Genomic DNA, 144,179 nt, shown 5'->3' with positions numbered 1-144,179 from the left:
TACAGATATTGTCTCACCAAAACCCTGTACAATTGTAGCAATACTTCCTTACTCCTGTACTCCAATCCCCTTGTAATAAAGGCCAACATGCTACTTGCCTTCCTACTTGCTTTCTGTACCTGCATGCTAACTTTCTGCGTTCTTTGTACAAGCACACCCAGGTCTCTTTGAACATCGACACTTACAAGTTTCACACCTTTTGGGGGAAAAAATATTCTTTTCTATTATGACCAAAGTAAATAACGTCACACTCCCCTGCATCTGCCATCTTGTTGCCCACTCACTTAACCTATCTATATCTCTTTACAGCCTCTGTGTCCTCTCCACAGCTTACCTTTCCACCTACCTTTGTACCAGATAGTAAATCGCTGAGACCCCAGCACTGATCCTTGTGACACTCCACTATTTACTGCCTGCCAACTTGAAAATGCCCCATTTATGTCCACTTGTTGCTTCCTGTCTGTTAACCAATCATCTTTTAATGCTAATATATTATCCCCAACTTTGTGAGCCCTCATCTTGTCTGTTAACCTTTTGTGTGGCACCTTATCGAATGCCTTTTGGAAATCCAGGTATACTACATGTACTGTTTCCCCTTTATCTACCGTACTAGTTACATTCTCAAAAAAAAACTAAAATTTGTCAAATAAGATCTCCCTTTCATAAAACCATGTAGGCTTGTTCTAATACTGTGCTTTTCTAACTGCATTAAGACTTCCTTAATAGATTCCAGCAATTTCCCAACGAGTGATAGTCTAACTGGCCTGTCGTTCCCTGTTTTCTCTCCCTCCTTTCTTGAAAAGCAGTGTAATATTTACCAACTTGCAATCTGATGTGACTGTTCCCAAATCTAAGGAATTTTGGAAAATCATAGTTATTGCACTATCTCTGCAGCTATCTCTTTTGGACCCTTAGGATGTAGGCCATGAGGTCCTGGAGATTTGTCAGATTTTTGTCCCTTAAATTTCTCAAACTTTTTTCCTCTGATATGAATTTAATTTTCTCACTCTTTCTAGTCCCTAGGCTACTGTCTGTTTCTGGTATGGAACTTGTGTCTTAGACTGTGAAGACAGACACGCAATATTTGTTCAATGCCTCTGCCATTTCCTCATTCCCAGTGATTTCTCCTGCCTCTGCTTCTAAGGGACCAACGTTTTACTTTAGCTACTCTCTTCCTTTTTTTTTAAGAAACTGATAAAAGCTTACAATCTGTTTTTATATTACTGGCTAGTTTAATCTCATTATTTCCTTTTTTTTAATCAACTTTTTGGTGGCCCTTTGCTGGTTTCTACAACGCTCCCAATCCTCAAACTTTCTATTTTTTTTTTTTGAAACATTGTATGCCTCTTTTAGTCTAATACTTTGAATGAGGAATGGGTCTGTTTTGCTGAGATTTTGTTTTTCAATGGAATGTATTTTTGTTGAATATTTTTGAACTCTTTCCTTTAAAGGTTTCCCACTGTTCATTTACTGCCATACCTTTTAGTCTATTTACCCAATTTGCCTTTGCCAGTTCTCCCCTCATGCCTACATAATTGGCTTTAAATTCAAGATTCTTGTTTGTGATTGGAGCATATCACTTTCAAACTTAACATGGAATTCATTGATATTATGATCACTGTTTCCCAGTGAATCTTTCACTGACATTGCTAATTAACCCTGCTTCATTACACAATACTAGATTTAAGATGGCTTTATGCCTAGTTGGCTCCACAACGTATTGCTCCAAGAAACAGTCCTGAAAACATTCTACAAACTCGTCTTCTAGACCACTCCTGCCAATTTCACTGTCCAAGTCTATATGAAGATTCAAGTCCCCCACGCTTCTTACATTGCATTGCCTTTGTTACAAACTCCTATAATTTCTTCTTTAATGCTCTGTCCAACGGTATAATGACTGATGGGGGGCCTATATACTACTCCGACCAGTGTTTTCTGATTCTTGCCATTACTTATTTCCACCCATACTGATTCAACTTCATGATCCGAGGCCAGATCCTTTCTCGTTAATGCCCTTATGTCATCCTTTACCATAAGTGCTATTCTGTCTCCAAAATATTGTGTAACCTGGAATATTTATTTCCCAACTTTGATCACCATGTAATCATGTTTCTGGAATGGCAATTAGATCTAAGTCATGTACTTCTATTTGTGCCATCTGTCATCTTGCAGATGCTTTGCGCATTCAGATAAAGAACCTTTTAATTTCATTTTCTTTGCTTCTGTTCTCTTCAATTACCGTATTTTCTGATGTACAATTTTTGTTAAATACTCTGTCTCTGCTTGTCTTTACCCACAATGCTATATTGTTCTGATGCCTAGGCCTTTCTCTTTGGATTTCTAAATCTCCCCCCACTTAGTTCGCAAATTCTGGTTTTATCTGCTAGCTCACTCTTGAGTTTGTATGCACTGTCCCTTCCGGCCACATCCTGATTATCATTATTGCCATCTTGCTCTCTTACCATCTCTTTTAAATGATTGCATCTTCCCTCACTTGATGTCTCGGCCCCACTATTTTTAATTTAAAGTGGGGAAGCAAAAAGGGAAGTAGTGGCAGTAGGGGGACAGTATAGTGAGGGGGATTGACACTGTTCTCTGCAGCAAAGAGCGAGAGACCAGAAGGCTGTGTTGCCTGCTCGATGCCAGGGTTCAGGACATCTGCTCAGGGCTGGAGAGGAACTTACAGTGGGAGGGGGAGGATCCAGTTGTCCATGTAGGTACCAATGACATAAGCAGGACAAGGAAAGAGGTTCTGCATAGCCAGTATGAGGAGCTAGGCACCAAATTAATAAGCAGAACCTCAGGTAGTAATGTCTGGATTATTACCTGAGCCACTTGAAAATTGGAGTAGGGCAAATAAGATTAGAGAATTGAATGTGTGGCTCAAAGACTGGTGTGGTAGAAGTGGGGCACTGGCACCAGTACGGGGAAAAGTGGGGGCTGTACTGATGGGACGGTCTACACCTAAACCATGCTGGGACCGGTGTTCTAGTGAGTCACATAACTAGGGTAGTAGAGAGGGTTTTAAGCTAAATAGTGGGGGCAAGGGATCAAATTTGGGAAGATGTGGTAAAATCAAAGTCAAGGCAAGAGAGAAAGGTATTAATATGGGAAAAGTTAAATAGACGGTGACGGGAAGAGACAGTGATTATAAATCTAAGAGTAAATCAGACAAGGCTACAGGTTCCAAAAATAAAGGACAAAACCTAAAGGCTCTGTATGTGAATATACATAGCATTCGAAACAAAACAGATGAACTGATGATGCAAATAGAAATAAATAAGTACGATCTGATAGCCATTACAGAGACGTGACTGCAGGATGACCTAGACTGTGACCTGAATATTGAAGGGTACATGGCGTTTAGGAAGGATAGGAAGCTAGGAAAAGGTAGAGGGGTGGCTCTGTTACTGGTATTAGCACAATAGAGAGGGATGACCCAACTTCAGGAAACCAGGATGTAGAAGTGGTTTGGGTGAAGATGAGAAATGGTAAAGGCAAGAAAGCACTTGTGGGACTGGTGTACAGACCCCCTAACGATAACCACATGGTAGGACAAGGTATAAGGGAAGAAATAATGGGTGTTTATCAGAAAGGTACGGGTGATAATCATGGGAGATTTTAATCTAAATGTAGATTGGAGAAATCAGATGGGCAAAGATAGCCTAGATGAGGAGTTCACAATGTTTTGGGGATAGTTTCTTAGAACAGCACATTCTGGAGCCAACCAGAGAGCAGGCTATACTGGACCTGGTTTTGTGCAACAAGGTAGGATTAATTAATGACCTCATAATGAAGGCGCCCCTAGGCAGAAGTGATCATATGATTTGAATTTTACATTCCGTTTGAGTGAGAGAAGAGTGGGTCTTCAGACTAGCATTTTAAACTTGAATAAGAGCAATTATTAGGGCATGAAAGCAGAGCCAGCAAAAGTGAACTTGGCAAAGTAGGTTAAGGGATAGGTCAGTAGGGCGGCGCAGTGGTTAGCACCACAGCCTCACGTCTCCAGCGACCTGGGTTCGGTTCTGGGTGCTGCCTGTGCGGAGTTTGCAAGTTCTCCGTGACCGCGTGGGTTTCCGCCGGGTGCTCTGGTTTCCTCCCACAGCCGAAGACTTGCAGATTAATAAGTAAATTGGCCATTGTAAATTGCTCTTAGTGTAGGTAAGTGGTAGGTGAATTGAGGGAAGATGGGGATGTGGTAGGGAATATGGGATTAATGTAGGATTAGTATAAATGGGTGGTTGATGGTCGGCACAGACTCGGTGGCCCGACGGGCCTGTTTCAGTGCTGTATCTCTCTATGACTGAGATGCAGTGGAGAGACATTTAAGGGGCTATTTCAGAATGCATAAGAGTAGAGGACCCACCATCTGTGGTTAACTTTTTTTTAAAAAAAAAATTAGGTAGCATCAAACTTGAAGAAAAGGCGTATAATTGCTCAAAAATGGGTGGTAGGTCAGCAGATTGATACTGAGCAAATTGTTGGAGCTGTGGGCTGACAGGTCCCCGGGTCCTGATAGACTTCATCCTAGGGTCATAAAAGAAGTGGCTAGTGAGATAGGTGATCCATTGGTTTTGGTTTTCAAAAACAGTGATTCTTGACAACGCAGCCGGCTGCTGACGTCATTCGACTGCGCACACGGGCTCCTGCTCTCTGCACCTGCGCTGTGTTCTGCATTACAAGGACCGGTTGGCGTGTGTGCAGATGATGTCATCGCATGACACGGGAGAGAGAGCAAGCAGGGAGAGAGCGGGGTGGTGGTGGGGGGGAAGCAGGGAGAGTGGCAGAAGTCCTTGGTAGCGGGTGTGCTCTGCTTCTCCCCACCCCCCCCCCCCCACCGGCCATTGTGTGCTGCCATGTGTTTACGTTGCCTTTGTGTGATTATTTGGGCAGCGCCATCTTTAATCTGGCAGCTGTCTGAATGTGGCCAACTGACATTTTAGTAGCATTTGCACATGTGCTAGTGCAGTGCCACCTAGTGGTTGCATTGTCAGCAAACTCAGCCTTTCAAAAATTCCCCAGATTTGGGGAACGTCCATTAGATTGGAAAATAGCCAATATCACTCCTTTTATTCAAAAGGGAGGGAGACAGAAAGCAGAAAACTACAAGCCAGTTCGCTTAACATCTGTCATAGCGAAAATCCTAGAAGCTATTATTGAAGATGTTATTGTTGGGCACTTAGAAAAATTCAAGGTGTTCAGGCAGAGTCAACATGGTTTAGTGAAAGGGAAATCATGTTTTACCAATTAATTAGACTTCTTTGAAGAAGTAGCATGTGCTGTAGATAAAGGGGAACCGGTGGATGTATTGTACTTCGATTTCCAGAAGGCATTTGATAAGGTGCCACATCAAAGGTTATTGCAGAAAATAAAAGCTCATGGTGTAGGGGGTACTGGCATGGATAGAAGATTGGCTAGCTAACAGGAAACAATAGGCATAAATGGGTCATTTTCTGGTTGGCAAGATGTAACGAGTGGTGTGCCGTAGAGATCTGTGCTGGGGCCTCAACTTTTTACAATTTATGTAAATGACGGATGAAGCGACCGAAAGTATGGTTTGCTAAATTTGCTGATGACAAAGATAGGTAGGAAAGTTAAGATGCGAAGAGGACCTAAGGGGGCTACAAAGAGATATAGATAGGTTAAGTGAGTGGGCAAAGACCTGGAAAATGGAGTATAATGTGTGAAATTGTCCATTTTGGCAGGAAGAATAAAAAGGCATATTATCTAAATGGTGAGAGATTGCAGAGCTCTGAGATGCAGAGGGATCTGGGTGTCCTAGTGCATGAATCGCAAAAGGTTAGTATGTGGGTATAGCAAGTAATTAGGAAAGCTAATAGAATGTTACGGTGAATCGAATGCTAAAGTAGGGAGGTTATGCTTCAGCCTCCAGAGCATTGGTGAGACCACATCTAGAGTACTGTGTACAGTATTGGTCTCCTTATTTAAGGAAATATGTAAATGCTTTGGAAGCTGTTCAGAGAAGGTCTACTAGACTAATACCTGAAAATGGGCAGCTTGTCTTAAAAGAAAAGGTTGAACACGCTAGGCTTGTATCCGCTGGAGTTTAGAAGAGTAAGAGGTAACTTGATTGAAACATATAAGATCCTGAGGGGTCTTGACAGGGTGGATGTGGAAAGGATGTTTCCCCTTGTAAGAGAATCTAGAACTAGGGGTCACTGTTTGAAAATAAGGGGTCGCCCATTTAAGACAGATGAGAAATTTTTTCGCTGAGGATAGTGAGTCTTTGGAACATGTAAATTAGGGGGAGTAGGCCACTCAGTGGAAGCAGAGTCTTTGTTTCTAAGGCAGAGGTAGATAGATTTTTGATAAGCAAGGGGGTGAAAGGTTATTGGGGGTAGGTGGGAATGTGGAGTTGAAGTTACGATCAGATCAGTCATGAACTTATTGAATGGCGGAGCAGGCTCAAGGGGCTGAGTGGCCTACTCCTAATTTGTATGCTTGCATGTAAAGCCCTGTCTACTGCCCTAGTTAGAGGACTCTCCAGAACGCTGATCCCAACACAGTTCAGGTGTAGATTGTCTCAGTGGTACAGCTCCCCCTTTCCCCCAGTACTGGTGCCAGTGCCCCATGAATCGAAACCCATTTCTCCCACACCAATCTTTGAGCCACACATTTAACTGTCTAATGAAAACAAAATACTGCGGATGCTGGAAATCTGAATTAAAAACAAGAAATGCTGGAACCACTCAGCAAGTCTGGCAGCATCTGTGGAAAGAGAAGCAGAGTTAACGTTTCGGGTCAGTGACCCTTCATCGGAACTCGAACTGTCTAATCTTATTTACCCAACTATACGGACCCTCGTTCTTTTGAGTTAGGCAATTTTGTCTATTGGTCTCTGTTCCTCTTTCTGCATTGGCCAAAACATTGGGAATGGGAACCAGAGTCTGCACTTCACTTCCTATTCTCTATGCATAGTCACACCAATAAGTGTTTAAATGTTTTTCAATGTTAAGGTGTTTGAAGTATATGACTTTTACTACCAAGTCTTCAGCTTTGTAGGTTGTAATATTCACTCTGGTTTCAGAAGTTGCTGACCCCGTTTTATCTGTTGCTCTTCTGTGCTCTAGTTGAAATCAATGTGTATCCTTCCTAGTGGATAATACCTATGATATATATTCTGTTGTCTCTTCTCATCCACTTGGCCAGGATACCTCAACTCCAATCTTCCAGCAAAAATCTAGTTCTGGCCCTTCTAGCAAATAAGCTTTTAAGGCAGAAAATCTGTTTTATTAGTGTGAGCACGGATATCCCTAAGCTTCATCAACTGTACAGTTGGAGAAGGAATGTTGGTCTGCTGTTCATACAACCTCCGAGCACTAGTTACAAATTTGCTGCACTTCAAACACTGCTGGACAGTTTTGGAGCAGTTACAGAACCCTAAAGTTTTCAACTGAAATATAGTAATTTGCACCAGCTGATGTAGCATTCTCCAGTTTTGCACAGATTTGAGATTCGGGTATCAATATTGGTAAACAGCAAGAGGAACAGTTTTCATCTGCCAGATTTTCTCTTAGTAAATTATTTGAGAAATATGCTGTAGCAAACACCTGTCTTGGTTTTTTGATTATACACCGTACTTACTTATTCATTTGAGTTTAGTATTGGCACTTGCCTTTGTCCACATTGGATAACTTATTTACCCACTAAACAAAGAAATATTGCAAGTTATTTTGAAAGTACAAATTAAAAATACTGTAATAAAGCAAGTTAGGACCACCACCAAAACTGATGCAGGTAATAGCTGAACATCCAGTTTTTTTCTTTTGTGAAAATGGGGGAAAAATCTTGAGAATTTCAGGGATCTTTAAACCTTAAAACAAGATCCTGGTACTGCTTTATTCCCCTACTCAAGGGAAGGTAGTTTCAGCTAGTCTGGACTGATCAAAAACATTGTCTGAAAGATGTGGCTCCTGAAACTGTGCACTAAAGTTGCTCCCTCCAAAGATTGATGGGCTTTACTTCAGGTTACAGTATTCATGGCATAAATGGTTGAATAGGGATACTGACTTTTGATGTCTGTTCCATGCACAGTAGGAAAGTCCTTTTCCTTTCAATGTACTGCATTTAAGAGCCCATGATGACCATACAAAATAAATGTAACTGTTTTTAATCCCTTTCTTAATAAGCAATTGGATGTCTTCCTGCACCTTTTTTCCCTATTGCATCTAACAAACAGTCCAGCATGCTGCAAGCCATATTAGCTGCATCGAGCGTCTAATTTTAAAAGTCTACTTTTGAACTTTAAGCTTCTGTTGCTGTGAAGCTTAACCCTTTTTGCTTATCAAACTCCCCAGATTTTCTAAAGCCCCATTCATTCTGTAGTGCTTTGGGTGCTCCCTTGATCCCTGCATGCTTGCTCCCTTGTTTCAGGTGCTTCCTTGAACCCTGCATGCTTGTTTTGTTCCATTTTGCAATATTTTAAAGACTGTTTGTTCATTCCAGTGCAGCTCCTTTTTGTTTTCTTTCTGTCTAATTGAAATCTCAACAGCAGGAATTGTACATGCCACTTTTTCATGTTTACAGCACAGAAGGTGGCCATTCAGCTAGTCTCTGCAAGAATAGTTTAGTGAACTCCTGCCCTTTTTCCTGTAGCCCTGCAACATTTTTCTCCAAGTGCTTATCCAATTCCCTTTTGAAAGCCACACTTGAAACTGGCAGCCCACACCCTATCAAACGGTACATTCCAGATTGTAGCCACATGCTGTGCTTTTTTAAAAAAACTTTTCATGTTTCGTTTGTTTTGCCAATCACTTTAAATTTGTGTTTTTTGGTACTCTACCTTTCTGCCAGTGGGAGCAGTTTCTCCCTATCTACTCTGTCTAGACTCTTCATGATTTTGAACACCTCTATCAAATCCCCTCTCAACCTTTTCTCTGGAGAAGCTGGGGCTATTCTCTAATCAATCCACATAACTGAAGTCCCTCATGCCTGGAGCCATTCTCGCAAATCGTTTCTGCACCCTCTGAAGCCGTCATATCTTAAAGTGTGGTGCCCAGAATTAGGTACAATAGTCCAGTTGACGCTGAACCAGTGTTTTGTAAAGGTCTATCATAACTTCCTTTTGTATTTTCGGTCTCTATTTATAAAGCCCATGATCCTGTATACTTAACGACTTTTGCCACCTTCGATGATTTGTGCACATATATCGTGAGGTCTCTTCCTGCATCCCCTTTAGAATTGTATCTTTTAATTTATGTTGCCTTTCATCATGTATATATTGCTTTTCTTTGTATATCACTTCATACTTCTACATTTAAATTTCATTTGCCACTTGTCTGCCCATTCCACCAGCCTGTCTATATCTTCCTGAAGTCTATCACTATCCTCCTTACAATTCACTATACTTAAAATTTGCAGATGAGACAAAACTTGACGTTTGTACCCTGTACACCCACGTCTAAGTTATTAACATATTAAGAAAAGCAGCAGTCCCAGTATCGACTCCATGAGAACACCACTGCATCCCTTCCTCCAGTCCGAAAACAACCATTCACCACTAGTTCTGTCACTCCGTCAACTTCACATTCATTTTTTTTTAAATTCATTCTTGGGATATGAGCATCGCAGGCAAGGCTAGCATTTATTGTCTATCTCTAATTGCTCTTGAAGGTGGTGTTGAGCCGCCACCTTGAACCGCTGCAGTTCATCTGCTGTAGGTACACCCACAGTGCTTTACAACTGAATGTCTTGTTACGCCTTTACAGAGGACAGTTGAGTCCACGTTGCTGTGGATCCGGAGTCATGTGTAGGCCAGACCAGGGAGGATGGCAGATTTCACCCTCTGAAGGACATTAGTGAACCAGATTGGTTGTTAAAACAATACAGTAGTTCCATTGTTGTCATGAATGAGACGAGCATTTTATTCCAGATTTATTCATTAATTGAATTCACATTCCCCCAGCTGCCATGGTGGAATTTGAACTCGTGTCTCCAGAACATTAACCCAGACCTCTGGATTATTAGTCCAGTAATATTACCAATATCCCTTTTTATTCAATGGGCTTCAACTTTGCTGCCAGCCTATTGTGCAGTACTTTATCAAATGCCTTTTGGAAGTCTATATCCACCACATTAACCTCATCAACTCTCTTACCTCTTCAAAAAAAACTCAAAACAAGTTTAAACATTTTGCTTTTAAAAATCCATGCTGGTTTTCTTCAATCCACACTTGTCCAGTTGTTACTAAAAGCTTTCCCACCATTGAGGTTAAACTGACCACTGGCACCAACCCTGTATCTAAGGATATTGGAAGATTAGGGCAGCGCAGTGGTTAGCACCGCAGCCTCACAGCTCCAGCGACCCGGGTTCAATTCTGGGTACTGCCTGTGTGGAGTTTGCAAGTTCTCCCTGTGTCTGCGTGGGTTTTCTCCAGGTGCTCCAAAAGACTTGCAGGTTGGTAGGTAAATTGGCCATTATAAATTGCCCCTAGTATAGGTAGGTGGTAGGGAAATATAGGGACAGGTGGGGATGTGGTAGGAATATGGGATTAGTGTAGGATTAGTATAAATGGGTGGTTGATGGTCGGCACAGACTCGTTGGGCCGAAGGGCCTGTTTCAGTGCTGTATCACTAAACTAAACATTATGGCCAGTGCCTCCACAATTTCCACCCTTCTTTCCTTCAGTATATTGGGATGCATCTGAACTGGTCCTAGTGCCATTTCATCTAAGTACAGCCAGCCTTTTGAGTACCTCCTATTTATCAATCTTTAGCCCATCCAGAATCTCAGCTACCTCCACTTTTACTGACTTTGGCAGCAGCATCCTCCTTATTAAGGACAAATACACAGTATATTCATTTAATACCTCAGCCTGCCCCAGTCTCCTTTTGGTCCCTAATCTGCCCCAGCCTTCCTCTTACTACCCTACCTATGGAAGACTATTGGATTTCCTTTGTTATCTACCAGTCTCTTGCGATATACTCTCATTTCTTTTTCCATTTCTTTGAACTTTCTATATTCAGCCTGGTTCTCATTTGTGTTATCAACTAACATCTGTCACATGCCCCCTTTTTCTGCTTCATTTTACACTCTTTGGCTCATCATCCAGGGAGCTCTGACTTTGTCCTACCTTCCCCTTCTTGCAAATGTACCTTTACTAACAGCCCATTGATGGATTATAGTCTTGCCTGTCAGTTTACGCACGGCAGATCTTTTCTCAACTCACTGAAATTGGCCGCCCAGTTTTTACTCCATTTTGCTTCATGTCCTTTTCCAATCCAAGTCTTGTACTTTGATCACTTCTCCCTAAATACTCCCCTGCTGACACCTGATCCACCTGATTTCCCCAGAACCAGATTCAGCAATTCCCTTTTCTTGGGATGGAAATGTACTGATCAGAAAACTTCTCTTGAACTCTCTTCGCCTTCCACCCCCCCCCCCCCCCCCCATTTTCACTATTCTATAGTTCTTGCATCCTTCTAATTTCCTTATAAATTTGCTCCTCTGTCTTTCCTTCAAGTTTATGGCTTTATAGATTACACCCAGTAGTGTAATGACTCCTGTATTGTTTAACTCTAACCAAATAGATTCTGTCCATGACTCCTCCAGGCCATCCTCTTTCCAACACAATATTTTCCTTAATAACGCTGCTCCAATGTATCCAGGGATATGTAGTACCCAGTCCAGTCCTTTTTTGGGGCCAGGTCTCTTCAGCGCGGCAACATTTTCCCATGTGGCTATTTGCACCTGCAACTCACCAACCTTCCTTACCATGCTTTGTGCATTTATGCACCGTAAACCTAACTTAAATCTTAATATTCTTGGTCTAACACAACCTAATTCTTTACTATTCAATGCTCTAGTGCTCTATCTCTTCCAATCCTTTGTGCACCTTGTTTCTCCTTTCACAGAATAGTACAGTGCAGAAGAGAACCTTCGGCCCTTCGAGTCTGCACCGATGCATTAAAGACACCTGACCTGTCTACCTAATCCCATTTGCCAGCACTTGGCCCATAGCCTTGAATGTTTTGACGTGCCAAGTGCTCATCCAGGTACTTTTTAAAGGATGTGAGGCAACCCACCTCTGCCACCCTCCCAGGCAGTGCATTCCAGACTGTCACCACCCTCTGGGTAAAAAAAGTTCTACCTCAAATCCCCCTTAAACCTCCTGCCCCTCACCTTAAACTTGTGTCCCCTTGTAACTGACCCTTCAACTAAGGGGAACAGCTGCTCCCCATCCATCCTGTCCATGCCCTTCATAATCTTATACACCTCGATCAGGTCACCCCTCAGTCTTCTCTGCTCCAGCGAAAACAACCCAAGCCTATCCAACCTCTCTTCATAACTTAAATGTTCCATCCCAGGCAACATCCTAGTGAATCGCCTCTGCACCCCCTCCAGTGCAATCAAATCCTTCCTATAATGTGGCTACCAGAATTTCACACAGTACTCCAGCTGTGGCCTCACCAAAGTTCTATACAACTCCAACATGACCTTTTCTAATGCTACTTTCTTGTTCCCATCCCCCTGCCAAGTTAATTTAAGCTCTCTCCAACAGGACTAGCAAGCCACCCCACGAGGTTATTGGTCCTGGCTCTGAGGTACAACCTGTCCAGCCCATACAAGTCCTACCTCCCCCCACAACTGGTCCCATTGTCCCCAGGAATCTTAAGCCCGCCTTCCTGCACCATCTCTCCAGCCATCTGCTCTTTTCCTCCTATTTCTATACGTGCTAGCACATTGCACCAGGAGCAATCTGGAGATTACTACCTTTTTGAGGTCCTACTTATTCTCTTGCTCCCTAGAATCTGCCTGCAGGAGCTCGTCCCTTTTTCTATCTTTGTCGTTGGTACCAACATGCACCATGACCTCTGACTGTTCACCCTGCCCCATCGGAATGTTTTACAGCCGCTCCATTACATCATGGACCTTGGCACCAGGAAGACGACATATGTTCCCCCTAATTATTGAGTCCCCTTACACTATTGTTTTCCTGATTATAAAATTGAGCCACCCGTGGTGCCGTGGGCCTGATTCTGCCTGCGCTGCTCAGAGGAACCATGGATACCAGTTAGCGATCTGATGAAAGGACACTGACCTGAAATGGTAACTCTTTCTCTCTCCAAAGATGTGGCTAGACCTGCTGAGTATTTCCAGCACTTTCTGTTTTTATTTGACTTTGGTTACACGCCAATGAGCTTCTTTCCTTGTGCTGATGTGCTTGCTCCCGAGTGCGTGCATTCCCTTACCTCCAGGCTCTCATTCAATTTAGCTTATTTTTTTAGTTTTTCAACTAATTTCTTGATCTAAATTGTTGTAGATTAACTTGTTTTACTTGACTCTTTCTATGTATCTCCGATTTTAATTTAATGAACATTCAAAACCCTTTAATATTACTGTCCCTCTTTATTCCCCTAGATCTGATTAAACACGATAATTTCTCATACTTTATACATTGTAATTTTGAAAGTTGATGTTTAATCAAATTGAAATAATCATTCTTATTAACTACTTAATTGATCTAATTATTTACCTGCAGACCTAACCCATGCATTTCTGTCACCAAATGTCAGACTACTGCTTCATTCTGCGCTTTTCTTTTGAATTATTTAAATCCTGAGTTACAATTGGAGTTATTGGGGTATACATTTTCCAGTACAGCTGCTCCAGTCATCTTGGCAGCAGATAGTGGAGTGTGTTGCAGAACTAAGCACAGTTTCCATTCTCTGCCTATTCAAAATGGTACTGATTTTCTTTTACCCATTGGTATGGAGAGAAGGTTGTAGGGAATAGAATGGTGTTTGAAAGGTGTGCTGATTTCTCATTCAAATACATCTTCGCTAACATACAAATAACTGAACCTGCATCACCGGTTCAATGTAACCTTTACACAGTAACATTTAAATTGCCATACCTTTTTCAAAACAAATGTGTGGATTGGTGAAAACATTACAGAAAGCTGCAAATTGATAGTGCCTTAATTCAAGTACAAGTCACTTGATGTGTACTCCAAGAACTCTTCAGGTGGAGTAGCTGAAGAAAATTCAGCATATGATTGCCTGTTATATTTTATTTGTAGCCTCAGTCTATAATTTAATTTCAAATGCCAGTATCGTTTGTATGAATGCAAAAAAAGCTTAAATTACCTCTTTTGTAATTAAACATGGTGGCCTGACAAAGTTTAGAGCTTTGCGTGTACTGAACCATGGCTGGTCTAATTTGTATGTACATAATGAAATTTAATGTCATAATTTTGTGATGGCAACAGATGCCCTTTAAACCAGTTACAGAACATGGTACTATAATTTTGGCTGTAAATATTGCTTACTGGCTATTATGTTATGCACATTCTTTACGCATGCCCTTAATTTCAGGACCCATGGGCCGTGGTGGAGGAGGATTTGGTGGCCGAGGTGGTCCACGTGGTCGTGGTGGACCTTCTGGTGGAAATACACAGCAGAGAGCTGGTGACTGGCGATGTCCTAACCCGTATGTCTGGCTTGATTATTGAGTATTCACATTTTGAAGATTTTGGTGCCAAAATTTACTAGATGTATTACATTTTTTTTTAATTACATTTTTTATTTTATAGAACTTGTGGGAATTCTAACTTTGCCTGGCGAACTGAATGTAACCAGTGTAAGGCTCCAAAACCAGATGGTCCTCTCCCACCACCATTCCCTCCAGGTGGGTTAATTTAATCATACCTGGTGAAATGTATTTTGCACATCTTGGATCCATGTTGTGAGCATTAGTTGGCATCAGTAGTCTGTCAACAGGAGGTTTCTGATCCAATATTTACTATAACAATTGAGTTGGTGCTTGTCTTTTGTTCCATTTTTAAAAAGATAACTTTCCAAAAATCATAGGACTTCTGTGCGAGCAGTTTTATTCAGTTTATGAAGATTGAATGAAATATTTTTCTTTTTTTGCCCCCACCTTCACAGTTGTGTGCAGAGTGAACATGTTTGTTTGGTCTCATTTGATTTCATAGGTGATCGTGGGAGGGGTGGCCCCATGATGAGAGGTGGCCGTGTTATGGATCGTGGTGGTTTCCGAGGTGGACGTGGTGGTGACCGAGGTGGTTTCCGAGGTGGACGTGGTGGTGACCGAGGTGGATTTAGAGGTGGAAGAGGCATGCTTGGTGGCCCCCCCATGGGAGAGCTAATGGGTTTCAGGGGTGGCAGAGGTGGACCAGGAAAAATGGATAGGAAGTAAGTTAATCAAAATAATATATCTTTTTAAAGGCTGGAATTTGCTTATGTAAATATGTTGTATTTGAACGTGCTACCTTAAGCTGTGCAGTCCATTGAGTTAGAACTGGCATTTCCTTTTACTGAGAACTGCTCACTTATTCAGCTGTGAAGGACTGCTGTAAACACCAATAGCTCATTCTTTGAGTGAATTGTTAATGGCTTGTCTTCTTTTTAGGGGTGACCGTCGCCAGGACCGTCGGGAGAGACCATATTGAAGTAGATGACCCATCTGGTTTTCTGTTTACTACAACAAATATTTTTTAAAAATGTTTTAAATTTGTAATTCCGTATTTATAATGTTGTTTGCAACAACATTACGGCAATATTTCGGTATTGTATTAGTTTTTCAGTGGATATAGCCGAGTCAGGAAGTAAATTTCATGTTAGGGTGACTTTTCGCTTAATTTTTACTTTTGTCAAGGTGAATGTAATGATGTGAACGAGATCCTGAGGAGCATGCAAAACAAAAATGTACAGTGCATAGCTTTTGTTCTGTTTATACTATGGTGATACTGCAATAAAAAGCTGAGTCGCTCTGTTTAGTGTGGCTTCCTGAAGTTCTGCTGAAAGTAACTTGAAATAACGTTCCACAGTGGTGGAATTAAGTGCACAAGTTGCAAAGTTTTGAATAACACTGAACTGAGCTTCTGCGGCTTAATTAAAAAGTTCAACAGCTATAATAAAAAATTGTTGCACAAGTCTCTTTATAAATTCCATGTGCAGTTATTACTATAGAAATCCCAAAAGTGCACTGGATAATTCTTGATATCCCTGACCCCCTCAAAATGAGCAACTTCGTACCTTTGAAAGAACTTTGCCAGCTAAACGAAAAGCTTGCATTTGATTAATGCATGATGTGAAAACATTTACTATTTGAGTTGTGGAGTACCCAGATCTATAGGTCACTTAAGCATATTTAATCACTAGTTTTCAGTGATTAACACACTATAGCCATGTAAATTCTTCATACAATGCTGCTTTTCAGTGGTCATTCTTGCTGACGCAGGTATTCTGTACATTTGACCTGTGAAAACTAGTAATGGTGTTGAGCATTTAGATTTACTTTGACTCGAGTATTGATGTGGGCATATGCTGACACTTGACAAATTGTGCTCTATCTTTTAAATCTGCTATACCAATTTTTAGTTTCTTTATCTGAAATATTAACTTGTCAGTAGTGAGATATGGACTGGTAACCTGTCATTTCAATAAATATTTGACATTCCAGTGCTTGATAACTCTGTTGCAAAATTTAACTATGGATTCACTCGTCAGAAATGGTGCACATCAACCATTGGTATAAATCACTATTTGAAACTCTGCCTGCCGTAACGGATACTCTTTAAAATAACATCAGAAAAAATAATTTGTTATGGTAAACGGCTTATTGGAACATTGAGATTTTTAGGATTGAGCTTCATAGGCATACTGTTTGATTCTCCTTTCACAACAATTTGTTGAATATTGCTTAAAAGCCTATGAAGTTTACAGTTTCATTTGCAGAATGTTGTATAATAAAGGTGATGTGCATTATGGTTGTGAATAATGCTTGCCACACGTAGTCTAGGCACACAGTATATAAAGTTGACTGTCTGGATCCATTTCCAAACCCCCTACACACACGTGCGCGCACACACACACCCACACCCCATTAGAGTTCTGTATTGCTGTTATTTTTCTAAGTGATTAAACTTGATTAATAAAGTTTTTCTTTATTGGCTGAGGTGTGATTAGTTCAGTAATGTGTACTGTTGTTTCTGAATTCAGCCTTGGCCTGTAATGTTTTGGCTAACTTTGCAGAAGTAATAAAAATAATTCAACTTCAATTCCTTAGTGAGTTGAGCTACAGCATTGCACAACTAGTCTGCCTGTAAATTTTAAGGAGTGTGCATTACACAATAGTCCTTTTTTAAATTTTAGTGGTATGTTCTTAATAGCACTTGGTTCACAAAATGATGCACTGACTTAATTTACCACAACTTCTAATTCAGGCCAACATTCTTTTTTTTTTCCCCATCTGCAATAGTTTATTGCACACCAACACCATCTTCTCAGCCAGTAAGTGCTTTATTTTTCATATCTTTATTATTGGCTTACTTAGGGAAGTTGGCTCCTTTCAATTCATTCCCTGCGTTTCGGTCAATGGCAACCTTTTCAAGATCACATTTGTTTGACATCAGTTTTTCAGTTTGTAAATCCTGTTTGAAACTTTACAGTATTTCTCGTGCCAGTGATTTCCTTTTAAGCATAAGATGCTTGCAGGGGGGGGGAAAAAACTCTTACAACTGGCAGCAGAAGTGCTCCTTCCAAGTTATACTTTTAAATAGTGAATGTGTCCACTGGATTTTAGTACTGTTTTCAGAGATTAGATTTATCAAGAAATATCAAAGCTAGCTTCACAAAATTTTCATGGGGATCATATTCTAAACTGTGGAGGTTAGTTTCTATAAACAACAAATTAAAGAAATTGAGTAGAGGTCAATGTAACCTTCAGATGGCATTTAGGTGATGTTTGGGAAGTAAGATTGTAGTGCAATCCCATGCAGCATTCTTTGAGGTGAATAGTTTTATGCGCTAGTCACTGACGCATTGACGCTGCTTTCAAAGTGCAGATTAATCGGCAATATTAATGATGGTCTTAAATTTAAGCTTCAGGTAATCCTTGTCTACAGCCCCATCTCACCCTGGTGACTTCCCCCTCCCTTTAGTTTGGAAGATGTGTGGACTCAGCTATATCACTTGACACCAAGTGGCTTTGAACAATTGGATTGGTACTGCTGTCGAGTAAATTGTTCAAAGCAAATCTTTGTGGTATTGTGTGAATCTTTACAGTTTTTTCTCGTGCCTTCTATCCTCACTTCAACATCTCGCACTATTGCATCAGAGATGTTATCCCTCAACTTTTTTAGGCTGTGGAACATCATGCAAAAGCATCTCTAATCCGACCAAGCTTGCTTCTGACAAATGATAGAAATGCCATGGTAATCTTCCAGAACAAACAATTGCATTTGTATTGCAGGAGCCAAGCCAAATAGTCCATAAAACTTGACCTGTTAATCTGGAACAGGTATTTGACTTTCCTCAATTTCTTACAGCTATGGTTATTAATGAGATTTGATGAAGGAGCTGCAGTCCAATTCAATGACCCTTTAATATCCAAGAAACATCAAAGATTTGTATGTATATTGTATTCAATTATATCTTGGGGTTAAAGATGAATAACCAAGAATGGATTTGTGTGAAAAATGCCCATTTCAGATGGTACATTTTAATAGCCACCTGAATCCTGGTGAAATGATATCCAAAGTTGACAGCATTCCCTCAATTTTGCACTGGAGGAGCTAGCTTGGATTATTTACCCGAGTTGGTGTTTTGTTACTGGCTATGAGCATCCATCCAGATGTAAGCAGGAATGGCTGAAAGATGGATATGCAATAGAGAATTGCAAAATCTCAACAGCATATTTTTGGACAGGAGTAGCCAGGCCCACAGTTGACCAAATGTACTATGTTTACTGCCTCTGCAACATCTGAAGCATTGGTGGCTGTGCTCCGTTTATGCTTGTACTTATTCACTGGTTTGCCCTGTTATTTGACGTCGCTATGGAAAGAGTTATTCTTGCTATAGCCTAAGTTAATAGTATATGGATTTGTTGTTTATCTTTGGCCCATAGAATCGAGGCTTGGACACTCAAAGCCTTCCAATAAAATACCCTCCTGCGTAGTTGAAACACTAGAAGATTCAGGACTTATGCCAATGGATGAAGTTTATCTGCTGAAGGCAGGACTGAACAATAATCAGATGAGTTAATATTCCACCCTCACTATCTATTTGGTGCCCCATCCAGCAGCAAATAGCTTGAAATGTGGGGAAGAGGAAGATGATAGGAATGTCAAGCCATTTATCTTCCCTAGGATAAAAATTTGACTTTGAAGAAACTGGTCAGAACCATTTGAACCAATTGTTTATTTACATTTCTTTGGCCCACCACAGTTGTTTAACATATGGATAGTGAAATTACAGTACATCTGATTTTACTAAACTCACATTAGAATTTTACTTACCCCCATGGTTTTATCTACAATCTTGAGGTAGCTTTTCTACTATTGAAAGGATTTGTCATGTGCTGCTGTTTTGACTACTACTCACTGCTCTAGCAACTGTGTTTTCCTTTTAGTGAGCATAAATTGATTATGGAAATTCTGCAAAATTTAGGCTTTGTTTCCTGAGGAGGTTGGTGCTATTATCTTTTTGTTCTACATCGTATGGCTCCAAATGAATACAGGTTCTTAAGGTCTTGTTAGCATTAGTAGTAGATACTGCCCCAGCTGTTTGTCCTATGGGACCAGTACTTTGACATGCTCGTGTTCAAATAATTTTGATTACGAACTATATTCCACTGACCTTTCTGATATTACAAATTTATCATTGAAAAAAATTTATTTCCACAGCAACTTGTATCCTAGTTAACCATGGGTTTGTAATCTAATTTTAAGCAATTCTCATACCACATTCTATCACTGCCAGACATTTAACTACTAAGGTGCACAATGTCACCCTCTAAGGCATTAATAATGTTGCACACTAATTTAGATATACTCAACATACAATTTTAATTTAGTTTATAATTGTACCATTTTGTTTGCATATTAAAGGGCGTGCAGACCTGGGGGCCTATGCACAGAAATCTTTGGAAGTTGCAGGACAAGTTGATGCCCCTGTTTAAAATTCACAGTACAAAAGCAAGAGAGTTGCACGCATTAACTAACTCATGATTTAGGCATCTGTTAGAGTATTGTGTCCAATTCTGGGCACTACACTTTAGGAAGGGTGTCAAGGCCATGGTGAGAGTGCAGAAGAGATTGTTTTCAGAATAGAGAAGGTTAAAGGGATATTTACTCAAGGTGTTCAAAATTACTGTTAGAATAATTAGAGAAATTGGTTACTGACAACCTTCCTGCCTCTAGAAACAGGCAAAGATTTAAGATAATTGACTAGGACTAGAGGGCAGATGAGAGCAATTTAAGCAGTGCTTAAAGGCCTGGAATACATTCCCTGAAAGAGTAGTGGAAGCAAATTTAATTGTCACTTTTTAAAGGGAATTGTATAAATATTTGATGGTGTGGGGAGGAAAGAGTTGTGCTATGGGGAAAGAGCAGGGGAGTGGGACTAATTAGATGGCTCTACTGAATTACTGTCATAGGCAGAACTGGCCAAATTTTGAATTCTAAGGTCCTATAATTCCTGCCATTTTTGTTTTGTGAGTAACTTTTGGATTTGTTGGTAGTACTGGTGTGTTTTTAAATATCCCCTACATTTTTTGGAAAGTGGGAAAGATGTTGCATGTCCTACTGGAGATTGTGTTTTTTTTTAACACAAGTATTACAATTTTTTTTTAAAGCCTGAATCTCTTCCTTAGTTGAATGGCCTATCTAAACTCATGGGAAAATGTTCACTACACTTAGAGGTGAGCAATATTTAACTACAAAAATACCTGCCATTGGGTGATTTAACATGTCTTCTAGATGCTTTTGTAAGTATTTTGTCGTGTGTTGGTTACGTGTTCTGTAAAAGGAGAGGAATATGGTCTTCTGATAGTTAATGTTTTGTATTTGCATTTATACAGTAGTTTCACAATCTCAGGATAACCCAAGATGTTTTACAGCCAATTAAGTACTCTTTTTGGGCTTGCCACCAATGGACAATAAATGCTGGCCTTGCCAGCAATGCCCACATCCCAAGAACAAATAAAAGTTATTTGCAATGTAGGAAATGCAGCAGTCCACTTGCTCTGAGCAAGGTCCTACAACAGCAATGAGACAATTTGTTGTGATGTTGACTGGTTTCTCTCTAGATACAGCCTGACCCGCTGAGAATTTCCAGAATTTTCTATTTATTAACATTCTATGGCCATGTACTTGAGCAGAAGAGAAAAATTTGCTGTGTAAGATCAGTATCTGATTGACTTCGGATATGATGTGATAACGTTTATTTAAACTTTACAGTCCATAACTGGACTAAACTATATATTCGATTTGCAAAATCAGTGAAATAGATTTTTGATATGTTTTGTAATTTTTTTTTTGTATAAACAGTTTGTTGAAGACTGCCTTGACCACGCTTGAGCAGAGGCAAAAACTAACTCTATCCAATAATATAGATAGGGGAAAGTAATTGTGCTTTTCTACATATATAACCACTGCCAAAACAGCCAGGCCTTGAATATGTTGACCTTTGGTATCGGAGTTCTCTGTGCATGAAGAGTGGAATAATTGGGAACTTAGTTACTCATCACCTTGTGACTTGCAAAAGCATCTTTGCATTCCTGGGATAGCAATGAGGCCAATGTAGCTTAAAATTGTCAAACAAGCATTCTACTCGGACCCCCTCAGCTCCAGACATCATGTCCTTAGTCTAAGCAGGGACAAAAGAGCTGATTTCCAGAAGTAAGATGAAAGTGACTGTCCTTAACATCAAGACAGCATTTGCATGAATGTGACAGCAAGGAGCGTCAGTACAATTGAGGGCAAACTCCATTGGCTGGAGTCGCACTGGTACAAAGGAAGACGGGGTTGGAGGCCAATTATCACAGTCCCAGCTCTTCGCTGTGGTAATTCCTTCGGGTAGTGCCCTCAGTAAAACTATCTTCAGCTGCTTCATTAGTGACCATCCCTCTATCATAAAGCCAGAAATGGGGACGTTTGCTGATGACTGCACAATGTTCTATTTCCGATTCCTCAGATAATGAAACAGTTTGTACCCATATGCAGATTTGGGCTGCAAGTGCAAGTAACATTTATGCTACACAAGTGCCAGGCAATAACCATTTCCAGCAAGGGAAAGTCTGAGCATTGCTGAATTTCCCTGCCATCAACATCATGGGGACTATCATTGACCAGAAATTTAACTAGACCAGCCATGTGAATACTGAGGCTACCAGAGCAAGCCAGAGGCTGGGTATTTAGTGAGTGACTCACCTCGTAACTCCCCAGAGCCTTTACGTCAATGCAAATCATGAGTATGATGGAATTGCTTTGTCTGGATGAATGCAGCTCCAACAACCATCAAAGTTTGATAACAGCTAGGACAAAGCAGTTTGCTTGATCAGCATCCCCTCCACCATCTTAACTATTCACATCCTCCGCCATCACTGCAATGTGGCTGCAGTGTGTACCTCTGCAAGATGCACTGCAGCAACTTGCAAAGCTGTGACCTCTACACCTAGAAGAACAAGGACAACAGGTGCATGGGAATGTCACCATCTTCTAAGTCACACACCATCTTGACTTGGAAGTATATTGCCATTTCTTCACTGGGTTACAATCCTGGAACTCCCTACCGAACAATACTATGGTAGTACTTTTACCACACGGACTGCAGCTTTTCAACATAGGTGGCTCAGGACTACCTTCTCAAGGGCAATTGGGGATGGGCAATAAATGCTGGCCTTGCCAGCAACCCCTACATCTCATGATGAATACGTGATAAAAAAATTGAGGATTTGGCAATCTCATCATTATCAGCATTAATGCTCAAGTTAACATGCTGCTTCATGAACAGTCACGTATAGGCAGCCACTAAGTATAGTGAATGGAACAATTTGTTTGGAATGGCTAAATGTAGGCCACTTTGTTTAAGATAAAAGTGGGAGCAGATGAAGTAGTAAAGTGCCATGGGTTCAATACTTAGCCCTAAGGGAAACTTTAGGTTGATATGCAAAGTCAAGGTCAGCCAAACTTGCAGCCCTGGCTAATGTAGAAAAGTTGCTTCAAAACAAGCTGATTAACCTCTCTGTGGACTGCTGGGAGTCACAAAATTTACCCAAGGGATAAAAAAAAAGTGTGCCAGGTCTCGTCAGTGAATCTAACAACATAATTTTTTATAATAAATGCTGGAAATACTATTAACATTTCAGGTTGATGACCTTTCATCAGAACTTCCTTTAGTTAAACTTACCCTTGCATATTTAGGTTTTAAAAAGTTTTTGCATGGTAACTTGCTGAAAGTGCAAACTGATGACATCACAGGAGGGGAAATGGCATCTGGGATCAGCTGAATGAACTTGGCAAGCAGTTGTATATCTTAACCAATCAGATAGAAGGATTGCTAAAAGACTTTTTATAAACAAAAACAAAATTGTCTCTTCCTGCAAATGCCTAATGTGATACTTTTAATTTTTTGCGTTCTTCATTTTTCTAAATGTGTTCCACTCTTTTTCTTTTGTTCTATGACTCGTGCCCACTTTTCCCAAAATAGTGTCTACAGCTCTTTTTCTTATTATTTGTGAAAGTGGGTCCTTTGCTGTGTCTCCTTTTCTGTACATCTCCCATGCAATATATGGCTTTTGCCACCTCCCCCCAGTCTCCTTTGTCCAAATCCTCAATCTTTACCTTTACTTTTTAAAGCCCAGGTTACAGCAAAATGTTGGTTAATGTAAAATGGCGTGGAGGTAGGTGTGGGGATCACATTTATAGGGGTGAATTTTCAACATGGAGGTGGGAAACATGAGCCAAGCTTGTTTTCTGGTCAGAAAACTGAAAGTGGGAAAATAAGTTAAGAGTTTTGTGTGGGGAAGCCCTTAGTTGATAGGGGGGTAGGTTTCCTGTCCCCCTAGAGCCAGTGGGAACAGAGGCGGGTCAGATTGTGTGGCACTGATTTACACACCCCACGGTGTCACATCACTGAGGCTATTGGTTGTCCTGAGGGAGAGATCTGCAGTTTGACACCACATCGCTGAGACTATTGGTTGTCCTGAGGGAGAGGTCTGCAGTTTGTGCCAAAGCCTTCCATTGCACCAGAGTTGTGCAGCAGGGGCACCTCTCTCTTCTGCATCATCGCCTCCTCTTCTCTCTCACCACCTGCTCCAGCCCCTCCCCCGAAGAGCTGTCTCCTTCCAGGGACACATTATCCTTAGGTCCACACTCTGGATTCCCATGTAATGGTGACCACAGCAGACCACTATAATGACCAAGATCCTTGCAGGTGGGTATTGGAGGGCACCACCCGACTGGTCCAGGCACCAGAATGGCATCTTCAGAAGCCTAATGGTTCGCTCAATGATTGTCCTAGTGAGCAGATGACATTGGTTGTATTGCCTCTGCCTCTGTCTGGGGATCCCACAGAGGGGTCAGCAGCCATCTCTTCAAAGAATATCCCTTGTCCCCTAGGAACTATCCATGTACATCAGGGTTTGGAGTGAAGATCTGAGGCAGCGTGGACTGGCAGAAGATGAAGGAGTCATAGCAGCTGCCAGGAAAGCGGGAACACGCAGGGAGGAATCTCTTGTGGTCACAGACCAGCTGGACGTTGAGAGGGTGGAAGTCCTTTCTGTAGATGGATATGAATGGCTGGGTGCCTTGATACCCACATTGGTCAATTGATGATACTCTGCATCTGGGGAATACAACGATGGAGGTGGAACCCAATGCCCTTTGTCCCTGCAAAGCCGTATCTATCGTTAAATGAAGGCACTGTCTAGCTCTGGTAAAGAAGGCATCAGTGACCAGCGAGATGCAGTGGTGTCCAGCCATTTTTGAGATAACGCTTAAGATCTACAGCTGAATGCTTGCAAGGAGCCAGAAGTGAAGAAGTTCAAGGCCACTGTGACTTTGATGGCCATTGGCAGGGCATAACGACCAGTGCTGTAAGGCGTGAGGTCTTCAGTGACATGCTGCCCCTCGGCGACATCATCAGAAAGTACAGCATTAGTTTTCACATGTTCCTTCAATGTTGCTAAATTATCAGACTGCTTATCTGACATCCAGTACTGGATGAGCAAATCGTTCCTCCAATTAAATATTGGGAAGAGTGAAGCCATTGTTTTCAGTCCCTGCTCCAAACTCCATTCCTTAGCTACCGATTCCATCCCTCTCCTTGGCAACTGTCTGAAATTAAGCCAGTCTATTCATCACATTTGATCCAGTGGTGAGCTTCCAATCTCATATTCGCGCCATCACTAAGACCACCCATTTCCATTTCCATAACATCGCCTGACTTCAGCTCATCTGCTGCTGAAACCCTCATTCATGCCTTCGTTAGCTCTAGAATTGATTATTCCACAGCATTCCTGGCTGGTCTCCCACGTTCTACCCTCTGTAAACTTGAGGACATTCAAAGCTCTGCCATCCATGTCTTAACTTGCACCAGGTCCCATTAACTTATCACCCCTGTGGTCGCTGACCTATGTTGGCTGCCAGTTATGCAACATCTTAATTTTAAAATTTTCATCCTTATTTTCAAATCCCTCCATGGCCTCGCCCCTCCCTATCTCTGTAATCTCCAGCCCTACAACTCTCTGAGATATCTGCACTTCTCTAATTCTGGCCGCTTGAGCATCCCCCTTACAATCATTCCCCCCTTGGTGGCCATGCTTTCAGTTGCCTTGGGCCTAAGCTCTGGACTACCCTCCCTACACCTCTCCACATCTCCACCCCACTTTCCTCCTTCAAGAGACTGCTTAAAACTTACCTCTTTGATCAAGCCTTTGGTCATCTGACCTAATGTCTCCTTGTGTGGATCGGCGTCCTATTTTGTTTTATAGTAATCCAGTGAAGCACCTTGGGACATTGTATTACGGTAAAGGTGCTATATAGATATAACTTGTTAAGAGCACAGACGTCTGTGATTACCTGCCTGGAGAGGCACAGTCTCCCCTGCCCTGGGTCTTGGTCTTCTCCAGGTAGCTCTGTCTTTGACGGTGGACCGTGTGTTAAGGGTTTGGCCTCCATTGCTTTCCTGCCCTTCTTTCCTCGCCCGTAACCGCCTGCTGCTCGGGGTTCTGCCCTTTCTGCAGAGAGTATTGCCCCTCATTGCTACTGGGACCAAAATCTGGCAGTCCTGCCCCCATTGGAGCCTTCCTTCTGGGCAGGTGGCCACGCAATTATCCTTGGCAGCCTTGCCCTCTGCTTTTCTACCCCAATGATGCCAAGGGATACCAAGTTCAAAGCTGAGTGCTGTCTCTCCCTGCCGCCTGTGCAGCACCAAGGGCACATTACCAGGTGCCCCATTGACCCTCTTATTGGGCCGGGGTAATGCCTTGAGGCAGCCATGACTGGCTCCTCACTCTGTGCCCACCTCCTCTAAGCTGTTCAGAAACTGACAGCTTCTGAAACCCGTTCACCCCCTTAAATATTACCCCCTGCTCCTTCAACAAACTCTAAACTAGTTTTTCAAAAATTTTAACAGGGCTCAATGGGGAGGAAAGTGGGATTCTTGTCCTGCCCTTCCCCCACCCTGATGACTATTGCTGGCACTGGGATTGGTGCATTGAAATTGACACACCACCTGGTGATGATATTTTCGGGGCTCCTTGCCTCTGTTTCCACCTTCATGGGGCCCCAAAAAGTTGCTTGGCTGGCTGGTATCAGCCATAACAGCAGCTGCCTCAGAGGCCCAAGGTTCTGACATCGGGACCGGAAGCAGGTGCTGTTGCCACGTAGGTGGGCTAAAATTTCCTATTCCATTGGAGCCGACCAATTAACTGCCGGCTAGCAGGGGAGCCGCCCACTGAGACTGTGTGGGCGGCGGAAAGTCACACCGTGAGCAGCGTTGGCGCCATATTTAAAGGGCAGCCAGCAGGAAGTTCAATGGCAGCAGTCCTGGGGGGAGCCCTCGAAACCGAGGCATATACCAAGATGTCGGAAGGATGATCCAGGGTGGCCCCATGGTTTACTGATGCGTCCTTTCAGATGCTCCTCTGGGGTGCTCAGTCAAGGAAAGGAGGTATTCTTCCCCCAGTGCAGGGGGAGGAAACGACCTTGCAGGCAAAGCAAGCCTGGATGGAGATCGCAGAGGAGTTCAGCAGTTGTTAGGTAGTCCCTCGCACATGGCTACAGTGTCCTAAGGGGGTCAATGACCTCGGGCATTCTGGCAAGGTGAGTATAGCACACAAAGTTAACCTTACAGCCTTATATATGACTAAGGATGAATGTGAAATTGATAGGCCAATGCCCACTCAGTCACTGGCAATGCCCAGGCAGCAACATTGGCTGTCAGAGGCATGTCAGCCTCTATGGAGGGCACCGGTCAGTCAGAGTTAACTCCTGCACTTCTACTAATGAGTGGTCACATACAGGAGGCATTCCTGTGGAGCCATGATGGACAGACCAGTTGCCACCAGCATATGCATTGTGTGTGTCTTTGACGGATGATTGATGATGCACAATTATGTGCTTGCCTGAGAAGAGAGTGCATATCGCCAGGGGAAAGGCAAGGCGGGTGTCGATGGAGGAAGCAGCCTGAAGGCGGGCGATCCATAGCTCATGTTGAGAGTGGAATGGTGCCCCAAGAGAGTGAATGGCCTAATGGATGGACACAAGATACTCTCTGGCAAACAAGAAGGCTAGTGTCGCGTCCACTACTGGTCTCATGAAGCTCCAGAGTAGGAGTGGTCTGAAGGATGTGATAGAGTGTGCACTACCCTCTGATCACTCCTGTATCTCTCTCCCTCTGTCTCTGTCTCTGTCTGAGTGGCTGTCTGGAGCATCTGGGGGCTCCTGTCAGGGTGCTTCTCGCATGGGCAGTGGGTCCTCGTGCCCTCTGCTGATGACGCCAGTGCCTCATGAAACCACGATGACAGAGGCAACTCCTCTACCTGTGCAGGAGGCCCTCAATATGCCAGGGTCCTCCAGGCCTCAGACAAGCAGAGGAATGCCAAGGTCATCGAAAGCCACAGAGCAAAAAGTCAGCAGCCTTCTTCCACCTCAGTTGACAGCGCGGGAGAAGCACAATGTAGGAGTACCCATAAGTGCTTTAAATAGACCACCCAGTTGCACTTGGGGTTCACGGGGTTATTCTTCGTCGGTGCATGTGAACTTTCTATGTTTGTGTTTCAAATTAAATCTGGAATGGTGCAACACAAGATGAATCCTTTAACTTTTGATGGACAGCTGGACCTTTAAGAGTGCTTTTGATCCTGCAAAGGGTGTGAGGGGATGGACCACACTGAGTGAGGTCAATGCATTCCCCATGCTGCTGTCTACTATATTTACAGGTGCAGGTAAATGATAGGGCAGTCAAGGAAATGGCAACGGGGTTGCAGATGACTAGCTTTATTGGATTGAATGGATCTGTTAATATGAATCATGAGAAACGTGCCTGTATTAACATGTCACAAGCCTCCCTTGTGCAAATCTCTTGGTGCCTTGCCTGCGGTCCCTAGGGTTCTTCATCTTCTTGTGCCTGGTCATCACCCCCCTCCATATCCTCATCCTCAGAGGAGACATTGCACTCCAGGATGTTCTCATTGTTTAAAGCTGCTCCCCTCTCTAGCGCCAGCAGAGCACTGCACACTGCTACAATACTCAAGATCCTTGCTGGGACATACTGAAGAAGTCCACCAGATTTATCCAGGCATCTAAACTGCATCTTCAGAGGTCCTATGGCCTGCTCAATAGTCACTTGAGTTGGGTGTGCCAGCTGTTGTACCTCTCCTCTGTATCTGTACTTGGGTTCCACACAGGAGTCAGTAGCCACATCTTCAATGGGTAGCCCTTGTCAGCCAGTATCCATCCTTGAAAGTGTGTGGGGTGTCTGAAAAAGTTGGACACCAGGGCTTGCCTTAGTATATAGGCATAGTTGCAGCTTCCTGGGAATCTTGCACAGACCTGAAGGATCCGTTTGCAGTGATCAGTTGTAGATTGTGCGAGTGGAAGCCCTTCCTGTTGATGAAGGCTGCTGACTGATCTATGGGAACCTTGATGGTGCAGTTGATCACACCCTGCACCTGGAGGAATCCAGCAATGGCCCTGAATTCTATAGCCCTCTCAGCCTGACTGTCCTGATCGGTGCGAAAACACATATTGGCTGGCCCTCTTGAAGATGGACAGGAGAATTTATAATGGAGAATCGGGAAATGGTGGAGAAACGAAACAATTACTTTGTGTCTGACTTCACGGAGGAAGATACAGAAAATCTCCCAGAAATACTAGGGAATCAAGGAACATGTGAAAATGAGGAACTGAAAAAAAGATAGTATTAATAAGGAGGTTGCACTCAAAAAATTAACTGGATTGAAGGTTGATAAAACCCTTGGACCAGATGAGCTACATCCCAGAGTGTTGAAGGAGGTGGCTATAGAGATAGTAGATGGTTAATCTTTCAAAATTCTGTAGATTCTGGAAAGGTTCCTGCAGACTGGAAATTAGCAAATGTAATCCTACTATTTGAGAAAGGAGGGAGAGAGAAAACAGGGAACTACAGACCTGTTAGTTTGACGTCAGTAGTAGGGAAAATGTTAAAATGTATTATAAAGGATGTGATAACTGGACACTTAGAAAATAATGATATGATTGGGCAGAGTCAACATGGATTTATGAAAGGGAAATCATGTTTGACAAACCTGTTGGAATTTTTTGAGGATGTTACTTGTAGCATAGATAAAGGAGAACGAGTGGATTTGGTATATTTGGATTTGCAGAAGGCTTTTGATACTCCGTCTGCACTGAGTGTGAAGAAGGGAGTTTGGTAAGTGACAGCATTTTAAGCGTTAATCTCTCTAGTCTAGTTTTTTGTTTAAATTTAGCAATTATCTAAAATTACTGTTTAAGTTAAGAGGCAAGTTTAAGTTTTAAATGGGGATATACAAGCTCTCAGAATACCTGTAGCTAGTTAATTAGGTAGCTAGCTTAAATTGCTTCATTATTGTTTTCAGAAAGTATAAATTCAGGAGACTCAGTGCTGCTTGAGTGCACAGAGTGTGAAGAAGGAGTTTGGTAAGTGAAGGAGTTCGGTGAGGAGGGAAACTAAAATTAATTTTTAAAAATCAATTTAATTTAATTGAGGGAGTGAGCAGGAGAGTTCACCGGGAAACAGCGAGATCAGAGCGGGGTTAGTTGCTGCTGCTGTTGCTGCTGCCACCAGCTTTCAGAAAGAAAAATCGAGCTGTGACATTACAGGGAAGCAGGTAGGTAATTGGCTGGGTGAGACTTCGAAGCTACAAAGGAGAGGGGGGAGAGAGCGCAGCGAGGCACAGGGAGCTAATTGGTGACTATCTGGTTAGTATTTTCTTACTTTCTTATTTTCTTTTTTCTGCTGGTTTTTATTTTTTCTCTAACATTTAAGTCTATCTACGAAGTAGAAGCGAAAATACCAGTAGTCGGTCGGTGGTTACTCATTTGTTCATTCGATTTATAACATTTTATTGTGTTTATTTAACTTCCAATTTTAGTGCAGTAAATAAGCAATTCGTGCCATGGCAGGGCTGCTCACGCCCGTCAAATGCATATTCTGTGCCAGGTGGGGACTCCAGGACCCTACCCATGTCCTGGACAATAACGTGCAGAAAGTGCCACCAAATGCAAAAACTGGAGCGCCGAATCTTGGAACTCGAAGAGCAGCTGGTGTCACTGAGGTGCATTCACAAGGATACATGGATAGCACGTTTCAGGAGGTGGTCACCCCGCAGCTTAAGAGAGCGCAGGCAGAGAGGGCCTGGGTGGCTAGAGATAGACCAGAAGGACAAGGCAGGTAGTGCAGGGGTCCCTAGAGGACATCCCACTTTCTAACCAGTATTCTGTTCCCGATGAGAGAGAGGGTTCCTCTAGAGAGTGCAGTGAGCACCATGGGTGGCTCATCTGTACAGGGAGGGAGGAGAAAAGACAGGAGAGCAATAGTGATCGGGAATTCTATAGTTAGGGGAACAGACAGGTATTTCTGTGGTCACAGACGGGATTCCAGGATGTTATGTTGCCTCCCTGGTGCAAGGGTCATGGATATCACCGAGCAGCTACAGAGCATTCTGGAGGGCGAGGGTGCAGAGCCAGAGGTCGTGGTTCACATTAGTAGCAATGATATAGAAAAAGGGATGAGGTCCTGTAGGCTGAGTTTAGGGAGTTAGGAAAGAGATTAGCAAGGAGGACCTCCAAGGTAGTAAGCTCCGGATTACTCCCAAGGCCATGTGCTAGTGAGTATAGAAATAGGAGAATACACCAGATGAGCTGGAGAGATGGTGCAGGAGGGAGGGCTTCAGACTTCTGGGGCATTGGGACCGGTTCTGGGGAAGGTGGGACCTGTACAAGCCCACCAATCCACACCTGAACAGGACTAGGACAAATGTCCTAGCAGGAAGGTTTACTAGTGCTGTTGGGGATGGTTTAAACTAGATTGGCAGGGGGGTGGGAACCTGAGGGCAGTCTCAGATAGGACAAATTCAGAGCAGGGACCGGGTAGCAGAAAATTAGTGAGAGACTCTGAAAGACAGAAGAAGCAAAGATTAAAAAGTATACGGCACAGGAATTTGGCAGTGTTGAAAGGTATTTATTTAAATGCAAGGAGTATAGCAAATAAAGCCAATGAGCTGAGGGCACAGATAGACACTTGGCAGCATAATATTATTGCTATAACAAAAACTTGGCTTAAAGAGGAGCAAAAATGGCAGCTCAACATCCCTGGATATAGTGTTTTCAGGCAGGATAGAGAGGGGGATAAAAAAAGGACCGGGTGTAGCATTATTGGTTAATGAATCAAGTGCAGCTGTGAGGAGGGATGATATGCTAAATGAATCATCAAATGAGACAATATGGGTTGAGCTCAGAAATACAAAAGGGGCAGAGCCACTACTAGGAGCGTACTATAAACTCTCAAATAGTGAGAGGGAGATAGAAGAACAAATACGTAGGCAAATTTCTGAATGCAAAAACAATATGGCAATCATAGTTGCGGATTTCAACTCCCTAATATCAACTGGGATACAAACAGTGTGAAGGGCACAGAGGGCACAAAATTCTTGAACTGCATTCAAGAGAACTTTTTTAGCCAGCATGTAAAAAGCCCAACAAGAGGGGGTGCAATTCTAGATTTAGTCTGAGAAAATGAAGCTGGGCAAGTGGATGACGTAGCAGTGGGTGACCATTTTGGAGATAGTGACCAGGAACACAGCAGGAGCTGAGGTTTAAAAAGCATGCCAAAAGCCCAGAGTCGGAGGCAGAGCAAGGTAGGAGCAGAGGAGGGAAAAATCGAAAAGTGACATCAGAGAGTCATCACAATCAAGAGAGAGAGCAGGGAAACAGAGCTGCCGGGGTGAGTATACAGGTAAGCTTTTAGTTTAATTTAATTTAAATCAAACATAGCATCAAACATCACAGGCAAGCAGGTAGGTGATTGGTTTGGGAAGAAGCTACCTGTTTGGTGAGGATCTGGTAAGTGATTAAAGTCCATTCTAATCCTTACCTTTAAAATAGTAAAGGAACTAATGGTAAGCTTAATAAAATATATTTTAAAAAGGAAAATAAAATAAATAATTGAATAAAATAATTAAGTAGTTAATTGAAACACATTAAAGATGGCAGGACAGGTGATGTGTCATGGCTGCAGCATGTGGGAGCTCTTGGATGCCAGTGTGATCCAGGGCAAACATGTCTGCAGTAGGTGTTTGCAGCTCGAAGAGCTTCAGCTCAGAGTCATTGAACTGGAGGCCGAGCTGCAGACACTGCGACACATCAGGGAGGGGGAAAGTTACCTGGACATTTTGTGCCAGGAGGCAGTCACACCCCTTAGGATAGGGTCTTCTGATTTGGTCAGTGGTCAGGGACAGGAGAGTGTGGCTACAGCTGAGGCAGGTAAGGGGACCCAGAGGGCAAGACTGCAGGAGCCTCAGCCTTTGCGATTGTCAAACAGGTTTGAGGTTATTTCAGCTTGTTTGGATGAGTGGGGGCTGCAGGGTGGATGAGCAACCTGACCATGGCACCATGATACAGGAAGCCATTCAAGTGGAGGGAGAAAAAAGGAATGTAATGGTAGTAGGGTCAGTCTTTGGGATGTACAGTGTATATACCTAGCATCACACTGGCATTGAAATTCATTTATCACATTACTCATTTGTGTGATAGTCAGGACATCTTTTTGGCTTGACGGGAGCATTCTGTTAGTGGCGAACACCGCACATGTTGCTACTGCATAGTAGCAGTGTGAAACAGTTAGCTTTACCTGTTGCTCAAATTTTTGGGATACATTACTATTCCAGGGTAATTTGAGGTAGACTGCGCACTTTTCAGGGCCGACAATGATGGCCTTAGACCCGTTCATAAGTTTGCGCGATATACAGTGAGAAATGATCTGATCTGGGTAGCCATTGTCACGCAGGATGTCTTTGAATCGCCCTACATCAGCATCAAGCTTGCATGGTGAGCAAATGGCTCAGGCCCTATTTACAAGCTTGCCGATAAGGCCAATCTTACAGCGTGCTAAACTGTAAGAATCCCGACGCATGTCTTGACCAGTGAAGGTAGGTTTGTGGTAGACCGTGGTAGAGAACGCCTTAGCAGATTTCTCAACTAGTACGTCAAGGAAAGGGAGCTCATTTGACTGCTCCATTTCAAAGGTGAATTTGAGCGCAGGATGGAACCCATTAAGACGTGCAAGGAAATTACTGCATGCAGCTGCGGATTCAAATATAGTAAACGTATCATCTACATATCGGAAATATGCAAGAGGTAGGAGGTTAGGTGTCATTCCCTCAGACACATTTCTCATGGAACCCAACAAAGATGCTTGCGAGAGCTGGGCCTAGAGGGGATCCCATGACAACACCATCTATTTGGGCATACATGGTGTTTTTAAAACTGAACTCAACTGCATGAGTTGCCGAGTTCATATGTTCAATGAATACTGATTCATACAATGATATTGGGTCGAGATCACCATAATGTAGTGCTGCAGTGCAGATATCTATGGCTTCCTTAAGTGGTACATTGGTAAATAGGCTAGCAATGTCAAATGAGCACACAGACATGGCATTGCTATCAATATGCAAGTCCTGTATGGTCTTCGCAAATGTGAAGGAATCCTTCACCATGTATGTGGGGAACTTGCTCAAAACTGGTTGTAACAATTCGCCCAACCATTTGGCCAATTCATGTTGTGCAGAACCAATCATAGATAAGATAGGGCATAGAGGGACACCACTTTTGTGTGTCTTGGGCAGCCGATAAATTTGCAGCGAGCTGTGAGGACGAACCCTGTCAAATATATCACCCGGTAGCTCATTGTTCTTACACAAGTCCAGCAAGCAGGTTTTCAAACAAAGCTTGGCAGTTAACTGTCAGTCACCGTAAACTGGTGCATTCTCCATGGCAATGCCTTTACCAATCAGAGCTCACTTGCCAACCAATCAGCACTTTCTTCTCATAAGTTGTTATTTTCCCTTACATTGGTTATTCTTGCGTATTGTCCTGATGACTGCAAGAGGATAAGCTTCAACAACATGTCTCTGTTTTCAGCAATTCTCAAGTTCTGTACTGCCAAATAATTATATTTTGTTATGTTAAAGATGCTATGTAATTGCAAGTGGTGGGATCATTATGCCAATCAGACACCATTTTTCTTCAATTCACTTAAAGCATTTTTTTAAAATGCTATAACTCTAAAGGTGGAAAGCATTAACACTGCCAAGTCTAAACTGTCAATTCAAATGTTTGCTGTGTGTTTTCTAAAAGTTACAGCAATGTCTCAATTACCCACGAAACCAACTTTACTTCAAGGTTAATTTGGCATACTTGCTGTAAATACACAATGTAACATTGCAATTAAGATGTTGACTTTATTGATGCTGGTAGTTTGTATTTCTGTTGTATTAGCCACAGATATATATTTTAAATAATTATGATATTTCAGTAAAATTTGTTTTATTACTTCATTTTCTATTGGAACAGAGATATGAAATTTTAGATGATTGAGATAAAGCACATTTAATGAACTGGCAGTTTTAAAAATGAATGTATGTGTTAGGAGACTGTTAAGGACAATGCTTCAGATTCTGAAACTAATGTTTCACCAAATTCCATTTGACCTTTTAGCAAAGTTTTTATCTTTGACGATTCCAGGAACTTGAACTTCCCCAATCCCATGACAATGCCTCTTTCATTGTACTGAAATACATTCATAGAATGTGAGCTATTAGTTTCAATCACAATCAATAGAAACACACCAATCAGCCATTTGTTAGTGAAGTCTGCAGTCTCAATGCTTTGTGTACCTTCCATAGTTTCCATACCTTTATAAAGCCAAGAATGAGAAAAGATGATTTTGTCTGTCGAATCTCATCCTTGTGCAAGATAAATAGCCTTAAACCATGTTGAACCCTAGGAAAACTCCAAGAATGAATGATAAACCTGCTAGGAAGTTCAGACTGCACCCTTAGAACAAATGATTCTTACAACCAGGAGCTGGATCCAATTAATGACAGGAGCTATGTAGACATAGATTACAAGTCTTGAGATAATGGAAGGCTTACATTGGTAGGGTAAGATGAGAAGTACCTGGAGTAACCCAAAGGAAAGTCTGTTTTCTCTGGTTGTTGCAAATTCTGGTCTGCCTTAGATACCTTCTTAGGTTCAGTGACATCAGTCGCTCCCGTAAACGGAATGAGCATCTTGTTTTTCTGGGAGTTTGTTGATAGTGTCCGATATCTACTTGCATGATCGTATAATCCAGAGATGTAACAACAGCATCCTCTCTTGACCTGAACCACATATTTGACTTTTCTTGCATACTTCTTTAAATCTCTCTGAGCAATGACCAAGCAAACATTTGGTGTTATGAGACTTGACAAAATTGATAAGCTGCTTCATTTCACAGTAAGGTGAACATACGGAGTGCCAGTTATGTCGGACTCACTTAATTCAAACAGTACAACTTATCTTTGCATAATGATACAAAATAAGGAACATGTCATGCTTCCTTCCATCAACAGGCTGTCTTGATTTAAATAAGATCATTTTTGGCTATTCTTGCCTGCATTCCAACCTTCTGGCAGACTTCTGCCGCTTGACTGCATCACAACATTTTATTTCAAAACATTCCCATGGTTGCCATTGTCTGTATGTTTCATCTCTTAGTGCCCAAATCCAGAAAGAGAAGGCCTGCCAGGCTTCCTGCCAACTGTCCAGTGACAGCGACTCCCCAACACATTGGGTATGACATGTTTATAGATTAGTGAGACGAGCTGGCAAAGAATTATTATTTACAGTTAATGCTAAAACAATGTCAAAACTAGCTCATTACCATCTTTAACTTTCATCACAGAGCCCCTTTTAATACTTGTATTAATATATCTATTGGATGCGGAGTTGAAGAAAGAGGTTAAAGACTTATTGGACCCCCCTTTAACCATTATTCCTTACATGGTTTACAGCTGTACTACCACAATATTTTTGCAACCACATCTCTCACTAAAGCATCCAACTGCATTTTGAACATTCCTAATTTTTTTATCTCTGCTACTTATTACAATTCTTTACCTGAGTAAAGAAGCTATTCTTAATTTGTCTGATTTAAGTCTCTCTCTCTCTCTGTTAGTGCCTTCTCTACTTTGGTGAGACTGCATTCCATGGGCTGGATTTTGTGCTGGAAGAGGGGCTCCTGGCGCAAGGTCGAAAAGGCAAGGGGAACCCCACCTCTGCCTTTTCGTGCCCCCCTCCCCCCACTCCTAGAGCGATCCTCCAGTCTTTTTAAATCAAAGTTTTAGGAGGCGGGATCCCTGTCCCTTTAAAGTCTTCTTTAAAGTCACCGGGAACAGTGGCCTCTGCCGGTACTGCAGAGATCTTGGACGCAGGCCCAGCACTGGAACCGCAGACCAGAGGTAGGTGAGGTGGGGCCGCCTGGGCCAGCCTGGAAAGACCCAGCGAGGGGGGTCTGGGGGTCATAGATTCATAAAGTTATACAGCACAGAAACAGGCCCTTCGGCCCATCGTGTCTGTGCCAGCCATCAAGCACCTATCTATTCTAATCCCATTTTCCAGCACTTGGCCCGTAGCCTTGTATGCTATGGCGTTTCAAGTACTTCTCGAAATACTTCTTAAATGTTGTAAGGGTTCTTGCCTCCACCAACTCTTTAGGTAGTGTGTTCCAGATTCCAACCACCCTCTGGGTGTAAAATCTTTCCTCAAATCCCCTCTAAACCTCCTGCCCCTTACCTTAAATCTATGCCCCCTGGTTATTGACCCCGCCGCTTAGGGGTCAACGCCCCTCATAATTTTGTATACCTCAATCATATCTCCCCTCAGCCTTCTCTTCTCTAAGGAAAACAACCCTAGCCTTTTCAGTCTCTCGTCATAGCTGAAATACTCCAGCCCAGGCAACATCCTCTGCACCCTCTCCAGTGCAATCACATCCTTCCTATAGTGTGATTCCCAGAACTGTACACAGGACTCCAGCTGTGGCCTAACTAGCGTTTTATACAGCTCCATCATAACCTCCCTGCTCTTATATTCTATGCCTCAGCTAATAAAGGCAAGTATCCCAAATGCCTTGCTAACGACCTTATCTACCTGTGCTGCTGCCTTCAGTGATCTATGGACAAGTACACCAAGGTCCCTCTAACCCTCTACTTCCTAGGGTCCTACCATCCATTGTATATTCCCTTGCCTTGTTAGTTCTCCCAAAATGCATCACCTCAACTTCTCAGGATTAAATTCCATTTGCCACTGTTCTGCCCATCTTACCAGCCCATCTATATTGTCCTGTGATCTAAGGCTTTCCTCCTCACTATTTACGACACCACCAATGTTCGTGTCATCTGCGAACTTACTGATCATACCTCCTATATTCACGTCTAAATCATTAATGTACACTACAAACAGCAAGGGTCCCAGCACCGATCCCTGCAGTACATCACTGGTCACAGGCTTCCACTCGCAAAAACAACCCTCGACCATTACCCTCTGCCTCCTGCCGCTAAGCCAATTTTGTATTCAAATTACCAAATTGCCCTGGATCCCATGGGCTCTTACCTTCTTAACCAATCTCCCATGCGGGACCTTATCAAAAGCCTTACTGAAGTCCATGTAGACTACATCAACTACATCCCAACTACATCAAATCCCTGCCTCTCCAAGTGGAGATTAATCCTGTCCTTCAGAATTTTTTCCAATAGTTTCCCAACCACTGAGGTTAGACTCACCAGCCTGTAATTACCTGGTTTATCCCTGATTCCCTTCTTGAATAATGGTACCACATCCGCTGTCCTCCAATCCTCTGATACCTCTCCTGTGGCCAGAGAGGATTTGAAAATTTGTGTCAGTGCCTCTGCAATCTCCTCCCTTGCCTCACATAACAGCCTGGGATACATCTCATCTGGGCCTGGGGATTTATCCATTTTTGTTCACTTGTATCACAATCCGCCTCCCTGATCCCTACACCTACATTGTCCTTCTCCATAGTGAACACCGATGAAAAGTAATCATTTAAAGCGTCACCTATGTCTTCCGGCTCCACACACGGATTGCCACTTTGGTCCATGATGGGCCCTACTATTTCCCTGGTTATCCTCTTGCCCTAAATATACTTATAAAACGCCTTAGGATTTTCCTTTATCTTTCCCGCCAGTGTTTTTCATGTCCCCTCTTCGTTCTCCTAATTACTTTTTTAAGTACCCACCTACACTTTCTATACTCCTCTAGCGCTTCTGCTGTTTTCAGCGCTCTGAATCTGCCATAAGCCTCCTTTTTTTCCTAATCCAATCCTCTATATCCCTTGACATCCAGGGTTCCCTGGACCTATTGGTCCTACCCTTCACCTTAATGGGTACGTGTTGGCTCTGAACTCTCACTATTTCCTCTTTGAATGACTCCCACTGGTCTGATGTAGACTTTCCTACAAGTAGCTGCTCCCAGTCCACTTTAGCCAGATCCTGTTTTATCATCTTAAAATTGGCCTTCCTCCAATTCAGTACCTTTATTTCCAGTCCATCTTTGTCCTTTTCCATAGCTACCTTAAATCTTATAGAGTTATGGTCACTATCCCCGAAATGCTTCCCCCACTGACACTTCTACCACTTGTCTGGCTTCATTCCCTAGGTTTAGGTCCAGTACTGCCCCTTCTCTTGTAGGACTTTCTATGTACTGGCTCAAAAAGTTCTCCTGTATGCATTTTAAAAATTCCGCCCCTTTAAGCCTTTTGCACTAAGACTATCCCAGTTGATATTGGGGAAGTTGAAATCCCCTACTATTATTACCCTATTATTTTTACACCTCTCTGAGATTTGTCTACATATCTGCTCCTCTATCTCTCCCTTTGGAGGTCTGTAGTACACTCCCAACCAAGTGATTGCCCCCTTTTTGTTTTTAAGTTCTACCCATATGGCCTCATTTGAGGAACCTTCTAAGATATCATCCCTCCTTACTGCAGTAATTGACTCCTTGATCAACAGTGCAATGCCACCTCCTCTTTTACCCCCTCCCCTGTCACGCCTGAAGATTCTATACCCTGGAATATTGAGCTGCCGGTCCTGCCCCTCCCTCAACCATGTCTTTGTGATAGCAATAATATCATAATCCCATGTGCTAATCAATGCCCTCAATTCATCTGCCTTACTAGTAAGACTCCTTGCATTAAAATAGATACAATTCAGCATTGCATTTTTCACTTGTGCCTTAACAGGTCTATATTTGCTCTGCCTTCCAGACTGACTCAGTTTCTCTTCTATATTTGACTGTGCATCACCCCCTACTGTACCTCCACTCTGTATCCCATCCCCTTGCCAAATTAGTTTAACCCCCCCCCCCCCGGACAACAGAACAAGCAAACCTCCCAGCAAGATGTTGCTCCCATTCCAGTTCAGGTGCAACCCATCCAACTTATACAGGTCCCACCTTTGCCAGAAACAGACCCAGTGATCCAGGAAACTAAAGCCCTCCCTCCTGCAACACCACCTCAGTCATGCATTCATCTGCTTTTTCCTCCTATTCCTATACTCACTAGCACGTGGCACCGGGAGTAATCCAGAGATTACAACCTTTGAGGTCCTGCTTTTTAATCTGCTACCTAGCTCCCTAAATTCTTGTTGCAGTACCTTATCCCTTTTTCTACCTATGTCGTTGGTACCAATGTGTACTACGACCTCTGACTGTTCACCCTCTCCCTTCAGAATGTCCTGCAGCCGCTCCAAGACATCCTTGACCCTAGCATCAGGGAGGCAACATACCATCCTGGAGTCTCGTTTGTGGCCACAGAAACGCCTGTCTGTTCCCCTTACAATTGAATCTCCTATGGCTCTCCCACTCTTTTTCACTCCCTCCTGCGCAGCAGAGCCATCCGTGGTGCCACGAACTTGGCTGTTGCTGCTTTCCCCTGGGAGGCCGACCCCCCAACAGTATTCAAAGTGATATATCTGTTTGAGAGGGGGATGGCCACAGGGGACTCCTGCACTACCTGTCTGCACCTACTACTACTCCTGGTGGTCACCCACCCATTTTCTGCCTCTGCCGACATTACCTGCAGTGTGACCACCTCGCTAAACATGCTACCCACGACTTCCTCAGCATTGAGGATGCTCCACAGTGAGTCCATCCGCAGCTCCAGCTGCGCAATGCAGTCAGGTAGTAGTTGCAGCTGGACACACTTCCTGCACACATGGTCGTCTAGCAGTGTCCCTGATTTCCCACATAGCGCAGGAGGAGCATGCCATGGGGCTGAACTCTCCTGCCATGAATTAGCCTTAGATTAAGATCCTTAGTTGCTCCCTTTAATTTAGAGTACTAATTACGATAGTGACCTTATTCCACTCTAAACACTACCTACTACAATCTAAAATCCCTACCTTTACTTTACTGGCCTCTCACAGCCTCTTTTAAGCTGCTGGAATTCCCACTCGCCGTTGCCTGTCTCCTTGCAGCTCCCCCTTGGTCTCGCGGTGTGGTTGTGCAGTCCAGGTGCAGGGGGGTCCCGGGGGGTAACGTTGTTCCCATTTAGTGTCCTCCATGTGCCACAAATTGCCCATGAAGAAGGGCCCCCCCCACCTCATTTTACAAGGCGTCCTCCCTGCGTGGCAGAGGCCCCTTCCTTGCCGATGATAATATCACAGAGGCAGCGGAAAGAGGCCCTTAATTGCCCATTAATAGCCCACTTAAAGGCCTCAATTGGCCTCTGGGCAGGAAGGCTGTCATCGGGCGATCGCGTGGAGACAGGCCCTCCGCCCCACCGCCTGTTGCAATACTGCAAGCCCCCCACCCTTGCCTCCAACCCCGCCTCAGGTGGCCTCACAAATTCCAGCCTATGAGTGCTTTGGTTGACAACTCCAACAGTTCCAAGGAGCCACAATGTGACCAATATTTTGGGCCATCTGAAACTGTCAAGGATGTGACCGGTACTGGATCAGAGATACTACTCTTGAGAAAAAAAGTTTTACATTTTCTTTCATGAAAATGTATGTCCTTTGGCCTCATTTTTCAAAATTTACCATGTCTTCACCATTTACCCCACCTCTTAATCATGTAAGCTTAATCTGAATGTTATTTTTATTGTTCAGCAGTGGCTTGCTGTGTGCTGGTGGTATCATCGTGATGTATTAAATTGACAAAGGGCCTTGTCTAATACATGTACAATATGTTTGATAAAATAAGCCTTTTGTCTTTAGGTGAAATGTTTGAATCCCAATCTAGTGGGTTGCAAATGGAATATCTGTTCTTCCAGTTTCAATAGTTTGTGTCTGATCCAAGGACACATGTTAGACCAGGGGTGTCAAACTGAGTTTACATGGCGAGGTCGATCCGACATCCTGGTACTTAGTGTGGACCACATTCAGAAAAGTTATTTTGAACCACTGGGTTAGAAATTGGTATGCATTTTGCCATTTTTTGGTGTAAAATGGGTTCAAAGTAAATACATTTCTGGATGCAAAACCTTGCACCTAATTTGCATGACTGTTGCCATACTGGTCCTTACTGTTTCTAGGCATCGCTGATGGAATCAGCACTGGGTCAATTTAAATATGCAAATAAGGTCCAGCATCTGTTTTCGGACCATTCTGCAAAATGTGTAGAAAAATGGGTGGAGTGTGTTCTGTGAAAGCTCTAACTAGATTTTTTCAGTTCTACAGTGGCCAAAACAGAGGTCTTTAAAGGGGCCGTTAGAGGCCACTGAGGAAATGGTAGGGAAGGTTTATTTTACTTCCCCTTCTGTGGAGCATGGAGGAGCAAGAGTGCTCCTCCCAGCTCCATAGCACTTCTATGGGCCATTGCGGACCATACTTGGCCCTCCAGTTTCTTTTTTTACAGTTGGGATGCTCTAAGTGCAATAAAAATCCTCAGTCTTCGTCCCCTTTTTCCTCATTTTCCCACCAGTGGAAATAATCTTTCACTGTTTACCAACAACAATGTTCCCAGGTTTCACTCACCCCTTTATTAGCTGCTCCTCTCTCAGAGCTGCACCGACTCACCACTTTACTCCTGCTTCTGCTACTCCTGGCTCTTACACTGGGCCCCACCCTGCCCTGCCCCTCTCTCCTATCCTATTTCTCTCCTACCCCCACCACCCAAACCGCAATCCCCATGACCCTTGTCCCTAATTTCCATCTCCGCCCTCACCCAAGCCCTAATCTCCTGACCCGCATTTCACATTCTGCCTATTTCCCCTGAGCCCACATCTCTGAACTGCATTTCCCTAGACTCCCTCTCACCCCGAGCCCTCATTTCTCAGTCACTGACCACTCTCAACCCTGATTATTATACAAAAACAAGAAATGCTGGATTCACTCAGCAGGTCTGGCAGCATCTGTGGAAAGAGAAGCAGAGTTAACGTTTCGGGTCAGTGACCCTTCTTCGGAACTGACAAATTATACACCAGTCTCCCTTTCACTTCCGAGCACCCTATTTTCCAACCCCAGTCTCCATCATCACTTCCCTTACTGTCAATCCTACCACCCTCTCCCTTTCTCACCCTGTCACCCAGTCCCAATCTCCCAACCACCCTGGGCCCAATTTCTCGACTGCCCCCAGTTCCAATCTCCTGACTGTCCCCCTCCCCTATCCCGATCTCCTTTTCCTGATCTCTCCCCCAAATCTCAGTCTTGCAACCCACTAACAAGTCCCGATCTCACTCTCCCTAGCCCTGTACTTCTCCAGCTCATTCTCTTTATCCCCTTCCCCTTCCATGCACTCATAAGTGAGATCCAGCTCTCTGTGCCTGCAGTGGGTAGGTTGACATTACAGGGGCTCTGGGGAGTTGGAGGGTGTGTTGGTGGGGGGTGCGGGGATGCCATAATGACACCAAGTTTAAAAAGCCACAGCTCTCACAGGCTGTGAGAAACAATGTCCAGGAGATTCACGTCACATTTTGTGACACATTGCAATAATAAGCCCAGTACACCACAGGCTGGGTTAATCTGCATTGCTGGCTATATGCTTGAAACCATGTTCTAAACTCAAGGGAATAAAAGCCAAGTTTACGCAACATAGCGTCATTAAATCATTACGACACAGAAGGTGGTTATTCAGCCCATCAAGTCCATGCGGTTCTCTGTACAGCAATTTAGTCAGTCCCATTCCCCCCTTTCTATATACATAGCTCTACAAGTTTATTTCCCACAAGTGCCTATTCAATTTCCTTTTGAAATCATTGATTATATCCACTTCCACCAGCCTCCTGGGCAACAAGTTCCAGGTTATTATCACACACCAGGTTAAAAAAAAGTTCTTCCTCACACCGTGTATCTCTTGCCCAAAACTATAAATGTGTCCCCGAGTCCTTGTACCATCTGCTGATAGGAACAGCTGTTCTTTGTCTATCTTTTCTAAATCTGTCATAATCTTGTACACCTCCTCCTAATTTAACCCTTTTAAGCCCTGACATCATTCTCGTGTATTTGTGCAAGGCTAACATATTTTCCCTGAAATTCGGTGCCCAAAACTGAATGCAGTGCTCCAAATGGGTCTGACTCAGGTTCGGAACAATTGAAACAGCACTTCCTCACTTTTGAATTCCAATCCCCTTGCGGTAAAGGCCAACATTCCATGAGTCTGTTGCCTAAATAAATGTGGTGTAGGAGCAGTTTGTAGCTTCTGGTCCTCGGGGTCTGAGAATAGTGACCACCATAGGTTGACCCTGAAAGCACGAATTGTCTCTTTAAAACATTAAAGTATTTAATTTATAATGTTTGCATCTGTGTCATTTTGCAGGATTATGTTGCTGGAAGAGATACTTTTTATGTAACGATTGGTTGCGGTAGCAGAAATCGAAGAACTGAATAAAAACGTCCTGATCGATTTTTTTTTTGCTGATTCTTTCCTGCCTAAATATAGAAGCAAAGCCCAGCAGCGGGAGTACTTGAAAGCGGAATTGCAAAACACGAAAAGGACACAAGATGGCACAATCGTTTGCCGATAATGCGCGTTGCTGCGAAACTGTGCACTTATACAAAAGGACAATTGGGTTTTTGTCTACTGCTGAATCTCCCGCTTTGTTACCCATTTGCCGAAACAGCATTTTGCACTGACCTAGCCTTGTTAGGTTTATGCTCGGTATTGTGGTTGCTACTTTTAGTAGGGAAAGTCCTCATCAGGGAACTCCTCTTTGCTGATGATGCTGCTTTAACATCTCACACTGAAGAGTGCCTGCAGAGTCTCATCGACAGGTTTGCGGCTGCCTGCAATGAATTTGGCCGAACCATCAGCCTCAAGAAAACGAACATCATGGGGCAGGATGTCAGAAATGCTCCATCCATCAATAGTGGCGACCACGCTCTGGAAGTGGTTCAAGAGTTCACCTACCTAGGCTCAACTACCACCAGTAACCTGTCTCTAGATGCAGAAATCAACAAGCGCATGGGAAAGGCTTCCACTGCTATATCCAGACTGGCCAAGAGAGTGTGGGAAAATGGCGCACTGACACGGAACACAAAAGTCCGAGTGTATCAGGCCTGTGTCCTCAGTATCTTGCTCTATGGCAGCGAGGCCTGGACAACGTATGCCAGCCAAGAGCGACGTCTCGATTCATTCCATCTTCGCTGCCTCCGGAGAATATTTGGCATCAGGTGGCAGGACCGTATCTCCAACACAGAAGTCCTCGAGGCGGCCAACATCCCCAGCTTATACACACTACTGAGTCAGCGGCGCTTGAGATGGCTTGGCCATGTGAGCCGCATGGAAGATGGCAGATCCCCAAAGGCACATTGTACAGCGAGCTCGCCACTGGTATCAGACCCACCGGCCGTCCACGTCTCCGCTTTAAAGACGTCTGCAAATGCGACATGAAATCCTGTGACATTGATCACAAGTCGTGGGAGTCAGTTGCCAGCGTTTGCCAGAGCTGGCGGGCAGCCATAAAGACAGGGCTAAAATGTGGCGAGTCGAAGAGACTTAGTAGTTGGCAGGAAAAAAGAGAGGCCCAAGGGGAGAGCCAACTGTGCAACAGCCCCGACAAACAAATTTCTCTGCAGCACCTGTGGAAGAGCCTGTCACTCTAGAATTGGCCTTTATAGCCACTCCAGGTGCTGCTTCACAAACCACTGACCACCTCCAGGCGCGTATCCATTGTCTCTCGAGATAAGGAGGCCCAAAAGAAAAGAAAAAGAACTTTTAGAGACCCATGAGCAGCCATCACCAACATACGTACATTGCTCTCAAACTGGTGACAAGTGGGGCACTGGGCATACAAAGCCCTGATAAACTAGCTTCCCAGTTCTGTTAAACTGTTTCAATGCGAGAAGTATAACAGGTAAAGCAGATGAACTTAGAGCTTGGATTAGTACTTGGAACTATGATGTTGGTGCTATTACAGAGACTTGGTTGAGGGAAGGACAGGATTGGCAGCTAATTGTTCCAGGATTCAGAAGCTTCAGGCGGGATAGAGGGGGATGTAAAAGGGGTGGGGGAGTTGCATTACTTGTTAAGGAAAATATCACAGCTGTACTGGGGGGGGTGGGGTGGTCGAAGTTTCAGTAGGGGAGCATTTCGGGAACAGTGACTGTAATTCCATAAGTTTTAAGGTACTTGTGGATAAGGATAAGAGTAGTCCTCGGGTGAAGATGCTAAATTGGGGGAAGGCTAATTATAATAATATTAGGCAGGAACTGAAGAATTTAGATTGGGGGCGGCTGTTTGAGGGTAAATGAACATCTGACATGTGGGAGTCTTTCAAACGTCAGTTGATTAGAATCCAGGACCAGCGAGGAAGAAGGATAAGTTTGGCAAGTTTCGGGAACCTTGGATTATGCGGGATATTGTGAGCCTAGTCAAAAAGAAAAAGGAAGCATTCGTAAGGGTTGGAAGGCTAGGAACAGACGAATCCCTTGAGGAATATAAAGACAGTAGGAAGGAATTTAAGCAAGGAGTCAGGAGGGCTAAAAGGGGTCATGAAAAATCATTGGCAAACAGGATTAAGGAAAATCCCAAGGCTTTTTATATGTATATAAAGAGCAAGAGGGTAACTAGGGAAAGGGTTGGCCCACTCAAGGACATAGAAGGGAATCTATGTGTGGAGCCAGAGGAAATGGGCGAGGTACTAAATGAGTACTTGCATCAGTATTCACCAAAGAGAAGGACTTGGTGGATGATGAGCCTAGGGAAGGGAGTGTAGATAGTTTCAGTCATCTCATTATCAAAAAGGAGGAGGTGTTGGGTGTCTTGCAAAGCATTAAAGTAGATAAGTCCCCAGGGCCTGATGGGATCTACCCCAGAATACTGAAGGAGGCAAGGAAAGAAATTGCTGGGGCCTTGACAGAAATCTTTGCATTCTCATTGGCTACAGGTGAGGTCCAAGAGGACAGGAGAATAGCCAATGTTGTTCCTTTGTTTAAGAAGGGTAGCAAGGATAATCCAGGAAATTATAGGCCCGTGAGCCTTACGTCAGTGGTAGGGAAATTATTAGAGAGGATTCTTCGGGACAGGATTTACTCCCATTTGGAAACAAACAAACTTATTAGCAAGAGGCAGCATGGTTTTGTGAAGGGGAGGTCGTGTCTCACTAATTTGATTGAGTTTTTTGAGGAAGTGACGAAGATGATTGATGAAGGAAGGGCAGTGGATGTTATCTATATGGACTTCAGTAAAGCCTTTGACAAGGTCCCTCATGGCAGACTGGTACAAAAGGTGAAGTCACACAAGATCAGAGGGGAGCTGGCAAGATGGATACAGAACTGGCTCTGTCATAGAAGACAGAGGGTAGCAGTGGAAGGGTGCTTTTCTGAATGGAGGGATGTGACTGTTCCGCAGGGATCAGTGCTGGGACCTTTGCTCTTTGCAGTATATATAAATGATTTGGAGGAAAATGTAGCTGGTCTGATTAGTAAGTTTGCGGACGACACAAAGGTTGGTGGAGTTGCGGATAGTGATGAGGATTGTCAGAGGATACAGCAGGATATAGATCAGTTGGAGACTTGGGCGGAGAAATGGCAGATGGAGTTTAATCCGGACAAATGTGAGGTAATGCATTTTGGAAGGTCTAATGCAGGTGGGAAGTATACAGTAAATGGCAGAACCCTTAGGAGTATTGACAGGCAGAGAGATCTGGGCGTACAGGTCCACAGGTCACTGAAAGTGGCAACGCAGGTGGATAAGGTAGTCAAGAAGGCATATGGCATGCTTGCCTTCATCGGTCGGGGCATAGGGTCTAAAAATTGGCAAGTCATGCTGCAGCTGTGCAGAACTTTAGTTAGGCCACACTTAGAATATTGTGTGCAATTCTGGTCGCCACACTACCAGAAGGACGTGGAGGCTTTGGAGAGGGTACAGAAGAGGTTTACCAGGATGTTGCCTGTCTGGAGGGCATTAGCTATGAGGAGAGGTTGGATAAACTCGGATTGTTTTCACTGGAACGACGGAGGTGGAGGGGCGACATGATAGAGGTTTACAAAGTTATGAGCGGCATGGACAGAGTGGATAGTCAGAAGCTTTTTCCCAGGGTGGAAGAGTCAGTTACTAGGGGACATAGGTTTAAGGTGCAAGGGGCAAAGTTTAGAGGGGATGTGCGAGGCAAGTTCTTTACACAGAGGGTGGTGAGTGCCTGGAATTTGCTGCCGGGGGAGGTGATGGAAGCAGGTACGATAGCAACGTTTAAGAGGCGTCTTGACAATTACATGAATAGGATGGGAATAGAGGGATACGGACCCCGGAAATGCAGAAGGTTTTAGTTTAGGCAGGCATCAAGATCGGCGCAGACTTGGAGGGCCGAATGGCCTGTTCCTGTGCTGTACTGTTCTTTGTTATTAAAGGACGGGTTGGGTCAGCAACTCGCAGCAGCAGGTTCAACAGGCTCCCTACGGGATCTGCCTAAGTAGCCATTATTTATGTGTGTCTCACCTCCATCCTAACTGACATCTGCTACTTCAGCACAGGTTACCTATCTGCTCCCTCCCAGAACCGCGACAAGGTTCCCCTTGTCCTCACTTTCCACCCCACCAGCCTCCACATCCAAAGGATCATCCTCCGCCATTTCTGTCACATCCGGTGTGATGCCACTCCCAAATGCATCTTCCCCTCCCCTCCCCTGTCAGCATTCCAAAGGGATTGTTCCCTTCGCAACACCCTGGTCCACTCCTCCATTATCCCCACTACCTCGTCCCCTTCCCACGGCACCTTCCCCTGCCCTTTTACCTCCTCCTCACTATGCAAGGCCTCAAACGTTCATTTCAGGTGAAGCAGTGATTTACTTGTACTTCTTTCAATGTAGTATCCTGTATTCGCTGCTCACAATGTGGTCTCCTCTACATTGGGGAGACCAAACGCAGACTGGGTGGCTGCTTTGCAGAACACCTCCGCTCAGTCTGAAAGCATGACCCCGAGCTTCCGGTTGCTGGCTATTTCAACACCCCTGCCCCCCCTGCTCTCATGCTTACAGCTCTGTCCTGGGATTGCTACAGTGTTCCAGTGAACATCAATGCAAGCTCGAGGAACAGCATCTCACTTACCGATTAGGCACGCTACAGCCTGCCAGACTGAACATTGAGTTCAATATTTTCAGAGCATAACGGGCCCCCCCCACACTTTTTATTTTTAGTTATTTTTTCCTTTATCTTTTTTATTTATTTATTTTGTTTTAGTTTGTGAGGTTTGTTTCTACTGTGCCTACCCAGTTTTTTTCATGTTTATGCTTGGGGCCAGGGCTGTTCATTTTCAGTCAATTAACACCCTCTCTGCACTAACACTTTGTCTTTCAGCACGCCATTAACATACTGCTTGCCTTTGCTCCATGACCTTCTGGTCAGTTATTCTCTGTGACCTTGGCCTATCAACACCTCTTTTGTTATCCATTGCCCCACCCCCGCTTTACTGGCTTAAAAGCTATTACATTTCGAATAGTTACCAGTTCTGACGAAGGGTCACTGACCTGAAACGTTAAGTCTGCTTCTCTCTCCACAGATGCTGCGAGACCTGCTGAGTATTTCCAGCATTTCATGTTTTTATTTCAGATTTCCAGCATCTACAGTATTTTGCTTTTATTATCTATCTGCTCTCTGTGCTCCAGCAGTTGGCTGCCTTGATCAATTTCTAATCAGGGACTGCAGTCACATTGGAAACTCTGGTACAGCCACAACGTTGTTTCAGAATTGTGAATTTGTACCCGTCTTGCCAATCAATTGATTAAAAAATGTCACCAATGTTTCCCATGTACTCACCTCCACTAAACAGGAGCCATGCATTAAATTATTTCAAGAAAAAAAATACGAAAGCAAAATAATTCATTATTGAAATTGGCATGTTACTAACTGATGACTGGATATCCCTGGTAAAACATATTGAATCAATTTGCAACCGCATTTTTCTATTGCACTCGAAGTCCAATAAAACTTCAAATTGTGTGAATATCTAGTGGTGATTATACATTTACTTGAAAATATCTTGTGATTTTTGTATTTATATAGCTTTCTTGAGATTTCAGTAACTTTCCTTGTAAATCTGCTTTCCACGCAGTTCAATTTCTTGGACCTATACATGGTCCCAGGCACTCCAGCCTGGGTTTTTTTTTGCCTTCATTTAGGATATGGTCTGTCCACCATAATCCACTCTGCTTGGTGACATAAGACCTCTTACCCTAGGCACACGGGCAATGTAAAGAAAGGCTTTCATTTAGACAGCGCTTTTCGCGAACACTTGGCTGTCCCAAAGCCTTTGCACAGCCAATGAAGTACTTTCTGAAGTGTAGTCACTGTTGTAATGTAGGAAACACAGCTGACAATTTGCTTACAGCAAACTCCCACAAACAGCGATGTGATCATCATCAGATCATCTGTTTTTGTGATGTTGATTGCGAGGTAAATATTGGCCAGGACACCAAGATAAATGATTTGCAAACCGATGTGTCACTGACACGGGATCTGTGAATTATATCCCTTCTTGCACTAGGTAACTTTATGAACAGGTTTTATAAAGTTATTTAATGTAAGATAATGGAATAACCCAGCTGGCCAGTATGTATCTGAAATGGAAGCTTCCACCATTCCAATACTAACTGACTGACTTGCTGTATATTTCCACAATTCGCAATTTCCCTCACCTTTGCCTATTTTCCTTCTAAAGTATCTGCAGTTTAAATCACACTTTATAATTGACACATATAAAAGAAAGTGTCGTCCTCGCGGTGCCAAGTTCTACTCCTATAAGCTGTTATAAAAACGTCGGCAGCCGTCTTACTGTTCCCGGCAAGCGAGTGAGGTAATGGGACTTTTGCAAATGATTTGCGAACTAATCTGTCACTGACACAGGATCAGTGAATTACATCATTGCAGAGCCAATATGTATACGTGTAACTAACTTAACTCCTTTGTTTTTTTTTAAAGGATAATTATCTCCAATGGGGATTTAGATTGATTTAATTTACCGCGTGCCGTGACATATCATGGCTGGTATTTGCTGTGAACTTTTGCAGCTATCCCAGTTCGACACTGTGCGTATTGGGCGGGGGAGAGACTTGTTTCCATGGAGTTTACTCGCTGCAGAAGTGGGCAAGATATAAACAGAAAGGGGAAGGCTTTGTGGGAAAAAAAACCTGGCAGCCGGAAGCTTGCAATTTCCACGAGATAGGCACAAACAGGAGTAATATGGGCGGGTGTGAGAAATGCAACTAACCCAGCCGGGCGGGGGGAATCCGATTTGCAGGCTGGCCTGACTGTTTGTGTCTCGGGTGCATATTTGATGAGACAGGCTTGACGGGACGAGTTTGCTCTGTTCGAGTGCACTTCAGCACCAGGTGGGTTGGCTGTCAGGTTACTGGGAGCCCAAGGGAGCCGTGGCAGAGGCGGAGAGAAGGGAAGGGAGTGAGTTAACGCGTGTGAGATGGAATTGGGCTGAGCAGCAATTAATCAGAGCGCTACCTGAAAGTGACCGGGACAGGCCATTCAATAATGGCGGATCAAAGCAACATCCAGTGGGCTGCCAGTAAGAGCATTCGTCCCTTCAGGTCGAGTGAGGAGTATCTGTACGCCATGAAGGAGGACTTGGCCGAGTGGCTCAACACTCTGTATGATTTGGATGTCCACGTCGACATGTTTATGGAAACGCTGGAGACGGGATGTGCCCTGTGCCAACACGCCAACAATGTTAACCAGACTGCCCTGGAGTTCGAGCACCAGGACCCCGAGGCGGCCGGGAGCATGAAGATCCCCCGCAACGAGGTGACTTTCGCCTCCAGGAATGTGTCCCCGGGCTCCTTCATCGCCCGGGACAATGTCTCCAATTTCATCCACTGGTGCCGCCACGACCTGGGCATTCAGGACGCCCTGATGTTCGAGACCAACGACCTGGTCCTCCGCAAGAACGAGAAGAACTTCGTGCTGTGTCTGCTGGAGGTGGCCAGGCGAGGGTCCAAGTTTGGCATGTTGGCCCCCACGCTGATTCAAATGGAGGAGGAGATCGACGAAGAAATCCGCGACGCAATGCAGGAACCGCCCGACCAGGAGGCTTTCCGCCCCAGAGCCCAGAGGAGGCTGTGTGACTTCAAAAATCTGGACGCCATGGTAAGTCATTGTCAGTCCGGACAAGAGCATTCCGCTCAAGAGGGGAATGTTAGTATTTATCCTGTGCAGTGTTCACTCAGTGGGACCACATTGACATTTTGATTGTGTATATACCTATATAATAGTATCCATATTTCATTGTAAAACAAAAGTCTCTTTAAGTGTACAAAGTGCTATCAGTTTCAATATGTCCATCTAACACAACACTGACACTACTGTGAATGACATCCTGACATTGCTCTCTGTATTGTGCAGTTGAGGTGCTGGGTATTTTGGACTGTGTATAACACATCTGGCGTATTACTGGAATTGTGCTATTCCTATCCATTTATAGTGTGGACATATTTAATGTGCCATTTTTAGCTGGAGTCAGACATGCCCATTTGCTTGCCAAAAGGTATATATTTAAGCCCTGCATTTGTGTATAATTTTAGTTTGGGTAATGCAACATGTGTATTTGATTTCATGAGTGTTAGTGTAGTAACCTTAGTCACTCACTAAGGCCAGTATCCAGCAAGATCTGAGTTGTATTGTGGTACATCTACCTACTTTTAGTGCGTGTGTGGGCATAGAACTTTGCTCTCCCTGCAGCTATTTGTTTAATGTTGGGGCATAGGTACTGTAAAAATATAACAGCAGAAGAGAGTGCCTAAGCAATTTTTAACTGCTGTTTTCACAATGGACTGCAGTTATACACTACACATTGTCGAGCTCGAGCAACGTGAGAGCCTCTCCCAGGAGGCCATCTCCCACTTCTTTCCTTTAATGGATTGCAGAGTCTGATCAGGACCTGACTTTGGAACAATGCTGCTGCTTTCTTATTGATCAACTGAAACAGCCACTGCATCAACATGAAAGTGGCCTTGTAATTGAAGCCCAAGCTATAAGAATAAGTTGCTGCTTTCTTTCTTCTGTTAACTATTTCATTCCAATTGTTTTCCTTGAACCTGAAGAGTTGCTCGGTTTGGGTGTGTTGAAAAATAACAGCAACGCACAGGAGTGTTTTAAGGTAATGAATCTCAGGCCTCAGGAAAGAAGTGCCTTTCACAACCAAGACCCAAAGTGCCCTACAGCCAATGAAATACTTCACTTTTGTAATGGAGACATTCATAAACCACCCAAATTTCACCTTTTCTGGTTTACATCATCTGAACCCCTTTGTCTTACAGCGTTGTGACTCACTCCAAAGAATTTTAGTTTGTATTTTTAGTCAAATTTTCAAGAAAACTTGTCATAATATTTTAAATGTTCCCTGGTGAAGATGGAGGTGTGAGGAACTCCTAGTACCTGTTAGCTAGCTAGCAAGTGTTCAAATCTGCACTTGTCAGTTGGTTGATCAGTTCATAACCTTTTTTTGGGGGGGGGGGGGGTGCGGGGGAGCAGTAAGGGAAATGGTAAGTGGGCTTTCTTTCAGGTTGAGGTGGCTTCGTGATATGCTTGGAGCAAAGTCTGAGTTAATCATCTGACACCTGAACAAGCAGAATCATTGTTCCAGGGTAGTGATAATGATTAACCAGCCAGCTTGACTGGTTAATGAAACCTAGAGACGTAGAACTGTCTTGGTGTTGGGGTTCCATTTGCTCAGCTCCAGATAACCTGGTAAACCAATGCCCTAACTGATAAGGTGGTCCTAGCTGGTCAAGCAATGGTAAGTTTATCAAGGGCCCATGCTAACTCGCTCCCTGGTTTCTGCTGGTTGAACTGAACCCCAGCAATACATGTATATGTGCTTTTGTGGGGTGGGTGCAGGGATCACAATAACATTGGCTCCTTTTGACTTGAGTAGTGGGGTGTTGTGCCCCTATAGTGAGAGAGAGAGAGTATGTTCCATTGGGTGAAAGATTCTATGTGTTCAGATTTCTCAGTGGCTTGGTGGCCCTTTAAATGTAGTGATGCAGTTCTGCATGTGAAATACATGCAACTGAGAAATATTTTGTGAATATGCAAAAAACCTATGGGTAACAGAAAATTAAACACATTTACAAACAGGTAAAAAATCTCAAAACCAATCCTAAATTTTACAGACTTGATGTAACCATGAGGGCTATCTGTTTTGGTCCATTGAGGAACCAATTGAATTGTGATAGGAATTTGAATAACCAAGAATTTGCAGGTGTTTTGCCTATTGGAGTTGCACATTTATTGATTGGCGTTTTGGAGTTTGGATACAATGGAATATTTATCAAGTTGAGAACTGACATCTCCAAGATAATAGCCTCTCTATGTGCCTGGCTACAGTGCAGTTTTTGTGTCAGTATTGCTAGGGTATGAAGTTAATATGACTGCATTGGATAAAGCAAACAGCATGAAACTATTTTGAAAAAGTGCAGGCTGCAAAATAACTGGCGTGAAAAAATCATGAAAAAGTTCTGAAGCTGGTGTATTTTGGGAACCACTCTTTAGAAAATATCTCGAGTACTTCAAGAGGGTACAGAGGAGATTTACTGGAATGGTACCATGGATGAGAGACTTCAGTTACGTGCAGACACGAGAAAAGCTGAGATTGTTCCCCGAACAGAGAAGGTTAAAGAGAGATTTAATAGAGGCCTTGGGGAAAAAAAAACTTGAATTTATATAGCACCTTTTTCATATAGTAAAACATACCAAGGCACTTTTCAGGAGCATTATCAAACAATTTCACACCAAGCCATATAAGGAGATTTTGGGGCAGATGGCCAGAAGCTTGGTCAAAGTGAGAGACGTTTAAAGGTTGAAAGAGATGTTGGGAACCAGTGAAATTTAAGGAGAGAATTCCAGTACATAGAGCCCAGGTAACTGAAGAACTGAAGGTATGACCACCAACGTTCGAGCGATTTTTAAAATCAAAAGTGCTCAAGAAGCCAGAATTGGGGCATTGCTTAACTGGGAGCCAATGTTGATCAGCTAGCATAGGGGTGATGGGTGAATAGAGTCATAGAGAGACACAGCACCGAAACAGGCCCTTCAGCCCACCGAGTCCACGCTGACCATCAACCACCCATTTATACTAATCCTACATTAATCCCATTTCCCCTCTCACATCCCCACCTTCCCTCAATTCTGCTACCACCTACCTACACTGGTGGCAATTTTTTACAGTGGCCAATTTACCTATCAACCCGCAAGTCTTTGGCATGTGGGAGGAAACCGGAGCACCCGGAGGAAGCCCACGTGGTCACAGGGAAAACTTGCAAACTCCGCACATGCAATACCCAGAACCGAACCTGGGTCACTGGAGCTATACGGCTGCGGTGCTAGCCACTGCACCACTGTGCCGCTCTTTGGAACTTTGTGAGTTAGAACATGGGCTGCAGAGTTTTGGATTACCTCAACTTACAGAGGGTAAAACATGGGAGGCTAGTCAGGAGTAGTCAAGTCCAGAGGTAACACAGGCAAAATCATAACAGTTTTCATGGGGAAACTATTTCCACTGGCAGAATGGTCAGTAACTAGAGGAAGCAACGTAAGGTAATTGGCAAAAGGGACAAAGGTTTTTACAAGTGAGTTATGATGATTGAAAATGCGCTGACTGAAAGGATGGTAGAAGCAGATTTAATAGTAATGTTGAAAAAGGAATTGGATAAATAAAGGATTTTTGATTCTTTAAGAGCTCTGCCAAAAACCAAGCTAGTTGGGGCAATGAGCAGTATGAGTTATATAGTCCAGGAAGATCCCAGCTTTGACTCTTGGTGTGTAGTGTTATTGCATCTGAAATGATGATGGTCTCCCCTACCTAGCCCAGGGAGTGGAAACTCAAGTCCGTTTTCACTCCCAGCAGGAAGCTCTACATACTGATCTGAAGTAAATGGTAGGTAGGACTGACTGTGATCTTCCATGTTGAATAGCCAGTCAAGGCACACTGTTTAATTGTAAAAGAATTGTCACTTGGTTGAGGGACAAGAGGGCAGCTAGTGCCTGTGCATTGTGTCCCAGTAAGGAGTGAACACCTTCAGGAGGGGAGGGAAGAATATGCGCGGTAATGGGAAGGAGGAAAAATTCAACTGGACAACAGAATCATACGAGGGCTACTATTTTAGAATCTTTATCTATTATAAAGCTGATATTCATTGTACCCAGCAGGTGTCTATGCCAGACATTTTCTCTCTATTTGCAGTAGTAACAGTATAGGAACTTTAATATATAATTTTAGGAAGCTAATCTCAGTTAAGGATATAACCTAGTGAATGTAGCAAGAACTAGGCTATCTGATGGTTTGAGTTGAGTTGAAGTGTGTCTCAATGTGGCTTTGATCACATTTTGTTTCTAGAACTATTTTGCTAAAGGGAATTTCCATGCAATTGTTTTTGAAATTATTTTCAGAAGTTAAAATAATCTGAAAATGTGCAGGTTTGAGGTCCCAGTGTTTGAGCAGAGTAGACCAGTTCCTGTACGTGAGAGTTTCAGGTTCCCTTTACTCTGTTACTTAATATTGAAGTTTCAATATCTATATATCCCTCATAAAGTTTCAAAGAATGCAATGGCTCAATTATTAACCCTAAAAACAACCAACACAGAAACGAAGTTTGCAGGTTAAAACACAGCCGTGATCTTTTATGTCTGTCCATATGGCAGCATTCCTGTCTGGATCTAAAGCAAATGAAAATGTTCTTAGTGAGCACCAAGTACTGCATATTAGATCATAACTTCTTGCCAGAAAAGAGAATGAATTGAAAATATCAAGCATTTTGTGCAACTTTAAATGATGGACTTTCCCAGCCTCATTGCGTAGGAATCATTTTGAGCAGTTAATGCAACCGAAGATTTGCCCTGTACATCGAGTAGTATATAAGTCACTTGGTTCTCGATTCCTGGTGATTTATACCATTGCTTTCTATTCCTAATGGAAACCAAGGCTAGGCAAAGTGATGCTTCAGATAGATTACACGGAAAAGGTTGAACAGACTAGGCACGTGTAGAATTAAAAATTTTTGCTTCTCATCTCTGGTACTCTCTACAGGATTTAATTCATATAGTTGGTCACCTATGGAATCATTTAGGGGACAATTGTATGAAATCAAATTTAAAGACTTCAATTATGTTATGTGGTTTGTGCTTTGCAACAACAAACATTGTGGTGCCATTTAAGGCCTTGAAGCGAGCTAAAGGGGAAGAGATGTGAGATCACCTCCAGATATTGGTTCCATTCTAGATGGCGTGCCAATGTAGAGCAAAGTTTTTTTGTTTTTTTTTATTTGTCTATAATCCTGAGCCTCTTGGATCCTAGTATTTTGTGAGGTGGCATCTGGTTGCAAACAATGATGATTTTAGCATATAGTGGAAACCGGACTCCCTTTTCTTCACCTTAACCTTCTCACAAAGTGCTGATTCTTCCGAGGGTGTGGTCTCATGGATTGAACAGCTGTCCAGTAGAAAGCTCATTCTTTGTGAAGCTGAAGAGTGAACATTAGCAGGCTCTTTGATCATTAAGAGGATGACGCTGGCTCTGATCCTGAGTACACGTATGTGCATACACACAATGAGACTCTTCAGTAGGATCACTGGTTAATGATCAGGTGTAGGAACCCTGACTGCATTGATTTTGCTTATGGTCAGCTTTTTTTTATTCGTTTGGGGGATGTGGGCGTCGTTGGCTAGGACAGCATTTATTGCCCATCCGTAATTGCCCTTGAGAAGGTGGTGGCGAACTGCCTCCTTGAACTACTGCAGTCTATGTGTGGTAGGTACACCAACAGTACTGTTGGGAAGGGAGTTCCAGGATTTTGACACTGCAACAGTGAAGGAACGTCAATTATAGTTCCAAGTCAGGATGGTGTGTGGCTTGGAGGGGAACTTGCAGGTGGTGGTGTTCCCATGCATCTGCAGCCCGTGGCCTTCTAGGTGATAGACATCGCGGGTTTGGAAGGTGCTGTCTAAGGAGCCTTGGCGGATTGCTGTAGAGCATCTTGTAGATGGTACAGACTACAGACTGCGCGTCAAAAGTGGTTAGAATTTTCCCCCACTGTGGCTGACAGGGCCCTCAACCGTGTCCGGCCCATTTCCCGCACCTCTACCCTCACTTCTTCCCCTCCCTCCCAGAACCACGACAGGGTTCCCCTTGTCCTCACTTTCCACCCAATCATCCTCCGCCATTTCTGCCACCTCCAGCGTGATGCCACTATCAAACGCATCTCCCCCTCCCCTCCCCTGTCAGCATTCCGAAGGGATCATTCCCTCTGCAACACGCTGGTCCACTCCTCCATTACCCCCAACACCTTTGTACCTTCCCCTGCAATCACAGGAGGTCTAATACCTGCCCTTTTACCTCCTCCATCCTCACTATCCTAGGCCCCAAACACTCCTTTCAGGTGAAGCAGCGATTTACATGTACTTCTTTCAATTTAGTGTACTGTATTCACTGCTCACAATGCGGTCTCCTCTACATTGGGTAGACCAAACACAGATTGGGTGACTGCTTTGTGGAACACCTCTGCTCAGTCCGAAAGCATGATTCTGAGCTTCCGGTTGCTTGCCATTTCAACACGCCCCTCTCCTCTCATGCTCACATATCTGTCCTGGGCTTACTGCAGTGTTCCAGTGAACATCAGCGCAAGCTCGAGGAACAGCATCTCATTTACCGAATAGGCACACTACAGCCAAACGGACTGAAAATTGAGTTCAATAATTTCAGAGCATGATGGGTCCTCTCTTTTTTTTTTTCTTAGTTTTTTTTTAAATTTTAGTTTGTTTCATCATTTTTTTTCCCATGTGCCTGCTCACTGTTTTTTTTCATGTTTGTGTATTTGGCCAGGGCTGTTCATTTTTCTGTCAATTAACACCCTTTCTGAACTAACACTTTGTCTTTCAGCACTCCATTAGCACACCCTTTGCCTTTGCTCCATGACCACCTTGTTAGTTATTCTCTGTGACCCTCTGTGCTATCAGCACCTTCCCTTTTGTTATCTCTTTTCCCACCCCCGCTTTATTTGCCTAAAATTTATTACATTTCTAACCTTTGCCAGTTCTGATCAAAGGTCACTGACCTGAAACATTAACTCTGCTTCTCTCTCCACAGATGCTGCCAGACCTGCTGAGTGTTTCCAGCATTTTTTTGTTTTTATTTATTATTTATATGGCTACTCCAGTTCAGTTCCTGGTCAATGGTAACCCCCAGGATGTTGATGGTGGGGGGTTCAGCGATCGTAATGCCATTGAATGTCAAGGGGAGATGGTTAGATTCTCTCTTGTTGGAGATGGTCATTGCCTGGCGCTTGTGTGGCGCAAATGTTACTTGCCACTTATCAGCCCAAGCCTGGATGTTGTCCAGGTCTTGCTGCATTTCTACACAGATTGCTTCAGTATCTGAGAAGTTCTGAATGGTGCTGAACATTGTGCAATCATCAGTGAACATCCCCACTTCTGACCTTATGATTGAAAGAAGGTCATTGATAAAGCAGCTGTGGATGGTTGGCCGTAGGACACTACCCTGAGGAACTCCTGCAGTGATGTCCTGGGACTGAGATGATTGACCTCCAACAACCATCTTCCTTTGAGCTAGGTATGACTCCAACCAGCGGAGAGTTTTCCCCCTGATTCCAGTTTTGCTAGGGCTCCTTGATGCCATACTCTTGTCAAATGCTGTCTTGATGTCAAGGGCAGTCACTCTCACCTCCTCTCTGGAGTTCAGCTCTTTTGCCCATGTTGGGACCAAGACTGTAATGAGGTCAGGAGCTGCATGGCCCTAGCAGAACCCAAACTGAGCAATGCTGCTTGATAGCACTGTCGATGACCCCTTCCATCGCTTTGCTGATGATCGGGAGTTTACTGAAAGGGCAGTAATTGGCCGGGTCGGATTTGTCCTGCTTTTTGTGCACAGGACATACCTGAGCAATTTTCCACATTTCCGGGTAGATGCCAGTGTTATAGCTGTACTGGGGCAGCTAGTTCTGGAGCACAAGTCTTCAGTACTATTGCCGGAATGTTGTCAGGGCCCAGTGCCTTCAGCCATTTCTTGATATCACCTTGGAGTGAATCGGATTGGCTGAAGACTGACATTTATGATGCTGGGGACCTCGAGTGTCCCATCGCTGGCCATAATAATATTTCTAGGATGACATTTTTGGTTGAAAACACAAAGTAATGCATTTTTCTAATTTTATTTTAGCCCACAAAAATAAGTCTGGCGAGGCCATTTGATCATTATGCCGTGATATCCGAATGAAAGTCTGGTATTTTTCCACCATGCACAAGTGTTACAGAAACAATTGAAGAGGAAGAAGAAGAATTTTTTTTTTTTTTGCTAATGCTTGCAGTTTGTTCTTGCCAGGGCTAAATTTGAGATGCTGCCAAAAAGGCTTTTTATCCAAAGATCAAATAAGTACTGTGATTTGTTACATAGTACAGTTTATTGTGCATCTCCTTTGTCAGCTAAATTAACTTAAAAGAAGAGTAGCACCAATGTGAATACATTAACATTTTGGTAACCTTTTTTTATTAATGACCACAAGAAGAATAGGACAGTAGGTTCAAGGTTCAACCAATTTGTAAGATGCAAGCATTCAGCAATTTGCATGGTTAACAATATAACACCAGTTGTGTTCCAGTTTTTCAGTGATGCATTTTTAGGAACAATGTGTAGTTCTAACTTTTATACTGCCTCCTTACACTAATATTAAGTGAGGGAAAAGCATGCCCAGCATGCACAGTCAAAAGCTTGCACAGAGTTCTTACTGTTCTCTGTTCTTTTCAAATTTCTAATTTTAGAAAATCATGTCTTCTGTTTTTTTAAAACTGTAAAGGTTGCACATTGACCCAACTGTTCGAGGTTTAAGGTCAGCTGTGCAACAATGCAACATAACTGGTCCAATAGGCTGTCGTTATACTATAGCTGTCAGCTGGAGATTCTCAATACCAGTCACAGCCAACAGCACTTGTTATTGGTGCACTTGCATTCACAGCCAACTATTAAGAGCCAGGAAAAGCTCTGCATATTCTGGGTTGTACATTTTAAATATATTGGGAGTGGAGGCAAGAAAACATTTATGTAAACTCTTAAGTTTATAAAGTGCCCAGGAAGTCCAATGGAGCTATCCCCCATTCAGTGTTGAACTGAAACAGTGACAGAGGGACTGGTACAGGACATCTGATTGCTTTCCATCCTACCCCATCCCCCTCACTTCTTTGGTTCAGGATCTTACTTTAGTGTCATTTTGCAGAGACATGGAGTATCAGTATTATTGCACCCATAAGTATTTTCTTTCTCTTTAATTAGTTTCAGATTCTTTTTAAACTTGTGTTCTGTTTCGAACTTTACTATGCAACATATTCATTACAAGATCTCTGCCATAACTTAGTTTAACCTTTTTTTAACATGTTTAACCTTGTTGAAGCCAAGCAGCATTTGTAGCTGTAAGTTTGAATTAGATATGCACCTTGATGTATGTAGAACAATGGGGACTAATCGTGTGATTTGTCCTCATTCTCCTCTGTCTTACTGACAATCAGGAACTCTATAGGGAATAATTGTAATTATTTGAATAGGTCAACCAACATGCTGTTTGTTTTTAATGAAAAGGTAGACATGAGTATAAAGCAAGGAAAACTGCTTCATAAGTCACTTTTCTGCTATAAATAGAAAATGTACTCCTGCCACTATACCCTCTTCAATCAATATTTAATATATCTAATATCAGGCATTCTAGACAATGGACATTACTGTTGTACAACTTATCCAACACACACACTGTTATTTTGGGATACAGTGGGAGTAATTTTGAGACGTATAGTCAAAGTAGTGTACTTGGGAGGAACAGGGGGCTTTGGATCTATGGTTCCCAAAATGTTCCCACCACTGGGATTTACTTCATCTTGTGTTTGAGTCTGTTATGGACTTATTAATTGATTGCTATGATTTAGTCAGCAACTCAATTATCAGCAGCCTCACGGCTCCAGGGACCCGGGTTCAATTCTGAGTACTGCCTGTGCGGAGTTTACAAGTTCTCCCTGTGACTGCGTGGGTTTCCTCCGGGTGCTCCGGTTTCCTCCCACAGCCAAAGACTTGCAGGTTGATAGGTAAATTGGCCATTATAAATTTCCCGTAGTATAGGTAGGTGGTAGGGGAATTGAGGGAAGGTGGGGATGTGAGAGGGTAATGGGATTAATGTAGGATTAGTATAAATGGGTGGTTGATGGTCAGCACAGACTCGGTGGGCCGAAGGGCCTGTTTCAGTGCTGTATCTCTTACAAAAAATAAATAAATATATCATACAGGATGGTGGAAGGTGAACGAGATGGACTTTGATCTCTTTTTGGTCCAGCAATTCCTATGTTTTTGTGCTTTCGATTACCTCTGAAATTTTAACTGTAGTTGAATTGTTTATTGTAAGGCTAAAACTTGTGGTTTTTTGCAACAAGCATTCATTCCAAGAAACAATTCTTTTGAGGATGTTGGATAATGATGCCTGAGTGTAGATATCTAATCTGGTCACTTAAGCTCAGGTTGCCCTCGCTCTGCATTTATTCTGTATCAGCTAATGTCGTCAATATTAAGTGATTGGGCTCCTCAGCACCATTTCAATTTAATATTGGAAGGAGCCCAAAATACATTTTTGGAGGCCTCCCAAACGACTTATTTGTACAGACGGAATCATATAACGTCAAGACAATCCCAGGTTTGGTCTCTGGTCTGTACTGGGTTACCTAAGTGGTATTTAAAGTTCTACACTTAGCCTGAGCTAGGAGAGAGAAAAATCAGCTGTTTCCCATTTCTGTTTGTTATCCAGTGGTTAATATGCATGTATGGAGTTTGAATGAGGACATGATTGGGTGATGCCCTTCACAGGTGAATGGATTGACGTTTAATGTCTAAGTTTACAGAAATGAAAAAAAAACTGGGTGAGATACTGGGCGGTAGGTTCCGGCTACAGAACCATATCCCAATATGAGTCAGTAAAAATCAGTAAGGAGGAGAGAAAATTGAGGCCGATTTTATATATATTTTTTTAATTAAGTGAATTTCTACTTTTCAAATTTGTATTTATTACATTTTAAAGGTAATAAACAGCATATCTTTCAGGAGCATATCCCAGCAAATAGGGATGTAGAGGCAATTACACCAACATTTCATTACTTGAATCTGAGATCTTTGCAAGTTAATTATAATTGTGCAGCACATCAGGAAGTAAAAGACTATTTAAACCAGTCATGAGAATCAGTATTATAGCCTGCAATAAATCCAAGATTTATTTTTACTTTTGGCTACGTAAGTCAGATTGTCTGTGACCAAAAGTAAAATATAAATGCTTTCATTTTCAATCTGCCCAATGTTGTTGCTCCAAATAATTTAGTCAAAGGCCTGATGCAAGTCACTTTGTTATTAACATCCAGTGTGTAAGTAAAAGAAAATTCGTGTGGTGAATTTTAATGATTTACAACTTGGTAGGATGATGCAGCACATCGGTGTCCAGTGAGTCTCCAGTCTCTCCTGAGAGGTGGTGTGAAATGGAGACCAAGTTTTAAGATTAGTAGTACTGATATTAGTATTGGTTTGTTGTACTGCCAGCATTAGGGCTATTCTATACGGTGATAGTCAAATTTAGGAGTTTAGTTTTTTTTAATCTACGTGTGAATACCATATGTTTTCCTAACGACCTGAAAGTCGATTCCTTATTTAAATGGTCAATTTGTTTAGTAGTTACATTTTAAGCATTTTAAGTTCTGAAAGGGAAGGAGATCCTGGTTAAAACTATACCAGACAATTGCTTCATTTATCTCTCAGCCGGGAACTCATTGTGAAGGTATTATTACCTTTCATATATTCAGCCTGTAGCTCCAGTAGAGGATCAACAAGTAAGAGCCAGTGCTGATCAAGCAATAAACTGAAGCAATTTTTTATTTTCATTTTTAAACCAAGTTTTTTTTTTTAGGATTCTGTTTGTTTGGAACTCTTTTTCAAAACTGTCAGAGGCCCAAAAGAGAATATTGGTCATCTGCCATTTTTGGTGAGTGTGATCTATGGCATGGAGAATGTGACACAAATGATAGTCAGTCGTGCCTTAAGGGTTGAAGTTCACACATTGTCACAAGTTGACTTATCATAGGCAGTTACTTCAAGTAGATAAACCACTCAATTTAAATAGAAACATGCGGGGCAATTTACATCTCTCAAATGCCCCATTTGTGCCATAAAGCAACACTGTAGTGGACCAAAGTTGTATGAGACATGGAATCGACCGATTGTCTGCCCATTCCAGTTTTCAGGTAGAGCTCCGTATAGGCAGCCAGGTTCCTCCAGAAATAGGTGACAGCCTGATGAATATATACTAATCAGGATCAAATGACGTAGTCAGGATGTCTGATGCCATCTCTTGTCTGCCTGCGCTGCTATTGCTAATTACAGCTGCTGCTACCATAAGCAGTATAAGCCAGAATGCAACCATTTCTGATATTTAAAGGGATCCTCAGCTGCACTCGAGTAAAATGCTGGAAAGTTCTGCAAGGCAATTTGCTTGTATTACATTGTGATTTTTTTTTTGTTAGATGAATTGCACTCTGGCAAGGGGAGGAGGAGCAGGAGCAGCAGGAGGCAAGAACAAATAGAAGGAGGCATGCTCCCAGGAATCCTCATCCTCCCAAAAGAATATATAGCCCCAGATTTACATAGCTGCAGTTCTGAGTGCATAAGTCTGTGCTCCTCTAAGGAGGCTGACAGAGATGTAACCTCTGCAAACAACTGCAACTGCTAGCACTGCATTGTCTCCTACAGCTCTTTACCACTTTGGGTCCAGCTTTTTCTAGATTGCCACAGGGGAAATCAGTAATATCAGTCAGTCTCATTAAGTAGGAGACTGGTGCTATGTTTGTCAGAGCAAACACTTCCATCAATTTTCTTGGACTAGGGCTAGTTCCTGCACACTTGGCTCAGGCCAATGGAGTCATTGAGCAATAATTTATGATACTTGGACAGGTCTGATAGCTTCATGCAATTTAGCCCACAAAGCGTTTGCTGTATACTGCATAGTTTTACTGTGTAATGGGGACATCATATGGGCCGGAATTTTATGTGCCACCACCGCCCCCCCCCCCCCCCCCTTGCAGGAGCGGGCTGGAGGCAGGGGGTTGTAAAATTGAGAGGGAGGTGGGGGATCGTTGCTTTCGTCTTCCCACCCCCACTGCAATTTTATGAGGGATGACAGCGAGAAACGGCCTGCCCGGCCCGGGCTACTTAACAGCCACTTAAGGGCCTCCTCCCGTCACCGCTGGTATATTATCTGAAGTGGGTGGGTGGCTCAGTAAAGCCTGGCATTCTCCTTGCAGGGTGGGGACTCTCCTGATCAGGCACCTTGTGCCGCATGGAAGGCACCCCAAGGCACAAGCCACCGCCACGGGACTACATTCCCTCTGATCCAATCCCCCCCCCCCCACCGGTCTTGCCCGCTGATGGTGTGAGACCTTGCCAGGAACACTTACCTTCATTCCAGGGCCTCGTCCCTCTTGCTCTTCTGGCTGGGTACAGTCCCAGTAGTGGCCACTGTTCCCTGCCTCAGAGGGGTGTAAGTCACGCCTGAGGCCAATTAAGGGCCTAGGCCACATAAAATCATAGCCTGGCTCCCAGACCCGGCGGAAGCAGGCTCACCCCTGACTTGGTGGCTGGGGCCTCCTGCCCAACATAAAATTCCGGCCCTTGAGTCTCCATTGGATGAGGACTTTCAGTATGTTTAGGAAAATGACATTAGGTTAATGATGAATTGAGTCATTGAGCTGAGGGAGAGCAGTCGTGTGATCTGACTGAAGCCCCATCCACTTGGTCTGTCTGGGGTGTACATTCATCTAATTCTGGACTCCTGAGCATCCCTGATTTTAATCACTCCACCATTGGTGGACATGCCTTCAGCTGCCTAGGCCTTAAGCTCTGGAATTCCCTCCCTAAGCCTCTCTGCCTCTCTGTCTCTTTTTCCTCCTTTTAAGACATTCTTTAAAAACCTATCCCTTTGTCCAAGCTTTTGGTCACCTGACCTAATATTTTATGTGGCTGTGTCATATTTTGTTTTTTAATGCTCCTGTGAAGCACCTTGGCACGTTTTATTATGTTAAAGGCGCGATACAAATATAAGTTGATGTTGATGGCAACCTCTTCCATTGGAGGCAGGACCTACTCCTATTCTCCTATTCTGGCTTCTGTTTGCCAACTTGTCCTACAGGAAGAGTGGAAATGGGTTAATCTGTCCCCTGTTAAAGGGATTTCAAGATGTATGAGGAAGCTTAGCATAGTCTGTCGGCTGTCTGGAATCGGCAGTATGTGTGGCTGAGAGCAGAGCAGTAGGTTTGAGGGAGTGTGATTTGGAGCAGGGGCATAGGAAGTTCTGCCTATTGTGCTTGTGCTGGCACTTTGAAAGGTCTTTTCCATTAGTCCCCCATAGCACAAATTTGCTGCTTTGTTTTACTGTAAACGTATCAAAATGTTATGGCCATTCAAAATTGTCCGACCATGATTTCAGGGCTATCTGTGGGGAAAATAGTGGTGAAGTATGCTTTGTGATTGTTCTGAGAGATTTGCCCCCCCACCGTTCCAAGAATTGTTCATTTAAGGTTGTGGATCTAAACTCTAGTCAGAATGTTTCAATCCTTTGAAGACATTTCTAACATCTTCAATGGAAATTGACTGACTACTTGTTTTGAGGTCTGTGGATGGAATCTCCATTATACCTTCAATGTATTTTTTTTTTAAATCATCTGCTAGAATCAACTGACTAAATGTTTGGCAGATGTCAACTTGGAGAGGTGCAAGTTTTAACTTTGTTGAAAATCAAGGGAAAGGTAAAAACCAGCCTCTTTAAATTATTTTTTTGCACGTTCATTCTAAAGTGAAATTTAAAAATGGAGAACCTAGGAGAGATTTTCATCTGTATGAACTAATTTTCTTCTAATTTCATCCGCCCTGCCCCTTCTCTCCTAAAGATGTCGACTCACACTGGGATCTGGTTTCATGGTTGCTCACCCAAATGCTGGCCTTGCAGTCTTAATTCTCAATGAAAAGCAAGCCTGTGGAGTGTCTTGAAAGCTAGGTTTGTAGCTGGCTGGGTATTGCATTGTGCACAAAGCTCTGAAGCAAAACGTTCCCCTCCAGCTCCAGCTGCATTGAGCATCACATCTTCAGGCAAGAGAACTTGCTTCGGTTCAAGTCAGAACTAAAATAGACATAACAGCTCTGAGGATTAGAGGACCGCTGACCACAGAATAGGATTAAAAAGCTTGTAAAACTCACTATTCAGGGAGGAAAAAATGCAACGATTCATCCCAGGCTGCGGATGTGCTGGAAATTACACAGCAGAGGTTATTGTTCTATTCAAACAGAATAAAATGCCTATGATCTAACAGAATAGTCACCAAACTGTGAAACTGCATTGTATCACATTCGCAGTCTCAAATAGTATGTGAACAAGAAAGAGCCTTCTAATCATATAGTTAGTAATAGACCACCAGGACACTTAGTGTTATCAAACTGTTGTTGGATTTTAAGCCAGTGTTTTAAAGCTGAATGTTTACTCTGCATTACTCCATATTTTTAGAACTACCAAGAATGGGGATTTCTCCTCAATTGCACATTCTTCGCCTTATAAGAAAAGTTAACAGTTAAGTACTGTTGGAGCCACACAGCATTTTACTCACACTCATTCTTCAATACAAATGGGTTTCTAAATCTATACAGTACTGACCATATAATGAATCATAGTGATGGTGAAGGAACCATAAACTGCAATAACACAAGAGTATTGAATTATTGGTACTCTACAGAAACTGCACCATGTCCCTAACCTTGCACTCATGTACAATAATCAATTCAATGACCATAAGAGTGTAATAGCAATATAGTATGATACAGAGGCCATCTTAGAATGTTACAGCACAGAAAGTGGCTGCTCAGTCCATCAAGTATGCACTAGTCATTTTATGTACAAGAGCTACCTAGTCTAATCCCACACTGCAGCTCCGTCCCTATACCTTTTTTAATATTCCTTTTTTGTCAAGAAACTATATAATTACTTCTTAAAAGAACTTATGGACTTTGACTCAGCAAATTCTCACAGAATTGCACACCTTAATCATCCTCTTTGTAAAGATTTTTTTTTAATCTTCTGTTTTAACTTTTTTTGTGATTGCCATAAATTTGTGATCTCTTGTTGTCGCAGGAACAACTTATTACTATTTATCTTTAAACTCTTCATGCAGGGTCACAACCGTCTGGTGATGGCAAAGTGCCAACTTTTTCAGTCTCCCTTCATGGCTGTAACCCTGTATCTTGTTAACAGTCTAGCAAATTTGCTGTCTTTTATCCTTTATTATTGAGTATACAGTACCCCAACTAAAGTCTTGTATAAGTTCAACATTGACTCCTTGCTTTTTTTTATTCAAAGCTTCTAGATTTAAAAAAAACAAGGATTCAATTTGCCTTTTTATGGCCTCCTCTACATGCACTGCAAAGTTTTATTAAGTTTTATTCTGCTTGTTTGCCCCATTTTAAGTTTTTTTTTTTTTTTTCCTATTGCTTTCAAAATGTATTAAAAGTTTGACAATATATGCCACCTATCTACCCATTCCTGCTAGCCTATCTATGCCCTCCTGTAGTATTTCAAAATCTTTAGTCACAATTTGCTATACCTGTAATTTGGTATCAATAGAAAATTTCAATATTTATTCCACACTGTTCATGAGTGCAGATTATTTAAATATATAGCAAATAAGAGCAGCTACAACATGGACCTCTTATGTAATGCCATTAGGTACACTGGTTTGTTCTGCCCCTTATCTTTGTTATCCCTGCCCTTCCTTTCTGGCTTCCAACCATCTTTCTATCCATACAGCCACATTCTCCTTAATTCCATGTGCCATTACCGTTGCCATATATTTCTATCTGCTACATTATTAAATATCCTTTGAAAATCTACATAAATTACACTCTCTGCTTTTGGAATTCTTTGTTTTTTATTTAATCAGGTTGGTCAAGCATAACCTGCCTGAGAAATCTGTGCTGATTGACACTGGTTATCTCTTTTTTTTTCTACCACATGCTTAGTTATTTTGTATTGTATTATAGATTCCAGTAGTTTTCCAACAACTTAAATAAAACAAACTGGCCTGTGATTTCCCGGCTTGGGGAATCACACTAGTTCCCTTCCAGTCCTCTGATACAGTTTTATATTACAGTGAATTTTGAAAACTTGTATCTAGAACCTCAACTGTCTCTTCCCAAGCATTCCCTCAGCTTTCATCTAAGGAACTCATCACGCCTTGGTGACTTGCCAACCTTGAATTTCAATAACCTCTTTAAAACCTTAACATTTTGAATAGTAACCTCTCGCTCTACAACTTCAATATCCACCTTCTGTCTGAAAATGGAAGCATATAACTCGCTTAGTATTTCTGCTGGTTTTTTTCACTCTGCTGTGAAGCTGCATTCTCAATCTCAGCAGCCCAACCTCTACCATGACTATACTCTTACACCATTAATATGTCTATAAAATGACTTTATATTGCCCTTTATATTTCTATTCATTTTTTTCTTTCTAATTTAACCTTTTATATAGCTATCCTATTTTAACCTATTTTCCTTTCTTCATTATCTGCCCAGTATGCACAAAATATTTCTCTTTAGTTTTAGATTTGATCTAATTTCCCTTTTCCATCCATGGGACCCCAGCCTTCAATGCAGTCCTTTTTTCCTTTATTAGTATATGCTTGATTTACGTCCTTTCCACCTCCCTGTTTAGGTATTCCCCATTATTGATATTATACACTGTTCTATTTGTCAATTTTTCCTTCCATTTAATGTGGACAAGATTACATTTTATCTTGCTAGAATTTTCTTTTTTTCCAGGTAAGTATAGCTGTTTCTTGAAGCGGCCAACATCCCCAGCTTATACACACTACTGAGTCAGCGGCGCTTGAGATGGCTTGGCCATGTGAGCCGCATGGAAGATGGCAGGATCCCCAAAGACACATTGTACAGCGAGCTCGCCACTGGTATCAGACCCACCGGCCGTCCATGTCTCCGTTATAAAGACGTCTGCAAACGCGACATGAAATCGTGTGACATTGATCACAAGTCGTGGGAGTCAGTTGCCAGCATTCGCCAGAGCTGGCGGGCAGCCATAAAGACAGGGCTAAATTGTGGCGAGTCGAAGAGACTTAGTAGTTGGCAGGAAAAAAGACAGAGGCGCAAGGGGAGAGCCAACTGTGCAACAGCCCCAACAAACAAATTTCTCTGCAGCACCTGTGGAAGAGCCTGTCACTCTAGAATTGGCCTTTATAGCCACTCCAGGCGCTGCTTCACAAACCACTGACCACCTCCAGGCGCGTATCCATTGTCTCTCGAGATAAGGAGGCCCAAAAGATATCTGTTCATACACTGGTGTAAATGTAGTGTGGTCACTGTTTGTTTGTTTGATTGTGAATAATATCAGTATCCATATGTATAGATGGTTGCCATCCTTCCATCTATGAAAAATAACGGGCATGCAGCAAACAATCCATTTAGGTGCACCTTTGGTTGATGGCTGTGAGGGCCAACCCTTGAGAGGCAGGTTCTTCCATAAGTGCTGTACATGAAGCTGCCAAGTGACACTCTGAGTTGTTTTTGGTGTTGGCACCTGTTGCCAAGCTGCTGTAGCAACTTGTCGTCGTGGTACACGCCAGTCCACAGGATGTATTGCCATTTCCCTCTTTTGTCAGTTCATAACTCCCAGGTGCGATAATGGATATTTAGGGCCTTCGTGCCACTCTTGCAAGAATCCTTGAAGTGGATCTTTGGGCGCCCCGCTGGTCGTCTGGCCCCGGCTACCTCACTGTACATGTGGTCTGTGGGTATGCAACCATCTTCCATCCTGTGGATGTGTCCCATCCACCGAAGCTGCCTCTGTTTGATTAGTGCCAACGCACTTGGGAGCTCTGCCTTTGAGAGGACTGCCACATTTGTGATTTTTATCCTGCCAGGATGTACCCATAATGTGCCACAGACAGTGAAGATGGAAATTATTGAGCTACTTTTCCTGATAGCTGTAAGTTACCCATGTTTCACAACCATGCAGCAAGGTGCTGAGAACACAGGCCTTCTTAAAAAAAAATCAGCTTGGCGTTATCCCATTGTTATCCCGTGATGTTGGAATAGCACACAAATTGGTGTATGTTGCAAAGCAGCAACATGTCAAGGTTTTGAGATGACTTTCTTGAAATGTTATCTGATTTGTGGTGATAATGTGTGAACATCACAAATGTGAAATTTTGTTTATTGACGCTTTGGGGCCAGAAAACTCTAGGGAGAGCACGTTCTACATAAGCACCAAGGTGCTCTTGCCCAGGACCTCTGCCACTGGCATCACCAAAGTTCATGGGATCACATTCATTATTATGGCAATGGCAGGTACCTGCACCACAGGGATGCAACTAGAATGCTTGCCTGCCGTGGGAAGTATAATAGAAAAGTAGCCTCTCTGGGGTGGGGTCCAGTCTGGTTTCTAGGTGGGCCATACCTCCTCTGTTTGGGTAGGTTTTTTAAAAAATCATTCCTGGGATGTGGGCATCACTGGCTAGGCCAGCATTTATTGCCAACCCCTAATTGCCCTTGAGAAGGTGGTGGTGAGCTGCCTTCTTGAACAGCTGTCGTCCATATGGGGTGGGTACACCCACAGTGCTGTTAGGGAGTTCCAGGATTTTGACCCAGCGACAGTGAAGGAATGGCGATTATAGTTCCAAGTCAGGATGGTGTGTGGCTACACCTTGCTTATACCAGATTTCTCTGAGGGATAGGGACATAGGAAATCTTGACATGAAAGTCCTGTCCTGACTATAATGACACCCCCACCCCCTCAAACTTGCCTCATTTGAGGCAGTGGAAACTCCATACTGAACAGCCATTCCAGACACTCTCATAAAAGGCCAGGACTTTGCATACATGAGTCTCAGCAAAATTTCTGGCCCATGCAATATGCTCCCACCAAAGTTATGGTAAGATTGCAACAAAAGAGTCAGATTTTTGGCCATTGTGGACATTTGTGTCCCTGGTGTTGGGTGTCCTGACAGACAATAACTCATGCTAATCTTGCTTGTCTGGAGTGATATAGTACCACCTGATTGGAACTTGCAGTCATCAGATGTTATTTAATCGCATTGTTCAGAAACTGGCACATCTTGTGTATAGAATTTTTTTTTGTGGTGATCATATAATATCTATAAACCAGAGAATGGCCATCCTGATGTTTGGTGGTAAAGTCTCCATGACTTCCAAGTGGGTAGCTGGGCAGAGAACTGCATTCAACATCTTCAGGGGACAATGGGAGAAATGTTGCAGAGGGAATAGTGTATTTGTGGGAATGTTTAACTGGATGCTTCCCACTTCCTTATAAAGGTGGTGGTAGATTGCCAGTCTGCCCTTTCAAGCAAGAATGGTGTAGTAAGTGGGAAAGAGGGAGGAACTAAGCAACTTTTAAAATGGGGTGGTATGTAAAATTTCAGTAGTACAGAGTCATAAATTGTTACAGGGTTGCAAAAATGACCATTTCAATAATACTTTGAGATCTTTGCTTTTAGCACTATTGACTTGAATCCAAGTATTGGAATGGCTCCATTGAAAAGACAGGGGGCGGTGGCGTGTGCTTTGAATCCTCATGGAAAAGGGCGAGTTGGGGTGCTGGTAGTACAGCACTATTGAACTATGTGTAGGAACCACTTGGGGAAATCTCCTGCTGTGGTCCCATGTGGCCAGTCCGCCCCTGCTCAAGTCATCAATATTTTGCTTGTTAAGACTCAACAAAGTAGTGTCTCCTTCACCACAAGGCGACATTTATTTTTTAAAGCTTTTTGTGAGCCAGCCAGAAGTGCTTTTGAGTTATTTGTGATGTAAATGTAAACTTCAGATTGTAAACAAACACTGAAATGTGCTCAGTGGCATTTTTTAAACAAATTCCTCAGTAGCGGGCCAAGGAAGATTACAAAAGACTATTTAAAATAAAATAAGCATTTTCAGTACAAATATTAGGCTGGATTTTAAGGAGCCCTCGACTTCGGGATCCATGGAGGTGGGGGGGTGGGGCGGGGCCTGACGATGGCCCCGCCATGGACCTAGACACTGGCAGGGCCCGGCCTGATCCTCGTGGCGGCCCCCACCCCCACCCCACTTGGCGACGGGAGCACAATCACCATTTGCCAATAAAGTCAATTAATAGATTTTCACGTACTTACCATTAAGCTTGATGACTTTCTGCAATCTTCAGCCCGGCAGCTGGCAATCCCGCGCCTTTGGATCCCTATCCGGGGAAACTAGGCGTAATGCTGGTGGGGAGGAGGTAAGTTTCTCAGTGCGGGGGGGGTGGGGGGGGAGGGCAAATAATTCATTGTTATTGGGGGTGGGAGAGGGGCAAAAGAGATTTATTTATTTAATTTCATTAAATATTTTATTTAAATATGCCAGAAGGGCTAACAGCCCTTTTAAAAATGGCGTCAACGCCTGCGCATAGGTAGCTGACACCATTGCCAGGGACGGACAGTCCGCCCCCTCCACGTGATCGGGGAGGTGGCTCACCCCGGCTATTTAAATGAGCCGCTGCACTTGGAATTGCACCCATTTTATTTTTTTGGTGGCAGGCTTATAAAATTCAGCTCATTGTGGGGTCAAGCAGCTTCCACTTGTCATTTGTGCAGAGTTCCCGTCCTCGAATTGATATAAGGGGTTATGGGCAGTTTTTTTTAAAATCCATCTGAGTTCGGGAAGGGAGACTGCAGAATTGTAGTCAGTGATGGATTTTATCAAAATAAAAATGATTTGGAAAACTCACACACCTTGCCTCCTCTCTTTTTAAAGAATTCGAGTTAGGAGCCCATCCACGTAACAAAACATTTTTAGGTTTTGTGCATTGCACCCGGAAATAATTATTCTTAACAAAAACCTGAGGTTCTGCAAGACTGATAACTTGACTGTATAATTGTTTTAACGTCAGAAAATTCTCGTGAGTTCATGATTGTGTTGAAAACGGTGGTAACTTTGTACTACCCCACTCAAAAAAAAAATCAGCAGAACCAGCAAGAATTTGTGAATGCCCCAGTGACTTCTGTCTGAGAAGGAATGTTGCAAGTGAAATATTTACTCCAATAATAGTGGCATAGTTAAATGATCTAGAATGTTTAGAAATAAGAATTTCCAGGGCAATTGTTGTCCGACCCCACCCAGCTCTTTCTCCTTTTCTACCTTCACCTTCAGATGGGCTTGAATCTTGTTGATCGTAGTCCAGCAGTCCACTTAAGTAAAAATACTTGATGTCTTGAGATAAAAACAAAGTGTTGGAAATACTCAGTAGGTCTGGCAGCATCTTTGGAGGGAAAGAAACAGTTAAAGTTTTAGGTCTGCGACCTTTCGTTAGAACTGGCAAAGGTTAGAAATGTAATACAAAATGTAAATGTGATGGAAATGTAAAACAAAAGGCAAAGCAACTGTAATAGTCATAGAGAAAGACTGGATAAATGTTTTGTCTTTTACTTTGACTATTTACACTCTCTTTGCTTTTTATTTCATGACATCTGTCATTTAATCTCTCCTGCCATCTGGCCTATCACAAACCTTCCCTTTTGTTGTTCTTTTCACCTCCCCCCCCCACTTCACTTGCTCAAAGCCTATTACATTTCTAAACTTTGCCAGTTCTAATGAAAGGTTGCAGACCTAAAACGTTAACTGTTTTTCTTTCGCGCGCGCTCTCGCACTCTCTCCCCTCTAATAAAATGTTAATTCTGGTCCTCTCTCCAAAGATGCTGCCAGACCTGAGTATTTCCAGTACCGCAGTATTTTGCTTTTGTCTTGATGTCTTGGCAATGACAGTGAGTCTCAGCAGACTATTGGACTGTGGGGGTATCGCAACTTGGCCCAATCATGAGCCAGCCCAATGTCCATACATTTCCAGCAGAGATCACTGGACAGAAAATGAGAACCTTGACTATGTTTTTTTTTCTCTCTCTCTTTCTCCTTTCTCTCTCTGTCTCTGTCTCTCTAGGACATGCATGCTTAGGCCATTTTTTAATAAAAAGAATGAGACCCAAGTTATTTTAACTGATGCTGGATTGTTTGAAGTTGTTTATTTCTGTGATGCTCCTGTCCTTTATTTGAAGTTCCTCAGGAATTAGGCTGTGTGTAATCAGATAGTGAAAAATGAGCACACCAAGTTCAACTTGAAGAGCTTTTGTGTTCTGAGGCGAATGAAGAAACTATTATGGTAATGAATATTCATAGGATATTAATGAAAGTCTGACAAATACTAGCATTGTAATGAGCAACTTTCAAACGATCACTGTCTTCACTGGGTTAATGTAACACTGCATTTTAACAAGTAAATATTTAGCTATGCATAATGCAAATTGGTTTCACATATTAAAGTTCTAAATTATTAATGCTATAATTGTAGAATGTGCAGTGAAGACTCGCATTGCTTATCTAAAACATCCTGTAGAAATGAGAGAATTCGCTGCTGAAATTGGGCAACATATAAAGTCATATAATGATTTTTTGGTAAGAGTAATTTTATAATTTGGATACCAAGTGTTTGAGGACCTCTCAATGATTTCTTGTCAATTTCTAGATAAATTAACATTAAATATATTAAATCTCTTGGAAAACAGAACCTACCATTTACCAATTGCAGTTAAATGGTAGAAGAATGAGAACTTGATGACACAGCACATTTGTACATTTATACAGAGTCACCAAATAGTTTAATGCCAATTTGTGCTTGCATTGAACCCACAAGATTAATTCCTTAACCTGGCTAATCTGTCAAATCTTTTGTCTGCACGTGGAAAGCATCATCCTTTACCACCTAAGTCATCCTGGGTTTAACATCCCTGAAGCAGCTCAGAGGCCTAGGGGTATATTACTTGCTCTTCCTAGAGACGGGTGGGGGGTTGGTGTGATGTTGGAGAGGAGGGGACCTAAAGAAGGCGAGTCAATAAGTAACAAAAAGGTTGATAAAAATTGAAGTATAAGCTGCCCTGAAAGCCAAGTTAATGTATCCAGTGAGTACTGAGCCATACAAATCAGGAAGGTGCCAGGTTCACATTGCAGGCCATGCTTGCAACTGGCTGCAGAACCCTTTGGCTAAGGAGGGGAAAAAGCAGACGGGATCCCCATAATGAATAGCCTTGTGCTGGACATTGAAACTGTTTGATCCTATTTACTGGTGAGTCTGACTGATCCTTCCCACAACCTCCTTCACTCACAAAGACTGTTTACTAATGCTAGTGAGCAGTTTTTACTCTGTATGACTGGTGGAGTGAGCTGCACACAAAAGACTACCTGGAGTGCCACTGCACAAGTACATTCATGTGAGAATGCTGGTTGATGTGCCTCACTTGCATCAGTTCACTGAGCACAAATGGTGCAAACAGTTCAGGGCCTGTCCCCTATTCAAATCCCAAAGAAGTCATCAGAAATGCTTTTCCTGTTTAGTGTATACCATGTGATTTAGTTTGTGCTTACAGACCGAAACCGCTGCTAGAATAAGCTGTTAAAAATATTTATAGCTTTCAGTAGCAGAAACTTGTATAGAGATTTTAACACTGTGCCTTCTAGTCAGTATTAACCTATGTTTATCTTTATTTTGTTATTCCAAGATTTAAGAGCATATTCCAAGATGGTCCACATTCAGCTGAAGACTCCTACATTGTAATTTAAAAAAAAAATTACAAATGAATTTTAAAAAGTCACGCGAAGTTGCCAGCCTTCCAATCAGACAGCAACCTCCTCCATAACTTCCAAGGCCAGGTGTTGATACAACAACAACCTGCATTTACATAGTGCCTTTAAAATAGAGAAACATATCTCAAGGTGCTGCCCAGCAGAGTTATCAAACAAAATTTGGCATCACTCACCCCGGCTCTCTGTTTCCCTGCTTCTTGTGGCCCATTCACGTGATCAGTTTGGTTCATGAAAGGCAAAGATTGAGTTGAAGAATGAGTATCCTAAGGCTCTCCTCTCCAGACTGAAGGTGAATTTATCATTGACTTGGAAACGAGCCATACTGTTTGAAAACTCCCATCTCTGGTGCCGACTGAGCTAATTGACTTGGGGCGGGTTGGTGATGTGGCAGTGCAACTGGCTTCACTGGCTCTGGATTAGAGAGGGGGGAAATGTCAGCCAGAATTCCCACTCTTGTTGCCATCGATTTGAAATACCTGCATGGATATGTGGCAAGGGTGGCATTGGCCTGGATTTTCCTTCCCCCTACCCCTTTCCCAGTATCAACACTCAATGTCCAAACTTGCACATAAAAAATAACCACTCCACTGAAGTACCTGAAAGCCTTTGAAACTATATACCCAACATGAGACATTGTCTTTTGAGAGATGTGGGGAGGGGATATTAGATGAGGGAAATATCAACTTAAAATGGGCCGTTCTCAGTAGTGCTCTTTCATCTTATCAATCATGAAAAGAAAAATTAGTTAACTTTTGAACATGGTGCAGCTCCGATGCTGTGTACTGTGATGTGTTTATACATGGTGCCACATAGGCTCTGACATTTCAGATGGTCAATGAAACACTGAACAAATGATAGTTGTTTCTGCAATATTACTGTATTATAGAATGTTTTGTGTTGTGTCTGTTGAAAATACCCTCTTAAACATTTTATTTGTAAAGGTATTTTAACATGGTTTTGGCAAATGCGGCGCAGTGGTTAGCACCGCAGCCTCACAGCTCCAGTGACCCGGGTTCAGTTCTGGGTACTGCCTGTGTGGAGTTTGCCAGTTCTCCGTGTCTGCATGGGTTTTCGCCGGGTGCTCCGGTTTACTCCCACAGCCAAAGACTTGCAGGTTGATGGGTAAATTGGCCATTATAAATTGCCCCTAGTACAGGTAGGTGGTAGAGGAATATAGGGACAGGTGGGGATGTGGTAGGAATATGGGCTTAGCGTAGGATTAGTATAGATGGGTGGTTGATGGTCGGCGCAGACTCGGTGAGCCGAAGGGCCTGTTTCAGTGCTGTATCTCTAAATAAAATAAAATAAAAAGTGTGGTGTTTAGGTACCAGCCTGGAAAGTCTCTCTTCTTTTGCCACTTAACTGCGCTCACTTTGCCTGACAGTAGATCATTTCAGGACCAGTAATTTGGCATAGCCACTAATTCAGATGCCAGTGGCCTGCTTGTGTGCTGTTTGGTAGAAACACAATGGAATGATGCTAGGTCATAATGAGGTCTGTATGACTTTGTAGTTGAGCATGTGATTATGGAGGAAATTGCATTGAACTAAATGGTATGATTGTCTTAGTTTGAAATTGGAAATAGTCTGTAATAAAACAAAAAATAAGGTCACAAATTTTAACTCGACTTAGTTAACCAATAAAGCCTTGGTATAAATTGTTTTAACCCTGCAATCCCCCACCCCCAACCCGTTCACCAAAGAATCTGGTAGTCACAGCAGGGCCATGTTGTGGTGGGATGACTTGATAAAATTACATGTTAAGAATCTTTCGGCACATGCATCAATTTTTGCAAGAGTTTACCTGCTTTGCAAAATCAGTGATTCACAAATTGTTTCAGATGAGCACTTTATTGCTGCATTGTTTAAAAAAAAAACACAATTTGAATTTGAGATTGTGCAGAGAGCTCAGCACTTTCAAATTGCAATATTTCATCTTCCATACATTACTCATTCTGCTGTCACCGACAAGCAGCTCAACTGATGTGATGTACGGGGAAGTTGCCTTCAGACCTAGGGCCTATTGAGTTGAAATTATTTAGAAAAAACAAAGGTGACGCTCATTTCTTTGCTTCAAAGAAGATTCATGTATTAATTCATTTGTATCTTGTGCAGTTTGAGTGTAGTCTTCCTTGTGTTGGATACCTGTTCCTCCTGAGACTAATATGATAGACTGGAGCCTGCTTTGTCAGTATCACTGGATAGCCAGCTGATAACAACATCTATCAACTGTGCTTCCAATTTGTCCTTCCTCTTTCAAGAATCATCAAGGTGCCTTCCGAGGCATCTTTGACAGAGCTGGAGCCCTGCATGCGGGGAATCTGAAATTTGAGTGATTACTATGCTGTGGCCATGTGTGTGCAATATCTTCTGTGATATTATACATGAATTGCTTTCAGACCCTTGTAATAAAATACAAGAGCTACATAATTGCCAATAATTTGCTATCTTGAGTAACATTTAAGCAGTGGATAGCGTGCAGTACATTTTAGTCCTGTCATGAAACTCAGTCTTCTGTTCTTGCCTGAACTTGCATTTTTGCTTCAGATAATGTAGAAGCTTCTAGCAATCCTGCTATACAGCTCATTGCCTCATTTGTTTAGCAGCTGGCATGTACTCAGCTGGCACCACTGGCCACTTCATACCAAATGATAAAATTTCACAAAACTAGCAACAACAAAAGGTTAGCAGTTTACAAATGAATTATTGACAAAACAAGATCTATATTTTAATATGCTGCACGCAGGAGCAGTCTTTCCCTGTTGATTATGCATTTAGCCCTCTTCTATTCCTACACACACAACCCTCTCATGAAATTTATTTGGAGCCTTAGAAACTTTTTGCATGACGCATCGCGATGGCCATCAATGGTGTTGAAACCAAAAGCTGCAGAAAGTTTTTGCTTTTTTTTTTTGAAATGTTCTAACTCGTTCAACTCTGGGCAGAGCATGGGCACTCAGTGGATGTTTTTCTATTATTTTTGTATAATGTACTTTTTCCTAACATTCATAATGATGGTAATGGATTTTTCACTCATTGTACAGTGCATGTTGAATAAACCTCCATTTTTCTTTTTGCTTTTGAGAGGTTCTTTTACTTTTCTCTTGCTCCACCCTAGTTTCTATATGGGCCTTTACCCCTTCCCCCACCTTTCCTCTCTTTCCACCCCCCCCCCCCCCCACCCCCGCACTCTTACCACCTGTTCCCCAGACCATCATCTGTGCAAAAAGAGCAGTTGAGCAGCTTATTTTCTAGCCTGTGCCCACATTGCTCTTAGCTGACTGCCGTGAATAGAACAAAAACAGTCTGGTACAGGTACTATTTCTCATTTTCTCTCCATTCTGTGCCGACCTGCACAACACTACTAAAACTGGGGACTTACTGGATTGGGAGATCTAACTTGCATTTCCCCTTTCTGTCATATTGTGAATTGGTCCTTGCAATGTGCAAAGCTTAGTTTTTATCTAATTATTTCCCTTCTCCCTGACAGAAGGGATATTTTAAACCATGTTGCAGAAGACACACTGCATTAAACCCCCGGGCTTTCTTCTTTACATAATAGGAACTGAGTGCAAGATTGTTCCCATTCCAACTTTCTACTTGCTCTGTATCTTTTCAGCAGTGGATACTGCTTGGTCCAAAAGGTCAGAACTTATTCCGGAGAATGTAGATTATACTATTGTGACATCAGAAAAGACCAAGTATAAATGCAATTATATTTTTATTGAAAGAAAATTAGGAGATCTTAGTGTTGGCTATTTATAATACAGGGGAAGGCCATGAGAAGAGGAGGCATTCAATGTAAACAGGTACACTTCATTTACTTATTTAATTACTTGTTCTTCTCTCTCAGGTCCGTGAGATCCTCGGCCACTGCTCCTGTCCATCACAGTTCCCTATGACCAAAGTATCTGAGGGTAAATATAAAGTCGGTGAGACCAGCACATTGATCTTCATCAGAGTAAGCCTTGTGCTATAACCATTTTAATTTTGTATGATAAGCATCAGTAGACTTTGTCCATACTTGTTTTGCAATGAAGGCAGTCAAAGGTTGGCTGTGTCAATCATCTAGCAGAATTTCAGCTCAGACGCCCAAGCACAAAGGCAGTCATTTTTAGAATGTTTGTGGGTGAGCCTCTATTTCCTAACAAATATCGTTTCTCTTATAAATGCAAGTTCAGGCATTTTAGTTGCGACTCTCCAAGACTCTGCTGCTAGGTGATGTGAAAGAGAGAATCCAACCCCAGGAGGAAAGTGACTGGCCATCTTAAAAACAGCCACTTATTGGAAATGACTTGTATTGGGACATTCAAAGGTTTCACTAACTTGAGAGACTTTTGGAATGAGAAAATACAAAAAAAACCTCCGTGCTGTGCAGCTGATGGAAAATCAAAATTCATTGTTTATTTCATGGGCTGCACTGCAGCATAATTTCAATACAATTTTGGTATTTTTATTTCATATAATCTGGAATGCACTGCCTGAAAGGGTGGTGGAAGCGGATTCAGTAGTAACTTTCAAAGAGAATTGGATAAATACTGGAAGGGGAAAAAGAATTGCAGGGTTATGGAGAAAGTTTATGATTTAATGTCAAAGAGCTGGTACTGACATGATGGGTCGAATGGGCTCATTATGTACTGTTATGATTCTGTAATGGCTGATGAAGTCATAGAATGATAGAAATTACATCACATCAGATGGTCATTCAGCCTCAATACCTGTACCTGTGGTGCCAGCTCTTCAGCTGGCATTATGCACCCAAATGCCATTTTTGTTCTTATCCTATTATTCTTCCTATTTCAAAGATGTATTCAGTTCTCTAATAAAATCATAGAAAGGAATGAATGAATATTCAGCAGGCTTGCTGGTTGTGGGGTTGTTTTATTTAACCCTTTTCCAGATGCTTTCAATTTCTGCCTGTGTGGAGTTTGCAAGTTCTCCCTGTGTCTGCGTGGGTTTCCTCCGGGTGCTCCGGTTTCCTCCCACAAGCCAAAAGACTTGCAGGTTGGTAGGTAAATTGGCCATTATAAATTGTCACTAGTATAGGTAGGTGGTAGGGAAATATAGGGACAGGTGGGGATGTTTGGTAGGAATATGGGATTAGTGTAGGATTAGTATAAATGGGTGGTTGATGGTCGGCATAGACTCGGTGGGCCGAAGGGCCTGTTTCAGTGCTGTATCACTAAACTAAAACTAAAAAACTAAACTTCACTGCAAATGTGTGCGTGTAGATGAAGTGGCAGCAATATTACTAAATCATATATCCTGGAACTGGAAAAATAAACAGAAGTAAATCAAATTATTGAAATTTGTAGAACTGGGGTGAGGGATGATTAAATGAGCAGGGTGGCACAGTAAATTACTGCATTTGCCTTTCCGCTCTTGGCATAAGTTGGAACCCAGCCCAGATCTACTCCCTGTAAAAAGTCATGCACAAAATGAGTTTTGGGAATTTCAACCCATTACCTCATGCAAATCACAAAACCAACAGCATTCAACAATAAATAGTGCATCTCTAATTATTACTCAAGAGCGGAGGAATGGAATGAGCCTGGAAATGTACATCAAGGTTGGTTCCAGCAAGGGCTGAAGATTATCAGAGGGGAAGGTCATGGGGAGGCATGTTGTGCCAGAGTATAGACAGTCTGAGGACCAAGTGGAACACAAACAGGCCATGAAGTGAATGGGCACAGGAAACGGGAGTAAAGAACAAAACGACTTACCTTGTTTGTATTTTCTGGAATGGTTTTCCAGAATATTTGGTTCATGCTAAGCACAGGATGCTGCTTGATACCTGGACCAATCATCAACTCTCCACCCATTACACTATCCTGTATATCTCTACATTTGTATAGTTAAAAGGTTTAGTAGTATAAATGGATAACCACTAAAAGAGCAGGTTTGCTCCGAGGTCTAAATGATGGTAGATGTGTGAAATGACAATATCAAACTGATGGAATATTTTACCCTCTATCAGATGTGTGCTATGCCTAACTTTGGATTGCTTAATGATGTGTATGTCTACTTTGACCCTTCTCTATGTGATGGGCAGTGACCATGTTTTAATGTTGCTTCTATAGCCCCTCAATCTCACCCATGACGTCTCAAGACGGAACTTAAAGAAAAGTACAGCTTAATTAAATATTTAGAAACCATTTATTTACTGGTAATGGATCAGGGATAAACTAAAAATTTTCCTTTGTTTCTGCAGGTTCTGAGAAATCATGTGATGGTGCGTGTTGGAGGTGGCTGGGATACACTTGAGCATTACCTGAACAAGCATGATCCCTGTAGATGTGCCTCACAGTGTAAGTGTGTGCAGTAAGGTGGATTCCACTACTTGACATCTCTTTGTTTCTTTTTCAAACCTCCCAGTTAGTTCTCATTAGAAAGTTTTGACAATTTTGCATTCAAAGTGAAAGTAAACAAGAGGCTGACAAAACATCAGGTTTATATTTACTAATGTGTTTTTTCCATTTTTAAAGGTACTTTGTAAATGCAAGTTGTAATATAGAACTATTCAGAAAGCTGATAACTGAGATCCACTGACATTCTTCTAAAGGACCCATTTTATAGAACAGCATTGATATCATAAGTGTTGAACACATCCAGTTGTTGCAAAGTATTTACAGCACTGAAACTGGCCTTTCATTCCATTGGTTTATGATCCACACAAGCCCCCTCTCACCCCCTTCATCTAACCCCATCAACATATCCTTCTATTCCTTTCTCTCTCATGTGCTTATCTAGCTTCCCCTTGAATGTATCTATGCTAATTGCCTTACCTACTCCCTGCGGTAGCAAGTTCCATATTTTAGCCACTCTCTGGGTAAAGAAGTTTCTCCTGAATTCACTATTGGATTTATTAGCGACTGTCTTTAATTATGGTCCTTCGCTCTGGTCTCACCCGCAAGTGGAAATGTCTTCTCTACATCTCTCTCCTCCAACCTTTACATAATTTTGAAGACTTCGGTGAGGTCATTGCTCAACCTCCTTTCTAGAGAAAAGAGCCTCAGCCTTTGCAAAGGTGTAAGACAATGATATGTAGAAATCATTCAGATGAACTGATCACAAATCCAGATTTCAACCACTGATAGCTTTATGTTTCAATTGATTTTCAAACTTATTCAAAAAGGCTCCCCCAGTGGCTTAATTAGGAAAGGCAGTGTATACAAGCACTATACAGACCAGGTGGCCCTGAGTTTGAATTCTGCTCTGTGAAGAGTTAGACAAATGTACACTGGGTCATAGGAATTTGTCTCAGTATCCTTAATAAGGGAGGGAAAAATGAGTTATGTTTCCTGCTCCTGATAGTCATCCAATGATTGTTGCTGGAAGTGAGTGGGTGTCAAGTGAGAACATGATTGGGCTTGATTGTGAGACCCTAGTTGAATAGCCTTGTACAGAAACATTAAACTCATATTGCTCATAAGGAGTGACAAATGATTTCCTGTCATCAAGCTTCTACTTGTTCTACTGAGTAGAACTGCTGCAGCTACATAACCTGTTACACTCTGTGTGCTTTTAGCCTACAGTGATATTCTCTCTTGGAAACAATAAAAACCTTTGAAGAGATTTCAATCTAAGTGGTGGTGCAATTATGAAAACCCTGTGAGCTAATCCTTGTAATCTAATTTTATTAAATGGAATTTTCCAATGCTCCACCCTCCTCTCCTCCTAAAAGTGTTGGTTTTGTTCTATGGTACATTTTCATGGATCCTGGTAGTCTAGCAGTACCTCGGTTACATAGCCATTTCTCATGTGTGCCTAGATGGCAAATGCTAGTGATCCAGCTATCACAACCAAAGCTATTCCTGTCCTTGTAAGGGTCACTAATTAGTGATTGGGGTAAAGACTTTAGTTGTTTCTTTTTCCCTAACCACCTTCTTGGCCTGGGGTTGCTGATTTGCTGTAGCAGCTAAGATCTCCTAACCCAGCACCAACTAAGGATCGTACCTGGAATTGCCCTGATCTGTACTCCTTAGTTTTGTACTGGATAATACCTTTATCTTCTAGACCATTGGGTTAATTTGTTCTTACTTTGAATGTCTTGCTCTGCTTTTTTCCCAACTTGTTTTTATTTCCTTAATCTCCCTAGATTTACAGCCAAGAGAGTAAACGATGAGCAATAAACATTGGTCGCATAGATTACATAGAATATACAGCACAGAAACAGGCCATTAGGCCAACTGCTCCATACTGTTTATTCTTCAGATGAGCCTCCTCCCATCCTTGTTCATCTAATCCTATTTGCAAAACCTTTGTTTCCTTTCTCCCTCAGTGTTTATCTAGCCACAGAAGTTCTGAAGAACAGGATTCATGCTATACCTCTCCTAAGTATCCGTCCACTTACATCCCAACATTCTGCCTACTGTGGAGGACTTTACTAGTTGTGGGCAACCTCTGCCTTGCTCACTGGCACTTTTAATACTCCTTTATAAACATGTATATTCAAATTGGCACTGAGTGGAGTGCATGTCAACTCTAAGACCAGCTGGTTACTGGACCAAATGATACATGTCTATGTGGGGGGTGGGGTGGAGCGGGGGGGGGTGGGGGGTGGAGAATAGGTAAAGCATTTGGATACGAAAGTGAATTTGCAGAGGATAGAATGGGTTCATCAAGGAAAGGACACCACTCGTTTGTTCCTGTTTCTGCTCCTGACTCTCCAATGCTGCCCTCTTTTTGTCCGCCAGTTACTGCATTATATTCTTATGTGCTGGGCTCACCTGTTTGACCTGAGTCAAGTGTGTAATATCTGATCTCCATGCTGCAGCCTACGGGTGCATGAATCTTAAATCCACCAATAGTGATGAAACGGAGAACTAACAATGCTAGTTGCATCAAATTTGCATAGGTGAGCATGGTTGCATAAAAATACAAGTGCAAATGAAACACAGTTGCAGTCTTGCAGCTTAAGCCGACTTCTTCTATGAGCTGTGTCCTGGCCATTGGTGCCCGGCAATGAGCTGAGTTGGGCCCAAGTGAGACAAAAGGAAGCCATTCAGTATGGATAGTTTCCACCCCCATTATGAGCACTGAAGGAGTAGTTGCTTCTCTTGCTCCCCCCACTAGTTCTGTGCCTGTGGAGGGGAACAGTTACTTACCACTAAACATCCTCTCTGCTGCTTTGAGCTGACCACTGGGAGATACACAGGAGCAGATCAAGGATGACTCTGATTTTCTCCCCTACCCGCCTCTTTATGGGACAGAGCCTGACATCTGCACAGTCCTTTCCCATGGTGTTGCAGCTGACAGCACGAGCATGTTGGTTGGTGGGGGAGAAGAGAGAGTGAGTGGAGAAGAGCCTATATCCCATCACTGCATGACACAGCACATTGAAACTCCAATGATGTGTGTCACCTCTTCCCTTTTGGAGTTCATGCCAGCACAAATTCAGTGCACATATATCGGCCAGAATATAGCACTGTCAAGTGTTTGCATTTCATCTAATGTTGAGTCTGATCGATAATATGACTGTGGCATAAGCTGTTCGATAAATAGCTTTACTGGGACCTATCCATCTGTTCACCCATCATTCAGTAATGAACAAAACATGCCATTCATCGCTAATTAAAAGAATGATTAGAAAATCCATTATTCAGTGACCAATATTCATTTTCAATGTTGCGCAGTCTGATTCATCACTGAACTCTGCTTGCCACTTCTATAATACCTGCATTTTTATCAGATTGCCACAATTCTTAGCATTGCATTCTTAAATGGTTGTGCATTCTCTTGCATGGAGGATTGCACATAGGCTGCAGAGTATTCTAAGGCAGTCATATAGGCTACTGTTTATCATATCAATATTATGTTGTGTTCTTGAAACATAGCCTAGCCTCTGCAGTTCTATATAATGCACATAGCCAGTGCCATCCTGATGGCTGAGACCAAGGGGGTGAAATTCAACTTCAGGGATGCACGATAGGTGATAGCGGATTGGTTACCTGTTGTGTAACCTGCCCAATCTTCCTTCCCATTGAAATCAGCTGAAAGGAAAATCGGGTGTGTGCAAAATGGCCATCACCTGTTTTGCGCCCTCACTGAAGTTGAATTTCACCCCTTCCTCCTCTGAGTCATTAAGCCAGGAAAGGTCCCAGGTTCACACATCTGTCTATGCTGAATTTGCTGAGCTTGCTGAAGACAGCAGTAAGAGCACCACGATTAGCCACTCCAGCACTGGGTTGTGCAAAGCAAAGTTGAGCAGGAATTTCACTTTTGATTGCCAAACAACATCTTGTCCTCGAACTGCAAGTGTATAAGTTGGGAAGAGGCTCATGTGGAGCATAAACACTCCAAATCCCCTGTTTCAGTGCTGTAAATTGTATGTTCCACGCCTTTCTTATCTCTAGACCTGACTATTCCAACTTCCATCTTCCATAAACTTGAAGGCATCCAAAATTCTGCTGCCGGTGTTTTAATTTGCACCATCTCCCCTGTACTTGCTGTCCTACATTGGCTCCCAGTTAAACCATAGAAAATTTACATGATAGAAGGAGGCTATTTGGCCCATGGTGCCAGTTGATGAGTTACCCAACCTAATCCCACAGTCCTCTCCTGGGTCTATAGCCTTGCATGTCATAGCTGCTGGACATCCGAGAACTTTTTAAATGTGATCAGAGTTTCTGCCTCTACTACGCTTTCAGGCAGTGAATTCCAGGTCCCTACCACTCTGGATGAAAATATGTTTCCTCATCTCTCCTCTATTCCTCCTTTAAATCTATGCCCTCTATTTTTCACCCCTCCACTAAGGTAAATCCCTATTTACTGTATCTAGGTTCCTCCATAATTTTATAGACCTCAATTAAGTCACCCCTCAGCCTCCTGTTCCAAGGTAAACAACCCCAACTTATGCAATCTTTCCTCATTGCTAAAGTTTTCCAGCCCTGAAAACATCCTCGTAAATCTCCTTTTCACCTTCTCCAGTGCAATCACTTCTTTCCTGTAATGTGACTAGAACCATATACTGTACTCAAGCTGTGGTGTAACTATTGTATACAGTTCTAGCATAACCTCCCTGCTCTTATATTCTATGCCTTGGCTAATAAAGGAAAGCATGCCATATGCCGCCTTAACCACCTTATTGACCTGTCCTTCTACCTTTAAGGATCTGTGGACATGCACTCCAAGGTCCCTCTGTTCCTCCACACTACTCGTATCCTCCTATGTATTATGTATTCCTTGCCTTGTTGCATCTCCCAAAATGCATGAACACTCACTTCTCCAGATTGAATTCCATTTTCACTTTTTTGCTCAACTGACCAGGCCATCTATATCTTCCTGCAGTCTAAAGCTTTCCTCACATTGCCAACCACACAGCCAATTTTTGTATCATCTGCAAAACTGGTGGTCTCCATGGAGACCACTAACAAACGAAAAGGTTCAAATCCACCAATTGATCCCAATTTAGGAAACCAAATCAAATGGACAAGATTCCACTTTTATAAATTTTACATTAACAACCAACATAAATTACACATGAAGCAACAGACAGATCCCAGTAAATATTAGAATTGCACCTTTATTATCAGATACAACAGAGATGGGTCTCGTGGTTTCACTGGGCAGACTACCCAGCAAATATGGCAACAATTACAGTCACAGTTCTTCACAATTCTGAAGTTGCTCAGGTAGATTTTTGGCTCCTTCCTTCAAGGATTTAGCCACTGTTCTCCTGACAGCAGTTCCCTCTCAATCCACTGGTGTGGTCTTCACCAAAAGGTGTACTTCTCCAGAACTTTCTCAGCTTTGCTCACGACAGTCTTGATGGCGTGGATTTACCAGTCTTCCTTTTATCTGAGTCCTTCAGTGACAATTTGTGCACCGCATGGCCAGGACTGGTTAGTCGGCTACTTTAAGTAACAGAAACAGCTCCTGGATTCAGTCTTCACCTTCTTCTGTTTGCAAGCGCTCCAATCCTACCTGATCTGCCTCATCTGGGGAGGACTCTGTCTCCTTTTATCTGGTTCTAACCAGTGTCAGGTTTCCACAGAAACCTGAAGTTGTTTTTCGAGCTTCTGTTTTAGTTTTTAGGTTCCGTTTGTTTCAATTCTAGTTTCCTCTCCATTAGGGTCTTTAAAAAAAAACAAGCTTTGCAACCGTGGATTCCATCACACGTGCCCCTGCTCCTGGAATACTGTGCAGTTTTGGTCTCCATGGCCAGAATTTTATGCCCTCCCAAAGAGCGGGAAGGTGGTGGGGGCGTAAAATAGAGCGGGAGGCTTGGGGGCCCTTTCCAACCCGCTCCTGCGTTTGCCACCACTTTACACAGGGAGGCGGCGGCGCAAAACAGCCCGCCTACCCCAGGCCAATCAAGGCCCTGAGTGGCCACTTAACAGCCACTTAACAACTTGGGATTTTACCTATGGCTGGTCGGGCGGCCCGGGCCCAAGAGATGCTGCCTGTCAAAATCAAGCGGCTTTCTGACGGCCTGGGCTGGGGGGTGGGTGGTGGAGCCTCATGATCTGGCACCCTTTGTCCGACAGAAGGCCCGCCCAAACAACACGCGCCCCCCCCCCCCCCCCCAATATCCCCATCCTCCCAAAAGACCACCATTGCCTCACCAGGGCTTGACCGATCGTCCCCGGCGAGGCAACAATAACTTACCTTGGTTCCAGGGCTCCCCGACATCATCTTTTTGATGGCTGGGTTGCAGTCCCAGCAGTGGCCACCGCTCCCAGTGGAGCTGTTGGGACTAAGAGCTGCCTGAAGCTGATTGGCCAGCACCTCTGTTAGGCAGGACTTCCTGCCTCAATGAGGTAGATGTCCCGCCTCAGACCAATTAAAGGCCTGGGAACCGCAAAATGTGGATTGGATCCCCAGACCAGGCAGAGGTGGGTTCGCCCCCGACTTTTCAGTCAGTGGACGGCTCCCAACTGCCAAAAGGAAAATTCCGGCCCATATTTAAGGAAGGAGGCCTTGGAGGCAATACAGTGCAGGTTCATTAGATGGGTATCAGGTATGAGAGGGTTGTCCTATGATGACTGGCTGAGTAAATTGGGCCTATACTTTGGAGTTTAGAAGAATGAGAGGTGATCTCCTTGTAACAGATTCTGAAGGGGCTTGGCAGGGTAGGCACTGAGAAGTTGTTTCCCCTGGCTAGGAATCTAGAACATGCGGCACAGTCTCAGGATAAGGGGACAATGATTTAAGATTGAGATGAGAAATTTCTTCAGCAAAGGTTTGTGAACCTTTGGAATTTTCTATCCCAGAGGGTAGTGGCCGCTCATTATTGCATATATTTAAGGCTGGGTTAGGCAGCTTTTTGGTCTCAGAATCAAGGGATATGAGGAGTGGATGGGAAAATTGAGTTGAAGCCCAAGATCAGCCATGATCATATTAAATGGTGGGGCAGGCTCAACTGACATATGGTCTACTCCTCGTATTTCTTATGTTCTTGTATTCTACGTTTGAGTCTAAATCGTTAATATAAATTACAAAAAGAAGGGACCAAGTATTGAGTCCTGTGGAACCCAATTGGTAGCAGCCTTCCAATCACAAAAACACCTGTCAGCTATTACCCTTTTGCTTCCTGCCATTAAGTCAATTTTGAATCCAATTTGCCACTCTCCCTTCGATTCCAAGGCCTTTTACATTTTTGACCAGCTTGCCATATGGGACCTTGTCAAAATCCTTGCTAAAATCCATGTAGGCTACATCCACCACACTGCCCTCATCAACCTTACTCGACACCTCAAAAAATTCAATCAGGTTAGACATGACCTTGCTTTAACAAATTAGATTAGATTAGATTAGAATATTACAGCGCAGTACAGGCCCTTCGGCCCTCGATGTTGCGCCGATCATCTGACCTACACTATTCCATTTACATCCATATGTCTATCCAATGACCACTTAAATGCCCTTAAAGTTGGCGAGTCTACTACTGTTGCAGGCAGGGCGTTCCACGCCCCTACTACTCTCTGCGTAAAGAAACTACCTCTGACATCTGTCCTATATCTTTCACCCCTCAACTTAAAGCTATGTCCCCTCGTGTTTGCCATCCTCATCCGAGGAAAAAGACTCTCACTATCCACCCTATCTAACCCTCTGATTATCTTGTATGTCTCTATTAAGTCACCTCTCCTCCTCCTTCTCTCTAACGAAAACAACCCCAAGTCCTTCAGCCTTTCCTCGTAAGACCTTCCTTCCATACCAGGCAACATCCTAGTAAATCTCCTCTGCACCCTTTCCAAAGCTTCCACATCCTTCCTATAATGCGGTGACCAGAACTGCACGCAATACACAAGGTGCGGCCTCACCAGAGTTTTGTACAGCTGCATCATGACCTCGTGGCTCCGAAACTCGATCCCCCTACTAATAAAAGCTAACACACCATATGCCTTCTTAACAGCCCTATTAACCTGGGTAGCAACTTTCAGGGATTTATGTACCTGGATACCAAGATCTCCCTGCTCATCTACACTACCAAGAATCTTCCCATTAGCCCAGTACTCTGCATTGCTGTTACTCCTTCCAAAGTGAATCACCTCACACTTCTCCGCATTAAACTCCATTTGCCATCTCTCAGCCCAGCTCTGCAGCCTATCTATGTCCCTCTGTACCCTACAACACCCTTCGACACTATCCACAACTCCACCGACCTTCGTGTCATCCGCAAATTTACTAATCCACCCTTCTACACCCTCATCCAGGTCGTTTATAAAAATGACAAACAGCAGTGGCCCCAAAACAGAACCTTGCGGTACACCACTAGTAACTAAACTCCAGGATGAACATTTGCCATCAACCACCACCCTCTGTCTTCTTTCAGCTAGCCAATTTCTGATCCAAAGCTCTAAATCACCTTCAACCCCATACTTCCGTATTTTCTGCAATAGCCTACCGTGGGGAACCTTATCAAACGCCTTACTGAAATCCATATACACCACATCCACGGCTTTACCCTCATCCACCTGTTTGGTCACCTTCTCGAAAAACTCAATAAGGTTTGTGAGGCACGACCTACCTTTCACAAAACCGTGCTGACTATCGCAAATGAACTTATTCTTTTCAAGATGATTATAAATCCTGTCTCTTATAACCTTTTCCAACATTTTACCCACAACCGAAGTAAGGCTCACAGGTCTATAATTACCAGGGCTGTCTCTACTCCCCTTCTTGAACAAGGGGACAACATTTGCTATCCTCCAGTCCTCCGGCACTACTCCTGTCGACAATGACGACATAAAGATCAACAACAATGGCTCTGCAATCTCCTCCCTGGCTTCCCAGAGAATCCTAGGATAAATCCCATCTGGCCCAGGGGACTTATCTATTTTCACTCTTTCCAAAATTGCTAACACCTCCTCCTTGTGAATCTCAATCCCATCTAGCCTAGTAGGCTGTATCTCAGTAATCTCCTCGGCAACATTTTCTTTTTCTACTGTAAATACTGACGAAAAATATTCATTTAACGCTTCCCCTATCTCCTCTGATTCCGCACACAACTTCCCACTACTATCCTTGATTGGCCCTGTTCTAACTCATCATTCGTTTATTCCTGATATACCTATAGAAAGCCTTAGGGTTTTCTTTGATCCTATCCGCCAATGACTTCTCGTGTCCTCTCCTTGCTCTTCTTAGCCCTCCCTTTAGATCCTTCCTGGCTAGCTTGTAACTCTCAAGCGCCCTAACTGAGCCTTCACGTCTCATCCTAACATAAGCCGCCCTCTTCCTCTTGACAAGCGCTTCAACTTCTTGAGTAAACCACGGCTCCCTCGCTCGACAACTTCCTCCCTGCCTGACAGGTACATACTTATCAAGGACACGCATTAGCTGCTCCTTGAATAAGCTCCACATTTCGTTTGTGCCCATCCCCTGCAGTTTCCTTCCCCATCCTACACATCCTAAATCTTGCTTAATCGCGTCATAATTTCCTTACCCCCAGCTATAATTCTTGCCCTGCGGTATATACCTGTCCCTGCCCATCGCTAAGGTAAACCTAACCGAATTGTGATCACTATCGCCAAAGTGCTCACCTACATCTAAATCGAACACCTGGCCGGGTTCATTACCCAGTACCAAATCCAATGTGGCATCGCCCCTGGTTGGCCTGTCCACATACTGTGTCAGAAAACCCTCCTGCACACACTGGACAAAAACAGACCCATCTAAAGTACTCGAACTATAGTATTTCCAGTCAATATTTGGAAAGTTAAAGTCCCCCATAACCACTACCCTGTTACACTCGCTCCTGTCGAGAATCATCTTCGCTATCCTTTCCTCTACATCTCTGGAACTATTCGGAGGTCTATAGAAGACTCCCAACAGGGTGACCTCTCCTCTCCTGTTTCTAACCTCGGCCCATACTACCTCAGTAGACGAGTCCTCAAACGTCCTTTCTGCCGCTGTAATACTTTCCTTGATTAACAATGCCACACCCCCCCCTCTTTTACCCTCTTCTCTGTTCTTACTGAAACATCTAAATCCCGGAACCTGCAACATCCATTCCTGCCCCTGCTCTACCCATGTCTCTGAAATGGCCACAACATCAGGATCCCAGGTACCAACCCATGCTGCAAGCTCACCCACCTTATTCCGGATGCTCCTGGCGTTGAAGTAGACACACTTTAAACCAAATTCTTGCTTGCCAGTGCCCTCTTGCGTCCCTGTAACCTTATCCCCTACCTCACTACTCTCAACAGCCTGTACACTGGAACTACAATTTAGGTTCCCATTCCCCTGCTGATTTAGTTTAAACCCCCCCGAAGAGCACTAACAAATCTCCCCCCCAGGATATTGGTACCCCTCTGGTTCAGGTGAAGACCATCCTGTTTGTAGAGGTCCCACCTACCCCAGAAAGAGCCCCAATTATCCAGGAAACCAAAACCCTCCCTCCTACAGGGCGGCACAGTGGCGCAGTGGTTAGCACCGCAGCCTCACAGCTCCAGGGACCTGGGTTCGATTCCGGGTACTGCCTGTGTGGAGTTTGCAAGTTCTCCCTGTGTCTGCGTGGGTTTTCTCCGGGTGCTCCGGTTTCCTCCCACAAGCCAAAAGACTTGCAGGTTGATAGGTAAATTGGCCATTATAAAGTGTCACTAGTATAGGTAGGTGGTAGGGAAATATAGGGACAGGTGGGGATGTTTGGTAGGAATATGGGATTAGTGTAGGATTAGTATAAATGGGTGGTTGATGTTCGGCACAGACTCGGTGGGCCGAAGGGCCTGTTTCAGTGCTGTATCTCTAATCTAATCTACACCATCCCTGCAGCCACGTGTTCAACTCCTCTCTCTCCCTATTCCTCTCTTCGCTAGCATGTGGCACAGGCAACAACCCAGAGATAACAACTCTGGTTGTTCTCGCTCTAAGCTTCCTCCCTAGCTCCCTGAATTTCTGCCTTAAATCCCCATCTCTCTTCCTACCTATGTCGTTGGTGCCTATGTGGACCACGACTTGGGGGTGCTCCCCCTCCCCCTTAAGGATCCCAAAAACACGATCGGAGACATCACGTACCCTGGCACCTGGGAGGCAACACACCAACCGTGAGTCTCTCTCGTTCCCACAGAACCTCCTATCTGTTCCCCTAACTATGGAGTCCCCAATGACTAATGCTCTGCTCCTCTTCCCCTTTCCCTTCTGAGCAACAGGGACAGACTCTGTGCCAGAGACCTGTACCCCATTGCTTACCCCTGGTAAGTCGTCCCCCCCCAACAGTATCCAAAACGGTATACCTGTTGTTGAGGGAAACGGCCACAGGGGATCCCTGCACTGCCTGCTGGTTCCCTTTCCTTCCCCTGACGGTAACCCATCTACCTACTTCTTTTACCTGAGGTGTGACTGCCTCCCTGTAACTCCTGTCAATAATCCCCTCCGCCTCCCGAATGATCCGAAGTTCATCCAGCTCCAGCTCCAGTTCCCTAACGCGGTCTGCGACTGCCCAAATAAATAGTTTTCCCTTACCCAGCAGTCCCCTGGTCCTCCGAAACAAAAGGGGATTAACTTGTAACTTACTGAAATTGACCGCTCAGCTGAAAGTACGCTCCGCACCTCGTTCTGTCAAAGTGAAATTGACCGCTCAGCTGAAAGTCCGCTCCGCACCTCGTTCTGTCAAAGTGAAATTGACCGCTCAGCTGAAAGTCCGCTTTGCACCTCGTTCTGTCAAAGCTGGTCCTCGCAAAAAAAAAAAGCCATGCTGATTTTTCATGATTAATCTATTCCTTTCTAAATTAAGGTGTATATTGTCCCTCAGCATTGATTCCAATAATTTGCCCACAACAGAAATTAAGCTAACTGGCTTATCATTACTCAGATTATCCTTTCCTCCCTTTTTAAACAACAGTACAATACTAGCAGTCCACCAATTCTCTGGAACCACTCCTGTAGCCAAGGAAGATTGAAATATAATTGTCAGAGCCTCTGCAATTTATCTCCCTTGTTTCTCTTTAACAACCTGGAATATATTTCATTCGGGCCAGGTGATTTATCTACTTTCAAAGATGTCAAACCTTTCGGGTGGCACAGTGGTTAGCACCGCAGCCTCACAGCTCCAGGGAGCCGGGTTCAATTCTGGGTACTAGCTGTGCGGAGTTTGCAAGTTCTCCCTGTGACCGCGTGGGTTTTCGCCGGGTGCTCCGGTTTCCTCCCACAGCCAAAGACTTGCAGGTGATAGGTAAATTGGCCGTTGTAAATTGCCACTAGTGTAGGTAGGTGGTAGGGAATATGGGATTACTGTAAGGTTAGTATAAATGGGTGGTTGTTGGTTGGCACAAACTCGGTGGGCCGAAGGGCCTGTTTCAGTGCCGTATCTGTAAATAAATAAATAATGCTCTCCCTCACACATTTTTATTCCGTCCAATATTTCACTCTTCCTCAATTACAATGCCATCATTGGCCTCCATTTTTGTGAAGATGCCCAAAAAGTATTCATTAAGAACCTTACCCACATGCTTCATCTCCACACAGGTTACTTTTTTGGTCCCTAATGGGCCATGCTATTTCCGTAGCTATCCTCTTGCTCTTTATGTACTTAAAACCAGTTTGGGTTTTACTTGCCGGTATTTTTTCATGCTGTCACTTTCCTTTCCTAATTTCACATCTACATGTTCTGTACTCTCCTAGGCTTTCTCCAGTATTAAGCTCTCTGTGTCTGACATAAACTTCTCTTTTTTTTTTACTTTTCTTGCCTTCTATGCACCTTGATATCCAAAGGGCTCCTATTGCTCTGATGCCAATTTACCTTCAAGTAGCTGTTTCCATTCCACGTTTACTGAATCACTTAGCTGAGTAAAATTGGCCTTCCCCCAATTTAGAACCTTTACTCCTATTTTATGTTTGTCCTTTTACATAACTATGCTAAATCTAACTGAATTATGATCACTACCACAAAAGTGCTCTTCACTGACACTCCTTCCACCTGCCCAGCTTCATTCCCTAAAACTAAATCCAGAATTCCACCCCCCCAACACCCTTGTTGGGCTTGCCACATACTGGCGAAAGTTCTCCTGAATGCCATTTAGGAATTCTGTGCCCTCTGTATATTTTACACTGACTGCATCCCAGTTAGTAGGGTAATAGAAATCCCCCACTAATGTTGCCTTATTGGTCTTGCATTTGCCTACACATTTGCTCTTCTATCTACCTTGGACTGCTTGGAGGTCTATACACTCTCAGCATTGTGATTGCCTATTTTTTGTTCCCTATTTCAACCCATATAGCTCGTTTGATCTCTCTAACATATCTATTTTTTTAAAATTTATTTAGAGATACAGCACTGAAACAGGCCCTTCGGCCCACCAAGTCTGTGCCAACCAACAACCACCCATTTATACTAACCCTACAGTAATCCCATATTCCCTATCACCTCCCAACACTAGGGGCAATTTACAACAGCCAATTTACCTATCACCTGCAAGTCTTTTGGATGTGGGGGGAAACCGGAGCACCCGGCGAAAACCCACGCAGATACAGGGAGAACTTGCAAACTCTGCACAGGCAGTACCCAGAATCGAACCCGGGTCCCTGGAGCTGTGAGGCTGCGGTGCTAACCACTGCGCCGCCCAATAAAATATTCTAACAGCTGTAATTATTTCTTTTTATCCCCCTCTCTATCTTGTCTGAAAACACTGTAACCAGGAACTTTAAGCTACCAGTCCTGCCCCTCACTAAGCCATGTTTCAGTAATAGCTTAAAAAAAATGATACTTCCAAATGTCAATCTGTGCCCTCAGCTCATTTGCCTTATTCACTGTACACTTTTCTTTTAAGTATATGCCATTAAGCACAACTCCTTTTATATCTATTTTTCCAACCTTTGTTGGCTCTGCCTTCTGAACTCTTGCTAATTTTCTGCCTTCCATTTCCAGCTCTGCTGTTCTCCCTTCTGAATCTATACTCAGCTTCCCATCCCCTGCCTAACTAGTTTAAACCCTCCCCAACAGCTCTAGCAAACCTGCCGCAAGGATATTGATCCCAGCCCTGTTGAGGTGTAACCTGTACAGCTGGTACAGATCCCACCTTTCCCAGAACTGGTCCCATGGCCTCAAGAATCTAAAGCCCTCCCTCTTGCACCATCTCTCCAGCTACACATTCATCTGCTCTGTTCTCCCATTTCTGACTTTAACCCTTTTTCTAACTGTCATTGGTACTGATATGGACCATGACCTCTTCCTTCAGCATGTTCTACAGCAACTCCATGATATCCTTGACCCTGGCACCAGGGAGGCAAAATACCATCCTGGAATCACATTTGCTCCCCTAACTATGGAACTATAGCTCTCTTGACCGTTCTCCTTCCTCCCTGTATAGCTGAGCCACCCATGGTGCTATGCTTTTGGTTCTGGCTGCGTTTCCACTCCATCATTGTTCAGAACTGAGTACTGGTTAGAGAGCAAGATGCTCTTGGGTCTCCTGAACTACCTGCCTGTTCTTAATTTATCTGTCTGGCAGTCACCTAGTCATAGAGTTACACAGCACAGAAACAGGCCCTTCGGCCTGTCGTGTCTGTGCCAGCCATCAAGCACCTAACTATTCTAATCGCATTTTCCAGCACTTGGCCCGTAGCCTTGTATGCTATGGCATTTCAAGTGCTCATCTAAATACTTAAGTGTTGTGAGGGTTCCTGCCTCTACCACCCCTTCAGACAGTGCGTTCCAGATACCAACCACCCTCTGGGTGAAAATTTTTTTCCTCCAATCCCCTTTAAACCTCCTGCCCCTTACCTTAAATCTGTGCCCCCTAGTTATTGACCCCTCCGCTAAGGGAAAAAGTTTCTTCCTATCTAACCTATCAATGTCCCTCATAATTTTGTATACCTCAATCATGTGCCCCCTCAGCCTTCTCTGCTCTAAGGAAAACAACCCTAGCCTTTTCAGTCTCTGTTCATAGCTGAAATGCTCCAGCCCAGGCAACATCCTGGTGAATCTCCTCTGCACCCTCTCCACTGCAATCACATACTTCCTATAGTCTGGTGCCCAGAACTGTACACAGTACTCCAGCTGTGGCCCAACTAGCATTTTATACAGCTCCATCATAACCTCCCTGCTTTTATATTCTATGCCTTGGCTAATAAAGGCAAATATCCCATATGCCTTCCTTATCTACCTGTGCTGTTGCCTTCAGTGATCAATGGACAAGTACACCAAGGTCCCTCTGACTTTCTGTACTTCCTAGAGTCCTACCATCCATTGTATATTCCCATGCCTTGTTAGTTCTCCCAAAATGCATCATTTGCCACTGCTCCATCCATCTTACCAGCCCATCTATATTGTCCTGTGATATAAGGGTTTCCTCCTCACTATTTGCGACACCACCAATTTTTTGTCATCTGCGAACTTACTAATCATACCTCCTATATTCACATCTAAATCATTAATGTACACTGCAAACAGCAAGGGTCCCAGCACCAATCCCTGTGGTATACCACTGGTCTCAGGCTTCCACTTGCAAAAACAGCCCTCGACCATTACCGTCTGCCTCCTGTCGCTAAGCCAATTTTGGATCCAATTTGCCTAATAGTCCTTCTCTGTCTGTACTCTCAAGCTGTGGGGTGACCACCTTCTGAAACATGCTATCCTCAAAACACTCCTCCTCGTGGATGGAACGCGACAACATCAGCTGTTGCTCAAACTCCAAAACCCAAAGTTCATGCTCCTCCAGCTGATGACACTTCCTGCATCTGTGGTTGTCCGGGACGTGGAAGTGTCCTGGAGTTTCCACGTGACACGGGATGTTCATCCCATGGGTCTGAGGTGCCCTGCCATACACCTCTTTATTAGATAAACTCAGAATGAGTACTTTAAATATATCCATTATAATACTTACTGTTTTATTTACTAATCAACTACTTGTGTTCCTCAGGTACAGTTGGATTGCTCAGTTATCCAATTATAGTCTTCAATCTATTTGATAATCTTTAAGCTTGAGTATATGCTTTTCTCACTGGAAGGTAATTTAGACCAAACCCCTAACTTTGGAGAGAGGGAAATAAAGCTGCAATACTCAGCAGCCAATCAACTTACAACCTTCCTGTGATGTCCCACTTTTTTTTTCTCAACTTTTTCAAACTCCAGCGCGACCCGGTCCATTTCCGCTGTTGACTGTTTGTTTGTCTCTCCAGGTAAGTGATGGGCCCTGAGCCTGGGCTTCAGTTTATCCTCTCCCCACTGCTCCTGCTTCCTCTCAGGTCCACTTCTGCTTCTGACTTTCTCTCCAAGTAAGAGATGAGCAACACTTGTTTTAATTCCCATCCTTCTTTTCAAATCCCTCCCTGGCCTTGCCATCCCTATCTCTATCACCTCCTCCAGCCCTACATTTCTCAGATACATGCACTGCACCAATTCTGGCCTCCTAAGCATCCCTGATTTTGATCACTCCACCATTGGCACCTCTGCTTTCAGCTGCTAAGACCCTAGTCTCTGGAATTCCTCCCTTAAACTCACCACACCTTCTCTTTCTTTACTTGTTTAAGATGCTCCTTAAAACCTACCTCCTTTGACTAAACTTTTGATCACCTGTCCTAATATCTCCTTATGTGGCTCACTCAAATTTTGTTTGATCATACTCCTGTGATGTGCCTGGGGATGTTTCACTACATTAAAGGCTCTACAAAAATACATTCTTGGATACTAAATAAGGACCATATTGGGCTTGGCTGTGAGGATGACCCCTTCTTCCCCCACCCCCCACTGTAGTTGAATAGTGTCTCAACACTCACTGAGAAAAGCTGGCCCTTGTGAGACTATACTCCAGTGAGGGAAGCAATATCTTTAGGTGATTAAGGGAAGGAAGCAATTGGAAAGAAAATGGGGATGAAATAAAACTTCATACAACAGTGGCTATATGGTGGTTTTTATATTGTTTCATTTAGGTTTTATTATGCTAAATATACATGTGGTGGACAATGCTGGGCTCTAAACTCCCATAATTAAATCAGTGCAGAAATCTGCACATAGGTGGCACCTGAGGAACTGGCATGCAGGAGTGACCAGTTACAACCTGGTGCTAATAATTCAACTTAATATAAAACTGTATAATTCAGATAGATACTCTTAACTTTGACAGTACACCGCCCGCCATCAAAATTCCTACCCAAGATGACCGTGAAGACCAGTCCACGCGCCTCTAGAACTCCAAGTCCTGGGCCGTGCCATTTTTCCGAAGGCCCGAGCCCTTTGAAGCAGCTCGAAAATACCAGACTAATGGACAGGACACCATCTGCAACAGAGTTGACAACTGAGAAACAAAATGCATCGTCTGTAACACTACATGATCGACCATTCAGCCCAACAAATGCTGGTAGCAAAAATGCGACAACAAGGCACCAGAGTACACCTGTCAACCCAGCTAGGAGAACAGAAGTAATGAGCAAACAGTCCATGCAAACACCAAACAAACGTGCAGCAGGCGTTGACCCAGGAAAGACTTCCTTCTCTCAATCATGTGATCGCTCAAGCCCTGGGAGGTAACTCTCCTTTATTGGTAATTTCATTGTATAGCTCTATGATTTTTTTATAAAATGCATCTATTTGAAGTTTATATAACCTATTGTTAACATAATGACCGACATTGGCTCCCTGTCCAGCAATGCCTCGATTTTAAAATTCTTGTCCTTGTTTTCAAATGCTTCTATAATCTCACCCTCCTTGTCTCCTAACCCTTTCCTGCCCCACAATCCTCTGAAAAATTTGTACTCCTCCAGTTCTGGCCTCTTGTGCCTCCCGCATTTTAATGGCTTCACCGTTGTCAGCCATGCCTTCAGCAGCCTAGGCCTAAGATCTGCATTTCCTTCCCTAAACCTCTCTACTGACCTCTTCTCCTCTAAGACGCCCCTCTTATAGCCTACCTCTTCAGCCAAGCTTTTGGGCCTCTGTCCTAATGTTGTCTTATATGCCTCAGTGTCAACTTTTATTTGACAATGCTCTTGTGAAGCTCCCTGGGATGTTTTACTCTGTTAGAGGTGCTATATAATGCAAGTTGCAGTTAGAGTTTGTGTCCCTTGGAAGAATTCAGAAGGTAGGCATGGTAGAATTTAAAGGTGCTCTTCTCAGATTGATGGTTGTCATGGTTTCAGATGGCAAAACTAAATCCGATGCCAAGTACTGCTTCACTGTGCATTTTGATCTATTTCTTCACACTGCAGAAATGTTGAGTTTGGCTGCGATAATCACATGGGAGAGAGAGGCTCAATGTAAGCTACATTTCTACATATATTCTGAAGTTCCTCACATGCTTCGAAAGCAACTGACCTCCTACCGCCACTGAATGCAATTTTTACAGATTTGCAGGGCTGTGAACTTCTTCGTCTTTGGCCTCCTTGTCTCGGGAGACTGGGTAAGCGCCTGGAGGTGGTCAGCTGTGAACTAAGCTTCTGATTCCCTGTTAGAGAGAGACTCTTCCAAGTTGCACTGCAGGCAGCTTATTTTGCAGCACAGTCACTTCTGCTGGATATTTTCTCAGCCAAGTTCCGATGACTGATGTTTGCCTGAAGGAACTATACAGACTGATTTTATTCTTCCTGCCAACTTTAACCATATCAGTACCAGAATGTTCAGTGCAGCTTTTGTTGATCAGAAAATAAAGGAAACTAAAAATGTGCATGTGCTTAGGAACCTTTCATTATAAATTGCAATCCATAGCTTACATTATGAGCAAAGGATCAAGTACTTTATCTGGTTAAGTAAGGCATTGAATATTGGAGATATCCCAAAATAAAAGATATATGCGGCCATGGCAGTCCAACGTTTATAGGATCAGATGGTGGGCTTTGCTTAATATATTGGCCATCTGTGTAAAGTCCAATGCTTGCTGACTGAATGAAATAAAAGATTTGCATCAGTGCCGTTCAGAGTGGGGTATTGCATCCATTGGCTGATGATCTTACTCAGTCTTCCCTTAAGAGGATGAATGTTGCCAATCTTGAACTGACTTTTGCAGTCAAGGTCATTTTTTTTTTTTTAAAGCTGCTAACTCGTATGGAGAATGATCACACAGACCAGCTGCCTCCGGTACCTCACCCGTGCATGCCATTTTTTTGTGTGAGAGCAAGATGGTGAATTTCAGTCAGCTTTTAGACTGAGATACATCACAGCCATTACTGTCCTTTTTAAATGTGCATGTATATGTATATTTTAGCAGGGGTTAGTAGATAGCAATCAGGATTTTTTTTTTCTCTGCTTTCCCTAGCCTACTGAGACTAATTACAAAGTTCTTTTTGGCACCAGTTGAGCCTATCTCCTGGTGAGTCATCAAGGAGAGGTATTGATAATACTGCTGATGGGGTTTAAATATTCATTTTTCTAAAACCAAGTGTATAACCATATATAAAAAGTATGAGGCAAACTCTTTTTTGAGTTAAGACAGTAATCTGACGTGCTAATATCTACATGTGCACATGATTAAAGAAAGAGATTTGTCACTTGATATTTATCAGAAGGCATTAGTCTTGATGGCTACAGGTCATTAAGTTTGAAAGAAAATCTCCACACTCAATCTGGTACAAGCTAATAGAATTAGATCAGGCCAAAGTTTAAGGGTTAAGGGCTCAGTCTCCTGTTAATTTCCTGTTAGAGGGCCAGGAAACAACAATACTCCACTTTGAATGGCACTGTTGCAAAGTAACTACTTTATTTCATCCAGTCAGCATCAGTCTTTACACAAACGCCCAACATATTTCACATTGTCCAGTGTTTTTACTTGATTTGTTCTGAAAGATGAACTAAAAATGCCTTTTTCTGTTTGGCTCAGTAATTCTATACTAATCAACCTAAAATTGGCAAGTAGGTTACTGGAAAAGGAGTATTATTATTTCATAATGGTGTTATCATCTGCCTGTCTTACAAGAAAAAAATGTTCCTGATTTCTTCTGTTTTCTCCTCCTTTTCAACCTTGGCATCTTGTATTACAGGCCTTAGCCCTTCACCTAGGTTTCTCAATTTTAAAAAGAGAAAGCAAGCTGATATGGAAATAGCCAGCATTGTAGCACTGATGAGGTCTGCTGTGGGTTTAAGAATTGAACTTCTTTATAACAATTGTAAAGCTGCAGTGGAAATCGTGCTTTTCAATGCTCCAAATACATCTATGGTTCAGCCCTGAGCAGTGGTTATTTTAACTTAACCCGTCCATCCGGAAACTAACTGGATCGGTTGGGCATGCTGGTTTTACACACCGGCAAATAATGACTGCAATGGAGAGTAAAATCGAGTAGTGGGTAAAATCAGCATTCCACCTGATCCTAACAGTTTCCCAACTGGGTAGGTTAAAATTGCCCCTTCTCAAGTCTGAAACTGAGGACCGCTCCCATCGTTGCTATCATCTGGGACTCCCTCTCCATTGGCTTTATGTTTGCAGTCATTCTCTTTTTTTTTCTATCCTAACAGGTATAAATTGAAAATAAGTCAATGACTAAATCAGTAACTGTCACTTATGTACCAAATTTAGGCTATGGATAATGTAATCCGAGTACAAGATTCAGAAAATTGCAAAGCAGTTAATCTATGTGGTAAAAGTATACACAAAGACTGCATTGTCTTTAAAGGAGTAAACATGATGATGTCATAATAGTGTTAACTTATAACTAATAAAGAATTAATGCCAAAGATTTATCATCAAGGTAACTACCTCATTAACCAGAGTAGGTTTGCAGTTTGACCTCCTCTTCAAATTAATTTATTACAATTCTTTAAACTATTAACTAGTTTTAACATAATTACTAATTCTATTTACTTCTTTAAAAAAAAAATCTTCCCTTTCTCCCTTCCCACCATGCCATCTAGAGGATAGGCAGGTAATCTCTCCTGGGCCTTCACCAATGATGCTGCTTGGAAGGTGCAGCTTGACTGGATGTTTTCCACCCTTCCTGTATGGAAGCTCCTGGCCTCCATTTGGTGTCACTATTATAAAGGCATTAAAACTCATGATGTGGGTGTTTATATCCCACCATATCAGCGTGCAGGATGTCTCTTGCTTGCTACCTTTGTCCTAAAATTATTGTAAATTAGCCAGAGGAGATGATAACTCAGCAAGTAGCTGTGTAAACCTGCACCAATACACCAAAGGGAGCTGTTGTCAAGGAATGACCTGCAGTATATCATTCAGAAAATGTAGAGCTATGCTATTCTGTCTGTGTTCAAGGCAGGGATTTGATTGGAGGTGTCTACTTGATGAAGGGCCCAATTTCATATGGGGGGTATGGTGCCAGCAGCCATGTTACCTAGTATTCATTCTTCATGCATGAGCTTAGCCAATCAGTGCCAACCATGTGTAGGCTCTCAGCACTGATCCTGATCTTTCCTACATGTAGTTTCCAGCATGATTCCTTTGAATCAGGATTAAGTGCAGAAACCTGGATGATGATGATTCTCTTCCCTTCCCCAAGGCTGCTAAGACCAAATGTGGTTTTTATTGTTGCTATCCCAGCTGAGACTGTCTTGCTCAGTGCAGACTCCGCTTCAAATCTGAGATGTTCCTAATCATGTCCCTTGGTGAATTCCCCATCTGGAAAGTTCTGACCCATTTGAACTTTCCAAATTTAATCTTGCACAACGATCCAATAAGAATTCTAGCTCATTGACGGAAGGTACAAGACCTCAGAAACTCAAGCTCCTTCAGCTGGGGCTTTTAATCAAGTGGAGTATCTCTACTTCTAAAACAACACTTTGCATTTAGTTAGGACTTTAAATGTAGCAAAATATCCCAAGCATTAAAGATGAGAGCTGAGCAAGTGTTGCAAGGTGGCAAATAATTAGTTGTACGAATGCTTTTGAAGATGAGGGCACATGTAACAAGACAGAGGGTTTTGAAAGAGAATTCCAAAATGTGTGGCAAGATGGCTGAAGGTTTTGGCAGTGATAGGAGAGGTTGATTACTTACCCTGTTTATTGATGCAGTACAAGATGTACTGCAACACTTTGTGTCCTGAGTTTGATAGATTTAATACGACTATGAAATTATTTTCTACAGAGTAGAGAAGTTACCTGCTACTGAAGCATAGATCATTAAAAGTTCAGCCTATGGAAAGAATTTCAGATCCTTTCACTGTCCGAGTACTTCTAATCCAATGTTCTAATTCATTTCAGATCAATAGCATGAATTATTAATCAATTATATCCATTCTGGCTGATTTGAAAGCAGTTCCATCAGTGCATTACTTTATTACGAAAATGCACAAGACTAAGACTATACAAGTGGTGCAGATGACTGAGCACTTCCTAATGCACACTGATGGGATGTAAGTTGCCTCCACTGGGTCCAATATGATATTAGTTTGTGCAGCCTCAATCTGCTTTCTAGTGGGCACTGAACTATTCTTTAATTTGGTACAGAGTGCTTGAAATTGATCTTGGGCAGTTGTGCAAAATGGGCAAAAGCAAATTGGCTGCTTGTTTTAGATCTTGCCATTTTTTTTTCTTTTCCATTGACGTAACTTGCCAATTTCAGTCAGACGTTAATGTGGGACATGGAAAAATAGCATCCTGGTGCTGTAGGGGATGCTCTCTTGAGGTTGGGATATGATGGATTGATGAGACAAAAGAGAAGGAACTTTACTCTGCAAATCGCCATGCTATACATGAGTTAGAAGTGCCTTTTGTATCCAAGATACAAATTATTCCATTCCATTCCCCAACATTAATGAGCACAAGATTTAATTTAAAAAGTCAATTTTTAAATAAGTGTTTTATAACCAGATTGTATGTAAGGGATTGACTTCCAGTACTAATGAATCACTTTCAGAATGCATAGAAGGAAACTGAGTACACACATTAGCTTTCTGCAGCAATTTCATGAGTTATAAAGCACTATATCTGGTATTAGAGATGATCATAATTCACTACCTCAACTGGCCACATTTCTCCAAGTCCGAGCAAGGTGAATGTGGAAACATCCTGGAGAGATCTGAATTTAGATTTGGAAATGATTACGTGAAGAGCAAGTTTTGACTTGATAAGAATTTGCATATGTAGGTTTGTGTGTGAGTGGATTTAACTGTATAATTAAATCTGATTTAAGAAAGCACCTGTTGAAGGCTAGGTATCAGGAAATTAACACGTCCCAATATATTCCTGGCATTGAGGAAATGATCACTCCGTATGAATGCAGATTCTTGAGCAATTCATTCTGATCTGATGCTATGTGAAAAGGGGAGGCTTAAATAATGGAAGATGATTTTTGTGATCATCAGCAATTTGCATTTGTATAGTGCTTTTTAAGGTAGGAAACCCATCCCAAGGCACTGCACAGGAGCATAATCAGACCGCAATTGACACCGAGCCATTAGGATGTCAGAGGATATTAGGATGTGTGACTAAAAGCTTGGTTAAAGAGGTAGGTCTTAAAGGAGAAGAGAGAGGTTTACAAAGGGAATTTCTCATATAGGACCATGTACAGCTGACAGTGTGGCGAAGCGAGTCGGGGTCCACAAGAGGCCATACTAAGGAAAAGGTTAACATTCCTGGCCTCATGGGCAAAGCAGGGCATTTCTTCTTCTATAGATTTGATTTTGTGACCAGTCTAGGAAAGGTCAACGATGATGTGATTTGAGAATAATTGCCATATAGTTCCTTGCTTAATGAGCTGTTTAAACAGACTTCAGTTATATCTGATTAAAGGACATTTTTCCTTTTAACGTCTGCTTATGTTTAAGTGTACAATATAGAAATGTATTCACTTCCTGCCATCTATAATGTCGTCATCTGAACCCCTTGACTAAATTACAACATGAACAATAAGAAGGGAGCTATTACTCTTTTCCACAACTATAATTTTATTATTACATGTTTGGTCTTGGTGAAATTGTTCATGGCAGTTAAATGCAGGCCTGAAGTTACTGATCTCAGATCTACATTTGCAAGAGGTTGTGATGTCATCACTTTTGTTACGATCAGGTAAGAAAGGGATCTAGGGGTTCCCTCTCAACCTTCACCTGGTCTTACTGTAACAGGGTTTAATTTTAAACACTTTTTAGCTCCCCCTTGGTGAATTCTTGTTCACTGATTTCCAATTATAAGGCAAAGAAAGCAGCCAAGCAGGTTTTCTTAGGTTTAAAGAAGAAAGGTTGAAATTTATTAAACTTAAACTCTAATTCGGTTAACACCTACGGATACACAATGCGCTCACGCTAGCATGCATGAGTAATACACGCATGCAGATAGAGACAGAAAAGAGCAGAAGAAATAAAGTGGAAGAGTTTGAGGCAATATCTGAAGATCGTTTTGGTTACTGTTCTTCGAGCTCGCTGTGAAGTCCTTTTTTGTAGATAGGTCTTGCTTTTCATTGGGGCCCAGTATTCTTCTTAAACCTTGTTCGATGTAGGAGACTTTTCTCTCTTGAGGGTCACGTGTCTTCATGGAGTCCAGAGGCTTGTGAAAAAGAGATGGGAGCAGACAGGAGAGGTCTTCTCAATCCAGGAGCAAACAGTCTCTCTGACCAAGCTCAAAACTATCTGTCCAATTTTTAAGAACTCCCCAAGTTGCCCAGCAGGTTAGTCTTGTCACTTCTGTGTTTGTGGATTCTCTTGTCCTAGCAGACGCTGGAATGTCTCCTCTTACACACAATACCTGGTGATCAAGGTCCATTTTAGGATAAGTGGATAAGGGAAGTAACCTCTCTTGCCCCTATTGAAATGCAAATGTCTTTCAGCCAAGTGTCTGGCAGCCCTTGTAACAGACCTTCTCTTCTTCCTAGCAACAATTTGAAATTTAATGTCTATATTGTGAAATCTATATGCCTCATTCTTGGCAGGTGGGGGCCCAGGATGACACTCTGCAATAACATGATTATGTGACCCATAGACCAATATGAGAAAGTGAGCTAAAGCAAACAGTAACCATTAAGAGCCCAGTATATATATATCTGAATAAAGATTTAATTGCTCCTCCAAATTTCCCCCTGATATTCCCTCCTTTATCCCTACATTCATAGGTTAGTATCTCATACAGGAACGCAAGTATTCACTCGTTCACCAAGTGAAGGCTAGTGCTAGTCACAGCTGAAACCAATCCCACCTTCACTGGACATTAACAAGCAGAACAACAATTGAGACTGGAATCCCTGACCATGTGTCTCACTCTTGCTCCCCTGGCCCCCTCACAGTCTGGATTCTGAGATCTATTTTTAGGCTGCTAGCAGTGCCCTTATTCAGGTTCATTAATTCAGCATACCTAGGGATTGAACCAGGAACCTTTCAACCTCATGACTCAGTCAGGGTAATTTTCATTTTAGCTCATACCCATAGACACTAATGGCTCATTATCACTTGTTTTCAAAAGTCAACCTTTTACTAGTTCATCTAATAGCACATTTCTGTTCAGTTTTCTATGGACATCTCCAAATTCAGTGGAAAACTTTGACGTAAATAAAACAACTCTCAAGCCACTGGGGATTGTGTTCACCACCAAAATGGGTAGTTTTGACCCGTGCCTCAGGAAGCAGAATAAAAGACTCATTGAGGCAAATACTGGCCCTAGCACAATAGTTGCTTTCGCAGTTAGTTTGAACTGTTCTGCCATACGATATAAGTGGAGCAGTTTCTGTAGCACTGTACTGTATAAGTGAATCAAAAGCCTTGACAGTGCTCAGAACTGCAAGTTGTAAAATTACAATACATTGCCATCTTTATTGGACATGGTTTCAAATGCAAGAGCATTCATAGAGGTAATCGGGCAAGGTCTTTCCATCAGAGACAACCAACCAAATCCTCTTGGAATATGGATTCGTCTCTCGTCTAGAAGCTTTGCCAGTGACAAATATACTGCAAATAACTTGCTCTGATAACTTCAGATCTGGTTGTGGGGTGTCCATGAAAAATTAGCAAAGTCACACACATGATTTTACGCTAACAGTGCTTATACAGTACTATTAAAGTCATCATCACAACTTTGGAGCATCATGCGTTTCTCTATTGATAAACATGATGGGTGTGGCAACGTTGAGAGCACAATTCATTTCCAACAAAAATGGCTATATATTTGTTTTACTCAGTGCTGAATCTTAAAAAAAAAAATCCTTCCTCTGTGTTCTCTCGTGCCCCCAGTCCTTGTGATTACTTCAGTATAGTGCCATATGTTGAATCTTTTGGATGAAGTTATTTACAGTACATTTGTCATGTGTGGACATTACAGAAGGTGTGGAGTGGTGGTTTGAGCCTGCAGCTTGGGCCTATAATTCTGTTTCATTTATCCTGTTATGGGCAGTCGGTACTAGCTGCATAGGGAGTGGTCACCTGGAGCTATTGATTTCATTTTATTTTGAATTCTGAAGGTTTTGAACGTTACTGAAGTGTTTTCCATTTATGTTTCTGTTTAGAGTCTTTTGTTTCCCCCTTTCCATTTTTTTCCAGTTTACTTTTCTCCACTTCTGATGGTGTTAGTTGCTGTTGCACCTAGGTATTACCAGTCCTATCAGTATTTATCCCAAGGAACCTTTCCTAAAGTCTGAGCTTACCAGCATGTGTTGATAGGCTATCCCACCATGCAGGGTGTGTGTCTATATAATGCATAATAGAAAAATTGGGGGCAGTTTGTTTATTCCTAAAGGATAGAAACATACACTTTCTCTTATTTTAAAAATTATTTTAAAATTTGAAAAGCCAATTCCTCAAACAACAAGGCAAAATTGTATTCAGAAATAAAAACAAAGTGCTGGAAATACTCAGCAGGTCTGGCAGCATCTGTGGAGAGAGAAGCTGAGTTAACATTTCAGGTCTGTGACCTTTCATCAGAACTGGCAAAGGTTAGAAAAGAATTCTAAGTAAACTTTTCATCCTTGGTTTAAAACCAGTCTTGTCTTTTTCCCTCCACATCTCTAACATCCTACAGGCCTCCTCAAATTCTCTCAATTCCTTTTTGGCTCTAGTTTTTTTTTAAACATTTCTCCTCCTCATCCTCAACCCCCACCTTTGCCCTGGAGCCTTTGCCTTTTAACCATTTAAATTAACATCCTCCCTAAACCCACCCAGCTCTCCTTTTTTATATGGCGCTCCTTAAAACCCACTTCTTTAACCAAGCTTTTGCCTGAGCCTTTCTTTGTCTAATGCATCTGTGCAGCACCTTAGGGCATTTTTCTATATTAAATGAACAAAACAAATGCTAATGATTGTATCTGTCCCAGCAAGATACAAAAACACTGACACTACTTTGTTAAACTACTACAGCGAACAATAGCATAAAAATGTATGCAATTGATGGTTTGAACCAATTATCGTAAATCAATCCTATTGTATCTCACATTTGAATCTTGTTTGGATAAAAGAATTTTCTGTACCTTCTTAGGCCAAGAGACTCATCATCACCTCGGCGGCAACCGGGTGAACGTGAAAATACTTCAGTGAAAACTGGAAGACGGAAAACACCGCTTTCTGTTTGTAAAGCCTTAAGTGATGACATTTTGATTATAAACAGAATAGAAGGCGAACACGTGATACAAAGAACTGGTGCACAACACAATTCAAAGCCAAGGACCATCCAAATGAGGCGAAGAAGCGAGTCATCGGACCAGAGTGCAGGGGAAGTGCAGAGCCAGTACCTGAGTACCACTCTGCCAAGCTGTGGCAGTGCACGTGTTTCTCGAGAGCTTAACAGAGCAGCAAACCAAAACTCAACCATGCCAAAGAAGGATAAGGCACAAAGCAGCGATGCCATCCTCATGATCAACCGAGGGAAAGGGGGGCAGCATTCCTGGGTTCAAGTAGGCGAATCAAAGAACGGTAAAGGAGAAGCAAATAAAAGAATTCCTAGAACCAAATCACCTGCTCCATTTGGCTTAAACCATTTACATGCAGCCCAGAAAGAGACAAAGTGTCCAACTTTAGTTACCAAGGAGAAGGCATCAGTGGCCTTAAGGAGGTCATCTAGTCCTGCATCTAAGACTTGTTCATCCAGGCAACCAATGCCATCATCTCGAACTGTGAGAAGCACTCAGCAGATGTTGTGCTATGATGATAATCAGAACGTGTTAAATGTTTGTGTGGGCCCCCATGACCGCCAGTCTTCTGTTGGCTGCAGTGAGAGAAATGGGCGCCCTCCCAGCCCTGCAGCCAAGGCAGGAGGCTTGGAGGAAATATACAACTTAACCCAGGGGTTTGATCCTAATAGAGAACAAGAACTGTACAGGAGCTTTGAGGAGGAGTTTCTGGCAAATACAAAGCAAGTCCTGTCAGAGAGTGATGGCACTGAGACTGTTGAAATGTTTCTTGACCCTAATGCAGCCCAGGGAATCCAAAAGGCAGAACAGAAGATGATAGACTCTGCGTACCACTCCACAACTTCATCGACTTCATCCCTAAACGTGGGGAACAAACTACAGAATCACCTTGGAGAAAGGCAAAGAGAAGATGCAGAAAAAATGACATCACTGCCTCTGGGGCACTCGCACAGTGACTGTAATTCAGTAGTAAGTGCGATCCAGGAAGGATGCGGCCAGACAGACAGTATAGATGGCTCTGAATGGAATGGAGGGTGTCCAAGTGTATATACAGCAGATAATGCTGTAAAAACTATAGAGAATGTAAGGGAGCCTATACTGTCGGATCCTTTAGGTGAAAAGCAATTATACACAATGGAATTCAATTATCAGCACAATGTCTCCAGGCAGAGGGGGCCAACAAAACTGGAGAAGGAACAGAATGGAGATGACCCCAGTGAAAGCCTCATTGAACAGGGGGATTGTAGTACAGTGAACAAAACCAACACTCTGAATGTAACTGATGATCAAGGGCATGAAAACCATGACGAGTCCTTCAATGAGACGTCCAGCGAGTCATCTATTAATGTCCAGCTTAATTCACATCATAAACACACTGTTCAAATGAGGCCCAAGAAAGGGCTAAAGAAACCTGACCGAGTGCCTTCTGTCTACAAGATGAAGCTTCGTCCCAAGATTCGCCCGCGAACAGACAATCGACCGGAAAAGAGACCCTCGCAAATCCCTAAACCAGTCAGTTGGAGACCAGGGCTGAAGTCCCCAAGGTCACCTCAGAATTCTCTACAAGACAGCAGCCACTCTAGACGAAAATTGAAACACAGAATAATCTTACGTAATGAAGAACTTCAGAGTTCTAGAGAGGATCTCTTGCCTTCACCCACCTCAGATGGAAGGGAAACTCCATCTGTAAACCAGGATGAAGGGGCCTGGATTTAACCTAAATGAACCCCTAGTGTTTACAACTTAAAAGTCTTTTGCTTTTTCTTTGCACTTGTATCAATTTGAAATGAACCAAATAACTATAAGCATCTCATTGAGGTAATGTCTGGTGGTATGTATTGTACCAGGAAAGGGATGAGAGGAGAAATGGGTCGATTGATGTATGGGATGGCTGGAGCTATCCGCTTACCTTCCGGGCTTCAGTTTCCCAGTACAGTGCAGGCAGGGATCATTGTTGCGATTCGATCATACCTGGTTTATATTGGAGGGATTCTTGTACATCACTGTCCTGCGTTCATCTGTCACCAGGACTATTGAGCCGTAGTTAGTGCGAGGAGTTCCGTCAGTTCATCGGGTCCCTTGGTAGTGTGAGGTGGCATAAACTCTTTTTGAAATGACCGTTTTGAGCATTGATTATTTTATTGGATTGGAAGCTGATCTGTTTGGGTATTTGACGGTGGCTGGTTGTATTTAGGGACACATTATGTACGTGTGTGTGTGTGTGAGACAGAGGCGAACCCGGGCGCGACTTTATATTGTAGCCTTGTTTAATTGAGCCCCACCGGTTTTAAATGTGCAGCCAGTCAGAATACTGTTGGAACAAGGGTGCAAATTGTCCCGAGTGACGGAGTGGATTTGCATCAAATGAACAGTGTTTACATTCAAATATGGTAGAAAAAAAACACCACCCGGCCGATCCTGTAACCGAGACAGCGGCGGATTTATGTCCAGCTGGTGTCCCTGATAACATTTCTCTCCTTTTCTGGCTTTCCTGCATTTCTGAAAGAAGGGGTTTGGGGCAAAACGGTCTAGCAGCTGCCGTGATCTGTAGCAGTTTAGCCTGACCTTTCGAGTTTATAGTCTTAACTTTCCACTTCACTAATATTTATTATATCGTGTACTTAATAGTTCACTTGCTTTGTTGGGTGTAAGATGAATGATCTCCAGTGGATACAGTACTGAGAGTTCATTTCCTTGTCCTCCACGTTGTTTTGTTACTTTGATCCGTTTCTATGCTGCCAATCTACTGAATGCCGGAATGGGTCTTTTCACAGGTGAAGTGTAAAAAGGAGGGGGATTGTGTTTTGTGTTTGAGCGGGAGCCTTCGCATTCTAGTCAGTACTGCCAAATACCCAAGACATTTTAAAGACAGTTTTGCTGAGAAATAAATGTGGCCGAATTGTTGAATGTTAACGCGCTGGGGAAATGGCAGCTTGTCTTCGGAGGGTTAATAATGTACTGACAGTAAAAGGAAACACTGCAGTTTAGAAACTACAAGGCTGACCTAGATGACATGTAAGGAATGAAACATCTCAGAGACCGTGATGCTAGGCGTGGCTGACAGCTATGCTGTGGCATTTTATGCATTGTTTGCACATTGGTAAACCTATCGACCCATTTTCACATTGTTGTACACTGGTACCTTGCTAAATATCTGCAGAAGTGGTGCTCTGTGAGATTATGCTGCTAAAACAGAATTGTTAATCAGGAGGTAACCAATGTCTATTTCCTTACTCTCTAACCCGTGGATTGTTCACTCGACTTCAGGAACCGGAGGAGTAATTTTAACAGGGTTCATTTTCTGTAAAGTAATTTTAAAACACTATCCATTGCAGGCACTTTAGAGATCCAGAATATTTGAACTTGAGTCGTTTCTTTGCTTATTCTGCAATAGTTTATGGGTCCATCATGTGTTTTACAGGACAGATATTGTGTCTTTAGAGGTAAGAGATTCGCAATGTCCACAATCATCAGCATTAAAAACACATGTTTACTTAGTTTTAGGGGTTTATTTTACAATTCATGATTTTGAAATGGACACTCCATCACAGCTGGGAACATCTGCACAGAATTTAAAATAGGAATTTTATTTCATGGTCTTTACTAATTCAGGACACACGTCGGCCTGTTGTCCATTTAACGGGGTTTCTCGTGGGTTTTGGGAGGGGGGGCTTTTTGCTTTTGTAAAAGAGCTTTTCCAAATTATTTTTCTCTCTCCACTATCGAATGCTCATATGATAAACTCCCCCCAATGGCCGAAATACCAGCTATTTGAACGCACCAGTGCGTCTGTGCTCTGACAGCCTGGCTCATACTTGAGCTGAGCCAATGGAAAGTTTTTAGATACTAATACAGCCGCGAGTTGGTGCTTCTACAGTGTGAGCTGGTACAGCCCCTTGACACTGCCGACCCGAGTTGTGTGGAGTCTGGGCACCAACTCAAAGCAAGGAAGCGGGGTTGGAAGAGAATGAATGAGTGAGTCATCCCCGCATCGCCATTATTTTCAAGTCCCGCTTTACCACAAACAGTGGCTGAAACAATTCCAGTTGTCAGCATTTTCGCAAGTGTAGATATTTAGCACAATGGCCTCCTGATATCGTCCAGGCGCTTAAATAGTGTTTTTGATCTGTGAATTATTAGTAAGCGTAGGCCTTGCGCACTGCAATCTGAGGTAAATGCACTCCTGTATGTGCTGATGTTTCTCCAACGCTTGTCCAGTTGCCAGACTGATGAAGTAGTTGAGAAATATTTTCCTACCGTTCCTCTACATTTAGAAGGAAGCTGTAAACACGTCTCCAAATCAAAACCACACTATACCAGGCTTGACTCTCAGTGGGATTTCTGTGCTTGTGCCAGCCCGGTGCTGAAAATCCACACCCACATCCTTCCATATGCAGCATGTAGGACATTCTAAATAACTCTCCCTCTCTTTTTTTTCTCATTTTTATTTTCTAATTTGATTCTGTATTTGAATTTACAATGTCGATGAATTATTTATGCTGAAACATCTTGTCCCCTGTTCATGACTTTGTTTCACATAATTCAGGACAAATACATCGCTCCTACTAGTTAACAATTTGAATGCAGCCGGCACCATTCCTGTTAAAATGTTTAGGTTTTATTTGCCAGATTAAGTGGTGTGTTGAGGGATATTACGTCTAATTGTGGACCATATCGTGTTGCTGCTACTTGCAGGTTAAATGTTTGCGCAGTGAAGCGTTAAGTATATACTTTCTGACATTCTTATGGAATATTGACTAGACATATTTAGGAGATTGTGGGGTATTTTTTTTCTTGGCATGATGTGTATAATCAAAGTATAAATCAATTAGTAAGTATGCAGATATTAACTATGCAATTACAGCTAATGAAAAATGTTTATCTCTTAAATAACTGATCATTCGTTATTTAAACACGTTATAGTGAACAGGTGAGTAACTGTTCTGCTGAGCATTTGAGAGGTTTGCTGACCAGATGTGCATATAGTAATCGTAGCACATTAAACCACACAGGTAAATCCTGAAACTCTTAACTAATCTCCTGAACAGTACTTGAATAATGCAGGTGGTTTTTGCAGACTGCATATCAAAACACTAATTTGCACAGTGATCCTCGTGTTAACCATTGAAAAATAAAGAAAATGTTATGCAGATATCCAGGATTTTGCCTGGATTAGAATTCTGATATTAGACGAGTTAAATGAATGAACAATGATTTGTTAGAATTCAGGGCTGGAATCAAAGTTATTCTTGGATCCTTTGGACAATAGGACTCCACCAATGAGTGCACGGGGTATCCTGATGGGTAACTGCTGTCTGAACATGGTGAGAGAACAAGTGGGTTTAGGGGAAAATAGTACAGTAAATAAGTCTTGGCGGGTCCAGTCTGCCAGGCAAAAAGGTACAAATGAACAATCCACCCTCTGGACTTCAATCGAATATTTGTTCTGAATTATAATTGTGAAGTGAGATTCCCCAGCCGGTACAAAAGGAAATAAAATTAGCGGGGATGGCCATATAATTCAGAGGGCAGGCATCTTAACAGAGCTTATTAACGGTATAACAAGTGTGACTTTGGGGAACAGTAAAATTTGAGGAAACGTTCGTGACCAAAATGCTACGACAGCCTTGATATGATCCTGTGAGAACACACTGTGCAGTACATATGTAAATAGTAGGGCAGTACAAAGTGATGCAAAACGAATGCTTTGCCTTAACCCCACTCTTGCCTTAAGGTAATGCTTCTACTATTTAACTATAAAGGAGCATACTAGAGATGTAAATTTACTGTTTGCAATGAGCAATGTGTGGATCTGCCCTATTTGGAGTGGAGCAAATGAGAATTTGAAGTGCGACTGTATTCTGTACATGTTAGGGATCAAGTGATGTCATGGAAGAAAGGGAACATGTACCAAAAATTTGCAATGTTTGTAAATTCAGTTTCTTTCAAAGTAACATCACATGGATTGTATTTTAAAAAATAAAGTGTAATAAAGTCAGTTTTTTTTTACAGATATTGGATGTGGTTCTTGTTTAAAGCTTTCTCTCATCTCTGAAGAGGGATGCAAATAATAACTCAATGTGCATAATATTAGTACTTCTGGAAATACTCAAGTATGTATCTGTGAAGAGGAAAGACCTGTTAGGATGTTTGAGTACGTACTGTCAGAACCTTGTGGGATACACCATCACATCACCTGCCTTTTCTTTATAGATGCTGACTGACCTGCTATGGGTGCCCAACATTTTCAGTGTTTTTTGTATTTAATTTTCCCCTATTTAAGTGACCGGGATGTGGATTCTCAAGGTAAATTGGTAATAGTTGAAGAGAAGTCATAGCTGAATGAGTAGATCCAACATCTTGTATATTGCTTTTATTCTTTCATGGGATGTGGGTGTTGCTGGCAAGACCAGTATTTATTGCCCACCCCTACTTGCCCTTGAGAAGGTGGTGGGAAGATGCCTTTTTGAACCGCTGCAGTCCATCTGGTGCGGTTATACACTCATTGCTGTTAGGGATGGAGTTCCAGGATTCTGACCCAGCGACAGTGAAGGAACGATGATATATTTCCAAGTCAGGATGGAGTGTGGCTTGGAGGAGAACTTGCAGATAGTGGTGTTCCCATGCATCTGCTGCCCTTGTCCTTCTAGGTGGTAGAGGTCACAGGTTTGAAAGGTACTGTCAAAGGAGGTGTGGTGAGTTGCTACAGTGCATCTTGTATATGGTACACACTGCTGCCACTGAGAGTCAGAGAAGGGAGTGAATGTTTAAGCTGGTGAATGGGGTGCTGGTCAAGTGAACTGCTTTGTCCTGGATGGTGTTGAGCTTCCTGAGTGGTGTTGGTGCTGCGCTCATCCAGGAAAGTGGAGAATATTCCATCATACTTGTGTCTTGTAGATGGTGGACAGGCTTTGGGGTATTGGGAGGTGTGTTACTCACTGTAGAATTCCCAGCCTCTAACCTCTTGTAGCCAAAGTACTTGTGTGTCTGATCACTGGTAACGCCCAGAATGTTGTTAATGGAGGATTCAGCAATGGTAACGCCATTGAATGTCATGGGGAGATGGTTAGACTTTGTCTTTCTTATTGGCGATTGTCATTGCCTGCTACTTGTGTGGCACGAATGTTACTTGCATCTCCCACTAAAGAAGTGGTTCATATAACATTGAAAAATATTTTTTGGTTCAACAATGGTTGATCATCATTTTCCAGTCTGTATGACATAATTGGAGTATTCCACATGTTTGTTAATTTTGTGGTCTTGCCATTCCTCCTGGAATTTTCCTTTGTTGGAGAGTTATGAAGCTGGGTCACCAGCAGAACATTTTCTGCATCTGACAAACATGGGAGCGACGTCCATTATATAAAATGTTCTTAAAATTTATGTTGTTTATATGGTCAGCCCATGAATTTAATCATAGATCAAAAGATTAAACTTGGCTGCTTCCTCATCTTGGCTATGCTGCTGTGGCTTGGATGGTCTTGAGGCAGGTGGATAAAGCATTTGGGGGTGGAATTCGGAATGTAGGACCTAATTGGTTGAAAACATTGCTGCCAATGATTTAGTGAAGATAGTTTAAAAAAAAGAAAATGCAAAAGAGGTCAGAGTCAGAGAAATAGAGTTTGAGGGTGTAATAGGGCTGCTGATGGGTAAGAGTTAGGAAGCTCCAAGGCCATGGAGAGATTTAAACACAAGGATGAGAATTTTAAATCTGAGGTCATAGGGGACTGAGATTACTAGATTGATTCCTGGAATGAGAGGGTTGCCCTAATGAAGAATAATTTGCATAGAATGGGGCTATATTCTCTGGAAATTAGAATGAGAAGTGATCTAATTGAAACATAGAATTCTGAGAGGGCTTGACAGGGTTGCTGCTGAGAGACTGGCTCTCCTGGGAGGTGGGTCCAGAGCTCGAGGGTCATTCTCTCAGGACACGAGATCAGCCATGTACGACTGAGATGACAAATTTCTTCACACAAAGAGTTGTGAACTCTTGCAGTTCTCTACCCCAGAAATCTGGGTGCTCAGTATTGAGTATATTCAAGACTGATCGATTTTAAATTTCTGGGACTAAGGGACTCTTGGGATATGGGGTGAGGTGAGAAAGTGGAATTGAGGTAGCTGATCAGCCGTGATCTTTTTGACTGGGGGAGCAGTTTCGAGGGGCCCAATGGCTTATTCCTAAGGCTGCATTTGCTGACAACGCTACCACAAATGCAGCATGTGCCACTAAAACGTCACAGTCTGCAACTTCAGGCAGCTGCCAGGACTAAAGATGGCGCTGCTCAAATAATCACACTGAGGCAACCTGACCTAAACACATGGCAGCACACAATGGCCAGAGGGAGGAGGGGGAGCGGAGCGGGGACGGGGGGAGCAGAGCGGCAGGAGAGAACAGCGAGGGGGTGGGGGGAGTGGAGTGGCCGGAGAAAGAGGGGGGGGGGGGGAGGGAGGAGGTGTGCGTTTTTCTGTGCATGCGCCATAAACTTGCAACAGCAAAAGACGTCCCGGCCGGTCCCTGCACCCGGCGACACCAAGGTCTTCAGCCGCTCGCTCCCCGCAGCTCTCTACGGCCTCTCACTTCCGGCCCTCTCCATCCAGCCGCTCTCTCCAGCTGCAGATCCCCCATCCAGCAGCTCTCTCCCCTACTTCTCAACTGTACTGAAGGCATTGCAGCTCTCTGGTCCCTGCCTTTTGCATCCCCCTCTTCAGGAGTTCTGAATTTAACTCCCTTCCACGACACCCCTCTTCCCACCTCTACCTCCTCCCCCGCAAGGAACACGCCACAGTTGAATATCTGAAGTGCAGTTACAAAGTCGGAAAAATATCAAAACCTCAACAATTCTGAATTTAATTGTTGAGAAATTTTATTAAGTACAAGAAGCATTCGAGGCACTGTTGTGCATGGATACATGAGTGTTGTTTGCAAGCAGGGATAACGTGAATGATGTGAGGGTGCTGGAAAAAGAAGCACATTTCTTTTGGCCTATGAACAGAAAGCAGGCCATTTAGCCCAGCTGTTCCCTGCTAGTGGTTATGCTACTGTTCCCATTTAATCCTCCCTACTACTATCAGCATCACCTTCCATTTCTTTCGCTCTTATCTACCTTTGCCTTAAAGCAACATTGGAGGTCGAGAATGGTGTGGCTGCACTCCCACCTCACCAGTTGTGTTCACAGCAAGAGCATTAACGTTCGTGCTACCACTGGACACGGCATGCTTGTTTCTTTTAGTGCTCAGTCTCTTCTTGCTGAATGTTCCCCAAGCGCGTGACCCCTTTGGATGGCGTCTCTGCTTGACAGGCAGCAGCTGGCAATTGCGGAGTCTCTCAAGGCTCTGCATGGTTGTTTCAAGGGCGGATGGGGAAACAGGTGGCTGTGTGTCCATGTGCACTGCTCTGATGGGTGTAGGAACAGGTGGCTGAATATCAGTGTCCATTGGTACGGTGATTGGCTCTGCCAGTGTGACTGAACAGCAAGGAGAGGGTCCTGCAGGTGGGGGAAGTGGAGCTGTGAACAGGCAGGCGTACGTATGGTCTATAAGCTCATTAGGCCAGGGGGTGAAATGTTCAGGATCCATGGATTATGGCACGTGACTGATGTCCAGCTTGTGGCCACCTCCATCCGAAGGTGGGCAATTGTTGGGCAAATTAATCAGTTCCATCTCATCGGCCAGTCCTTGCTGCCAGCGGAGAGTCTGTGGCCGCAGCCAGTCCAGTTTCCTCATGAATGATGCTGTTCCACTCTGCAGAACGGCCTGTTGTAGCTGATACAATTGATCTGAAAGCAAGCGGTATTTTTCATTGTAGCTGAGGGGCCTTGGCTGTTCCTCTGTAATCACAATGGCAGCAGCCATGCCTGTCCTCGTTGGTGTCTGAGATGCACGCCAGCTGCAGTTGGGGGCAAGCCTCTCCAAAGGCAGACCCAGATGCCTCTGCACAACAACAGCATATTTGCAGGGCAACAAAGTCTGAATGGAGAAGATGCAGCTGCAGGTAGCCTGGCCATCATGTATCTGTAGTGTGTACTGTTTGGCATCAGAAATCACAGTCACTGTGCCTTTGTCCTGCTGCTTGACATTTACTCGATGAATGTGGCTATGATCCTGATACATCAGCTTCACAGCGTGACTGGTGAATCCTGTGTAAAATGATTGTAGATCTGCTGGTGCCTCTGCGATGCGCTTGAAAGAGGCTCCCTGCAGAAATGTAGAATAGGAGCACTCCCGATCCAGGACACTATTGTGGAAGATCAGCGCTGAGATGCATTCCTTCATGGATGAGGAGGAGTGGAGCAGGTGCTTTATCTTGTCATTCTCTGACTCAATGCAATTTTTTTTTTTTTAGAGATACAGCACTGAAACAGGCCCTTTGGCCCACCGAGTCTGTGCTGACCATCAACCACCCATTTATACTAATCCTATACTAATCCCATATTCCTACCACATCCCCACCTGTCCCTATATTTCCCTACCACCTACCTATACTAGGGGTAATTTATCATGGCCAATTTACCTACCAACCTGCAAGTCTTTTGGCAGGAAACCGGAGCACCCGGAGAAAACCCACGCAGACACAGGGAGAACTTGCAAACTCTACACGGGCAGTACCCAGAATTGAACCCGGGTCGCTGGAGCTGTGAGGCTGCAGTGCAAGCCACTGCGCCACTGTGCTGCCCTGTGTTGGTGCTGTTCCCAAATGTCAGGACTTTACCGCGTGAACATGATGCCCACATCTCCTCCTGTGGAATCCAGTTTGTCAGCAGGTAGTCCTGCAGGGGTGGGTAGAGGTGTCCGCATGAACCATTTCCTTGCAGATCATAAACAACTGATCCCTCATTCACCGTTCAATGGGTAGCTGCTGATCTTCCTCCTCATGCTCTGCATCACATGGAACTTACAGAGGAGAACCATTGCAACTGGGAGATGCTTCCTGATCGCATTGAGCTCATTGATGTCCTTATCCACAATGGCTGATCTCAGGCGGCGCTGGATCCCATGAAATCGACAAAAACACCCACAATCTCGTCCAGCATCTGAGCCGTCTCATTCCTCACCATGGCATAGAACACAGCCCTGCCCCTACCAACATTGTCCTGCACCATTACCTGGTACAGAGGGTGGCCGCATTTGTTCACTTTGTACGTTCCGTCCAGGAACAGCAGTTCAGGAAAGGCCTGCAGGTGGGCCTTCATGGCTGGTGTCATGGAGGCAATATAGAGGATGTTGCTTCCCTGCAGACCAACCTGCACCGTGGCCCTGTCCTGCTGAATCTTCTCCAGCGTATCACACAGTGCATCCATGTTGTCATCCCCTGTTTTGAGCCGGGAGTTTACATTTCTAATGTCACTGAGTGTCTTGTTGAATGAACGCTCAATATAATCCTTCAGCTGTTTGTTCCCAGCCTGCAGCTTGACCACCTCTTCTACCTTCTGCCTTTCACCCTGGTTCAGTTGCCGTCTCCTTGCATAGAAGTGTAAACATTCTGGATCCAAAACATGACCGGTATGTACAAGATGGTAGGAGCTGACACCCAGTTTGTTCTTGCTCGTATTGAATTTCACACTGATGAAGACCTCACAGCTCAGGGCGAGATACCTGAAAGGTTACACAGACATTCAATGGGCACACCGAAGTTCCTCGTGCCCTCACCAAAACGTCATCCATCCCCAGGTGTGTTGTTGGCAGCAGTTTACATGTGCACCATGACAAGGTCCTAAAAGCTGGTGCACACCTGTTTCGCAGTGCAGAGGAGGTTGCGCAGAGGAAGTCAACCAGCCATTGCTCCATCCAGGAAATCACAACAAAGGCAGTCCGTAGACACTTAAACTGACCCTAGGAGGGGCGGGGCGGGGCGGGGCATACTCCATAGAAACTTTACAGAAATGAAAGTGACCGTTTAGATGGAAAGCTGTTTGCTGGACTGGAGCACATGTACTGCCTGCCCCAGACAATAGAAAGGATTTTAGTGCAGTGCACTGGAAGTGTTTTCAGAGCAATTTACCTTGGAGCAATCTCCTCTTTCTAATAAAAATGAAGCAGACCGAAATCTCCAAAATTACTAAATAATTGTGATAAAATGCCAGACGAAACCTCTCCTCCTACCACTTTCAGAAACTCGCGCCGAAGCTTGACGCATGCGTGAATACCCGTTGGCATCGCATTGCTGTACGAATAAAGTGCATGCCCAGAGGCCGACCAGTCGCGTTGCCCAAAAGATGCACACGTCACGCGATGACGTCATCGGCGCATGTGCTAACCAGTCCTGGCAAGTCAGAACGCAGCGCACGCGCAGAGAGCAGGAGCCCATCTGCGCATGTGCGCACCTTGGCGCAGCCTGATGATGTCAGTGGCCGGCTGCATGGTCAGGAATCACTTTGTATTCCTATTCCTTTGTTTTCATGAGAGAATGTAGTTCAGCAAGGATCGAATATAATGAGTGAGCGTGCCTTTAGTGTGGGATAGGATACAGTCGGCAGAGCTTAGGAGAAATGTGGAGGATGCGATGTTGGCTATGAGAGCATTAGAGTAGTTAAGTCACAGACTGTGACATTTTAGTGGCACATGCTGCATCTGCACATGTGCCACTGCAGCACCACCTAGTGGTAGCATCAGCAAATGCAGCCTTCATCAACAGGACATCTTTGTGATGGGGTGGATATGAAGCTCATTTTGGGATTGAACGGGACACTGAGATTGTATGCAATCTGGTTGGGCTTGAGATAGTGGCTGGGGAGGATGGAATTGATAGCAAGGTTAGAGTTTGTGGCTAGGACCAATGTTGGCCTCATGCTTTCCAATGTTTAACTGAAGGAAATTGCAACTTATCCAAGGCTGGAGTCTGACAACAGTGGTAGTGGTGGGTTTGAGAGGTGAAGTGGGTAGAGTTGACTGGTACCAGTGTACACATGGAAACTGATGTCTGTGGATGCATTGGTTTAATTTAGATTTCCTGCTTCTCAAAACAACTGATCCAGAATTCCAATAAAGCAATTATTTTTCAATCCCTACTTTAAGTTTTGTTTTGCTCTGTTAAGTTTATTTTGAAACATTTTGTCAAATTTACATCTGTTAGGGTCCAATTTTCCCCCCTTAATTTCCCCCCATATTTTGAGCCTTCACAATAAAATGTTTTTCAATCAGCAATAAAAATTGACAATTGTTTAAAAATCACTTTGGAATATTATTAGAAAATATTGATGAAGCACAGTAAAACGTCACAGTAAATCCAGCAAGATCCACGAGGAAAGGAAAGAAGCTGAATTCAAAGATATTCTTTTTAAAAAATTGCATTTTCATCTTCCACAATTTTCCTACTAATCCAATAATTTTAGGAAAGCTGAAAGAGCGAGCATGATAGAATTCAAACGTGCCATTTATTCTATTGAACTAAGATTGTTACATCACATTGCATCTGTTTCTCTGTAGTGCCCCTTGGAGGCAAATGGTTGGGTGCCCATGTTTGCTGCCACTGCCCACCGTGCTGCTCAGGAGCTCTTTAAACAGCAGGAAAATGTGCCAGTTATATCGCGCCGAGCACTCGATGTAGCCGCATTTCCACATCCTCTTCACTAGGACACTTATGCTCTTGCGTGCAGTGAAGCGCTGCTTTTGTAGGTCTCTCTTATTTCCAACAATAATAATTGGGACTTGATTTGTACTGGTTACCCTAGTAAATAAACAAAGTAGTAAATGCAATATTATTGTCTAAGAACTCTTAATCAGTACCAAAGATTTTTTTCTCCTCTCCTGAAAGTGTTGATTTGTGCAGTCTAGTACTTGCCCTGATTTAGACTTGCATATGGAAAATGGTCAATTGGGCAGTATATTGATGGGCTTCTGACAACCAAAAAAAAACCCCACCCCTGCTGAACCCTGCCTTCCCACACAGCCTATCAACATACTTTTCAGCAGGGAGTGCTGGATAAAAATCAGCTGATGAAACCAGGTTACTTTTTCCGCTATCCTCCCTAATCCCAGTGGAGCAGAGACCAACTAATATAAATAAATATAGAAGAGCAGTGGTTCCCTCACACCAAAATGCTATGAATAAAGGACTTGCAATGATATAGCACCAGTCACGTCCTTCGAATATCCCAATGTGCATTACAGCCAATGAATTACATTCAGAATATAGTCACTTTTGATTTGTAGGCAAACCTAGCAGTTGCTTTGTGCACAGCAAGCTCCCAAAAGCAGTTTATTTTTGAAATAGAAAATGTTGGAAATACAGACGTTCTGATGAAAGATTGTGGGCCTGCAAAATGAACTCTGCCTCACCTGAGTATTTCCAGCATTTTCTGTTTTTATTTCAGACTTCCAGCATTTGCTGTATTTTTCTTTGATTTATTTTTGGTATTGTTTAAAGGATAAACAGTGACCAGAACACCTCAGCCTCCTTTTCAAATCTTCTTGCACTGTGGGATCTATTCAATCACCTGAGAAGCATGATGAGCCTTAGTTTAAAGTTTGTCAGAGATGCTGTCTTGAAGATCAATGACGTATGACACCAAACTGTCATTTCAGATTATGTTCTCTAATGTCGGAGCAGAGCTTGTCCACTCCATCAAGGCTGATAATGAGGAAGTATATAGGAGATTTTCTGCTTTGGGAAACGCATTTCAGGGAATTGCGTACACCAGTTTGTAGGTTCCTTAAGCACGGACCATGTGCCCATATCAAGCTCATCTCCGCTGGTGGGGTCCACATGCACTCTTCTGTCTGTTGTCTCATGATCAGCTGCCCGGGGTGGAGCTGACAATTTCAGTTTTTCCTGACTAACATGGGATGTTGCAGAGTTCGTATTGGACAAATTTATTTGGCAATGCACAAAAAACTCACTTTGCTGCAGGACAGGGTTGGTCTTGTGAAGAGTTTTATAATGTTCAGTACAACTGACTCATTGTTTAAGAATGTAGATCCTGTCATGTCCTCAGTGATAAATGTGGCAGAATACATGAATATTAACCACTTGGGCAAGGTAACTGGTCCCTTTGATATATGAGTCAGTGGCTTCAGGCAAGAAGTGCTGAAAATTGTACGACAACCACACCCCAATCAAAAGAAACAATCTTTAGGAACTCTCAGGCATATTTTCTAGTCAGCAGGATTAGTCCTGTCACTACAGGAGGTGCGTGTGAGGGTTAGGAAAGCCAACAGGCAATTTCTTTTCATTTGACCCTGGTTAGTGATTGGTGATGGGGTACCTTTTTGAAGTAAAGCAATAAGGAGACACTGGAGGCATCAAATGAAAACCAGGCAAAAGCACCCCCTTTTTAGATGGGGCACAACTGATAAGGAGCTAAACCATAAAACAAAGAAAACTTATAAAACTAGATATTAGCAATGCACACTATGCCCTGCAGTTCCTGTGCTGCCCACCAGTCACAAAAGACCTCAAGCGTACTTGTGGGCACTGCATGTTCCTTCTCTACGGCCACCCAGGTGCAGATAAGACCACAGAATAGAGGCAGGCAGTCAGAGCAACCACCCCGATAGGTTGCCTTCAACTTGGACCTGTAGATGGTCACGTTGGCTAGGCCTAGGAGCAGACTGCTGTGACAGTATGTGATCTGTAGACCACCATTCCCATTCATTATAATCTCAATGATACAGTTCAGTGCTATGGGATACAAGTCTTGTGCTTGGGTTCTTCCACACACTGCATTCCTGATCCGAAGATAGTATTATGGCACTTTGCCAGAGGGAAGAAAGAACCACTGAGGCAGAATCAATACATCCCACTCTTCTGGCTCCTTCAAGTGTTGAGAACAGTATTGTCAAAGCCTTGGAAGCAATGCACAGCACAGGGAAACTAATCAAAAAAGAGGGGAGAAAAAAAGAGAAAGCCTCATCTTTATTATAGAGTTTGATCTTCAACAAGACATACCCCTGATAAAAGCACTAAAGTTACTAACACCATGATGACTATATGTGCCATAGGTTATTGTTGATTCGCCATATATCTTTGAAGCTTAAGCAGAAATGTAAGAGAACTGACACTGAAATTGTTGAAAAGTGAGTTGGGTCCTGCAGCATTCACTTCTTCTTGTGTTGAGTGGTATGGTATCAAAACATTAGTATTTATTAATCAATTGATAGCTAATAAGCCCTTAGCTTGAATTTTTCATTCATTGTTATATGGCCAATCTACAATATTTAATTCTTACCAATGTTTGCAGGTTTGACATTTCCTTTTTGAGTAAACAAGCAGAGGATACACTGGACAGAATGTTTTCTTTTCCCAGATTTTTTGGTAATAATGATGGTGAAACTGTCAGGGTTCATTGTCATTACACCTGAAACTGACAGCAACTTCTGGAGTCGGCACATACACAGTTAAATTTGAAAGTACAGAATCTGCTGTCAGTTTCAGAGGAGTTGTGACAGTGAACACTGATAGTTCAACATGGAAATGTAGAAGTTGCTGTCACTAATTCTACGCTTCTCAGAGGATGCACTGATGAAGTCCTCCCCCCCCCAAATGTAATCACTGAACTGATGAAAACTTGCCCTTTTACGCTCATTAGTCTCACTGTGAAAAAAAACCTTGAAAGTGCTGCACTTTGTTGAATGAGGTGTAACAGGATGTTAACAGAGTAAAAGGTTTGTCATTACTGCTGAACAGTCTCACTGGCCCTGGAAAACTAATTTTATATTTGTGGAGCAGTAAATTTCTCCATTATAATAAATTTGCATTTTTAAAGTAATCCAATTTTAAAATAATGTTTGTTTAAGCTATTTCAGCTCTTGCCTTAATCCCAATGTGTATGTCACAATCACTTATTCCATTCTCTGTAAAAAGAAATTGTTTAAAAGTGAAAAATTCAGTGCATTTTAATTCCTGGTGAATACTTCAATGTGATTGGTTATTTACCTTGCTTGATGACGTCACCATTGCTAGATATCCAGAGAGCCCTTTGACTTGGCGCCAGATGCCAACAGACATTGTGAAAGGGGAAAAATCCACACCATAGGGGATTGTTAGATTTTTAGGGGCAGCTTTCTTTGAGTTCAGTGGAGAGTGCTATTGCTTTGCTACTTAATGGGAAATCCAGCCTTGGTACTTAAATCTCCAGTGGACTGCTAGGACATATGCAGTCTTCTGGAGCAGAAAATTTAGCAGACCATTGTTATAAAATGGAACTTTAAGGGCCATCCTAATGTAATAAATCATTAAGGAATCCAATTTCTTAATAGATGTTCATACCACCTATTTGTAAGAATGGCTGCATTGCTTTTATGCCAATACAAGAAGAGAAATGTAATTGGTTTGAAATCAAAGACATTGATCCTAGACTCATACTACGCACTTACAACATAGGGGGTCCAGTTACGTGGAATACAATTCTGTCACCTAGATCTAAAACAGTTTTAACCTGGATGCTCCATTGCACTATGCCATATAAATCCCAGGGATTTGTGTGGACGGCTAGATTATGTTGCTTTGGCCTCACTTGCATGGAACCATGCAATGCTAGGTGCTTCCAGTACTGTTGAAATTGTAATATCGTATGGATTACCAAATGGGCGCTATTTTCTAATTGATCATACCCATCTTATGGCTACTTATTGTAACAGATTGCAAAATTGACCTTTTATTTAATATCACATTTTGGATTAGGTATGAAGTGCAGATGAAGAGTAAGTACCATTTATGAATTTAATGTGAGCAAAGCAACTAACCATGGGCATTGGAACAAGAGTATGCATTCAGCCCCTCAAGCCTGGTATGCCATTCAGTTAGATCGTAGCTGATGTGTACCTCAACTCCATCTACTCACCATAGCTCCATATCCCTTGCTACCCTTCTCTAATAAAAATCTAGCCAACCTCAGTTTTGAAAATTCCACTGACCCAGCATCAACAGTGTTTTTGGGAGTAAGTTCCAGACTTCTTCTATGCTTTGTGTGATAAAGTGCTTCTTGATTTCACTCCTGAATGGCCTAGCTATAAGTTTAAGATGGTGCCTCCTTGTTCTGGATTCCCCCACCAGAGGAAATTGCTTCTCTGTACTATATTGACAAATGTTTTAACATTTTAAACACTTCAATGATATCACTGCTCAACCTTCTAAACTCAAGGAAATACAAACAAAGTTCATTGCTGAGCTATTTCTAACTCAAACACCCACAGATATTGTAGCAAGTCCAGATCCAAAGGTGGACTGTCCTTTTGCAGAGCCATCACTATAGGAGATGGACGTCATGTTTCCAAACAAAAAGACTTGCAATATAAAAGGCATAAAGCAGCCCAGCAAATAGTAAGTAAAAGCACAATTCTTACCTGACTTCTGCAATCTGCTGCCAAATCATTTTCACATATTTAAAACTATCGAAGCAGCAGATGTCGTACACAAGCATGTACGCGTTTGCATTTCTGATACCTCGGCACCGAGAATCCAACCATTCCTGCAAAACAAGAATGAAGAAAACGTGTCACTGTAACATGGACAGCTGCTATATTATTACTAGTTTGGCAAATTTTAGTAGTGGAACATGAAATATTTAAAATTAAGTAGTTACAAGCTGATTTGTGCACAGGACAGACACAACTTAATTCTATGGATGACCATCCTCTATTTTGCTCTCTCTCACTTCCCTTTCTGTCTGCTTCCTTCAGTATGTATTTCCAACAGCTGAGAGCAAGTACATCACTGCCCATGACTTCTGAGGTTAAAGTTATCCAGACACTGCAGTGCTGCTCCACACTATGACTCAGACTTCTTGAGTTGTTCCACCCAGTGATCTAGCTGAAAATTAAATCAAATTTGTCAAGGCCACAGTGATATGATAGAAATGTCATATGACTGGGCTGAATGAAATACAGGAACTAATTTTGACTGAAGCCACACACATAAAAGCATTTTGCTATCAGATGTGGCTGTAATCTGAACTTCGGTGTCTTAGTTTAGGAACTACTTCCCACAATAGCAGGTGGTGACAAAACCGCTCAGAGACATTTGCAATATTTTCTATGATCTTTGTTTGCACTGGAGAAGTGGGAGATTGGCTCATTTGAAAGGGCACATGTTACTTTGAGATTCTCAAGTGAAAAGGAGGAGTCCGATAACACAGAGCTATGGAATCATTTGCTGGGGATTGGAACATTGCAAGTATCACTCCATCGTTTAAGAAAGGAGGGAGGAAGAAACAAGGTAACTGCAGCTTAACATCAGTTGTGGGGAAGTTACTGGGATCAAGCATTGAGTGACTAAGCACCTGGACAAGTATAAGAGTCAACATGGATTTGTGAAGGGTAGGTCATGTCTGAGTAAATAAAAACAGAAAATGCTGGAAATACGCAACAAGTCAGGCAGCATCTGTGGAGAGAGAAACAGAGTTAACATTTCAGGTCAATGATCTTTCATCAGAACTGGCAAAAGTTGGAAATGTAATAGGTTTTGAGCAAGTGAAAAGGGGAAGTGTGGGAAGAAGAACAAAGGTGAAGGACTGTGATAGGGTGGAGGGGAGGAGAGAGTAAATGCCAAAACATTTTATGGTATAAGGCCAAAGGAAGCAGTGGCAACTGCTGGGACCACACCCAGCCAATGGAAGCAAGAGGAAGGATGGCCCTGAAACAATGGTAACTTTCTGGGGCCTTGATGGGGTCAATCGGCCGGGCCCTGGCAAAGCAAGCGGGGGTTGGTTAAGTGGGGGGGTGGAGTGTTGTGCGGTGGGGGTGGTTGGGGCTTTGGGGGCAGCCTTCCATGGGGCACAACGTGCCTGATCATGAGACCCTCCCCGCAGTACACAAGAAGGCTGCCAGATTTTACCTGGCAGCATTCTTGGTGCCTTTGTTGCCCAGCCACTGTGGGTTAAATACCAGGTGGTGGGAGGAAGCCCTTAAGTGGCAGTTAATTGGTCACTTAAGGGCCTTGATTGGCCTGGGGCGGGCGGGTCGTTGCGCCTCACCACTGCCGCCCCACGTAAAATTGCAATGGGGGTGGGAAGGCGTCAGGAACGGCCCCCACCGCGCCAACTGCACACTTGTTGGGTAGTCCTAAAATTACGTCCTATGACTCGATGCCTCGATGTTGAGTCCAGATGGGTGTCCTGTTGAAAGATGAGGTTCTGTTCCTTGAGCTTGCATTGAGCTTCTTTGGAACATTGCAGGAGGCCAAAGACAGAAGTGTCAGTGAAAGCAAGGTGGAGAATTAAAATGACAAGAGCCTAGAGGTTTGGGGGACATGCTTGCGGACTGAACAGTAATGTTTCGTAAAGCGGTCACCCGGTCTGCATTTGGTCTCCCCAATACGGCGGTGGCGTAGTGGTATTGTCACTGGACTAGTAACCCAGAGATCCAGGATATTGCTCTGGGGACATGGGTTCAAATCCCACCACAGCAGAAGGTGGAATTTGAATTCAATTAATAAATCTGGAATTAAAAAGCTAGTCTAATGATGGCCATTGTCGATTGTTGTAAAAACGCATCTGGATCACTAATGTCCTTTAGGGAAGGAATTCTGCTGTCCTTACCTGGTCTGGCCTACATGTGACTCCAGACCCACAGCAATGTGGTTGACTCTAACATGCCCTCTGAAATGGCCTAGCAAGCCACTCAGTTGTATTTAACCGCTACAAAGTCAATAAAAAGGACCGTTCCTAACAGCACTGTGGGTGTACCTACCCCACATAGACTGCAGCAGTTCAAGAAGGCAGCTCACCATCACCTTTTCATGGGCAATAAATGCTGGCCTGGCCAGTGATGCCTACATCCCATGAATGAATAAAAAAAATATAGAGGAGACCACATCGTGAGCAGTGAATACGCATATTAAATTCAAAGAAGTACATGAAATTTGCTATTTCACCTGGAAGGACTGTTTGGGTCCCTGTATGATGAGAAGGGAAGAGGTAAAAGGGCACGTGTTGCACCTCCTGCATGGAACGGTGCCATAAAAGGGAAGGGTTGTTGGGGTGACAGGATTTACTCCCATTTGGAAACAAACAAACTTATTAGCGAGAGACAGCATGGTTTCTTGAAGGGGAGGTCGTGTCTTACTAATTTGATTGAGTTTTTTGAGGAAGTGACGAAGATGATTGATGAGGGAAGGGTGGTAGGTGTTGTCTATATGGACTTTAGAAAAGCCTTTGACAAAGTCCCGCATGGCAGACTGGTGCAAAAGGTGAAGTCACACGGGATCAGAGGTGAGCTGGCAAGATGGATACAGAACTGGCTCAGTTTTTTTTTTATTCATTCACGGGATGTGGGCGTCGCTGGCCAGGCCAGCATTTATTGCCCATCCCTAATTGCCCTTGAGAAGATGGTGGTGAGCTGCCTTCTTGAACCGCTGCAGTCCATGTGGGGTAGGTACACCCACAGTGCTGTTAGGAAGGGAGTTCCAGGATTTTGACCCAGCGACAGTGAAGGAACGGCGATATAGTTCCAAGTCAGGGTGGTGTGTGACTTGGAGGGGAACTTGCAGGTGGTGATGTTCCCATGTATTTGCTGCCCTTGTCCTTCTAGTTGGTAGAGGTCGCGGGTTTGGAAGGTGCTGTCTAAGGAACCTTGGTGCATTGCTGCAGTGCATCTTGTAGATGGTACACACTGCTGCCACTGTGCGTCGGTGGTGGAGGGAGTGAATGTTTGTAGATGGGGTGCCAATCAAGCGGGCTGCTTTGTCCTGGATGGTGTCGAGCTTCTTGAGTGTTGTTGGAGCAGCACCCATCCAGGCAAGTGGAGAGTATTCCATCACACTCCTGACTTGTGCCTTGTAGATGGTGGACAGGCTTTGGGGAGTCAGGAGGTGAGTTACTCGCCTCAGGATTCCTAGCCTTTCACCTGCTCTTGTAGCCACGGTATTTATATGGCTACTCCAGTTCAGTTTTCGGTCAATGGTAGCCCCTATGATGTTGATAGTGGGGGATTCAGCGATGGTAATGCCGTTGAATGTCCAGGGGAGATGGTTAGATTCTCTTTTGTTGGAGATGGTCATTGCCTGGCACTTGTGTGGCGCAAATGTTACTTGCCACTTATCAGCCCAAGCCTGGATATTGTCCAGGTCTTGCTGCATTTCTACACAGACTGCTTCAGTATCTGAGGAGTTGCGAATGGTGCTGAACATTGTGCAATCATCAGCGAACATCCCCACTTCTGACCTTATGATTGAAGGAAGGTCATTGATGAAGCAGCTGAAGATGGTTGGGCCTAGGACACTACCCTGAGGAACTCCTGCAGTGATGTCCTGGAGCTCAGATGATTGACCTCCAACAACCACAACCATCTTCCTTTGCGCTAGGTATGACTCCAGCCAGCGGAGGGTTTTCCCCCTGATTCCCATTGACCTCAGTTTTGCTAGGGCTACTTGATGCCATACTCGGTCAAATGCTGCCTTGATGTCAAGGGCAGTCACTCTCACCTCACCTCTTGAGTTCAGCTCTTTTGTCCATGTTTGAACCAAGGCTGTAATGAGGTCAGGAGCTGAGTGGCCCTGGCGGAACCCAAACTGAGCATCACTGAGCAGGTTGTTGCTAAGCAAGTGCCGCTTGATGGCACTGTTGATGACACCTTCCATCACTTTACTGATGATTGAGAGTAGGCTAATGGGGCGGTAGTTGGCCGGGTTGGATTTGTCCTGCTTTTTGTGTACAGGACATACCTGGGCAATTTTCCACATTGCAGGGTAGATGCCAGTGTTGTAGCTGTACTGGAACAGCTTGGCTAGGGGCGCAGCAAGTTCTGGAGCACAGGTCTTCAGTACTATTGCTGGAATATTGTCAGGGCCCATAGCATTTGCAGTATCCAGTGCCTTCAGTCGTTTCTTGATATCACGCGGAGTGAATCGAATTGGCTGAGGTTTGGCATCTGTGATGCTGGGGACTTCAGGAGGAGGCCGAGATGGATCATCAACTCGGCACTTCTGGCTGAATATTTTTGCAAATGCTTCAGCCTTATCTTTTGCACTGATGTGCTGGGCTCCCCCATCATTGAGGATGGGGATATTTGTGGAGCCACCTCCTCCAGTTAGTTGTTTAATTGTCCATCACCATTCACGGCTGGATGTGGCAGGACTGCAGAGCTTAGATCTGATCCGTTGGTTATGGGATCGCTTAGCTCTGTCTATCACATGCTGCTTACGCAGTTTGGCATGCAAGTAGTCCTGTGTTGTAGCTTCACCAGGTTGACACCTCATTTTGAGGTATGCCTGGTGCTGCTCCTGGCATGCCCTCCTGCACTCTTCATTGAACCAGGGTTGGTCTCCTGGCTTGATGGTAATGGTAGAGTGGGGGATATGCCGGGCCATGAGGTTACAAATTGTGGTTGAGTACAACTCTGCTGCTGCTGATGGTCCACAGCGCCTCATGGATGCCCAGTTTTGCATTGCTAGATCCGTTCGAAATTTATCCCATTCAGCACGGTGATAGTGCCACACAACACGATGGACGGTATCCTCAATGTGAAGGCGGGACTTCGTCTCCACAAGGTCTGTGCGGTGGTCACTCCTACCAATACTGTCATGGACAGATGCATCCGCGGCAGGCAGATTGGTGAGGACGAGGTCGAGTATGTTCTTCCCTCGTGTTGGTTCCCCCACCACCTGCCGCAGACCCAGTCTAGCAGCCATGTCCTTTAGGACTCGGCCAGCTCGGTCAGTAGTGGTGCTACCGAGCCACTCATGGTGATGGACATTGAAGTCCCCCACCCAGAGTACATTTTGTGCCCTTGCCACCCTCAGTGCTTCCGCCCAGTGGTGTTCAACATGGAGGAGTACTGAGTCATCAGCTGAGGGAGGGCGGTAGGTGGTAATCAGTAGGAGGTTACTTTGCCCATATTTAACCTGATGCCATGAGACTTCATGAGGTCCGGAGTCGATGTTGAGGACTCCCAGGGCAACTCCCTCCCTACTGTATACCACTGTGCCACCACCTCTGGTGGGTCTGTCCTGCCGGTGGGACAGGACATACCCGGGGATGGTGATGGCAGTGTCTGGGACATTGTCTGTTCGGTATGATTCCGTGAGTATGACTATGTCAGGCTGTTGCTTGACTAGTCTGTGGGACAGCTCTCCTAACTTTGGCACAAGCCCCCAGATGTTAGTAAGGAGGACTTTGCAGGGTCGACAGGGCTGGGTTTGCCGTTGTTGTTTCCGGTGCCTAGGTCGATGCCGGGTGGTCCGTCCGGTTTCATTCCTTTTTATAGACTTCGTAGCGGTTAGATACAACTGAGTGGCTTGCTGGGTCATTTCAGAGGGCATGTAAGATTTAACCACATTGCTGTGGGTCTGGAGTCACATGTAGGCCAGACCAGGTAAGGACAGCAGATTTCCTTCCCTAAAGGACATTAGTGAACCAGATGGGTTTTTACAACAATCGACAATGGTTTCATGGCCATCATTAGACTAATTTTTAATTCCAGATTTTTATTAAGTTTTGTCTCTGTCTGATTTGCTTCTCCATTGAATTTATTTGCTACTTTGCTATCACCCATGTCACACAACTGTTCAAGACCAATTTCTGCCCCAGCTTTTCCACTACTTGGGTGGTCAGTGACAAAGGGTTATCAATTTAGAATTGTCAATAATAGAATGAAGAGATACACTAAGAGAAATTTCTTTAAGTGGAAAGATTTGCAGCATGGAATGCCATATGGAATAGTTGAGGCAGAGACAATTGCATCTTTTTAGGGAAAAGTGAGTAAGCATTTAAAACAGAATGACGGGGAGAGCTAGGTAATAGAACTGAATTGGTATGGCAAAGAAAAAGAACATATACAATGGGCCAAATTACCTCTTTATGTGCTGTAACCTTTGATGGTACTAAGGAGATTTACAAACTATTTAACATATATTAATATTTAGATGGTGCAGAGAGTGAAGGATAACTTGGGGAAAGAAGTGTCCATCTCTCCTGTCCCTGAATTTGTTATTACATAATTTATTTATCTCAAGTGTCCCTCAACTTTCTGGTAGCCTTGAATTTATTTCAAAGGGCTGTAATTGGTAGAGACCACATGGCTGCATATCCATGCTTGCTGTAGAATGAAAGGTTTTACTTTTGATAATAGAACATAAGCTTGTAAAGACTTTGATTTCATTAATGTTAACCCCTGCTTCTCAGTTAATAGTGGTTGAGCAATGTGATGACTCTGAGAATGAAATTAATCAGCCAGATGATTTTCTTTTGACCTTACTCGGTTTTTAAAAAAGTTTTCATCAGCTTCAAGTTTCTCAGTTTCAAGTCCTTTGCAAAACCTCATCTCAGACATACTGTGAATGCCAATTAGCAGTATCAATCTCCTTGGAAACCTGTTACCTGTAAGGGCAAAGGCTAGAGGTACAGCAGGTAGCATGAAATTGGTTTGATATTTGTAGTAGAGATAGGGATTAAACCAAAAGCCCTTGAAGCAGAGAGGTATCACTGATCTCCAGATCCACACGCAAGTTTAACTTGGCTTCAGTACAAAGGGATTGAAATCACTCCTATAATTATATCTATTAACTGAATAAATGGTTAAGGTAAGTCCAGCAATGTGTGGAGAAAGGACTATGAGAGTGTTTGTCCATTTATAAAACTGCTTCTAAAATTACTCCCTTCTAAAACAGCCACAGATATTGCACCTGATGAGAGCATCTGATTAGACCAGCAGAAGAAAAGAGATGGTGTGAGAGGTAAGCTCCAACACAGCATGTGAGACAATGGGCAAATACAGACCAATAATAAAGGCACAGAAAACTCCCAAACTGGTCTAATGGGAAAATGCTGCAAATGCTGCAAACACCATGTTGCCATCAGTAGCATCTCTGTGATACCGCATATTTTAACATGAGAAAGTGGAGTTGATATTACACTACACAATTCAGTGAACACAATAACATTGTATTACAAACAAATATATACACAGAATCAGCATATTACTAACATTAAATCTACCAATGTTGAACCTGCTATTATCATGGCATGATTGTATTTTACTTTGTCACAGATTTCAGGTTTTGAAATTCATAACTCAGAAACAAAAACAAAAGAAGTGGCTAGTGAGATTGTTGATGCGTTAGTTTTAATTTTCCAAAATTCCCTAGATTTGGGGAAGGTTCCGTTAGATTGGAAAATAGCGAATGTAACTCCTTTATTCAAAAAGGGAGGGAGACAGAAAGCAGGAAACTACAGGCCAGTTAGCTTAACATCTGTCTTAGGGAAAATGTTAGAAGCTATTATTAAAGACATTATAGCAGGACATTTAGAAAAATTCAAGGTAATCAGGCAGAGTCAACATGGTTTTGTGAAAGGAAAATCATGTTTAACTAATTTATTGGAATTCTTTGAGTGAATTACATGTGCTGAGGATAAAGGGGAACCGGTGGATGTATTGTACTACTATTGGATTTCCAGAAGGCATTTGATAAGGTGCCACATCAAAGGTTATTGCACAAAATAAAAGCTCATGGTGTAGGGGGTAACATATTGGCATAAATGGGTCATTTTCTGGTTGGCAAGATGTAATGAGTGGTGTGCCACAGGGATCTGTGCTGGGGCCTCAACTTTTTACAATTTATATAAATGACTTGGATGAAGGTATGGTTGCTAAATTTGTTGATGACACAAAGATAGGTAGGAAAGTAACTTGTGAAGAGGACATAAGGAGGCTACAAAGGGATATAGACAGGTTAAGTGAGTGGGCAAAGACCTGGCAAATGGAGTATGTGGGAAAGTGTGAAATTGTCCACCTTGGCAGGAAGAATAAAAAAGCTAAATGGTGAGAGATTGCAGAGCTCTGAGATGCAGAGGGATCTGGGTGTCCTAGTGCATGAATCACAAAAGGTTAGTATGCAGGTACAGCATATAATTAGGAAAGCTAATAGAATATTATCGTTTATCGCGAGGGGAACTCAATACAAAAGTAAGGCAGTTTTGCTTCAGATATACAGGACATTGGTGAGACCACCTCTGGAGTACCATGTACAGTATTAGCCTCCTTATTTAAGGAAGGATGTAAATGCGTTGGAGGCAGTACAGAGAATGTTTACTAGACTAATACCTGGAATGGGTGGGCTGTCTTATGAGGAAAGATTGGACAGGCTAGGCTTGTATCCGCTGGAATTTAGAAGAGTAAGAGGTGACTTGATTGAAACATAGAAGATCCTGAAGGGTCTTGACAGGTAGATGTGGAAAGGATGTTTCCCCTTGTGGGAGAATCTAGCACTAGGGGTCACTGTTTAAAAATAAGGGGTCACCTATTTAAGACAAAGATAAGGAGAAATTTCTTCTCTCAGCGGGTCGTGAGTCTTTGGAATTCTCTTCCTCAAAAGGTGGTGGAAGCAGAGTCTTTGAATATTTTTAAGGCAGAGGTAAATAGATTATTGATAAGCAAGGGAGTGAAAGGTTATTGGAGGTTCATGGAAATGTGGAGTAATCAGTTCAGCCGTGAACTTATTGAATGGCGGAGCAGGCTCGAAGGGCCGAGTGGCCAATCATGTGTGCAGAAATGACTCTTTCTACAGTAAACATGCGAGCTGGCTGCTGTTAAACATGTTTTGTAACTGAACTGCAAAGGGATTTTCAGCATTCCAGTGCTAAACAGCACTGACTGTGTTTTGTTGCACTGACAATGTCTCTATCGGTAGTGTTATGACCAGGTGAGAAAGGGGTATAGGGATTCCCTCTCAGTCTTTGCCTGGTTTAACTGTAACAGGGTTTAATTTTAAAAACACCGTGTTTTTAGCTCCCCCTCAGTCAATCCTTGTTCACTGCTCTCCAATTGTAAGGCAAAGAAATCAACCAGACAGATTTACTTAGATTTAAACAAGAAAGGTAGAAGTTTATTAACCTCAAACTCTAATTCGGTTAACGACTATGAATGTGCGACACAACCACGCTAGCATGCATACGCGATAAACACACATGCTGATAGAGACAGAAAAGTAGAAAGAATAAAGGGGGAAAAGTTTGAGGCAATAGCTGGGATTTCTTTACGGTGCTTTGAATTCGATGTAGAGGCTTTGATTGCAGGTTAAGTCTTGCTGTTTTGTTGGGGACCAGTGCACACTTTAAAACTTGTTTCGATGTTGGAGTCTTTTCTCTCTTGAGGTTTAAGTGACTTCAGTGGATCCGGAGATTCATGAGAGAGAGCGAGAGCGGCTCTCCTCTTCCAAGTTCAGTTGCAATCTCCCAAACTGTGCTGTCAGCAGTTCAAACGAAGACCTGGGCCAGCGGGTTAGTCATGTGACTAGCTGTTTTAACAAACTCCTGCATTTGTAGATTCTCCATCTTAGCAGACACCCTGGAATGCTGGTATTTTTACACATTCAATGTCTGGTGATCAAAATTCATTTGGATTAATTTGATCAGGGAACCATTCTATTGTCTCCAGGCACTGTCTCTTAGTATGCAAATGTTTTCCAGCCACTACTGATCTCTTCAAACAAGTCATCTCTTCCTTCCAGCAACAGTTTAAAATTAATGTTCACATGACAAAATTAGTATGCCTCATTCTTGGCAGGTGGGGTCTTCATGACAGTAGCCTATGGAATCCAACACTGATCTTCATATTTTTATTGAAATCTGAAGGAGGTCATGCATAAGAATGTTTGTCACCTAATGCTATTCTGTAATACAGGCCTGTGAGAAGCCAAGTAGAATAATGACCCACAAGTTACAACATAGTGTTATAAGCAGCAAAGCATATTCTTCGTGTTCTACTATTCCACCTGACTGAACAAGATATTGGAAAAAAGAAAAACCCAACTGATCGATCATTCCTTCTGTAAAACATGTTTGATTACTTGTATGCTTTTTCAATTTATTTCTTAATGTAACATAATTTTAAAAATGAGAAATACACATCCAAGGTTTTCAGGTATCCCAATCTCACAAGCAGCACTTAACTGGGTGTCCTTTATATTACAATGCAAAATATTGTACTCCTGCCAGATTACTCTATGAACCATGAGATCTAATTTCCTTCTCACATTTTACAGTAGGACAGTTCTGTTCCAGGAGTCAATGGATATGTGGCTGAGAGCTGGTGATAACTTCTTTAAGAGGGACAGCAAGCAGAACTCCCATAAACAATCCATCAACACAGGCTTATTTACACAAAGCAGTAGTGTTACTTAGAGAGCTGAGCAGATTTAGGTCCTTGTGGGCACGATGGGCATCTTACACTTGCAGCTGAGCTATTAAGCAGAAACATTGCACACTGCACAGTTGCGTCGACAAAGTTTAAAAGATTTTAGTTGGTTTAGCAGCTCATTAACTGCCTGACAAGCAGTTTAACATGATTGTTGATGCATTCCAATTGGTCAACCTATTCCTGGTTTCAGCTAAATCAACTTTCCAAAAAATGTACTGTTTAGACACTTGCCTGCAAGTTCATTATCAGTTAGGAGTGTAGTGGAGGGTCCAGTGGTAAACCGACTACATTCAATTTTTACTTTTGGAAGCAAGCTTTTTGGCAGTAATTCATGGAATCACAGAGCACATACAGTGCACAAACAGGCCATTTGGCCCAACTGGTCTGTACTGGTATTTATGCTTCTCCCACCCTGCTTTATCTAACCCTATCAAGATAACCTTCTATTCCTTTGTCCCTCATGTACTGATCCAGTTTTCCCTTGAATGTATCTATGCTCTTTGCCTCAACTACTCCTTGTGGCAGTGAATTCCACAGTCTAACCACTTTATAGTTAAAGAAGTTTCTCCTGAATTCTCTATTGGATTTATTAGTGCCTATCGTATTTATGTCCCTAGTTTTAGCCTTCCCCACAAATGGAAGTATCTTCTTTACATCTATCCTGTCAAATCCCTTCATCATCCTAAAGACCTCTATCAGGTCAACTCTCAGCCATTTTCTTTTCTAGAGAAATGAACCACAGCCTGTTCAGCAAAGGGTGTACTGTACATGCCTCACATTTTTTATTCTATGGAGGTTGAAGTATGAATGAGAATTCAACATTTATGTGAGCCCTTGTTCTGACCAACATCTTCTTCACATGCAGTGATAACAGTGTTCAATCGTCACATTACCTTTCTTCACCATATATACCCTGCACAATCCACGTTCACACACAGTCTCCATTACATAGTTATTTAAACCTTGTTCATTTTATATCATATTTTACAACAGAAAATGTTTTGCCCTTGTCAACTTCATGAAATATGAATGGAACTGATAATAAATCTCTAGACGCTACAAGATAACTCCAACATATGCCGGACCCACTTCTAAAATTTCCACACCATCACTGGCCAAAGGGAAAAAGTTCTTACTTCTTTGGGATAAAAGAACAATTCCACCCCAACTGCCTACTGATAAGATGGAAATTACGCACTTCTTCGCCTGCAGTATAACTCCATTCCCTACCGGATTTTCTCTGACATACTAATAAAACCATGACAACCCGCCTTTTGTTTTGTTTCGAGTGCTTTGGTTTGCAGTTCATCTCGCCCCCATTGGGCAGATTTCACCCCAATTAGATTCGTCCCATTATTTTAATGTATTCATATTAAAACAGATGGAAATTGTTAAGTCGGTTTCATGCTGGTTTCGCAAGATCGTGAACATTCAGGATGGGCAATTTGTACTTTTAACATTTATCTTGTAATCTGTACCTTTCACTTTCAGAAAGGTTCAAGTCAAGTACCAATAAACTGTAAAGTGACACAATGGGGGCGGGGTGGGGTAGGGGGCGAGCAGTTTGACAGAAAGACACAAAGACACCCCCAGGCAGAAGGCATGAACAGGAGGAACAAGCTACATTTCCCCTACCTGAGCACCGGTTGTTGGAAATGTTGGGATCTGCGGCACATCCACGATCTTCAAATCGTACATGTTATCGTTGAGTATTACTGAAGGTCTGTGAACATACCTTCTTCTGGTCGGGGTGTATACGTGGCTGAAGTCATTGTAAAGGAACTGGCGGATTATGGCCGTTTTACCCACTCCAGGAGACCCAAGCACGGCGATTGTAAAGGTGCCGACCATTGTCCCACATATTTGTCTTGAACCGGGTGTTAGTGAGCAGGTAGAGGCTGGAGTGAAACCTCAGGCTGGGGTTTGCAGCCTTCGCTGTTTGATTCCCAAGCCTCACTCACTCTCCGGAGCCTCCGTGAAGATGATCCAAACTACATCAACCTTTAGTTGGTCGACAGGGTGCTTAAGGGCGAAAGTCTGGCTTGTCCGGCGCAGAGATGGAGCTAGTCAGTAAAATTTGGGACTCCGTTTAGCCCCCTACCTCCCTCTGCCCAAGTCACATAAAATAAACTGGATTCCGCTTCTGATAAATCTGCGGCAGATCTCACTGGCCCCTTTTAAAGTCGTTGAGTGGATCAACTCTCCTCACATGTTGGTTTCTGGAGCAAGAGATCGCTATGGGTCGACCAAATTTCAGCCTCTCGCCGCCCTCATCGATCTCTATTCTCGGTTTGTCACAATCATAGAAATTTATAGCATAGAAGGCGACCGTTCGGCCCATCGTGTCTGTGCCCGTTCTCTGGCAGAGCAACCCACTCCCCTGCCTATTCTCCGTGGCCCTGCCTTTTTTTTTTCAGACAACTATCCAGTTCTCTTTTGAAAGCCCCCATTGAATCTGCCTCCACACATTCTCAAGCAGTATATTCCAGATCCTAACTACTCACAGTGTTAAAAAAAGATTTTCCTAGTGTCACCGCCATTGGTTCTTTTGCCAGTCACCTTAAATCAGTCTCCTCTGGTTCTCGACGCTTCCGTCAACAGGAACTCTGTCCTGACCCCTCATGATTTTGAACACCTCTATCAAATCTCCTCTTAATCTTCTCTTCTCCAAATAGAATGGCCCCAGCTTCCCCAATCTATCATCCCTAGAAGTATTCTCGTGAATGTTTTCTTCTTCCTCTCTAATGCCTTCACATCCTTCCTAACGTTTGGTGCCCAGAATTGGGACACAATACTCTAATAGAGGGAGAACCAGTGTTTTATACAGGTTCGTCGTAACTTTGTTACAAATTGTAACGAATGCTTTATCTTTCACCACAAGCATTAACACACTCTTTGCCTTTGTCCCATGACAGCTTTGTAATTTAATCTCTCCTGCCCTCTGCCCTAACACACACCTACCCTTTTGACCTCTACATCCACTCCCACCCCACCCCACCCCCTTCACTTCACTTGATTAAAACCTAATTCTTTTCTAACCTTTCCCAGTTCTGATAAAAGGTCACAGACCTGAAACGTTAACTCCGCTTCTCTCTCCACAGATGCTGCCTGACCTGCTGAGTATTTCCAGCACTTTCTGTTTTTATTTCATCATAACTTCCTTGCTTTTGTATTCTATTCCCCCATTTATAAAGCCCAGGATCTAATATGCTTTATTAACCCCTTTCTCAACCTACCCTGCCACCTTCAATGATTTGTGCACAGATACCCCCAGGTCCCCTGCTCCTGCAACCCCTTTAGAATTGTACCCTTTTTTATATTGCCTCTCCTCAGCTTTTCTACCAAAATTTCTTTCACACTTCTCTGCATTAAATTTTGTCTGCCCATTCCACCATGTCTATGTTCTCTTGAAGTTTTTCACTATCCTCCTCACCGCTCACAATACTTCCAAGTTTTGTATCATCCACAAATTTTGAAATTGTGCCCTGTACATCAAAGTCTAGTCACTAATATAGATCAAGAAAAGCAGTGGTCCGAATACTGACCCCTGGGGAACCCCACTATATATTTTCCTCCAGTCTGAAAAACAACCGTTCACCACTACTCTCTGGTTCCTGGCAGTCAGCCAACTTCGTATCTATGCTGCCACCCTCTCTTTTATTCCATGGGCTTTAACTTTGCTGACAAGCCTGTGGGCACTTTATCAAATGCCTTTTGGAAGTCCATGTACTTCAACCACATTACCCTTATCAACCTTCTCTGTTAACTCATAAAATAACTCAAGCAAGTTAGGTAAACGCTTTTAGTAACTTTGATGCAAAGACCTATCATTGAATGAACACTTTAAACCTGATTTGAAATTACTTCCAATTATGTAACAAAACTTTACCACCAAACATCACAGTGGAAAAAAAAAAGCTGAAACTAAAACTAATGTGTAGACGATTCTAGAATTGATAACAGTTTAGTTTTAATGAGCTGTACCTCTACCTGTTCTAATGGATATTTAGCCAAGTGTAAAGTCACACAGTGGACAGGAGTCCTTGAGGCGGATTAAGTACTTAAATGGCACATTTCTTGGGTTTCTCCTGGTTATCCAAACTTGGAGTAAAATGCTTTTTTTTTCCTCACACAGGAACTGGAATTCCCTGAGGTTTTCAAAGATTGTGTGTTATATATTGGTTCTGGTCTGGAGTGAGTGGTGCCCTCACCAAGGCTAACCCACAGTTACAAATCCTTAACCATCGTGGCTTAAAAGTGGATGGACAGCAGACCTGTCTGCCTTCTCAGATTTGCTCTCAGGATCTCATCTTTGAAGTTACTTTCAACTAGACTCAGTAGAACTTTCATAGTGACTTAAAATTCAGGCATTGAATCCTCCTTACAGGAGAACAATGTCAATGAAACAAGGATCAATGTGACCCATGTTATATATTTGAAAAAGAAAAAAAAATGCAGGGCTGTGGAGAAATAGCTAGCGTGTGGGACAAATTGGATAGCTCTTTCAGAAAGCCAGCATAGGCACAATGGGCTGAATGGTCTCCTCCTGTAATGTATCATTTTATGATTAAATGTGTTTCTCCTAATCATTGTAGATGTACAGGAGGGGACAGGATGGTGAAGTTGTAAAATATTGTCACATCTACTTGGAATAGGGTGAAATCCTGTGCCTTTTCAGCTCATTACTGCCGTCTTCACTGCCCTTCACTTCATTATTAGGTATTCATTATACCCTACCTC

General features: G+C 43.1%; 3 protein-coding genes across 4 annotated transcripts in view; 2 read left to right on the top strand and 1 right to left on the bottom strand.

Moving 5' to 3' along the window:
• The window catches only part of LOC137382660 (RNA-binding protein EWS-like), a 44,730-nt gene extending 27,686 nt beyond the window's left edge, over positions 1-17,044 (top strand). For both annotated transcript variants that reach the window (XM_068054886.1, XM_068054885.1), the window contains exons 14-17: positions 14,337-14,451; positions 14,555-14,649; positions 14,957-15,176; positions 15,394-17,044. In XM_068054886.1, the coding sequence (XP_067910987.1) occupies positions 14,337-14,451; positions 14,555-14,649; positions 14,957-15,176; positions 15,394-15,433 (470 nt within the window). In that variant the 3' untranslated portion in view covers positions 15,434-17,044. The remainder of the gene's footprint in view (positions 1-14,336; positions 14,452-14,554; positions 14,650-14,956; positions 15,177-15,393) is intronic.
• Positions 17,045-50,695: 33,651 nt separating this feature from the next.
• Positions 50,696-116,366, top strand: gas2l1 (growth arrest-specific 2 like 1). Its single transcript, XM_068054883.1, has 5 exons — positions 50,696-51,876; positions 80,372-80,479; positions 82,730-82,826; positions 100,020-100,419; positions 110,222-116,366. The coding sequence occupies exons 1-5, from the start codon at positions 51,265-51,267 to the stop codon at positions 112,086-112,088; spliced, it is 3,084 nt and encodes a 1,027-aa protein (XP_067910984.1). The 5' UTR covers positions 50,696-51,264; the 3' UTR covers positions 112,089-116,366.
• A 7,379-nt stretch (positions 116,367-123,745) lies between these two features.
• rasl10a (RAS-like, family 10, member A) lies at positions 123,746-141,290 on the bottom strand. The gene is made up of 3 exons (XM_068054884.1): positions 141,075-141,290; positions 128,655-128,779; positions 123,746-124,038 (listed from the first exon to the last, which is right to left on the bottom strand). The coding sequence occupies exons 1-3, from the start codon at positions 141,288-141,290 to the stop codon at positions 123,768-123,770; spliced, it is 612 nt and encodes a 203-aa protein (XP_067910985.1). The 3' UTR covers positions 123,746-123,767.
• Positions 141,291-144,179: the final 2,889 nt, after the last annotated feature.

This window comes from Heterodontus francisci, chromosome 23, assembly GCF_036365525.1.
Source record: "Heterodontus francisci isolate sHetFra1 chromosome 23, sHetFra1.hap1, whole genome shotgun sequence".
NCBI classification, from domain to species: domain Eukaryota; kingdom Metazoa; phylum Chordata; class Chondrichthyes; order Heterodontiformes; family Heterodontidae; genus Heterodontus; species Heterodontus francisci.
The sequence above is the reverse complement of the archived record's forward strand: the minus strand, read 5'-3'. Positions and strand labels throughout refer to the sequence as shown.

What these genes read in the sequence shown, in the direction of transcription:
- gas2l1 (XM_068054883.1), top strand. Translation starts at nt 51,265, where the DNA reads ATGGCGGATCAAAGCAACATCCAGTGGGCTGCCAGTAAGAGCATTCGT. An exon ending in TCAAAAATCTGGACGCCATG is followed by an intron (nt 51,877 to 80,371) that starts GTAAGTCATTGT and finishes CTTCTCTCTCAG; the next exon opens with GTCCGTGAGATCCTCGGCCA. An exon ending in GATCGCTCAAGCCCTGGGAG is followed by an intron (nt 100,420 to 110,221) that starts GTAACTCTCCTT and finishes GTACCTTCTTAG; the next exon opens with GCCAAGAGACTCATCATCAC.
- rasl10a (XM_068054884.1), bottom strand. Translation starts at nt 141,290, where the DNA reads ATGGTCGGCACCTTTACAATCGCCGTGCTTGGGTCTCCTGGAGTGGGT. An exon ending in TTCCAACAACCGGTGCTCAG is followed by an intron (nt 128,780 to 141,074) that starts GTAGGGGAAATG and finishes CTTGTTTTGCAG; the next exon opens with GAATGGTTGGATTCTCGGTG. An exon ending in CAGCAGATTGCAGAAGTCAG is followed by an intron (nt 124,039 to 128,654) that starts GTAAGAATTGTG and finishes TTTATTTACTAG; the next exon opens with GGTAACCAGTACAAATCAAG.